Source organism: Anoplopoma fimbria, chromosome 20 (genome assembly GCF_027596085.1).
Source record: "Anoplopoma fimbria isolate UVic2021 breed Golden Eagle Sablefish chromosome 20, Afim_UVic_2022, whole genome shotgun sequence".
In the NCBI taxonomy this organism is placed as follows: domain Eukaryota; kingdom Metazoa; phylum Chordata; class Actinopteri; order Perciformes; family Anoplopomatidae; genus Anoplopoma; species Anoplopoma fimbria.
In genome coordinates, this window is record NC_072468.1 from 1,726,493 (window position 1) to 1,848,388 (window position 121,896).

Genomic DNA, 121,896 nt, shown 5'->3' on the forward strand with positions numbered 1-121,896 from the left:
CAAAACAATGATGAGGCCGGCGCCAAATAAAAAATAATTACAACAAAGAAAAGAATGCTAATTACGATATGGATAATCATTATATGCATACATGGCCAGCAGTGTTGTGATCATCACTGTTATTGTTTTTTTTTTATTGTCTTTCATCTCTGTTAAGAGGCGATGAAAATCAATGGCAGGCTCTCCCTGCGGCTTGGCAACCGACTGCAACCCAGTGAAGAGGATGGAGATGGCTCTCTGTTATAGCTCTCTTCCTTAAAACACACACACACACACACACACACACACACACACACACACACACACACACACACACACACACACACACACACACACACACACACACACACACACACACACACACACACACACACACACAGCCAGGCACATCCACATGTGTATTCACATACTGTACACACACAGAAACAGACACACAAACTTCTCTCACCACTGGCTGCTGCGGAGGGAGATTGCTATCGGGGTGAGGCAGGGTTTTAATTGATCTTGGTCACAGTTTAATGTGAGGCAAGGATTAGCTGTTATCGGAGGAAGGAAAGAGGCAGAGGGAAGGGTTTGGGGAGGAGATATCACAGTCCCTGACGCTAAAACCCGCCGCCCTTGATGACAGGAATTCTGTGATGTGACCCACAAAGATGTGAGAGTGCTGCTGGGAAAGTGCTTGTGGAAATCTGGGCAGTGGAGAGAGGGGCGACATCAAGCTGAACTTAATCCCAATTTCCCTGTGACGTTTTGGGCCAGATCTCGGCTATTTCCAGCCCTATGTGGGTAGAGGGATAATGCCGTTGCCAGAGTTTGGCCTGTGCTATTTAAATCCACAACTTGTTATCACGCTTTATTGGAGCATACAAGACATGAAAGTGAGGCACGTTTGATTATTGGCAGGTGAATCATCAAAGAGCTAAAGGGCGTAAAAAAACGGCCTGAGAGGAGGTATGGGACTCCCTTTGCATCATGCACACGCACTACTGGCATCCAGAATCTGAGTTCCAGAATCTGAGTTTCTGCCCTCTTTGTGATTCCCCACGGCTCAATAAGACAGATGATAAATAAGCTATAGGGCAGACAGGGTCAACATTAATCACCAAATTACACAGGTTCAAAACATGGCGGTGTGTCCTGTGACCGCCACACATCAGTGGGGACGGATATTACTTTTTTTTTTTTTTTTTTTTTTTTGAGCCACAGATTTCAAAGAGTACTTTCGCTGTAGCTTAAATGCCAGGGCAACATGAAAAAAGCAGTAGTGTGCCAGTTGGTGAAGCTTCAAACTGAATGAGGGAGAAAAACATCACAGCTCAATAGGGATGGCTGCTTCGTTGTTTCTCTGTACACAGTTTTTTTTTTACCAAAGAGAACATTGTGAAATTCCTAATCAGACAAAAAGAAACATGGATCTTTGGAACAGAGACTGTAAACAACACTGAGCAACAAAAAAAAAGCTACATTGCTAGTGTTGAAGCAGTTTTACTCTCCAATCCCATGACTTTGTACAAGGCATGGAGCTATGCTTGGTTTTGCCTGAGTGTATTTCATTGATAGTGGAGGCTGGTAGCTTGAGGGGCTGTCGACAACCAAAACAAATCATCCTAGCCATGAATCTGTTGCTTCTTCTGCTTCTCTTTTCTCCTCTTGGACAGTTTTCTCATTCAGCACTCTCCACTGACAGTAGACTATAGTTCAAGAGCCTCTTAACAGTCTCCCTCACCCCACTACACCCCCAGCCGCCTGCTTTTCTCTGAGTTCCCAAGACAACCCTTAACTCAAAGGATGGATGAAAAATCAGAGGCAGTAGAATGTTCACATTCTCCACAGAGCATCCAGTTAATGAGATGGGATTTGATTTGAGAGTGTTGTGTTGCATTAGATGCATTTGTATTGTCTTTGTGCAAATGGTCAATACAATGTGTCGTAATAGCATCCTCTGCAAGACAGACTGAGAAACAAGATAGTATCAGCAATCAAGTCCTTTTCTTACATTGAACTCCTGATTAATGATGCATAACACGCTAAACTACCATTGGCATGCTATTGATATTCATATTGTACAATCTAATTAAATTAGGAATGTTTTATAACCTCCAGTGTGAAGAATTATACTGTACAGTCGAACATACACACACCTTTATGTGCACCAAACACCTCTGTGCCCCAACTCATTCGGAGCCATAAAAACATATTTATGAGAGCATCAGGCCATTGAGCCACAGCAATGTTTGCCATTTTCTCTGCGCTCTATGATTCCATCCAAGCGTCGAGATTGATTCTGAGAGCTCCTACTGTGTCACCCTCCATAAGGAATATGTATAATTCAACAGCCTGTTTTTTTTTCATAAACATACACTCCAACTATTACCAGGCCTCAGCGATGATGCCATTCAAGGAAAAAAGAGGATTGTCTGCTTGGGGGACAGAGTGGAGGAGGGGGGGGGGATTGCAAACACAAGTCTCATGATGTTCCTCATGCAGGGACACTAACAGACTGTCTCGAGGTAGGACACTGCCAGCTGAACAATCACCAACACCAATTCTGCCTGGCAATTGTCAACCTGTCATTTCTAATGGCCACAGTGGGCCAGATGCTTACAGAATAGGCTGGGCAGTTGAACACGTAGCCCGGGCTTTGTACCTGAGCCTAGCAGGGAAGCTACTGCTGTGGTGTTGTGTCCGTGTGGCTCTGTGTGTAGGCACTGGTGTGTACTTTAACCTTACGGGGGAACAACTGACTGTGTACAGTATAAGTGGTGTTTCTTTTTGCAATTGTGTGTGTGCATGGTGTGTGTGTGTGTGTGTGTGTGTGTGTGTGTGTGTGTGTGTGTGTGTGTGTGTGTGTGTGTGTGTGTGTGTGTGTGTGTGTGTGTGTGTGTGTGTGTGTGTGTGTGTGTGTGTGTGTCTATATGGGCCCAGTAAGTGTGCGTTTCTGTCAGGCGCCTCCCCGGCAACGGAGGGCTCACTGGGCTAGGCAGGAGTACAGTCATTACATCCACGCTCTCGCACAAGCAGATGGCAAAACAGATGATCCTCGCTCATCTCACTCATGACCATCCATATTTATTTCATGGTTGCTGGCCCACAGACTCCCCCTGCCCATCACTTCTCCATGAGTGCCTTGGCAGGGAGAAGGCTGCCGACGCACACAAGTGTTTGGAAAACAAAATAGGCATGAAAAAGGAAGCGAAGTGAGAAAGAAAACATGTGAGAGCCAAAAAGCTGTGAAAACCCAAAAAGGAAAACAATGGTACTCGCCGATTGGTCGCCCATCAAAGCTGTTAAATAACTTCACATTTATCAAAGACAGCAGCAAATCCATGTGTTGTTGTGAGCTACTGTTCATGACTAAAGCTCTGGTCGATGCTGGTTGACGTGATTTATACGGCTTCTTGGTGTGCCAATAAATGAAAGGTCTGATTGGCCCAGTGTAGAACTGGACCGAATGGCTCTTCACTCACTGCCTTTGATCTCCTGCTACTTACTGGGGAAATGAGCAACGTAACCTAAGACAAACTCACAGAAAGCCCCATACATTACCAGCCAATCTCCTGGAGCTAGGCCAGGGCTAAAAAGCTCAAATTGGTCCGCACCAATGCTGTTTAATGGAACTAGGTATGACAAGAGGCCATTTTTAAATCCACTTGAACAGCTCAATGCAGGCTGTGCGACATCAATGCAGTTTTTTTCTTTTGCTGAGGCAGGAAAGTTGGACCTTTTACCTGGTATCCTAATTATCTTCATCTACACTTTTCTGTTTTATGAGATGTGTGCATTAATGGGTGGATTTATTCTGCCACCATCATCAAATCTTACCACGGCCCTCCACTCACCCCTTTCCTTTTCCTGTCCTTGCTCTTTTATTGTGGATGTCTCAACACATACTTCTTGGCCTCACCAGATCTGGCAGCAGTCTTGGACGATGGATGAAATTTAGGTTAATCATAGGAAGTGACACAAAGGTGTCCCCCAGGGCTAGTGGCTGAGTGAGCAACTCAATTAAGAGCAAACTGCCTCAGACAGGGCCACCCATGCAGGCTGGATCTCTGCGAGCTTCAGGGGAGAGGGAGGGGAGATCTAAGCAAAGTCTTGCCTGCCCTCTCTTTACTCTCCCTGGGCAGGCGATGGATTCAGCACTGGCACTGGTAGGCAGGGCCAGAGGGCAGAGTGACCATGTGCTCCAGTTACTCTGTCATAGATGATTCACCATAACTGAGGGCGGATTCAAGCAGGACATGTGACACACACACAGATGAGTGGACAGCCGCTTTGTTCCATAATCAGTCAGCCATGGGACTGAGGCAAAGGGAGGGTGGGGAGCAGGAAAGGGCAGCAAGAGCGGGAATCATAAACATTATCCAAACCACCATTTCCCTCACTTTTTTCCCTTGAGCCAGACTCAGAGAGAGGGCCATGTTTGGGTTAGTGCTGAGGGCAGACTGTGGCCACAACGTAACCAGGGGTATAGAAAGAAGCCAAGAGGCTCAGAATAGATAGTGAGCTCTATCAAGGTTAAGGAAGGACCCTTGAGTCTAAGTGCCTTCATTTCCAATAGCAACAACAGATTAAAACAGCTGGTGCCCATGGCAGAACTCGGCTACTGATTTGTTTAACCCAAGGACAGAAGACAGGTGAAATTCAAAAAGCTGTGTTGCCAGAGTAACAGTTAACATAGTGCTCTTTTTTCATCATTGAAAATCTCTGTCGCATTAAAGATTGGTAAGAGACATGGATGAGTAACTTGCAAATTTAGCTGCTCAATCCGAAAATGCAGCGTCAGTGTTAATTGCATTTTATTTGTATGCAAAAAACAGAGAAATTGCTGGTGTTCAAAAGAGCCTGTGCATTAGAGTATGAGGGCCAAAGGGCCATACAAGAGCCTCGTGCTCCTGGGCAGACGGAGCATGAGTAACAGGGCGAAGTTGTCACCTGTCCGTTTAGTAAGGAGATGGTGGACATGAGAGGAGCATGCAAGCTGGCTGCTACCTCCTCAAATGCCATGACACGTGGCATGAAGCATTTCCACCGGTGAATGAACTCTGACTGCATGGCGCGGGGGGGGGACGACACATGGATGCAGAAGGAGGAGGATGTAGACACACTGTTCACCTGGAGTGGAGGAGCAAGATGAATCACAGGGCTAGACTCAGAATCTGATTTGGCACATAGATTATTATTAAGACCTTGCAGCCTCTCCATTACATCCTTTCTCTTCATTGTCTGTATAGCCATAATATTAAGTTCTTCAGTGTGTGGGCGAGACTCTCAGGAGCATTTTCAGGCCTCTCACACCCATTACAGTCATAAACATGCTTACAAAGTAGAGCTCCATAGAGGAAAGAACCCTGAAGTAGGCTGGAGTCCGGCCCTTTTATGTGCCTCTTGTAAGTTACTCTGCTTGGGCTCTTTGGTCTATACCCAGTGCATAGGCTATCTGATAAAAGGATCATGTAAATAGGAAGATTTTTCAAACAGCACTTCTAAAGGTGTTTTAAGGGATATCTGTAGTGGAATACTAGTTTAGGAATGAGGACACATGATTTCACTGTTGTTTTGTTGTCAATCCAGAGAATTTGAAGTAAACAACACATTCAGGGTACAATCAGCAGGAAGAAATGTCTTTTGTCAACCAAAGAAACAATGATAGCAGGTTCTTCTTTGTGCTCCTTATAATAAAAACAACAACAAATGTGTCCTGAACCAGACTTTTATTAGTTCAGGTGTGTGTCTGTGTTTGCTTTGGGTCCACCCAGCACCACCATATTATAGTACATTGAATACATTTGAATACATGGTACAAGTAGAACCTACTGTGTTTTATCAGTGAATTAAGTTGCTCACCCTTGTACATGTAGATGTGGGAAACTGCACCAAGTTGGAACCTGCAAGGGCAAAACCTTAAAGAACAATAAGACCAGTGATGCTGATGTCCCTAAACAGACTGCATTACCACCATCAATCACCTAAGCTCATGGCGGCTGTCGCCTCTTCTCATCTCATCCTTCTCATCTCGTCCTGGCTCGTTGGCTGACTAGCAAATAAGTTAACAGCAAAAGTCTGTAATGTGCTGTCTCACGTCACCTCAGAGCTCTGCGGGGTCTTGTTGCTGTGGCGATTGCAGAGGGCAGGTTGTGATGCCCTGACCTATAGTCTCTCCAAAAGGATAATGAGCCTCATGGCTCCCCAAATGAATGGCATGGGTGGCCAAGGTTCAGTCTGTTTCCCCATAATGAGCTTCCGTCCTTTCAACAAAAAAGCAACAAGACTTTTTTAGCCTTTTTAATTTCTTCCCCATCCTGACTAATTCTAGAAGAAATAACTATGGGAAAAAAAGTTGAGTTCAAATATGCAAAGAGCCTTAAGCGTGATCATGCACACCAGTGCGTGGAATAGTGAGAGTAAACAATAAGAAATGCAACACCAGCTGACATTTTGAGGTCAGCGTCATTCTGCTCTTCATCTCTGGCTCCTCAGCATTCCTGATTAGCTGTAGTGGCTTTGAGGGGGCACAATCTTAATGTTTGTCCGCGGAGCTAATTTAGAGAGACATACAAAGCAACAAACAAAACAACATATCAGCTACATTGAATCTCTTCTGAAGGCGCTGAGCAGAACAAACATGCCACTCACTCAACATCCCTGCAACCCACCAACCCTCCCAACCTTAGGCCGTGGTGGTTGGAGACAGAGAAGGTAGACAGTGCAGTGATTTTGGCCATCAAACACATGTCATCTTCCCTGAGTGGGCAGGTAACAGAGGTGGCCGAGGGAGACAGTTGTTGCAGCACACTATTGTGTGATGGTTGAATAAAAGTAGTGTGTGTTGATGTGTGTGTGTGTGTGTGTGTGTGTGTGTGTGTGTGTGTGTGTGTGTGTGTGTGTGTGTGTGTGTGTGTGTGTGTGTGTGTGTGTGTGTGTGTGTGTGTGTGTGTGTGTGTGTGTGCATGTAGTAGGGGCTGAGGGGAGCAGATAAGGGGTAGACAGGAGAGAGAGGACAGTCGCTTGCAGCACAGGGACTTTTCAAGTGCGAGCCTGTCAAGCATGGACTTCTGTGACAGCCGCACTGAACTCCTGGTGAGGTACTATTTCCTCTACCATGGTCAAGATTACAATGATTGTCCTCACTGCACAGGCCACCCATGAAGCCGCAGACACAGATGTTGAGACAGACTGCCCACTATAATGTCGACAGGAACTCTCTGAAATCAGCATGGGAAGCTGTGTGACGCCTGACTTTCCTGTGGTGACTTATGCAAGCAGGTATTTTCGGGAGTGTGAAAAGTGATAGTTCACCAGAAATCATCCACTTCAGTATAAAAACAAAGTTAAACTAACGCCTTTATGGGAGAGGTATATTTTACCTGTCTTTTGGAGTGAGAAATAATTTTGGTTTCCTGCTGAGCAGAGGAATATGTGCTAATGCCAGTTTCATTATAGAGATAAAGACACCTGTGGAGAAGTGATTTGAATAACCTCTTTGATACCATCGTGAATTCAAAAGCCTCCCTTCCTCACCTTATTGTTTGCTAATTAGTGGAAGAAACTGATGTGAACTTGGCCCAGTTGAATGGATACTGAGCGGTGGATGCTGCTGCAGAGGTACTGGTCCCCATAGAGCACTGTGGGATCAGGGGAGATCTGGAACCTGGCCCTGCAGACTCTAAAACAGCCCTATAATAACGGCTCTCAGCAAGACTCTGATTTCATTGAAGCTTTGATGTGGCTGCTAATGGCTGCTGACAGATAGGCTCACACCCCACTCATCACGCTGCTCCTTATTGTATTTCCACAGCCTCGCTAGGACCAAACTCTGGCTTTACCACTAATTGATTTAATCTGACCTTTGCGAGAGTTGTGTTAAATCCACATTAACCCGTCTTGGATTAATGAAGAGTGTAGAAAATAACCTATTTGTTATAGGAACCCACAAAGATGACTCGAGCTGGTGACAACTCTGAATGTTATATCCAATGTAATATAACATTCCCCTGGTTCACTTCACTCAGTAATACGCAGGATGTGGCTGCGTCTGTCTCTGGTCAGATTTGCACAATGCCATGTTTGTTTAAAACATGCAAACAGATGTTAAGGAACACTCAGCCTTCTGTCATGTTGTATTATAATTCATGCCAACCAGGAAAAAATACAGACCATCATTTCACGCATATACTTATACAGCACCCGCACATGTAGGCCTATGCATACTCTGCCATACATGGACATGCAGGGCCCTTAATCCCCTGGTAGACTGTTTGCTTATATCTCTCTTATCCTACTTGAGATCTGGCCTGGCCACCCAGCCATAGTATTTGCCATGCAGAAGTCACAACAGGTTAGACACTTTATTCGGCCCGGTCCGTGCACATTGAGTTAACAGGTTTCAGCTACAGTGTGGGCATGCCAACCCAAGAATGCACTAATCAATCATATTTCACTTTGAGCACGCTCGGGCTAAACCACAACCTACTATCATCATCCCTTCTTCCTACAGTTCCCTCTTCCTTTGCTTTCTCTCTGTCTCTTGAGCACATCGAGCGGGAAACACTTAATGAATCAGACAAGCTGTTTACATGGACAATAATGAGCAGGTTTTGGTTGAAGGCAACCACAATTTCTAGTTTCCACTAAGGTACTTGAGCTAGTGTTACAGCCGTAATGAATAGCACCATAGGGACCTCTGTTAAATATAGTCCTATTAAAAGGTCAGTACTGCACCAGACTTACATAGGGAGAAGTGCAAATACTACATCTTATGTTACTAACTTGACATTAACGTCTTAAGAATGTAAAGCTTCAACTCTGTTTAGGAATTCCTCTCAGGAAAGTTAATTAGGTTACACAATGTAAACAATGAAAAAGCACATCTGTAGCAATAAGCCACTTTAGAAGGCTTTGATGTATTCATGGATAAATTGCCATATCCCCCACCCCCCTGCAGTGGCCCTCAGGACAACATCTTAACTGATATAAATCAGCTTTACTGCAACTGGTCAAAATTTGCTTATTCACATCACAGAGCTTTCAAGCGATCATCTATCAGCAAAGCTAATCTATTTTCCGTTCAAAAGGGGCCCTTTTTCATTTCCATTCATGGGTCTATTTAATTTGAGCACAACCTGTTTTAATACAACACATATTATGCGGAACGGCTCTACCCTTGAGCAATGTACTTTACCTGCATTTCTCTGGTGCGAGCAGCTCAGCTTTGCAAATGGGTTCCAGAATTTGTGAGTCACTTGGGATGAAAGACTGTGCCAAGCCATGAAATAATAACGCTAATATTTACATAAGGTCTCAATTCCTCCAACCTCTTTCATTTTCTACCAGGTATAATGGGAACGCTGATCAACACATCAAGTAATCCACGCATCGTTGGCTGTGCTTTTGACAGACAACAGGGCAAAACCTTGGCTTACAACCTCCAGTGTAAAATATGATTAACTCACAGAGGTAATTGGGGCGTGTCTCAGCGGAGGTTCGGGGCATGTTACTTTGGTGTGGCAAGGGCATGATAAGCTTCCTCTGAGATCCTATTTTCTAAAAACAGTTCTAATCATTGCCTTATACAGGAACTGCCAGGGAAAGTACCCAGTACACTGGAACTGGGGACGCTGTCGAGACAGGGATGAAAAATGCAATCAGGAAATCCTGGAAGGAAGGCAACTGCAGAGAGCGAGTGGCCAGCTAATAATAGCTGATAAGAGAGCAGTGTAACCCAAACAATACGCAGACTAACCGCTTTAAATCTGGCCATTCAGGGAAATAAGTTCATGATTTGCACAACTCCAGCAGGCCCCATGAGCTGGACGTGCAGATGAGTATAAAATATTACCAATACTATTACATCTAGTAGATTTCCCCCCTCATTTAAATGGCCTACAACTAGATTTGAAGATTCACAAAACAAATAATTCAGTTTTACATCGTAAAAATAACAGAGACATATTTAAAGCCAGTTGGGTGGTTTAAACACTGCAAAAAAAACATTTTTCTAAGAAACAAAACAAATTGGAATTTTCCATTTTTCCAGCCCTAAATGCAATCCTCCAACGCAATCTCCATTCAAAATCATAATTTTGTTATCTCCACGACTTGGCAAGGTCAGAAGACTAACAGAAAGCCTATGTGGTAAATCACACCTCCTTTTTGAATCAAAACAACCTTTTCCTCATCCTCAAACACAATCTGTTATGCTGCCCTATCTCCCAAGGTGTCTCTGGTAACAGATGTTTATCCTGAGCCTATTGAGAAGAGATGAGGGAGTGAGGCGAAAGGAACCGGTTCTCAAGATGAGCAAAAACTAAACAAGGACCATGTTTTCAATGGTAGCGTACTGGTTCTCTCTCCACCCTGTCTTTTTTAAAGTTATTCCTATTCAAACAGGAAACAACAAAATCTGAACTGGTGTCTGTGGTTAAATGGTTGAAGTTATGATTTCAAAGAGATGAAGTTGGTATCCAGTTTTTTTTACTTGGCCTTTCATAACATTGATTTACCAAAGCCGACCAATCTATGGCAGAACGGCGGGGGCTGTAGGCTCCTTTAAAGGGATGGAAAGGATCTATTGACCCTAAGGACAGCTGAGGTACACTAGTAGATCTTTGGCTCCCTTTCTTGGCCAGTCTTTAGCCCCGAACAGAGGGGACCTTTGTGTCTCTCTCTCTCCTTTGGCTGGCAGCTGTGGGCTAAGCACTCATCCATAGATCTACACATTTGCAATTTTGAAGAAGTAGGAGCAACACCAGTCTATCATTTTTTCCTTCTCCTTGTTTCTAATCTTGGAAATCTTGGAAATGAGGCGAACTGAGCACCGCCAGGGGAGGTTGATTATTCTAGCTGTGTATTTGCATGATTTTTTCCTCCAGACATGCTGTTTTTTCTTTCTTAAGAGCACCTAAATAACAAGAAGACCGGAAGGCGTGGAATGATGTACAGTAATAGTCGGTCAAATAATCTGCAGAAATCTAATGGATTCACTTTACATTATAGTATGTATAAATATTCACTCATATGGAGAAGCATCATGAGGCGATTACTGCAAATGTGAGTGGCTATGATAATAACAGGAAAAGTAAGATACATATTTATGCTCACACTGAAAGGAATGTGGTATGGATTTAGAGTATAGGGGTATTAATTTACAAGCGTTTTAGGCTTAAGTAGGGGATATAAGTATGCTGGGGTATATTTTGTTTATATCTTTGCTATATTCATGTAGGACTGTGAAGGTATGTCCAATAAGTATGCCAAAGCCATTCCAGATGTTACATTTTAAATCATGTCATCTCCACTTAGTGTAAGTCCAGGAACTCCATTTGGAGTAAATGCCCCTTAAACAAGGTAGTTTTGCAGGGCATTTGGTGGAATCAGCAGCCTTTGATCCACTCTCCTCCTCCCTGCCGGTTGGCTCCCCTGACCTTTTGCAAACCCAATGTGACATCCACCCTTTGAGCTAAGACAATTTGACAAATAAATGATGACCGCTCACATTTTTAATTTAGGAGTATGATGAAAAATTTACCGTGGCCAACTCAGGGCCTTGATTTTTAAACAAGTCTCCGGCAGCCCGCCCATCTCTACCACCCTCCTTTTCCTCTCTCTACCATCTATTTCGTTCACTGGCTCGCTCTCAGTTCCTCCTCTGCACTCCACCTCTGCTGATCTCTTCCTCCATTCCCCCCTCTGCTCCCTCTCTCCTTCCTGCCCCATAACTAATCCTTATTATGCCTCTCACATAAACTGTGGGTCTGGCACCAGGCTGCCCAGTGACACAGGAGTGGGGTGAGAGAGGGGAGTAGATTGTTAGGGGCCAATTGGCACAAAAGATGCTCCACAGACCCTGTTTTCTTCCCTCATTTGGGACTTCTTCCATTATATTCCTCCGTCATCCCCTAGTCAGCATAATAACTCCTGAAAGGTAGATAACTATTAATAGAGTTCGCACAGCACTGCAGTCATATGGATTGCCCCGCAGTGCTGTGACTAAGTAGAACTGATGTCTCCTGTGACAAGCGCCCGTGTTGCTGTCATCCAGGACGTGCAGACACTCTGCATACATTACTGACTGCTGGCTTTCCCCTCTCTGTCCCCCCCTTTTGGATGGCACCACAGCTGTCCCAAAGTGAATCCCAAATGAGAGAATCTGTCAGGGTTTGTTTGCTGCAGGCCTTGATTTGATGCTATTACTCTGCACATGGAGAGACTGGCTCAGTCTGCGGGAGCCGAGAGCTGCTGGTGGACAAAACTTGCCTCGGGCCCGGCCTGGTGGCACCGAATCACATTTTGAACAAACGGAAAGCTGAAACCGATCAGGGTTGAAAACGCTTTTTACTTTGTTAGTGTCTCCCCCTAAAAAAAACATCTTCCTCTGATTCCTCTACACACCCTTGTATTTGTGTTACAGAGGCCAAATGACTGAATCTTTCTCATATCTTTCTCTCAAATCCCTCCATACAGCCAGATGTTCCTCATTCCTTTTTCTTAGAAACAGCTGCATATGTAAATAATCCATGATATCTCTTGCTGGATGGGTGGATCTGGGTATATTGTGTGTCTGTTTAAGTAAGCAGTCTCCTCTTTCGCGCCAGGGGTGTAGACCTGTTTTTGACTTCAGCAACGCTGTTAGTTTTTCATTGGTGTGCGAGCGCGACAGAAAGTCTGTCTCAAGATGAGGTCAATCCTTACCCACAGCCCTGCCAGCACCTTAGTACAGGCTATCTAACGCAAGCAGGCGGATGACATCTTAGCTGAAAGTTCTAAGCTACCTGTTCCAGGTCAAGGCAGATTTCCCGCTGTTGCTTGCTGTATCACCTATGTTGTTTCAGGCCCCCAAAGCATCTCTTTCTTCTCTGTGGCAACCGTCAACTGCACTAACCCAGAGAGAGACTGACAGCTGATCCACTGAGGAGGTGTGCAGGCAAGTCGACCAGAACAATAACAAAACTGGAGTAAGAGGCAGAAAGGGGGGGAAGAGGACAGACCCTAATAATGGCCGGGCCGTGGCTTGACATGCTATGAAAAGTGACAGTGGACGAGTCATCCATTATTTATAGCAGCGCAGCGCTGGGTTATTTATTTTTTCAACAGCATGAGCATCAAGGGATCATGGCACAAAACAAGCAGCCAGTCGTGGCCTATTCATGTGATTGTCAGCAGACGACTAGGCAAGCCCACTGGTGAAGGAAGCTGTGACTGTAGTTGAGACCTAGTGTGGGGACTACCCAGGACAGGATTCACCTTGACTATCGTTGAGTCTGAGTCTCTGTCCCTCTCATTGTGTCTCTTTCATGTCATAGACATTAGAGGTCAGTGTCAAACTGGGGATTGGTCAAATCAAAGTGGCTGCTAACCTTTAAATTGCATAATTGTATGATGAGGCTGTGACTGCTGCACTGATAAATAGTACAACGTCGGAATATAATTGTATTCATCACATTGTTATTGAGCTGCAATAAAAAAGCTTTGGCAGTGTGTTGGCAGATAAGTATTTGGTTTCATAACACGAAAGAGTGTGCTACATGGTGGAGGGAGTCATAGTTGAACATTCACCAAATAATCATGAACTGTTGATAGAGCAACAATCCACTGACATAGCTATCATTGAGAGGCAGAATTGCTGATGCCAGTGCGAGACGGCAGTAGCTAATCTATGTGTATGGATTAGCAAAAGTGTTCAATAGTTCTGTCCAGGCGACTGGATCACTAACGTCTCAGATATTTATCGCAGATGAGTGGAGTACTGTGTGTCTGGACATGACTTAGTACAGCAGAGATGCCACCGACGCCATCAGGGCATTTCTGGCACACTGGAGCGTGCATGACATCAGGAACAGATGTTGCACATGGTGAGGCCCATCAAGGGACAACAACTCTGCATCAGTGCATGAATATTTTAGACAGCTTACTGCTGTACTTATCAGCAAAGACACGGCTAGGCTGGCCAAGGCCCCCAATCAATCTGATCTTAAATTTTGGGGGATGTTGTAATTACTTTATTGAAGAAGTGGGTGAAAAAACACAGACCAGGTTGATAAAGTGCTGGCTTGCAAAAATGAGGGAGGGATTGGTCTTTTTAAGCTGCATTTTTATTAGATGGTGAACAACCTATATTAATCTGAGCTACAAATCCTGGCAACTTTATCAAAACATTGGTCTTTGTCCTGATAGACAGATAGATAGAGCTTGGGATTTTTGCTGTAATGATTTAGCAACATGTGAGCCTATACCTAGGGACACTATACTCATGACTACTGTAATGTCAGACTGCAGATCTTTTCTATATATCTGTGGAAATGGAGTTCAAGAGCCACATTCCTGTAACCCACACCCTTTTTCTAAGCGCAGCTTGAACCAGCAGCCTCAACCTCTCCTTGACCCCTGAGGAACAGAATCCCTCAACCAGATCCCCAGAGAGACTTTCATTACAGACAAAAACAAAACCCATGGGTGGCCAGAGTCATATTCTGATATTAGGGCAGGGGACATGGATTTGATATGAGGCTGGAAATAGTCCTATAGACTGCAGAGTGAGCCCCGGGTCCGTGTTCAGCTTTAATGGCCCTCCTCCTGCTCGTCAATCACACATAAAGAAAATGCATGATTGCAAATTTCAGACTAGTGCAGTGGACTGACGTCATATTATTGGAATGGGAGAGAGAAGACAGGTTTTGAATTGCTCACTAGCCGGGCAGATGGATACCACTTGCTAGCAAAGGTATATGTCCACATGAGTTATGAACTTGTAGTGGCATTTAGAGTTATGGTTGACACAGATCAGCTCAACATTCAATATCACAATTACAGTAAAAGCTGGTGTAATGTTTCTCATATGGATAGCAGCATAAACCCTGGACCCCTAGAGGAACCCAAACAATGCAACACAGACATACATTATAGTATATAGAACAGGAAGTTAATAATCATCAATCTGGCAGCCCATATTTCAAATCCAAAGACAAAGCGTATTAATTATGATACAGATTCAATTAGGGTGGAATGATTAGTGTGTGCTTTAACAATACATGATGATGATATATATGATTATTTCAGTGTTCCAATGTGTATTTTCATTGAAAACTATGTGGAGTCTTTTACCCCTAGCACTAGAATGTTTTGATACGAAACAAAACCTCACATTCCTTAACTTCTGGCTCATGTAAAACCTAATTTACTTTGGAGAGAGGAATGTCTTCTTTTCCTGTGGTAGATAATGAGGTTGATTTTATTCAGCTTAATATTCATTTAAACTAAACACATGGTTTGTGTCAGTATGAATCCATTTTCCTCCACTTGAACGTTAGATCCGCTTTCCAGCTAGACAAAAGAGAATGCAAGCGATTGTAATTTAAGGCCCAGCATGCCGTTCACAACGACTGACGTTTCTTTTTTAATTGACCCCGGGGTCAAATAGGGACTCGGATAATATTTTGTTAAATTATTCTCATTTCCCTATGAATCACATTTCCATATATCTCCACTTCATGCCTTATTTATTACCTCCTTACAATTACCATGCAAATGACGTCTTAACTGTCACCCCTTTCTCCCTCTGAACAGTTTAGTAAATATCAAACCATATTTATTATTAATAAACCCACAGCTGAAAACCCCCTTTTTATTTATAAATTATTCACACTCTCAAAAGCTCTGGGAGTATGGACGCCCTCCATTTGATGCCACAGAGGCCAGCATAATTAAGACTATTGGCCCAAACTGATGCTTGTGCATGTATCATCTGCTTTGCCCTCATCTATCTGTCCATCTGTGTCAGCCATGGGAGATCATACATTTCAATCACAGCATCACGCCTGGTGACAGACTTTACACAATGGATGTTGATTTTTATTATCACAGCACAACTGGTGGAGGCGCCCTGCTGTTTTACTGCTCTCCCCAGCCCCCGTCGTCAGTCACTCATTGATGGTTTTACACGTGCACACTGTGGCCTACAAACACACACACTCAAACACAAACACAACAAGAAAGAAAAAACAACTTCTTTTATCACTCTCTATCTCTCACATTCAAGTGCCTCCTCACAACCTAAATCGCACTCTGACATATGTTAAAAACAACAAACAGGAATCTATTTCTGCACACACACACGCACCCATTCAGACACGCTCATTTACCCATGTGCTCACTCACTCTAACCTGGGTTGGCTTCCCAGCTGTGCAAGCTGTTTCTTCCATCAACATGTGTTTACTGGCAGGGGACCCTTATGTTTGCATTACAGGGAGGCAATAAACAGGAAGGCCGGCCCCAGGGTCTGAAAAATACTGTTTGGGGGGGAACCCTCATGAGGAGTGAGCCCTCATCATCAGCCTTTAATTAAATGAATCGCAAAATGTCAAAAAGAAAAAGACTCTTATTTTTGTAGATGATGTTTTCTGGAATCCACACATGGTGAGGTCCTTGGTGTCCAAATCTACACGCTTTGATGAATTTTTCACAGTCTTATGGAGCGCTAACCACCTGGATGGGCTAATAGGGCGCATGTGTGTGTGATTTTGCATGTGAGTGTGTGTGTGTGTGTGTGTGTGTGTGTGTGTGTGTGTGTGTGTGTTAAAGGGGGTGAGGGGTGTTAACATTAAATTAAGTCGTAGCTTGGTGCAATACACACACAAGTGAAAGACTGATTAACCAGATGACTGCAAGGCCTATTATTTTGGTTAATCAATAGAACCTTGAATAACAAATGAACAACATCAAAGAACAAGCCTATAAACAGCCACAGGCAAGTGATAGACTGGACCGGTTTCATCTCTTTATAAAAGCCTTAGCTCTTGTTGAAATATGATAATGATTCTGTTCTCTGTTCATTTTAGCGCCCACTGTATGACAATGAACGTAAGCTCATTTTAGATCAAACTGCACCTGAAACAAGTATGTTTTGAGTTAACTTCAAAGATGATATTTAGCAAAAAATACTCGATATGCTAATAGCCTTACACTGCTTAACTTTTGAGGTACTTCACTTAAAAAAATCTAGTTTTGGAGTTATCTGAAAGCTCAATACATAGTTAATCTAAATAAGATTAGTTAGTTCTGGGGGTTGATAGGTAAATAAAAGACATCAGGAAATGTAGTTCATGCTGACAGTTTCACCGGATAATAATTGATAATTCATTCTGAGTGTTGAGGGTTTAGAATCAGTTAATGGTTTCACCATTTGGCTAAACATCCAGGCATTGAACTGTATACTAACTTTCAACAGTTAAACTTCCTTTTAATCAGAAATTGACCCATTGTTGACGAAAGCAAAGGGTTGTTATCTACGTTTCTGTAGACACAAAAGTAATCCATAAAGGGAAGTTTTGTAATACTATTTCTTAAAGCTCAGCATGAAATTATTACTGACATTACTTCAACTCTTATCGTTAAGACTAAACATTATATCACAAAGCTGCAATTATAAAAATTAAGTTAAGGAGAGGTGGATTTGGATTAACGATGAAACCATCTGAAAATTAAAGTTTATATTGAATAAGGATATTGATATTTTAAATATTGGCATCACAATGCTGGAGTAACATTTTTTGAAATGCATCTCCAGAGAGACAGGTTGTGCATTTTCCTGCAAAACAAGGACCACGTTGCCTGTCCATGTGGGGTATGATTGAGGTCTCCATATGAGCTACTCCACCCAAAAATGTTATGGTAGTCTTTTAACTCAGGATTAGTGTTTTAAATACCTCCTCAGCCAATAATGGGGCCCTGGAGGCGGGGGCTGCTGGACAGAGAGGCTCCTCAGACTCAGCTCCTACCAGATCTCTGTCAGTGCGCATTTCCTATTGAAGAGGGAGAGAGAGAGAAACAGTGAGTGTGAGAGAGAGAAACAGTGAGTGTGAGAGAGAGAAACAGAGAGTGTGTTGCAGTGGGGAACAGACTGAGAGACGAGAAGCAACTTGGTTACAAAGTGGACATCGGATGAAGATTGAAACCTCTCCATCCATCAATGGACTGTTAAAGAGCGCAGTGAGACACACCTGTGCAGGTGAACGGACCCTGGAGGAGAAGCTGATGCGGTGGAGGAAAGTTACCAACTACGGAGATGCTGTGTTAACTGAGAGTTTACAAACTGTCCGGACCATTCAGAGCCCTTTCTTTAATCTGGATGCTTTTATAGACGGATCTCAGTGCACATATCGGATGAGTGGATAACCAGCTCAGCCACCACGGAGAGAGAGAATCCTTCCACGACACACAATCAGCGGCCAGAGCAACTAAAAATGACGACGTTATACCTTATTTTTTGCCTTTTGGTCACAGGTAAGACATTCCTTTCTTAGTTACCATTTAGCATGCAGGTCTTTACTAATGGAAAAGGATGGACTGAGCTCCAGTGCGTCGTTACAGAAGCGCTGCTGATCTGCTGCAGTGCTGCATTTCACAGCTGTTAATTGCTGGAAAATGTTTAATTAGTTTTTGAAAGAGTGGTTAAAACAGGAGGTCTCACTGTCTGAATGAATAGTGGAGATGCGTAATTCGGGGTAGCTGTGGTTGTTTCTGGTGTGGATCAGAACTCGGATGCCTGATAGAGACTCTCAGGGGTTTCTGTGGATAGGCGTGAATTTAGAATAATTGTCACCAAAGGGATTCCTTCCGTGTGACTGTATGCCTCAGTGTGTGCATTCATAGAAATGTTGTGTTTTAAAAATGAGGATGGAATGATGAGGCATGCAGGTGAGGATGATGAGAACTAAAGCGCTCCGCATCCCTCTTTCCTCCCCATACATAGTAAGTCAGTGGTCCCCAGTTAGATTTCCATGAAACAATACAACATGAAAAGGTTTAGCCCGATGAAACCATGTGAAAATGTCTGGGCTGTCGTTGGGTCTGAAGTTTTTTCTCTCCTCTGAGTTGTAATCCATCACAATGGACGGTGCGTAAACGGAGAAAAGGGTGCATGGTCTATGGTGGGGGGAATATGCGTTTGTGATGGAGCAAGGCAGAGAGAGAGAGTGAGTAGAATGGGGAAAGAGAGAGAGAGAGAGAGAGAGAGAGAGAGAGAGAGAGAGAGAGAGAGAGAGAGAGAGAGAGAGAGAGAGAGAGAGAGAGACGTAACGCACCTGTCTGCCTGCTGCTTTGTGTTTGCAGAATCCTACAGTAAGGATCCAGTTTGTTTATGAGTCCTTGTAACAAAATAATCATATACTCAAACTACCTAGTATCAATTATGATTGACACTATGTGTTTTTTCTGGAAAAACAAGTAGAATTTGTGTTTAATTTGAATGTATATATCTTGTTTATAATGGTAGTTTTACCAACTTATTAAAGTGATCCTATAATAGAGTTACCATGAGACAGAGAACAGAACGTCTCTGCTTTTCCAGTATAATCATTATGAACAAGCAGGCTCTGTGAGCAGCTGGTAACATGTATTAATTTAGTGCTGTAAATGTCCCAATGCATTCAACACTGAGCAACTGTTGACTTATGAGATTTTTCTTTTTTTAGAGTTGCTGATGAACTAGTTCATGTATTAACATATTGAGAGAAAATAATTAGATTTAAATATGAGGGAATACACAGATCTTATGTGGGAGGGACAAAGGATGGAATAATTAAATCAAATCAAACTCTTTTTTCTTTTTTACGTCTCTGCCACAGCCGTTTGTAGCTCCCGGACTGAGTCACATGCGGTTTTCACCAGCTTTCAAGATCACAAATGGCAAAGTGTGCTTAAGAGCCATTTGTTAGGAGTATATCTTTATCTTCAACCCCCGGTTCCGCATGGTTTTGTCATTATTCAATGCTCGGGGGTGTGACACGACACCAGTAGACCTCTGCTCCCTGACAGACTAGCAACAGCTGGATGAGAAGAGGCGGAAGCCAGACAGTGGCATATTTCCCCCAAACCCCAACACACACGCACACACACTCACACACAAATAATGAAAATGGTAACAGCTGCCCTAATTAGAACCTAAGAGACCCTAGACCTCATTTATTGAGCCACTCTTACACAGTCAAAGTGTGGCCACAGCACATGACTTCTCTTTGATATGTCTGTATGACTTACAGCATACATTTGTATGTATGTAGCCTTGTGCATCACATATACTTTACTTTCTCAGAAAGTCCCCTGGGCTCTCAGAGGAATTGGCTTCCACACTGCATCAGTATTCTGAGTAATCTTCAGTGAGCTCTCCTTTGGAACCTTTTGCTTTGGGTCGCCTGCGTCTCATCGGGCCAAGTTCAAAGGCTGTGAGCCGAGATTACAAGTTTCTTTCCCTTCCTCTTAAGTCGTGTCGCCACTCATGTCTCACTATAGTGTAACGCCGTGGAAATTTTCCACCTTGCTTCTTCTCACAACTCTTTTGCCTGGCTGCAGAATGTGTGACTATGGCACAGGAGGACATGAGAGTGTATCTGCTTAATGGGCTGCAGGCAACTGGCAGAGACTTTCACCAATGGTTGAAAGCCTGTTCACACACATATTTAATGCAAGCGCACACTGACACAAACAGAGAACTGATATCTCGCAGAGGAAATGTAAGCCCTGACCAAGCCCTCTCCTCCTCACCCCATCCCCCCTCCCTTTCCCATTACCAAAGATTTGTCTTGTCCTCACCGGATGCAGTGGCAGCATGGCGCAAGGGGGTTGATTTGGGGGAAATGTGCATTATCTATGAACTGAATTCTTGTGGAGGGAGTCATGATTCGGCAGACGGAAGTAGAGTTTCAGATCGGGAGGGGGGGGGGTGTTGAAGCAGAGATACGACTCGTATGTGTCACCAGTGTCGCAATGATTAAGCTGACAAGCGGCGGGGAAACACTGAGGAAGACTGCTGAGCATCGTTAACCTTTTCTCCATCTTGTTACGCTTCTCTCTCCCCCTGTCACACACACACACACACACACACACACACACACACACACACACACACACACACACACACACACACACACACACACACACACACACACACACACACACACACACACACACACAAACATACTCCTGTCCTCCAATCTTTCCTTTTAGTTTTCCATTTCTCTCCCTCTATCAATTTCCATCCTCTGTGATACAAAGAGATTGAGGATAGGTGTAGAAAGTTTGAAGGCGAGAGAGGAGTGTTGGATACGAGGTGCACAATAGTGCAGACGCAGCAGAATCCGAACACAGCTGAGTGTTGAACAGAAGTGTCTTGCATTATTTAGGAGACACAGTCATGGCAAAGATATGGATGAATTTTGGCCTACTTAGATTTCTGTCTATATGAGCTCTGTGTATTGGTTCTGCTGCTGGGGAATTGTATTGAACAGTGTATCTAAATTTTGCAGATTCCCTTGCGGCCACTAATCAAATGTAAAGATCTGAATACATACGTTGTAGCTGTATCTTAATCTATATCCACGATTTGTAGTTAAGTTTTCCTCAGCATTTTAACCAAACTTTAAACAGTTTGAATATTTCTTGTACAAAGCCTCTAGCTCTTCACAGACTCACAAGGAGGTAAGCACAAACAGACAGTCCGTAATGAATGATCAACATCTTAAACAATGGCCTGCTGTTTCTTCTCATCCTGGAAACGTGTCTTGCACACATGCCATTGTCTTTCTGCCCTTCTTCATGAACAGATTGATATCCTCCCATTCCCCGTCCCTGCACACGCACTAGCTACGTGTACGGAAGGAGAAACTGGAAGGAGAAAAGGAAACAATGGGGCTTCATAATGTTGCCTGTCTCTAATCAGCTTTGCCATGCGGGTAAACACAGATAAAGAACTTGGCAGTGTGTCCCGAGGCTTTGTTATCAGCTGTTAGCAACTTAACTGGATGTGTATGCTGGTATGGCTCAACACAGGAAGCCCAAGAAAGCCAGGTAGCAAACTGTGGATGGAACTTGGCCCCTTGCAGTCCTATTTTTACATCTACTCGCCCATCCTCTCTTTGTCCCTTGCTTTCTCCTTGTGTCTGTGTCTGCACATCCTCACCTTGTCTTCCTCTGGGGCCGTCGGAAGATCCGGAAGGAAATGACAATGGAATGGGACAATGGAGGGGCCGTGTCAGCTTCCTGCTGTTGCCTGGGGTCTTCTTCCCCCCTACAGCACTTCAGGCTGTATCATCAGCATACACACTGGTGGGGACGGCACAAACTTGTTTATTTTTCTGTACAAACACGTTAATGGAAAGAATAGAGAGAGAGAGTGAGGGAGAAACAGGGATTATGTGCATGTCATTAAAACAGCCCCCAAGAGAAACAGTCACGTTTATACAGTAGCAGCTATTTTAAGAAATACTTAGATTGCATTTATCTCCCCCGTAAAATGCAAGTGTCACTTCCTCATATAGAGATGCATCACCATTTCAAGAGACCCTAAGCCCAGGAACCAACATACAACAAAAAAATTGCAGACATACTAGACCACACATTCATTCTTATTTTCCAATCAATTCCTGCCCTGCAAGACAAGAATTTCATATCTCCTGCCGAGACACAGAAAACCAACAGTAAATTGAAATTTATCTTCGGCGTAGCGGCAATATCTGTTCCTATGTTATCTTCACCAGCCGTGTTCCTTAACCTTGTATTATAGATAGCTCTGTTGGAGAAGAGGCTCAGGAAAAACACTAGTTCAGTTAGGAATACCATCAGACAACATTCCCTTAACACTGGATTGTGATTTATTTTACTCCTCTTTTTACTCTCCGTATGTGAAATTTGATTGTCAGTGGCACTTATTAAATAGGAGATCTGAGATATTAAACTGGGTGTAGCAGGGCTTGTGGCATGTTCACATCATCCAGAAATGACTCACGATGAGGAACTCACGGAAGTAACATCCTTAACACACATACACACACACAGAGGTCAAGGGCACACTCTGGGGCAGAGGATGATAAGCTGAGATGAGTGTTTGGCATCTTTAGGGCTGTGTGCCCTTTCTGGAGCGATTAGTCAAAGTCCAACTGTCTAATTAATGATGCTCCAGCAATCAGGACATGTCATCTCCTTAACCAACTAGGGGTAAAAAACACATTCAAGGAAATAAGAGCTTGCCTGCCTGCTGCTCACTTTATTAGTGATGGAAGCAATTGCTATACTTGTGGGACTAAGTGTTACTTAAAGTCCACCCCCCCCCACTTCTTTTTCTTCTTTTCATCTCTCCTTCCTGACAGTTCAACGCAGGGCTAATATTGTGTTAGTGACTCAACCATTAACCAAAATAGTGGGTTGTCTGTGGTTGAGGCTCTTCTTCCTCTGCACTATGAAATACTGAAGTGTTGTTGTAGGAGGCTGGGTGAAGGGTTGGCGAAACGTCTTTCATTACCATTTTTCCATTTCGGACGGAGCTGAGAAACTCGCCCTGGGAGGTCTGTTAGAGAAGGCAGCCAATTTGCTATCAACTGAGGAGTGTCAGTCAAAGCTTATCGATCGAGCTCTTAACTGCGGCTCCCTCAATGGCAAAACATGTTAATGTTATTGAGCTGTGTGGAGACGTGACGAACAGTGAGGTGCGTGGGTGGTTCAGGTGGGTGGCGGTTGGACCGGGAGGAGGGCAAGGTGTGTCTCTCTCTCCTGCCGTCTGTTTGGCCAAAGAAAGCCGATGCAGTGGGCTCAGCGTGAGAATAGGGGGAGGGAAAGAGAAAGAAAGGAAGAATAGGAAGGCAGAGGGGTCAAAGGGATTTACTACCAGGAGCCTAGCATTACAGGTAATGGATATGCTTGTATTGGTGTAAACCATACCTGCTGTTTCTCTTCCAGCGTGGCGGAGGTAAAAAAAACAACAAAGGGGTTCCTGACTGCAAGTCTGAGGGGGATTAATAGAAAGTTGATATTTCAGCACCGCAGGCTAAACATTAGATCTCCGGTGTACACTTGGACATGCAGAAAGTGGTTGTGTGCCTGTATGTGCCATTGTGTGAGTGTAGAGCTGTGCATAAGGGGGGTGTATGAGGGTGAGGTAAGGGATAGTGGGAGGCTATTCTGCTTCTGCCACATTCCTGTGAAGCTGCAGCAAGGAGGGCAAGAACACATGGCTAAGTGCCTCCCAAGCTGGCTGAGGTGGACCTAACACCCCTCCTGGAGGAAGCAGCCCGACCATTGTTCCAGCACATTGCACCCGTCTGACTGAGGCATCCTACTGCTGTGCAGATCCCAGGGGGGCTGGAAAGAGAACGCGGCAGTGGAGGAGAGGGACTGATTGTTCCCTGCTCAGACTATCCACAGATGGGGCTACGGCACAGGATGCTGGCTGTTTGCTTTAGAAAGTCCCAGGCGTTTGCTTTGCGGTCGAGGTGTATAGAAGGCTCTGGGGGATAGAGGAGAGGAGAGTGCCAGTGGAGACAACAGCAGGGGAAAGTAAGGAGAGAGTGGAGCAGAGAGAAAAAGAAATAAAAGGGATAGTAAAAGGACCTAGCCTAATATGATGTCAGTGTGAATATAGTGTCAGTGCCAAGAAGGGAAGACAGATGATACAGCCATACAATCATAGCGTAGTTGGGCGAGAGAGTGCTCAAGTCCTCCACTGTTTCCAAACAGAGACATATAGAGCGGGAGATATGGAAAGGGGGGGGGGGGCAGAGAGAGTAAGCGAGGCAGGGGAAAAAAGGAAGGGATGAGATGCAGGGAACCCAGGCTGCATCCATCATGTGGTTTGGTGCAGAAGCCATTTGTACCTATTGTTCTCCATAATTTGTTTTCTCAGAGTCTGCAACGGGAGGGGTGAAGGGGAGAGACTAAGCCACGGCAGCCATTTATTTTTGTGCTAATTACATAAGTGAGACAGCATAATTAGACGTATAGCTAAATAGACAATAGGCTGAGAGAGATGCACAGAGGGAGATAGACAGGGAGGTGTAAATGGATTCAAATAGATGAGAGGCATGGACCTCTCTATTTCGCATTCAAGAGTGCAAGGGAACGCGTTGAAAGAAGCAAAAGGGATGGAGAAGGATAAAGGGAAACGGAGAGTAAAGACGATGGGCCGATGGAAGGGATAAAAGATAAGAGGGAAGGAGAGAAAAGCCCTCTTCACAGACTGCACTTTGAGGTGCGGCCCAATGTTGCTGGAATAGTCACCTCATTTAATACACCTGCTCAGCGGGAGGGGATGGAGGGATATAAGGAGATGTTGTGAAGAAAAACAGAAAAAGGGCAAAAGAGAGGAGAGGAAAGACGAGACAGATCCCATCTCTGCCTTTTCAGATCAAAGGCAGAGAGTGTCTACAGAAAGCTGTTTGTTGTGGCTTGTTTGGGAGGGTCTCTGTCTGTGTGAGGTCATGGTTTGACCTGGCCTGCTATTTTGTTCAGGCGGTATTACACATCAACACAGCCACATGCCAAAACCTCCCTAGAAAGTATCACAGGCTACAGGGTCCGGGGACAATTTTACAGAGAGAACTGGTGACGCACTGGGGCGGCAAGACGCAAGAGAGCTGACAAGAAGATAGCTAGGTTGTTCTGTGAGAGAGGGGGAGAAGTTGAAAGTTTGTTAAAAACCAGTGCAGAGATTGTTTATCTTTTCAACTCACTGAAAAGGACCATGTTCTGAGGGAGTAGATCGCTGTGCTGCTCAACGGTCTGTGTGTGCTAATGCAGTTGTGCATCTGCTCAGGTTCACATGTGGGCGTCTGTGGGTGTGTTGAGCGTGTCACCAGTCTTTCAGTGCTGTGATACATTGGAAGATAAATAGGCCCTTAATGAAGTGACTCAATCACAAGCCAGTTAAAGCAGCTGACCAAAGATTGAGGGGCAGTCAGGCCTGATTGGAGGCCTATTGAGGCCGGTCGAGAGAAGCTCTTGAGCCGTCACACTTTAGATTAGCCATTCACTGCACTATAGACCTCTGGCCCGACTACTCTTCTTTCTCTAAACAGTCCTCTGACACTCTACAGTATAGCTCGAGTCAACTCCCTGATTGTGCTGGGGAGTTCTTTAAAAGCCAATTTAAACTCAGTCCTTTGTTTAACTCCCCAGGAACTCAAGCTGGGACATATTGTGTTGGCTTTGTGTGTCTCTGTGTGTGTGTGTGTGTGTGTGTGTGTGTGTGTGTGTGTGTGTGTGTGTGTGTGTGTGTGTGTGTGTGTGTGTGTGTGTGTGTGTGTGTGTGTGTGTTTGTGTGTTGTGTGTGTGTTTTATTGGGCTAAGCCCTAAGTTTTATGCGAGCTGTCTTTGAGCATTGTGATGTTTTGCTGAAAGGAACTAAAAAACTCTCAGAACTTGCACAGACTAGTTTTTTGGGTGCATGAGAGAAATCAATGGCCCAATTCAGCCCATTACAGCCATGACTGTTGCTGTAATGGTGTGGAAATGGACAGTGGTCATGTGGATCCCTTTTATGCCTCCAGGCTCGGATCACAACTGAAGCTCCGGTTCATTTCCTTCCAGCTTTGATTTTTAAAAAAAAAAGTACTCTGAGGATTTCAAAGACTCTCACATGATCGGAACGAGAAAAGAGATCCTTCCGTTTTGTGAAGCCGATGAAACCTCCTTTCTGCCAGGTTTGCCGAGGGACAAACATAACACTGGGCTGCAATTTTCCTTGTCAAATAATGACTCCTCTAGTCCTCTCTCCTTCTAGCCTTTGCCTCTTTGATCCCAGGTAATGTGTTAACAAGCAACGGGTTCATGGAATACCCATAACACCAGTATGTGTATTCACGCCAAGGTGTCAGAGTGTGTGTTTGCACATGTGTGGCGTCATGTGTGTTTTCACACCAATTAATTAATATATTTATATTCCTGTTGACGTAACGATGGCCCGTCTCCAGCAGGGCATTGCTTTTTTCTCTCCTGTGTGTCAGTCAATCATGATGGCCAAGGCCTTCTCTCACACTAACCCATTAATGAGACCAGTGTAATTAGTGCCTGTGGTTCCATGTAGGGGGACCCCGGAAACCACAGCACCAATGTGACTTGTTCTTATCAAGGGACCAATCAAAGACGAAGGACCATCTGCACCAGTGAGAAAGTTCAAACATATAGAAAGACCTGCATGGACTCACACTCACAATTAGTGGCCTGGTTAATTGGGATAGGAGTCTAAGAACGGATTGTTTTTACTGAAATGTGACCACTGAGGTTCAGCTCCTTTCAGTTTAGCTCCCTCACTCCCTCCGGTAGCACTCCCTCCCGGGGGGCGATGCAGAAAAATGATTTTGCTCTCCTTCATCCCTCTCCCTCACTCTAGATAATTCAATCTGTTCAATATCAAATAATCTCTCCCTATCTTTCAGCCTATTTTAACGTTATAGCTCAAACAGCTACCTCGGGGTGGGATGAGCCTCGTTCCACCTTGTTAAAAACAAAAAAAAGAGGAGGAGAGAGAAAGGGAGAGGTAGCCCAGGAAAGAGGGGTGGCAAATAGCTCCCAGAGGAGTGCTTTTAAAGTCTCTGTTGGCCATTCTCGTGAAACAGCGGCCAAATAGATTGAAAGAGAGAAGAATAGTGAGGATAGAGAGATACAGGAAGATAAAGGTAGAAAGAGACAATCAAGAAGAAATGAGAAGGGTGTAGGGTGATGTGAGTTGTGGTACTTAAGGTCTGGGGCTCTAACTTGTGTCCCACAGCACTTAACATGCCCCTAGCCATCTCTCCTGGCAGTTAATTAGAATCCAATAAGGTTGCCGCCTGTTGGTCATTGTTCCTCCAGTGTGTTTACCCTTTCCAGAGGCTCCATTCGCTGCTTAATCTGCCGAGAAACTGAATGTCAATAGGTCGGGCCAAGACTCCTGAGTCCTGAGAGAGAGGGAGAGACAGAGCGAAGGGGGAAGGAGAGAGGATCAGTGGGATGAAGGAAAAGGGTCATTCCTCCCTCTCTCTCTCTCCCTCCTCACAATATTTTCCTTTACCGTTGTTGTTTTTCCCCCTTCCCTCCCTCTTGCGTCTCCTCTCCTCTTCTTTTCTTCTCACTTCTAATCCGTCCTCTTGATTGTTCTAAGCTGCTTTCAGCCAGCCCCTGGGAGGGTGGGGGGTTTTGGAGTCTGTTTTAATTAAGATTTAAAAGACGACTCCCTCAAGAAGGGAGATTTGAGAGCAGGATGGACTGAGCAAAGTAAATGAATGAAGGTAGGACAGATTTTAGAGAAGGTTTAACAATTATCAGAAATCAGTAAAAGGAGAAAGTTAAAAGGCTATTATTAAAAAAAAATTAAAAAAAAAGTAGATGCGCACATAGCACACACCCAGACATTCACACAATCGCAGCCAGATTTGGAGGCATCCACGTGGCTAAGCCAAATGGGATTTTTTTCATTTGTAATCAAGCAGCACAATCTATATAGATTGAGTTCAACTTCCTGTGATTCATACCATATCCTGCGAGGGTGATATGGGATCAGTGGTAGCCAGCAGGGAGGTTGAGGGAGTTATCTCCACACTCTGTCTAATGATCGATCATCTCACCAGATGGGCTTAAGAGCCTGTAACGCTCCACTTGTTTATCAGTGCCCCAAACCTGAGGCATCTCCGGTAAATGTGACCTGCAAAGAAAGTCTTCTTTTGCAGACACACAGATAAAATGAATGAAAGACGGGAAAGAGCTCAAGACATGTATCAGAAGTTCAAAGTTTGCTTTTGTTATCTTTGCAGTGTGACCAGACACGTGAATATATGCTGTAGTCATTTCCCTGTGTATTGTGTTGTTTGGGTGGTAATGTCACTATTGTGGAAGCGCTAGACCTTCCCTTAATTAACAGTCTTATCACGCCAGGACAAAGGAGATTTCTCTGTAGAAGTCTGGCCGGCAAAGATACAGGTCCGTACTCTTGCTTTACTTCTACTGTTTCAACAATGTGTTACAGACAAAGTGTGTGTCCATCCGTGTGTGTCACTGCAGCATGAGGAAAAGGGCGCGTGCTACATGTTTGGCAAAACAGTAACATAGCACACATCTGCCCCTACTGCAAAGAGAACATTCTTCAACCAAAAAATAAACACCCCCAAATAACAGAGTGAACAATGAAGTGTTTAAGCTCATCAAGCCACAGACTTTGCTGCAGCCGGTAATGTGTTAAAGGCCAGGCGAGGGTCAAGAGCCCAACCCACGGCATTCTCCGCCATGACACATCGCAACACACAGCCACCATATGTCCTGGGATTCACAGTCAATGAGCCAACCCACCCAGCATGACAAAGACCCATTCATATCCAGTTGACTCTGAGGTAATCTGCAATACCATGGTGTGATCAGGACAGAATGCAGCACTAGTCCAACCAGCGGACGTTTGAGAAAAACAATAGACTAGAACGTATGGAGAAGTAAAAAGGAGTGTTAGGGAAAATGGTACGCGGACAAAGAACTCTATAAAGCATTTTGAGCGGATAAACGCGAGCATGATCGCGCGCTCAGCCTGCTGCAGCTACATCGCTTGCCTCCATCAAAGCCCCTTGAGATTCCCCCAGCACACTTTGCCTCCGTCACTCACAACTCTGTTAATAAGGCCAGCAGTAAACGCCAGGAAAGATATGCAGGGATGAAAGATCCTTCTCTCATGTTCTCGCTTTGAGGATGTGTTTCCGGGTGTATGGGGGGGGGAAGGGGAGTGCGACTTTATAGAGAAATGCTGCAATAACAACAACAATAAACCCATCCGCTTATAAAATAATATTTTGTGTCCCATATCCTGTTGCATTGCAGCTCTGGGGTCTTTTGGCAGAAATGAAAAAGCCCCCCCCCCCCACCTCCACTAAGCTGAAGGTATAGAAGAAGCCCATGCCAAAGAATAAAGTGTCTGGAGATCCTGGGGGAGGGATATATCACACATATATTCTTTCACTGCAGCGATTAATATCAGGGAAAAAAAGGTCAAACTTGACTTGAAACGGTCCAGTATATCACAGTTACATTGGGAGCCTGCATTTCATACATCAATCCCTGCTGTGATGTCTCATCAGCTCTGGTCACACAGGATAGACCCACACTGCACATTATCAAAGATTGATGGGGTGTCCTAGTTAAAGACAGGGGGGGAGAGAGACGACTGGTTAGAGAAGGGAACTTTGCGTTACCCTTTGCCTTTTCAATCGTGTTGACTGTGGCTCGAGTGGCCTTTTAGAACCCAATGCAAACATCATCACTGTAGTTGGCAAATGTTATGCCAGTCTTCACTGCTGCGTGACCTAAAGACCTGACCCCGAGATATACGGGTAGACTTGCAAATGCAGGCTTTCGATGTCATCGCTCTCAGACAAGACGGCTTTGGCTGACTCAGGAAGCTGAAGACGGAGGGCTAAGCCTCCCCCCCCTCATCCGCCCTCTTCCTCATCCTCCCCTGTAACAGAAGACAAAACAAACTGACAGAACAAACAAGCAGATTACCCTAAATCCTTTTTTCTCTAACACACAACCTAACCATCTCTTATATCCACTGTTCACCATCATCCTACCCGTTTCTTGTTCAGAGTGCTTGCTTAATAATTAATTGATTAATTAGTTCGCTCATTAATCATTTATTCATTAATCATGGCCTGATTTTTCTAGAGGAAGCGGCACAATCTGAAAAAACCCTGACTTCACATTTCACTCTAATTATGCTCCTTTACTAATCAACGCTTAAGAAATGGAGTTTCAGGAAATTAGTTTCTCCCTTCCCTTCTTTTTCTCAACACAAAGCAGGATGTATTGAGGTCAGCAGGTAACATTTTTCCCTTCCCTTTCTTGTGTTCTGGAAGCTCTTAGTCATCAGTAATTGTAAAAGAATGATTCAAGTTACAGGCAATCTGATGAACAGAATAAAAATTTGATGTTAAATTAAAACTCGGCTTTTCTCCACCTCCAGATGAAAGGGGAAGAAAAATTCTGGTCACAGACTCACCGCAGACATTGATTAATAAATGGCAATTTGAAAGCCGTTTGTAAGGAGAGAGAGGCGACAGCATTGTGAATCACACACTTATTGTTTTCACTGGATCCACGGCTCTCCTGGGAGAGGATTTAATTTGTTTAATCGCCAGGAGTTATGTTCTCTGGACAGAGAGATGGGAAGATAGGATAGTTCAGAAATATCTACTGTAATGTGGAGCAGGAGAAGAGAAACATTTCAAACTGCTTTAATTAGAAGTGTTTTGGGGCCTTTGTGTTCCTGTTGGATGCAGAGTTCACAACAGAGCTCAGCTGCTTTCTCTGAAGGGGCTCTTGTCAGCTGCTGACAAAAAAGAATTATGCATCAAATTAAAGAGAGCTCCAGTGAAATGGAGGCAAGTCAGGCATTCACCTCTAAGCTTTAAAAAGCACACATATTAACACTAATGAAACTCTCATTGAGCTAGCTGTGTTTTATATTCAGACACACACAAAAGCAAAGCTTTGACTTCAATGTGCCATTGCTGCTTCTGAATGAGGTTGTCTCTCTTATTCATCTCACCAGCAGCAAACACAGCAGAAGTGAACAATAGTGTAGATGGCCCTTTTACTCTAATGAGATGCATACATTTACAACATTACCACCCTCATTAAAAAATAATAATAATAAAGGAGGGAAAAAAGTATTAATTATGAAGCGCACTACTTCCTATCGTGGAGAGCCAACGGGGTCTCCACTGGGCTCAATTAGGAAGAGTAGGCCGCAAATCCCTAGACTAAATTAATTGACACCCCAGGGCATTAGGCCCAGAGTCCCAGTACAGAATCTATGTAGAGAACTCCTTTGTTTTCATTTCCACCGCCTTTTAGAAAAAGCAAGAGATAGAGGCAATTTTAACATGATCTTTTCATTGTATTATTGATTTTTAATGTATTATTTATTTATACTTGTTTCGTTTACTTGTCATATCTGCAGCCTGAAATGAGAGGATGTACTTTTTAAAAAATGTATTCCTGCCCCATCTTTGACAAGCCTCTCCATCACGTGTTGTGCACCATTGCTGTTTTACCCACCGTGTCAGCTGTTGTGCACACACTAAACCAGGGCTTTTGCAAACAGCACTAGAAGTTAATGATTTAAAAGCACAGTAAATTGTACTGAAAGCCCTTCCATCCAAACACTGTGGCAAGAGGAGGAGGAGGGAGCCAGAGAGAGAAATTGTGAACAGAGACAGCAAGAAAGAGAGAGAGAGAGAGAGAGAGAGAGAGAGAGAGAGAGAAGCAGGGGGGACAGAAAAGGGCTGGAACTGTGACACAGATCCAGCCAGCAGCTGTCTTGCAGTGAAAACACCAGGGGGTAAGCAGGAATGACACAAAATGACAAGACTAGCTCAATCAACATCTTGTCAACACTGCTGGCTGATGTGTACAGACAATTTCATACCACCACAACTGGCTCCCTCCCCTTTTCTTTCTTTTTTTATATGGCTTTTTATTTCCTGTCCTCCTGCCAGCCAGCGAGCCAGTCACTTGCTATCTGTCTACATGGAGTCAGCTCTCAGCTCTTTGGCTGTTGGCTTTCAGAGTACGATGGAGGGAAGGGGGGGCTATTTAAAAGCTGTGCAAGAATTATACTCAGAGAGATGCTTCTGCCCCCTTATAACCCTAAAGATATAGGAGTGTGACAGTGAGTGTGCATCTGTGTGTGTGTCTGTGTGTGTGTGTGTGTGTGTGTGTGTGTGTGTGTGTGTGTGTGTGTGTGTGTGTGTGTGTGTGTGTGTGTGTGTGTGTGTGTGTGTGTCTGGGCAAGTGTAAGAAGACAGTATACGAATAAGTGTATTTATGGCACATTGTCGGGCACTGCAGCACAGTAACTGCGCGATCCATTCGCATTCACTTAGACATTGACTATGTCACGTCAGCACTCTTGGTCTCCCCCCTACATCCTCCTCCTTTTTTCCCTCCCTTTTTCCCCCTCCTTTTATACATACCACTCTATTACTCTATCCACTGCATCTGCTGTAGCAGGTACCCGGGTAGAAACGCTGCCGTTGTTCGCCCATGCGATCAGCCTCACTGCTGCCCTGATGTGTGCAGTGCCCTATCCCAGCAGAGAAAAACCTTGTGGTGACAGCCATGGAGACAGACTGATTACAGCGTTCCATCAATCCCCTCTCATGGTTGACTCCTTTGCAATTGGAAGCTGACAGAAGCCCACTTTTTCCATTTTTACCTCAACTCAGTTTTTTGCAGTCTTTCTAACATGTAGTGGCTCTCTTTTTGTTGTTGTTGTTGTTTGCTCGCCTTCTCTGCTTTCTTGAGTGTTGTGTTGACAAGCTGACACAAACCCCTGTGATTTTCACACCAGGGATGCAGAGAGCGGGAGAAAAAGGGACAGGGGATACAGGATAGAGGAGAGGAAGAGATGAGGCGAGAAAGTGCAAGGGAGATGCTGGCAAGAGATGACAGCTGACACGGAAAAGCAGAGTGGTGGCAGAAAGAGCCATGGAGAAAGCAAATCAACAATTAGTAACACCTTACATAACTCTCAAAGGGGGCCTGCTAGGCATTGATTTCAGGGATCATGGCTCACTGACTGTAGACGAACGAGTGATGAACAGAGGAATGAGAAGATGGGGCTGGATTGTAGAGGAATTGGAGAAAATGCCCTGGGTGGGGGTATCAGCAGAGCAGCAGTGGTGGGGGCTGGGTGGATGAGTGGGTCCACACACTAAAAAGGGTCTAGGTCTGAGCCAAGATTTTCACAATGGAATAAAGGCTGAAAGGGGCGGCTAGGAGGATTAAACTCCAGCAAAACAGCTCTTAAAAAGCTGTTAGACTGCAATTTGGGCACAAAAAACGCAGAATGGGAAGAAAAAAAAAGATAGTGAGAGTGGGTGGGTGAGAGTGCAGATGGAATGTGACGTGGGAGAGAAGGGATTGAAGAGAAGCAGGGACACACTAACGTATGAGAGAGGAGGCCATCTGCAGAGGCACAGGCCGAAAGATTTCGCAACGGTCCAGGTCTAAGAAAAACATGTGTGTTGGGTGCCACCAGTTGGTGGGTGGTATCTGTGATTAGTCCCCTTCAAGCCCTCAGAAGTTCTGTTACAAACATGGTAATGAGGTTAGTAGCCAGATCAAACATGAGATGGGTGCAGGGTCCCCTTTGGGACATACTCTTTGGTTCAGCTACATCAGCACTACTATCTGTTTGTATACACACAGACACACTAACACACACACAGAGACACACAGGAAGGGTAAGACAAAAGAGCCTGACTCAAAACAAAGGGATAATAATTCCATACAGAGAGAAATGGAGCTTGCATTTTCCAGCCCGATTTAGAAGCCTTATCTAGACAAGGCACAATGGATGGCATTTGGGGAAAGGGGTTGTTTATTCCAAGCTTGACACTTTTTTGCCAATTGCCTTGTTTTGTGCTGGGGGTTTTTTTGGGGACTGTTTTTTCCCCTCATTTTCTCCTCTCTGACTCTTTTTGTGGAAAGCTCACACCAGCTGGTTGCAAGATTCTATCGCCACCATTGGATGGAAAAAAACGCAAGAAGAAATCAGACGCTATTTTTTAACATTTTGAATTATTGCTGCACAGAGCAAATTGTCCAGTCAAGTTGAGAGCACTTATATTTATAGACCCCACAGGACTGGATGTTGCACTCTTTGCACTGGATTAGAATGAGGACATGGAATAAAATCAGGACTAAAATAGGGACTCTCTGCGAACGCAGCTCGGAGCCTCTTAGAGTGAATGAACATGTAGTTGAGTGTCATTGTAACAACACGTGGAAATGGACAGAGTGCATTGCCTGAGCTGTTACAAGCAAGAGAGTCTGATAATATTTTATGTTTGATTTGAAGGACTTTTTGAATGCTGTGTTGAATTGATTCAAGACGTGGAATTTTTTTTTCATTTTACCAACATGGTGTAAGAGATTATGACTGTGCTGACTTGGTAGTAAATGCACCGTTTATCTAAAGGTCATCTGCAGTTCCATTATCTTTCCCAGTCTTTAGCATCATGGACGACACTTACACATACACATTCTCAGTGAACACACACACACACACACACACACACACACACACACACACACACACACACACACACACACACACACACACACACACACACACACACACACACACACACACACAGTGACTGGTTCAATCTAATTCTATCAAGGCAGATGTCCAGTGGTGGACGGATCATTGAGGACATCTGTCCATCTCTTCCTGATCCTTCCTGATGTGAATGTATCCCTATCAGCACAGATGAAGGAGAGAGAGAGTGCAGAGCCAGGGTCGACGCAAAGCTCTTTAATAGGTTGAGTTCAAGTCCGAGAGGCTGTTTTGCACTTAACTCCAACCATGTGACAGAGAGACAGCAAAGTCACTGTGTCAAAGTAACTGCTAAATGTGCCCTCCGGTGCCTGACATGTCGCTTTCCCTATTAACACTGCCCCACCCTCCACACTCATTCACACATTCAGATGGGCACACACACACACACACACACACACACACACACACACACACACACACACACACACACACACACATAAACATACATTGCACATTTTTAGACACAAACACACACACACTGAGCCCACACATGAGGCAGCACACACACATAAACTTAGCCCCATGTGCATCCAGCAGCGTGAAATGATATTCCATTTTGAGAAATCCGGATTAAAATATATCAGGCCAAATGTGTTTTGACCTTGTTACTGGGGAATGGAAAAGAACACACACACACACACATGCACACACACACACACACACACACACACACTCATAGCAAAGGTAAGGAACAGAGTGAATGTTGCATTTTTTTTTGTCATTAGGACTAAAATTGAACGCCATTTAAAGTAACATTAAGCACACCACATGTGGTACATCTAATCTACACTGCACATATTTACCTGCGTAACATTCGGAACGACATGGTAAATAAACTCACATCTACTGCAGAAATGTGAGGATTTCAAGGGATTCAAATCCTTCTTTTCGAATGTGATTCAATTGGAGCCAACAAACAGGCTCCTCCACTTTGAGTCTGGGAAAAACACTGAAAGCGATGGCGTTGCGGAGTTTGTGCACATATATGCGTGTATGTGGCACTGCAGCACACCAAGAACAAACCTCCTCACAACCACAGCTCTCTACTTCTCCTCACTGCCCCTCTTCCACTGTTTCCTTGTCTGCTTCTGTTCCTCCTTCTCTCCCCGTCAGAAATGTATTCATGTAATTAAGCTGCTAATACACCGTCAAAGAATTGTCTAATTCAGCAAGGAGGAATTAAAGGAATCTGGCATGAGTCATTAGCCATTCGAGATGTTCTGTTGAGCATTTTCAATAAGGGATCTGGAGAGCAATGAATCACTCACATGGTGTGAAGACATTCGCTACAGCACATACCCTGTGTAGTCTATATTTGTACGCCTGCCTTTGTATGTGTGTGTGCGTGTGACGTTAATTGCCATATGTGAGCGTGAGAAATTGTATGTGGGTGAGGTAAAGAGAAACAATTCAGTGCATGTAATTCATCCAAACAATCAACCAATGTAGAGAATCATTGGCCATTGTAAACATTCAGATACTCTGGGCGAGATACTTAATTGCAATCAATGTTTGTCCTGTTGCGAGTACAAAGAGGAACATCCCTCACTCGCTCTGAGAGAGGAGGCATATGAAAACGTTCAATAGCTCCTAAAAGGCAGGATGTTAGGGACAGGCAGGTGGAAAAAAGCATTTTTGAAGGTATAATGGGAAAATGCCAGCATTCGCTAAACGCCTAATAGCCTTAGCTAGAAGACATTTCACTTCTCATTGACGCTCTCAAATTGGCCTCCTTTGATCCACATTGCATGACTCACATACGCCCTTACCTGTTTGCACCTACGGCTCTATAGGCTTTTTAGACGCTTGGTAAAATGACGAAACAGGAGACATTATTGGTATTAATGAACTAACATTCATTTTTTTTGTGGTCTTTCTTTCTGTTTAGCTATCTATTAACATCTCATTTGGCCCAGATGGAGAGTAAGAAAGAATGGGTGCATGTGAAAATGGGCTTTTGAGGCAGTTGTTGAGAACCACAGTGGTCTGAGCCATGGAGAACTCACGTTCTTGATGAACTCACTGTTTGGCGGCTTCAATTGTGCTGTTGGGTGACAGAGACAGGAGGGTGCGAAGGGGCAGGGTTCAGCCCATGGTGCACCCTGAGATGAAGTGGATAATTGAGTGCGGAATAAACACTGCCAACAACCTCGGAAGCCCCCCTTTCAAAAAGAGAGAAAAACTAGAGAGAATGAAGCGAGAAAGAGGGGGCAGAGACGGGGGAAGAGAATAGGAGTGAGAGAGAGAGAAAATCCCAGCTACCCTCTGGGGGGAAAAGCTGCTATTGAAAAGCTATTAAACTTGCATTTAGCAGGATTGATTGGAAATGAAGAGGCCTATTAAAAGAGAGGGACAAGGGGACAATAGCGCGTCTCTGGCCGCCGTATGTTGCCCTCCTTTCAGCAGCTTTCTTTGCTTGGGGGGGGGGCAACCCTGTCTGTTTAAGCGCTCCCACCAAGAGAAGCAGTTCAGGGGGGGCTTAGCACTGCATGAATAGAACCCTCTTTATCTTCCTCTGTCCCCCTTCCCTTCCATTCTCCACCAAGCAACAAAGAAAGAGAGAAGGAGAATGAGCGAGGGTTTTTTTTAAGTCCTCTTTGCCGACTCAAACAGACACCCCACTTAGATAACCAACCAACTGCCTCTCTCCCCTCTCCTCCCACCTTCCCCTACGGATTAGTTACCTCTGGAGTCTTGCCATCCTCCCCTGCCAGTAGTGTTTGTAATACTCAATCTTTAGCATAGTGGCACAAAAACAGTTGGAACCGTGGAAGCGTATTCATGCGGTGTTTCTGCATGCGTGTGAAGGCAGGCCAGCCAATCCAGTGAGTGCTTTACTTAAACACAGCAGCAGAACGGCTGCAGGTGTCTCCGCTGACTTTCAGCAGGCTCAAACGGATGGGTCCCCTGGGAACTTTAATGGAGTTTTGATTGTTTAACATCCATTTTTACAAAAAGCACACTGAAAGAGCGGCAGATTTTTCCTCCCCAGAAGTGTATTTGTTTCACGTCAGCGAGCATATAACCATATGGTCTTGAGAAAGAGTTAAATAAGTTATGAGGCACAGCTGACTCTCCCTTTTAGAAGCCACAATCATGGGGGGAAAGAAAGAATATTTTCACACATGTCGGCCTTATCCGTTCTCTCAGCAAGTGCCACGAAAACAAGAAAGTAAGCAGACCAATCTGCCTTCTTTCATACTTACTTATTTTTTCACACCCCTTACAGTGCAAGTTTCACTTTTCTCATGCTACATCTCTGCTGGCTCTGCAGAAACCTATAGCCATTACAATTTTCTGAAATACCATTAGCAGTATTCTGCGTACCTATATATTTTATAGCCATTTTGTGAATTGCAGAGTGAATTGTTCATCTACCATCATGAAAATATGTATTCTAAGGACACTTTTATTCACATCCTGCTCTCTCTCTTTTTTCTCACAGCAGCCACCCAAGCAGCCTACTTCTCCCAGCAGCCCCAGGACCAGGTGGTTGTATCCGGTCAGTCGGTGACTCTACCCTGTGTCATCGTGGGTTACCGGGGAATGGTACAATGGACCAAAGATGGCCTGGCACTGGGTGGAGAGAGAGACCTACCAGGTATTAACACTGACTTCTTATTTCTGCCTCTCTTCTCTCCACTGCTTTCGGTGTGTTTATTTGCTCTCTCTGTCTGTCTTACCGCGATCAATGCCAGCTCTCATTAGAAACCAAGTCTCTCGCTGTCAACTGCTGGAGTTTTACGCAAATGAATGTTTAGAGAACAATGTACTGCAGACAGGTCGGCTACTGCTGCACACACCGAACTTTAATTTGTTGTTTAGCATTTTAAGGGTCTTGTAGGAAGGTAGATAATCAATTGGCTTTTGTCACACGCTGACATTTAAATGTGTGGCAGACTAGAGAGAAGGTGGAGAGGCTTCCTCTTGACCTTAGCCACCCAATCTTCATTGTGTCTGTCTTTAAAGGACAGACTCCTCATGTAGCAGCCTTCTCACGTGTTGCATTTCCAGTCTCACGCTGCTTTGCTAACACAACAGCTCAATGTCTGGCTCAGTGAGGTGCTCCTCGCTTTCATTTGTGTCTTAAAGAGCCTTGCCACGTTTCTCACTCCTTTGTTCATCGCACAAGTCTGTTCATTTTATAGTCCTTTCATTATGTGTTGGTTGTTGGGTGGTTTGTCTGTCTCTGACTCTATTCTCTGTGCTGGCTTCATGCAGGCTGGACGCGGTATTCCTTAATGGGCGACCCGCTATCAGGCGAGCACAGCTTGCTGATCGATTCGGCAGAGTTGGAGGATGATGCAGTGTACGAGTGTCAGGGTACACAGGCGGCATTGCGCTCCCATCGTGCCAAGCTCACTGTACTAGGTAAGATACACAGCTCACGCATGATCCTCACAGCCAGCCTTCGTGCCAAGGCCTGCAGGCTGGCAGCGCTTGGGAACAATCAGGGGAGTGTCTTCATTACAAAACACATAAACCTGAAGACAAATCTACAAATAAACACTAAGATAATCACATTTAAAGAACATCTTAACATAGACGAAAAAATATACTGTTAAATTTGCAGTCCATAAACATTCTCTTATCACCACTCAAAAGATAACCCAAGTGTAAATCTAGTTTCCTGGTTTAAATCATGTTCTGAAAGTATAATTCAAACCAGGCAAGGCTCAGCCCGAGAGATTTATCTAGAAAAAAAGAAACCCTCTACTTTCAGTAGCGATAATCAAGACTGTGGACGTCTAGGATAATGTGATTGCTGCAGTCACAAATGACTTGCGTAGTCACTTGAAAGTCAGGGTTTGCACAGTTAGCACATTTTACAGTGAGCCACAACATTTGTCAACGGCAAGGCTGATTTTACATTAACATGATGTGAGTGATCTACTTCTTCGCACAGACGTTCAGAGGTGGAGGGTGGGAGAGGGGCGGGGGCCAGGTCCTGTGGGAATTGGAGTCGGCAAAGCACTGCTGGCATCTGGTGGCATGCAGAGGAACATCCTACTATTAATTTGTCCTGTCCACTGTCCATACTCGACGGCGAGAAAATATTATAGGGAGATAACGACACAGAGGGAGGTATTAATAAGTTAATCAGCTTATGCCCAAACACAATGCAAAGCTTTCACAACAGAGCCTGTTGTCCTTGAATTTATCGGTTTCTATTAAGGTGTGCAGTCTGAGTTCATGAGAGTGACCAGCAGTACAGATAGGGTTTTCATGGAAAAGCACGCAGATAGCAATCACAAGCGTTTCAACTAAATGGATAGATTCAGAAAGCTCACCATGGTTCATCGGCCCACCTTTCTGTGTCTCTAGTCACTGTCCACGCTGTACAGAGCAGCACAAAGCACTGCCCTCACCACTGCCCACACACAGCCAAACAGATACCCATGTGGAGGCAGCAAGCAAAGTTGATGCAACTGCCACTTTTACATTTAATACACTCTGAAAGACCAAATCTGCCGGTTCACAAACATTATATGAATTTTCATGAATATATAAAAGGAAATCAGGTGATTTGCTCAGGAACTTGCAGTTTATATTTACGTTTGGACATAAGGATGTTAAAATGCGATGGTGTGCACACGGCTGTATATGTGTGTGTATGTGTGTGTGTGTGTAAATCAATGTGGCCAGATGAGACCAAAGCAATCCTGCACAGTCAAAGGAGTCAACGGCAGGAGTGCAGTCAGGGGAATCGGCATGGAAATTAAAATCACCTAGCACTCGGATTCCATTAGTGTCCGTGCCGCGGCAGCGGAAGGACCTCTGACAATTCAGATACACACAGTGAAATTGGTTCGGTGGAGGGAGCGAGAAAGGCCAGCACAAACCCCATGTTTACGCCTTCTCATATTGGTTGGGGAGATAGACGCCTTCATCAGGGGTGGCACGCTTGGCTTGCCAGTGGTGCGAGCGAAATCATGCAAATAAATGAACAAATAAGCAATTCAGTTGAAACATCTCTCTGCAACAGTAAGAGCAAATAGAGTAATAATGTTAGTCCCAAGAAAGTAAATAAATGTGGTTGAGTCTGTTTTTCTTCCAAATGACAACTGTTCTCGATAATTTCTCTTGTCTAAAACTACACCTTGTTAAACAGACATATGGCCCTAAGAAGATATTGTTTGCGTCTTTTGCTGCTGCGATATATATTGATACTGAGCTAAGAGCAACAGCAAGTTCAATAACAGTATGTCCTCTTTGTGGCTCTGTGCTGGCCTTGAGCTGTAATGAGTCTTTTGTTTCGTTGTTTTGAGTGGTATGTTTGTTCTGCTTTACAGTTCCGCCTTCAGACCCTGTGGTGGAGGGTGGCCCAGTTGTACGTCTGAAGGCCCACACACCACACAATCTCACCTGCAGAGCCTCAGGAGCCAAACCTGCTGCTGAGATCACCTGGTACAGAGATGGAGAGGTCATGGAGACTGCAATTTATTCCAAGGTGCAGTGAGAACACATCTATGCCCAGCATTATCATTCAAAGTCTAACAACCACGCAATATTTCAACACATAACAGTGCGCAGAAATGAATACAAAGCTATTCAAAACAGATATATTTTCTCTTAGGGTATGATACTCTTATTTTTCTTCGGTTTCTCTTTTTATTTTTCTAATCTTCCTTCCATGGTCTCACAGTTTTTTTCTTCTATCACCACCCTTCTGTGGCACAATTTCTTTACTCTCTGTAGTCCCCCTCCCATTTTCACTCTTGCCTGACCCCCCTCACACCCTCCACCCCCCCCGCTAACCCCCTCCACCCCCCTTTGCTCGCTAATGCAGCAACACTACAGCATAACTGGAGCATGCCAAAGCTCAGACAGGCATGAGTGTTTCATACAGTAGAGTTTCTGCAGAGAAGAAATCACCCACAACAATGCAGAAACACAATGGGGATGCGCCGGAGCGTAAGCCAGCCACGGCTGGGAAAGTGTCACATTTTTCATGCTCTCTGACCACGCTAAACGACGCTAAACGCCACATTTAAGGAGGCGAAAGCCTGCAGTGAGCAGGGAGGGAAGTGGATTGGAGGGGGGAGGGAGGGAGGAGAAGAATACATGAAAAAAAAGACTATAGAGTTAACTAGTGAGATAGCTTTTGAGAAAAACAGAGGTTATTTCCAATATTAAGAAATGGGACTTGGGGCAGAGGAAGCTTTGTTCTAGTGAGGGGTGGTGACAGGGAGTGATGTGATTTGATCTAGCATAAAAGTGCTTTTTCTGTGTCTGGCTGAGGAAGTGAAAGCCTGCGTCCATTGATTTGGCTGTCCAGGGAAAAATCTCAGCTTGCCCTTGCTCTCTTCCTAGGATGTGTGACACTTCTTCCTCACAGTCACCACCCAAAAAAACAGACACGCAGGCACCTTGGGCATCACAGTTTTTTTTTCTCCATGTGAGTGTGTGTGTGTGTATGAGGAAGGGAGGGAGAAAGTGAGAGAGCAGTGAGCCATATCCTCAGAATCTCCACCTTTCCTCACTTAGGCGTATTGATTTCTGTGAGCAGTAAATAGATTTAAAAGATGATGACAAACAAGGAGCGCTGACGGGGAAAACTCAGAAATGTGGGAACAGCACAATATCCCCTGCTGCATCATAAAATATATGATTTAACTGCCATGACAACTTTAACGCCTTACACAAGAAAAAATAAGACCTGCAGTGTCATAGAGATATTCCCTAAGTGACTTGCTTGTGTGACGTTGAGCCGATGCTCTGTTCTGCTCGTTTGCAATGAAGACTCCCTTTAAAAGCTGGTTTGTAAACCGTTGAACAGACGTACAGGAGCATCTAACGGTTGTTGTGCAACTCTACAGATTCTGCTGGAGGATGGAAAGAAGGAGGCGGCTGTCAGCATGCTTCCAATCGTTCCTGAGGATAGCGACTCTGGACGCACCTACACCTGCAGGGTTCTTAACCCAGCTGCCCCAGCTGGACGACAGACATCCATCACTATCAATGTCCAGCGTGAGTGTCCCAAATTCAGCTTTCCTATAAAAAACACCAAAATGTCGCAATGTTGTCGCAAATGCATGCTATGCACAGTAATCTGTAAAGCACGTTTGATTGTGTTTCACTGTCAAAATGTGAATAGCGCCAAAAGGATTACTATATCCAATTTGTGTCAGTAACACAAAGGTTTTCTTTTTCGCAGACCCTCCTTCAGTGACTCTATCAGTTCAGCCTCAGACTGTAACCGAGGGAGCCAAGGTTCTCTTCATCTGCTCTGCTTCGGCCAATCCTGAAATCACTGGATACAGGTACTGATCCTGCATTTTAATCTCAATTTTTCACTTCGATCCTGCCACCATCCATGCAGAGCCAGCAGTCTAAGATGATGATACAGCATAATCATGCAGCTACTTCGAGACATTATATACTGCCAACATGCCAACCGGAGTGAAGATGTCATTCAGAAAGAAGCAGTAAAAGCATGCAAGTGCTTAGTAGATTCATTGGGTTAAATGGGCTGCTTGATTGGCAGCATTTGCTTGTGATTGGCACAGGCCATGAATTGGCTAATAACCACTTTGATACGCATGGCTAAGTACCTTCCCCGAATTAATGCGACTGTATAATGTGATTATTCATCGTTCCCAGGTGGTCGAAAGGAGGAGTTCCCATCTCTGAGGCAAACGGGGACAGCCTTGAGGTGACAGTGGACTACTCTTACTTCACAGACCCCGTCTCCTGTGAAGTGTCCAACTCTGTGGGCAGCACCAATGTCAGCACCCTGGTCGATGTCCAATGTGAGTCGAACTTAAGGCAACTATTCTATACAGTGTGGCTAAGCGGTGTATTTTGCACTTTTCTCAATGTGTGTTATTGTAAAAGCAGCCTCTTATTGATTGTAACTGGCTGTCTGTGTCGCTTCCCCCTAGTTGGCCCCAGACTGCTGTCGGAGCCTAAGCCAATGACGGTGGATCTAGGGATGGATGCAGCCTTTACTTGTGCATGGACTGGAAACCCTCCTCTGACCCTGGCCTGGACCAAGCAGGGCTCCAGCGTGGTAAGGCAACAAATACTAGTCACCACCTTAACTTAGTGGTAAAGCTTCAACACCATCCCTCCAGAGAGACACATTCACACATGGCCTTGAGGCATGAATTCCTCACACATTTCACCCCAAACTATCTTTTCAGGCTGAATCTTCAACACCTCCTCTCTCCATGCTCCCTGAGGGCTAAAGCCTCTGGCAGAAAACTGTCTGTCCATTGACATATTCATACAGCATCATCAGGGCACATGACATGCTGTCATAACTCTAATCAATTGATCAATCAGTCACCCAGTGAGCCAAAATGGGGTTCGAATTAAAAGAATTACAACACGTGTCGCAACTTTCAGAGCAGCATTCCTGCAATTGAAAAGGCTTCACTTGACTATCCGTTTCCTCAAAGTCAATTTGGTAGGTGGACCAAATGGGACATTTCCACCTTCACTTACATCATTTTGGTTAAAGTCTTTCAGCACACGCACACACCATCAGCGGGGACATCCCTTAGGAGCTTCTCTCCTGGCGACTAATACAATTTCTCAGGCGGTGCTGGAGAAAACACTTCCAGTATGGAATGCTGCAGGATGGCGTAAGTGATGCTGTCATCTGAAAGAGTGAACGCTTTCAGCCCCTCTGAGGGAAAAAACGCAGGCATTTTTCTAATCCACCCACTGCCACTGTCCCTCACACAGCTACGAGTAATGGATTAATTGGGTTACTCCATAAGTGTGTTGAAATAAAAAAAATTGGAGAGAGCGAGAGGGGGTGAAGAGAGGGAGTGAGGGAGGGATGAGGATGAGTGGGGGCAAATGGATTCATCACAGCTTGATGGAATGACAGGATCAATGAGCTAAGGAGTGAGTGAGTGTAGCAGCTCCAAAGGCTAAGGCCCACTCACACCACAGTGCGCTCTGTACCGTCCCCACTGTTTAATTACAACAATCTCCCCAGTAGCACGGTCATTCAGCGATGGCTGGAGTGCCTAATGCTGTGATTAAAGCTCTTCACAATGAAATTAAACTCAAACCACCAGCATTTGTTACAATGGTCAGCCCACCTCTACGCTGCCTCCACAATGAGTGGGCCACTGATAAAGGTCCCGGTTTCCTTTCACTGCCTCGCTTTCTCTCTCTCGCTCCTTCTTTCTCTCTAACACATTTCTCACTTGTCTCTCTGGATTCCTCACTAGGTGCTCAGTAATGGCAACACCTTGCAGCTGAAGGCTGTTACCCAGGAGGATGCAGGAACTTACACCTGCAAGGCCATCGTACCTCGGATTGGAGTTGCAGAAAGAGATGTCACTCTAACTGTAAATGGTGAGGGGCTTCTTTTCAAAGTAGACACAGTTGCTTGTAATATTTGGACCGATGTGATGAATAAGTATCATCAAAATTGATTTCTGACAATTTGGCAGACCCTGTCAATATTTCTGAATTCTTATTTTTTATTTCTTTCTTTCTTCCTCACACCAGGCCCACCTATCATCACAGTGGACGCCACGCAGCATGCCGTCAAGCACTCCAAGGGCAAGCTGGAGTGCCGGGTGGGAAGCAGCCCCCCGCCCGATAAGATTGTAAGTGAGCCCTGTTATTTGTGTTGTGCGTCATTCACTTGTGCTTGGGAGCTTACAACCTCCATGTTCCTCCTAGCAACACCCACATGATGTTGTGATCAGTCAGTGCAGCTTTACCCCTGACCTCACCTTCACACTTTTGCACCCACACATCTCCACCCCACACGCTAACAGACATACACACACATATTCACAACTGTAATTGCAGCGACATTGACTGGTGAGGCAGTCGAGTTCAGGGAGCTGTGGGAGACTGGCTTCCTGTAGGTTTCAGCCAAACCCTATTCAATTAGCGGCCCAAGAGGCATCGTTCGGCTGACTGACCCCGTTGAACTGCTGAACGTACGCTGGGCTGAGAGAGGATAATTAGGGTGTGAGGAGGAGTGAGAGACAGGTGCCCTGCTGGCCCTGCACTAGAGACAGCAGAGAGGAGCCTTATTTCATAGTGCAGCTACCTAACCCTCCTCAGGCATCACCTGCAGGGCAGATGTGGGAGGCAACTTAAACATGAGCCTGTGAGCTGTGTCAGCCACGGAGCACCTCAGAGGTCGGCAGAGAGAAAGCAGAACAGAGAGAGAAACCGGTGTTCAGTCGGCGGCAGGCCGGGATCTGAGGATGAACGGTCTGGGCAGGCCTCTGCTTAGCTCGCCGGTGAGAAATTCTGCATAGAAATGTGACTCACTCTCCTGCTCCTCTCAACAGGTGTGGACCTTTGGAGATTTAAGCCTGTCCTCTGGTACCTCCGGTCGTTACTCAGTGCAGACAGTAACCAGCGACCATGGTGTCCTGTCTTCCCTGGTGCTGTCCGAGACGCTGGCTCAGGATTTCCAGCTGCGCTACAACTGCACCGCCTGGAACCGCTTTGGCACCGGCACCGCTCTGGTCACACTGAAGGAGCAAGGTACACACTAACAGGAGTAATAATCCCCGCCAGAGTTAAAATGGTACTCTCAATCCTTGCCGTGAAAGGGGGCAAGATTAGGTGAAAGCATCGCTCCCGTCTTGTGCTTATCTTAATTACAGTATTCCACTCTAATCAATATGATTTAATCAGTAGATGGTTCCTTTAATGAATATGTGTGCCCCATAACATAGATATTGATTGGGGACAAAAGTCAATTAGAGGAAGCTACATGGGTTTGCGGTTAGGCTCATATCCTCTATCTCTGTCTCAGAGCCAAATTCAGCATCTTAGGCTGCAGCCGCTTTGAGTGATCTTAAAATTAGCCACTAGTACTACTACATAGATGCTAGTGGAAGCCTTTGTTGCAGCAGACACCAAAAATAAGGTCCTCACCAGTAATTTAAATCAACGTAGCAGAGTGGGGTCTCCAGAGAAATAGGCAGCGGTATCTCCTGGAATCTCTAATTAGATTACTGTCTGTTGCTTCATTGCATGTTAGGCCTTGTTACCCTTCTTTCAGAGAGATTAGAGACAATGGGATGCCGGATTGGCCGCATGAGCTACCCTAGCTGTGAGCAGGTTGGGTCTTACCACAGATAAATTTATATAGGCGCTGACGTTTCTGGGATTAGCAAGACAAATTAAAGGATCTCTTTCTTTCTTTTAATCTGATCTGCCCATTCTTGACACTGACACTCATGTTCTACCATCTCTCATTTCATCCCTCTCCTTCTCTTGACAACCATCTACCCCCACCCGCTACGCCACACTCTCCTTCCATTACTGTTCCTTTTGCAGAAGCCCTGCCTATGTTGATAATTGTTGGTGGAGCAGTGGGTGGAGGCTGTGTCCTGCTCATCTGTGTCATCACTCTGGTCTCCCTCTGCTGCAGGCACACAGGCAAAGGTGAGCTCAATGGTTAGTATGGATGAGAGGGTCAACAGCCAATTCTTCAAATCAAACAGATTAAAGTCTTTTTCATTCGCGAGCAATTTCTGTTCAGTTTTTGAGCCGTTTCACCGTGTGATTAAATAGAATTTTTGATGTACAAGTCTGCTTGGTAATATCAAGTAAAGCTTTTTCTTCCTTTCAATCCCCACAGGTAAAAGGTGCACTCGTCTTTCTAAAAGTGACATTAGAGTTCAGATTGTTCACAGTGATCACAACGCTACACGTGGCAATGATGATGAGGAAGATGTCAAAGAGCCCATGGTGAGTTTCTTTGAGCACCGTCTTTGTATGCCATGTAGATATCTCTATTGATGGTTAGGGAAAAGTCACATTAACACTGTTATTTAATGCTCAGACTTTGTTTTGTTCTTATTCAAGTGAGGTCTTGCTCATCTTAGTAATGCTTGGTCTTCCCTCAGGCACCGAACAGCAGCGAGTCTCCTGGGACATCGCGCACAGAACACAGCGACCTCCTGGAAGAGGAGGAGGATGAGAGATCAGACATCAAGGTAAAATGAAAAAAAGTATTTGAAGAAACACCCTCAGTATAGCTAGAATGCATTATTTCCATCCATGATACACTATACTAATGTATTTCTTTGACCTTCTCACAGGACCCCACCAATGGCTACTACAATGTCCGTGGCCATGAAGACCGCCATATCCGTAGCAGTGGCTTCTCTGAATACGTGCCAAACACTCGGCCAGTCTACACTCCATCGCAGCTGCCCTCCCCCAGCCCAGTCTATGGTCAGCAAGGCACCCAGCCTCGTGTGTATGACTTCTCCCACCGATACGCAACCACCACAGCAGGCAGAACCGCATATGAACAGCAGCAAGCTGCCCAGCAGCAGCAGCAGACCGCCCAGCCAGCCAGCATTTATCCCACTGATCCCCTCTACAGTGGCTCTGCTTACCTACCTGCTACCTATGGTCGTGCCTTCACCAGCTATGTGAAGCCCGCTTCCTACGAGAAGGTGGATGCGTATGACCAATCGGATCAGGCCAGCAAGGTGTCCAGCTCGTCTCGCTTCTCTTATGCCTCCTCACAAGTATCCTCCCAGCAGTCTGACTATGGCCGGCCTTCACAACGTATGCAGACGCATGTCTGATTGGACAAGAAATTGAGGAAAAGAAAGTACAGGAGCAGTGAGTAGATAACAATTGTCACCTCCACATCGGGTGTGGCTGGACTAACATGAACAGAGACTTACCTTACTCAGACGGTCCTTGAAGGACATGTTTGGACAGTATTTGGAGGGAGCCATGTGATTTATAGGGGTTATAGGATAACCAACCTTAATTTGTTGTGATTGATGGCGGGATCTGTAAAGCTCCTGAGCTGGAGAATTCAGCAGATTGTGATGTTCAACTCAAACTTATGATTACAGTGTGATACCTCACCAGGTTATCTCTACATGATGACCACCCAAACCTGTGGAGATATTCTGTCTCTGTGCCAGAGCCAACTAGAAAATAAATCAAATGCATCTCCTGAATTTGGGTGGCCAGAATGACTGGGGTAGCTGTTTACCTGCCTTTCAGAGTTTACTTCGTGTCAACAATAAATGTTAAACAAGACCTCTAAAATACTTTGAAAGTTACAAGCTTAGACATATTTCAGGAAAAAAAACATGAACAACCTACTGTTGTCCGTCATTTGGTGTTTTGTTGGCATGCGAAAGGAATTCTAAGCACATTTGTGTCTCTATCATCCGCAAAAGACCGAGCTATTCACAGAGACAGACAAACTATTCTGCACAACAGGCTAGCTCTACTGACCAAGTGCTACAGACACTCTACTGTATGGAGTTTAATCAGTGGTTGAATACTTCTGGCCTGAGCTGTATTCATGGAGCTTCTTCTGATAATAACCTTAACACTTTGGACTTAGCAGTGTTGCTTGTTGGTGGACAAGAGAAGGAGATATGAAGAGAATGTGAATTTTAGCTGCCATTGTAATGGATGGCTATGTGTTAACTGTGTGTTGTACCAAGATGGACAAGGTAAGGCCATGAAAACCCAAAGAAGGTGATAATTGCATGGGGGAAAACGGTGGCTGATCACTGCTGTTCCACCCCTGGTACTGTTTTCTGATTGTAAAATGAATAGGAGGCTATTACCAGAACAATCAAAAGTGGTGGTTTGGAAAATGGTGGCAATCTTGAACTTGAAATAAACTTGAATGCAGCGTCATCTTCAGCAGGCTCAGTTGGGGAAAGACGTGTAAGGCAGTCCTAATATGGACCATACACTCTCAAGTTTTACAACTCAAACGGTCTAAAAATGTTTACAAGAAACAGTACTACCCTGAAACACTAAGTATCTGTACAAATGGCAGAGCCCATACTTTCTCTCTCTGTTGCATGCAAATGATGTGTCTAGTGAAAATCTTCAGCGTTTATATTCATGTCCATTTCATGTTTGAGACATTGGTTTCTGCACCTGGCCCAGTCGCATTCCACTTCCTGGATGTTTCAGTATGGATGCCTGTACTGCCATTTGTCTAAAAAGCTGTTACCAGGCAGCCTGACGAGAGAACAAATGTCTCTTAAAGTGAGGAGGCAAACATCATTGCTTGTCCTTATTTTTATATTTTATATAAGCCTTAATGTACAGCGTGTAAGCTGCTCTATTGTAAAGTATCTTTATATACATATGTATCTATCTTGGTTGATTTATTTGGGTCCACATATTTCCTTCTCCAAGTTGTTCATCAATCATTGAATGCAGTTACATTATTTTTTTTTTGGAACACAACTAATTGCCATTTGTTTGTTCATTCTTTTAATAATGTATTAAGAATTTTATTTGCTAAAATGAGCTACCGTTGCTTGTACCTTTGTACACATATTTATATTTAAATAAAACCATTTCCGATAAAGAACTGGCTTGTTTACATTCCGAGAGTTTACCAACCTGGTTCATAGCTTCGTTGGGCATGGGGAACAGCGACAAACAAAGCTTCCCATGTAGCAACAATGATGAATACATAAATTAGCAGCACTGTCTATGTTGATCTTCCTATTCCCCCAGTAGTTCGCTGCTTTTAATGAAGACAGATGAGATAGAGGAACCCCCACTGTATGTGTATCCACCTCCCGAAGTCAACGTGCCCATCTCGTAGGGTAATAGGATAGAGCTGTGAAAAAAGGCAGGTATTATTAGACAATATGAGCTTGTCTTGTCACCTCTGTTCCCCAGGTAGGCATGCTGCTCACGACGGGGAGGGGGAGGTACATGCTTATTACAATTCTACTGTGAGAGGGGACAAGGTCTCACAAGACATGCATTTATTATGCACGACATAATACAAAACGAGACCTCGCCAAAGACAAAGAATACAGGTAATGCAATTAGGTACTGAGGATTTAGATTAAAGATCTTTATTACTAAGACTTTTTCAAATTAAAACATATAAAGAAAGATTATGAAGTACGTCCATATTCCAAATCACACTGTACAATGATAATGAAAATATCTTATATTTCAAAGTTGTGGCTTCTCCCTAATTTATGAAAAATACACATTTACACTTGCATAGTTTGACTGTTAGGCCCCATGGAATTAATAAAAGAGGTCCGCTGAGCATTATCCTCAACAAATTTATCCCCTTAAATAAATAACACAAATAACAATCTTTGGTTTGCTTATGCAGGATACAATATTCCAGGATAAGTCAGAGATGAAGGCAGAGAGTAAAATAAACCATCCAGTCAACTCTTAGATTTAAAAGTTGACCAAAGAGTGAAAACTCTCATAGGGATAAGAACTCATTGCATTGCTCCGGCAAACTGGTTAAAACCTCATTGGTTTGTTTTGGCTCTCAGGTGTGTGTGTGACTGAAGATCACAATCACGCTGAGCTTAACTAGGAAGACCTGTGCATAAGCCATCTGGATCTAATCCTCTTGCCCCCCTTTTGATTATCACGTTGGCAACTCATTCGCAGACCAGGCAAGGCCAGTAAGCATCTGTAAATATGTATAAGAAATACTGATGTAGTTCAGATCAACAACAACTTAAAACAACTTCAGGGTCACTTCCGTATTTCAGTGTTTTTGCCTGTTTCAGCCCACAGACTACAAATCTGGTATACTTTCTGTTGTGAGCTTTTAGATAGATTAATACATTTTATATGCTTCTGGCTTTCATTGATTTAAGCATGGTATGAAAATGTCCCTGCATGGATTTGAACAATGTGTTGAGTCTTTTTTCTTTTCCTTGTTCTCCTAATTTGTTATCTTAACTTCTATAACAGTAATGCTGATGTCTCTAAAAGTTAATCTTTATACTATACTAAGAAAATCTAAGACTAATGGTTGTCTGACAGATGGGAACATAAATGCTTTAATCAATCTAAAAACCTGTGCCATGCTTCTATGAGAGCCTTAAACTAGCATTCTAAGCATTCATGAGTATACCATATTTTTATGGTCTCAATTGCCAAGTCTTCTTGAATACAGCATGATGTTCATTTAGTCAATTATGGTCCCATTTAGAGTCAAATGGAATAAAACAGGGAATGTTTAATGGCTTGGGTTCCTTTTTCCTTGACAGGTCTCTATGTTGGCTAGTCCAGTCTGGGAGTTGTCAGTTCTTTTTTTCTAAGAACTTTAACCCTTTCACAGTGTTTTTTCAGTTCATGAAAGTCAATTGTAACGTTTTTGGTCCCCTAAAAATGTCTTATTCATCATTGTACTTAGCTCCACCCTCTCATATCACATTGCAAAACACAAAGATTGCAACCGCCCAAAAAACAGGATGGCGACGGCCATAATGCCAAACCTCAAGGCTTCAAAACACCAGTCCACAAACCAATGGGTGACCTCCCGGTCACTGCGTCCCCTTTTATATACAGTCCACGGCTAAAACGAGAGTTACGGTAATTTAAAATTCTTAAAAAATAAAACCCAAAATTCATAGCTATCTACAGCATGAGCTCACTGGCAAAGTGCAACATTCACTCATGCTCAAGAGCATAAAGGCATCTTACCTGTTTACAATTTACCTTTTGTATAAACACTGTGTAAAACGTTCAGTGTGTGTGTGGGATGAGTGGGAAAATGGGAGTTGGCAACCAAATAAAGTGCTTCAAGTCATCCATTTGAGTGTTTGGGTAATCGTAAACAGTATCCTCAGTCTGTTGCTAAATTAATAAATCTTGGAGAGACTTGTCCTGAATCCGACTCAAATGTTCCGTCTCCTTTTCTTTTTTTTAACACTATGATGTTGATCCCGCTCTGCATCCCTCTCTGTTCCTACTGACATCATCAATTCTCTGTCTCCTTCTTGATCCAGTCTATCAGCTTGGTGACGCGCGAGTAGACACCAGGCTTGTTCCGACGAGCGCAGCCCTCACCCCAGCTCACAATACCCGCCTGGAACCACTTCCCACTCTCCTCGAAACACACCAGGGGGCCTCCGGAGTCTCCCTGGTGAGGATAGTAAGGGGAGAGCAGTTATTAGATTGGGTTTGGATGTGAGAGCATGATAATTATACAAGTGCAAAAACCTATCTGTATCAGCCCTTTGTCCTTTTATTCTATTCTGAAAGAACATGTTGCTCACTCTCACCTGGCATGCGTCAACTCCTCCAGCCAAGAATCCACTGCAGAGCATCCTGGAGGTAAGTTGGCCCTCCGTGACAATGTTACATACTGTGTCGTTGATGATTTTCACCATTGCCTTCTGCAGCAGCTGTGCCTTTGAACCTGCAAGAGCAGGACAAAGGGGCCACGTGACCTCTGTGTTCGTCACTAACATCAAAGGTGTTAATGGGCTGGATTAGTGTTAGCTAATGAAGGTTTAAGAGGCTTCCCAGGAGAGCCGACGTCTGTCTTGATATATGGATATGGAAGAATGCGTAATGGAATGGAGCAGATTAGAAAAAGATGAGAGAAAAGGGAGGGAGGGTTGAGCTGAAGAGAAGTATGTCAAGATGGGAAGATAAAGAAATGTGAGGGACATTAAAGGAGAGGAAGAATAAAGGATGAAATGAGAAAGAGATGAAGGGAAGAAAAAGGAAGCAGACAGGAGGGAAGATGAAGGACAGAGATGAATAGCTCATTGTGAGAAGGATGGGGGAGGAGTGGGATGTCTTAATTTTGCAAGTTGGATATGCTAATAGGAAAAACACAACTGTAGAGTGGGTCACCCATAATTGAGGAATAACAAAAGAAATGTTCATAATTAATATAAAAATCAGTTACAGCGAAAAAAAACAACAACTGACATCAGTTCAACCAAGATCACCAGTTCACGCATAATACCTCCTTCTCGGCGCGCGCCCCAGCCTGTGACCCAGCAGGACATGCCTGCAGGGAAGACGTGGGAGGAAGCGGGTAGGCAGATGGGTTGGATGGTGTTGGTGAACTTCAGAGGTTCGCTGAGCTCCAGCAGTGCAATGTCATAGTCAAAGGTCATCTGGTTGTAATTCGGGTGGCTGACGATCCTCTTCACTGGTTGGCGCTGTACACCCTCATGCTTGTACTGGTCCTGCAAGCCACTGTAAGTTTGCCAGTTGGATGCAACGAGGTTCCTGTGTTTGCATCATGGGGCAAAGGTTACTGTATACGCAAGAGCCAGGACAGGTGGATGTAACATCATGAACATGTGTGCAAACTAATACAAGTCAACACAGCAGCCCGTCAACCTATGCTAGTGTAAGGATTCAGTTTTTGTTGAGACAAAATGATAAGAATAGCTTTTAACATGAAGCAATTTCACAATCCTCTCCAACAGTCCCAACAAAAACATTATAAGGTAGAAAGGTAGTATTTTATTAGACTGCATTGAATTCAATTTTCATAATATTGTTGTTGCCCCCCCGTACACATATATGCAAAATTACATACTACTTATGATGATATATGATTTCAAAGAAAACCGTTCGGGATTCCATTAGGTAGTCTGGAAAATGCCAGCAAATTCAATTTTCTATTGCAAAAATCAATACCAACTGTGAATGGGTGAAAATTCACACATACTATTCCCAACAACAATAGAGGTGGCTCAGGTCGAACAGCATGGTTAGTGCTCCACCTACAGGGCACTGATGAATACAGCTCCATGCTTTCATGGATGAGATGTAAATTTAGCCCCCCACCCCCAAGGTCTTTTCTGAATTAACTGTATCATAAGGGGCTAATTTTCAGACTTTGCAATTTCTATATAAATGGTCCTCTCTTGTGCATAGTTCTTCTTTTTTCCAGCAGAATAAGTCTGAGAATACTGCATAATGAGATGTAGTAAAATGTTGAATAATGTGATGAATAATAAAATATAAAGGGCAACAATAATTACACCAAAATGTATGAAAGTTAATCTGCTACATACATACATACATACATACATACATACATACATACATACATACATACATACACACATACATACATACATACACATATAACCACAAACAGACAGACGGACAGATAAACAGATATTTAGATAGTACAATCCTACTTTACTAAAATGTGACTCACTCTGCGCTGTTGGTGACAAAGCAGTGGGAGGCCGTAAGGAGCCACCTCTCAGATATGATTGAGGCACCACAAACATGTCCATAGGTCTTGAAGTGAAGGCTGACCTGCCAGGGCCACTCCCCCATTTCAGCGTTCTGCCCTCCTACGATGCGGTTCAGCTTATAGGGCCTGGTGCCACAAGCTGACATTTAACAGAAAATATTATGAGTAAGGAGGGGCACTGGATGGTGAGTGCAAAATACTAGGTGAGACTGGCATGCTTGATCAGAGGGAAAAATCTGAAAATGAGATTAAATTGACTGGAAGCTATCATTAGACCGGCCTTGGCTGTGAATGCTACTATGACTTTTTGGAATCCTAATAAGGCACACTGGCATATTAGCTGATCAAAAAACACACAGACACACCCTGAGGCTTAAATGGTGGAAAAAACAAAAAACTTCAGAAATGACAGGAGCTGCTTTCAAAGATGAATTAAATAAATAAATCAGTCAAGGCCTGGGGCTCTTTTCTAACAGACAGCCCAACGCGCAGCTCAACTGAGCTCTTCTATAATCTATTTTGAATGACACTGAAAAGATAAGATCCACTTACAGCTGTTTTAAAATTGTAGAAATGCAACATTTTTTCAAGGAGCAAAACCTTTCTTACCACAGTCCACTTCATCGGAGTCATCAGAGCAGTCGTTAACACGGTCACATTCGGCGTTCACCTTGTTGACACATTCTGCGTTCTTACACTTGAAGCTGTAGTCAGAGCAGATGCCCGGAGCTACAAAGGGGTGGAGACAGGTCCCAAAATCAAAACACATAGCGTATTTCAATCAAAGCTTTAGAGCATTGCATAGTATTTAAATGGTTAAACTTAGCAATCAGCGAAGCTTCAAAGTGACGCCTGAATGCACAATGCATTGTGATTGAGGAGCAGATTGCATTGATTGGGGTTATTGATTGGGGTTGAAGTCTAATATCCCTCTTTTTCACAGAAGTGAAAATCAAAAGGAAATGCAAGGGAGCCCTCTGTCTCTGTGTGTGTGTGTGTGTGTGTGTGTGTGTGTGTGTGTGTGTGTGTGTGTGTGTGTGTGTGTGTGTGTGTGTGTGTGTGTGTGTGTGTGTGTGTGTGTGTGACCAAGTGAGTGACTGAAAGGAAAATTGATAAAGAGTGAAGTAAACAGTAGGAGGAAATGAGAAAGAGCGCTAAATGAACCTGAAAAATACCTTGAATTAAGAATGAAATCTTCAGTGCATCATCTTTGTAAAATTCTAAAACTTAACTAGCAAAGGTTAATTGCATAATGCTTTGTTTAACATATTTATAAATCACTTGTGGTTTTTTTGTTTTAATGCCTGACTGGCTGGGAAGAGAATGAATGCAGCCACTTACAAGTTTCACAAGAGGCCTCGTCGCTTCCATCTTCACAGTCCTTCTTACCGTCACACACAACATCTTGAGGCATACAAAGCCCGTTACCACAGAGCCACTCAGTCTCCCCACAACCTGTAGGCAAGGAAAAACAGTGATGAGGAAATCATAATAAAATAATGAGGAAATCTTGAACAATGAAAGGACAGGCCTATACGTTTCAGAAGGACATTAGCAGGGCAGCTACAGTGGACATTAGCATCTGTCTCCATTCTTCTTGTGTGCATAACAAGTGAATAAGCATCTGGAGAGATGCAGAGCAAATTAGGCAAAAGCTTCAAACAAACTCCATCCCAGATTAAATAATGACACCACACGGCCCAGGAGTCGGTGACCAGAGCATTACAGTTATGTGCCTTTCATGTTAGAACAATTAGCATAACATTAGACAGGGTTTGAGTGCCTTAGCAATACTTACTGCATTTTTTCTCATCGCTCCCATCTCCGCAGTCGTTGACGCGATCGCACAACCACAGTTTTGGTTTGCAAATGCCATTTTCACATGCAAACTGATCCTTTTCACACTCTGAGGTGATAGAAATGCCACGTATTAAACAGTGCAACTGAGGATGATGTACATGAGTGATTTAAAAAGAGCATATTTACCAATGCAAATCATTGGATATTATTAAAAACAAGAAGATCAAAAGATAACTAGAGAAAGGTAATAGTTGGAGCCTTAGTCAGATATTTTGAGAAGTAAGGTTTTTTTGCTGTTAAGCCAAGAGTATAATGAGAAGATCAATACCACCCTCATGTTTGTAGGATAATAAATATTATCTACATTATCTATTGGCTGCTGGCTACAGCGATATAGCTGAGTTTAGCGCATAGACTGAAAACAGCTAGCCTGGCTCAACACATTCTCACTAATTAACACATTATATTTGGTTTACCTACTTTGTACTAGAAGTGTATATGAAAACCAGTTGTCGTTTTACGTAAATGAACAGGCAGTTATGAGAGTGGTATGGATCTTCACATCATTCACCTCTCTCAAGATGGCAAATAGGAGTATTTGCCAAAAGGTGAAACTATTCCTTTAAGGGGCTGAGAGAAGTATATATTAAGTGGATTAGAAATGAGGTGGAGGAGGGGAGGCAGAAGAGGTGCAGTTGGGTCGAGGGGGAACTTACGGCACTTCCTCTCGTCGCTCATATCACCGCAGTCGTTCCAGCCATCACACTGCAGGTCTTTCTCGATGCAGATTCCAGAGGCGCAGGCAAACTTGTCCGGGCAAGCTGCTCAAAAGAGGAAGGGAGGAGAGAAAAAAAAAAAAAGAGGAGAGAAACACGATGATGAAAAATTGACCGAGAGGGAGTGACAGTGTATGTTCGCAACATCCATCATGTTGCCAATGCCTGTCCCTGTTGATCAGAGCAATTATAAATCCATTTCGGTCAAACTGGGAGACAACATAAAGAGCAGAGGGTATTGAAAGTGGAGTGCTCCTGACTGACAGTGGCGAATAAAATGGACCCAATAAACAAGCTCTCTGGTGATTAGTCGAGCTCCTGAGTTTCACTGCTGCAGTTTCTGAGCCTCCCTCACTAAACAGCTCATTTGACTGTCAGTCAGCTGCCGTCTCATAGTCTCTCAGACCACACAGTTACTCCCTCTGTTTTGCTCTTTTAATGGCAGGCTATAGGTGTCACAGTCAGGATGCAACATTTCACCCGACTCACCAAGTGTCGTGTAAACATGGGTGTGAGATGAGACTTTTAACTCACGGTTTGCGGGGTCGTAAGCACTGTAGATGGCACTGAAGCCTTTGTCAGTGTAGGACTCATCGGAGTGGAAGGTCACATCTAGGAAGTTGGTGGTGCTGGTCAGATCCAAAGAGGTCATTTCTCCGCAATACCTGCAGAAACAATGTTCAAATGAAAACTCTGGTTTATTATGTTTTTTTATGGTTTACATATATTTGTAGTTCTAGTGGTTATGATGACAATAGCTTACTTAAGTAATTGACGACGTTAGAGGAAAGGGCAATATCACTACAAAAATGTCCAATGGGGCAAGAAAACATGAGCAGTCAGACAAGTTGTAAACAAACCGATAGTTTAGTAAGAACATCTGAAAGATTTATTTGGAAGTAAAACTGCAAGTAAGAGCAACTTAAATTGCACTGTGTGAACACACAAATACTACAAGTACAGTTGGTGTGAAGGATGTTTGCAGCAGACGGTTTAGGAAAGCGATTGTCAGTTGAATAAGTTTAAGTCTTACTTGTTGCCCATAACCTCCACATAGTCTTTGTGACACACACGGATGTCAACCCCAGGCTCTTTCATGCGGAACATGGTGAACTTCAACCGCACCTCTTTCCCTGCAGGGACCTGCAGCACAGAGGAAGAACTGATTTGGTTCATAACAACCTTATTTACCATGCATGTCACTCCTCCACCTACACACCAATACATGCATCTGTATCCTATGTAAATGCAACACGACAAGTTCGAAACACATCCACACAGGCTGTGGGTGCACGCATGCACCAGGATACACACACACACTACATACACACCAGCATAAAAACCCAACACACAAAGCACTGCGGCTCAGCTAGGGCTGCGGCAGCAACAGCAGTCTGACAGATGAAGATAGAAGAGGTACTGAACAGCTTGGCTTCTACAGTGCTGCCTCAGCATTCCTCTCGTGGCAGGCTAAGGATGGGGAAGGAGGAGGAGGTGGGTGGAGGGGTTTCAGGTAGAGGAGGGGGCCTTGGAGAGGAGCAATGTTGCAAACCTTGATGGTCCACTTGCAGTCCACTGCAGGAGGATAGAAGCTGGGGTGAAGTGGGGAGGTTAAGACTCCTTGGGTTTCAGAGAGGATGCCACCACAGGTTTTAACTGAAAAAAACACATCATACATTCATATTCGAGCATGACCCATTATAATTCTTTAATGGGTTTTATTATAAACAAAACAAACCAAGGTAAACTAACGTAGATAAAATAAAGAAAGCAGCTGACAAATGATGGTTAGTGCCATGAATGTCTTAATTACCTTTTGACCTGGGGATGGCTTTATACTTGGCCTCGAAGCCAGGCCTCTGGACATCAGTATCAGTAATCAAATTAATCAGCATGATGTTGCCGGATGACACCACCTCCAGAGGGTTGGAGGGGGGCCTCTGACCACACTTCCTATGGGAGAACGATGCGTAGTCAAGCAAGTTGGAACACAAATCAGGTACAATCACAGACGCAAAAAGAGGTGTTTGCAACAAACTGAAGTAAACATAACCATAAAAGCATGAGCTGAAAGGAGTTTTGCCCTTCCTGAGGGAACTCAAATACAGCTGAAATTCTTTTTAGTCAGAAGCAGTAAAACATCAATTCAGCAAACAAGTTTAAATGCTAAAAGAAAAGAAAATTTGAAAATAAATCAATATATAAGCAGAGAGGGGTATAGAAAGACATAAATAAGGAGAGATGTGCCAGCACTAGATATAAATTGCTTAGGCTGACTTTCAAAGTCAAACATTAGTTACATTAGCAGAAAGTTTCAGCACTGCTGGCGGCAGAGCAATGGAGGTGTAAATGATGCTGCAAGAGCAGTAATACATCTACCTCTTGTAGAATAATGTCATTATAGAGTATTACATTATGGCTCTCATAAACCTCATGTCACCTTGGATAAAGCTGATCGCTCAATAGCTTTATAAAAAATGTATGCATCGCTTGGTAACGCATATTTGTTTGGCAATGGTTTCTGAGTTTGAAATTGCCTGCAGCTACAACTGGTCTTGCATTCAGGAGACTGTAGTTTCAGAATCATAGCCCTCCCCCATAGACAAAGTGCAATTACACACAGTGGTGTAGCCGGATTCAGGTTGGCACCCTTCACAGATTTGAAGGCAGAGGTCTTTTTGAGCCAACTCAATCTCACCGAGGTCTCAAAAGTTAACAATAAAATGAGACATACAGCGTAAAGGCTTCAGGGCAAAAAAAAAATAGCTGTAATCACAAATCCAGTGAAAGGAATGAAGTGGAACATGTTTTTCACCCACATCAAAAGAGCTTTTACTCCTAAATCCCTCTGCAACATTTCAGTCAAGTGATTCCTAGTGGTTGTCCTTTGGGAATCATGCAGAACTATATCTCCCCTCTCTCTGATCGTCAAAGCTAAATAAATGAGACAAATGTTGGTTGAGCCCTATCAAACAAACCCCGCAACCAAGGTTTAAGGCAAAATGAGGATATGTCATTATTTGATGTACTGTGGGAACAAAAATGAATCAATTTACTGGTCTCAAAGGAGATGCATTAGTGCAAGTAATACTGCACGGCATACTGCAGGTAAACAGTATGATGGTAAGATTCTACTTTATAAGCACCAGTGTGTCTTGTGCAGTGGTGTATAGTAACGAAGTAGAAATACTTCGTTACTGTACTTAAGTCGTTTTTTTGGATATCTGTACTTTACTTTACTATTTATATTTCTGTTGACTTTCACTTTTACTTCACTACATTTTGCAAAGAGAACTGATACTTTGACTCCGATACATTTCCCCTGAAACCTTCGTTATTCGCTACAAAATCAAATCTATCTTTAGAAAGAAAATGAATCATGAGACCAACGTCGGGGACTGTGGTGGAACACAGACTGCAAGCAAGCAGGTTAGTGAATCAGTGGTCCTAGCTAGTTAAATCACTGGTTAATCACGTTAATGCGCAATTGCAAACAAGTGCTCTCAAAGCCGGTTTGTTGATGCCCAGTGATGCCCAGTGATGCCAGCTAGCGAGCGACCACATGAGCAGAGTTCCACTCTGCGATGACTGGTTTCATGATGGAAGCAGAAACGGAAGCACCTGCTACTCCTAACAAACCACGGTGGAGACGAAGACCAACACCTGTGGCCATATCTGCGAGAAATGTTTTCTTATGTTGGAGTGAAAGACTCTTCGTACCGGATGAAGAGCCTCTTATGCCCAAACTCCCCATCCAACCTCAGGAAACACATTGAGGTAAATTAAGATTAATCCCATGAGCCGCAACGTTAATGTTTAGTTATCATAATTAGCATAAACCTGTTCAGATATCTAGCAGTGTTTCCCACAGGATTGGAGTATATCTGTGGGGGGGAGACAGGTGTCTGATCTTCTAGTTTAACTACACATGGTGTATGTTAGGCTGCTGTCTCTGTTTGTACCTCCTTGTCCTTGGTCATGGTGGCCACAGCACTTAAAATAATAAACTTCATAATTCTCAAAATTCTAACCCTTTGCTTTTTTATTAACAGCATTTACTTGTACTTTTACTTTCAATACTTGAGTACATTTAATATCAGAAAATTACTTTTGATACTTAAGTACAGTAAATATTAGATACTTTAAGACTTTTACTCAAGTAGTATTCTAATAGGTGACTTTCACTTTTACTGGAGTCATTTTCCAGTAAGGTATCTTTACTTTTACTCAAGTATGGCTTTTGGGTACTTTATACACCACTGGTCTTGTGCCATGACCAACATGTTTCCCAAACTGGGTTGACATTCACAGCCCTTTGACTTACTCTGTGATGGCCTGAGAATCATCTGGACTCAAAGAGTCATAGATGGAGACAAAATCGTTAGAGCAGTCATCCTCGACGTGGAAAAAAGGGAAAGTGACAAATACGACGTTGCCCTCTGAAGCTCGGATCTGCCACTGACACCGAGACTTGGAGGGGTAGCCGCTGGGGTACCCTGGTGACGAAAATCCTTTTGCCATTTCTTCGGCCTCCAGACGGAAGAAACACTCCCCTTGGAAAAGCAACATTGGTTATATCATTGAGTGGGCATAGATATGAGTTACTTGGCAAAAGCAGTTTACAGCACGCAAACTAAAATCTGATCATCATGTTCTATGTCTTCTTCTATACATATTTACCATTTTCTTAAGAAATATTAACTGTAAAGGTTGTATCTTTTCTGATTTCCATTGCATCAAATTTGAAATATGCATGGCAATGACTTTGCATTATCACTATTTCAAATCACATGTTCTTCCATCCTTTATGTTAGAGATCACAGATTCATGTAAGGATAGTACAGCTACTATGGTAATGTAATGTAGTTTAATCATCCCACGGTAATAAATCTGCAGACAGTGTCAAAGAAAAGGGTTGGCATAGTGACTGACTCCCTCCGGCCTGATACCGGGTTCTCAATCTCTGACTAGAGCTGCACATGTACAGTACAGGCCAGCCATTTGTTACAGACTGGCAGGAGGTTGAGCATCTAGCCAGCTGGAAAATTACAACTACTGGTGATTGAAATGGGACACACTGTACTCACTGGCTCTGGGGTTCCTGGCCATGCGGGGATCTGTGACTGGAGACAATGAGAGAGGGTGAGGGAGAGAGAGTGGCAGACAAACAGGAGGAAAGGTAAGAAGGGGTCGCTAATGTTAGGAGGCGGATAGGATTTGATGCATGAGCCTCAAATATTTGGGTTGCACATTTTCTGTTCAGTTTCCCTGCGGTTAAGAGAACTGGTGATGGTGTGTAGCTCTTTCTGCTCCATCTCACCTTGCCCTACAGCAGCAACCCATACATCTCTGTCTAAGTATCTGGGACAGCAACATCAAATCATAACCACAGAAATCATTTTAAAAAGGGACCAAAACCACTGAGTCACAGGGCCGGCGCTTGGCTGGTGGCCAGGATGTGGACAAATGCAATGTGAATGCTGAGAGGACAGAAGGAAGAAAAATGGCTGTCTCAAGCCAGGCCAGAGCCCAGCTAATATCATTAGAGGATCCAAACAGCATCAAATGTGCAATCTCAGATGCAGCACAAGCAGAGAGGTCTGGCTTATCTGTTATCATCCTATCAGCACAACTCAGAGCAACCTCCTTTAATACAAATAGAAAGCATACAGAATACCAATGCTGATGGGAGATGACAACGACCTTATTTAGATCTCTTTTCACAGAGATTAAATTTTGCAGTAAATGAGTCAGCAGAAATCTCCTTGTAGTCCCCATCTTTTGGCTCCTTGGTGTGAACCCCAAGCACCCCCCCCGGTGGTACCTACATGAGGTTGTGACTTCACTGATCTTTATATCGCTGGGGCTCCCCATGCTGCGCTGCTCCTTCAAACCATCCTCCAGTGCCTTCAACACCCGCTCTTCTGAGAACTCAGGCTCGACCTCCAGGTCTACGACTGGAATGTCAAACTTGGACCAATAGTAGGCTATTACACCCTCACTGGTGCAAGCAGGGATAAGAGAGAAATGCATTATTGCGTGAAGCAAGCGCATAAAGACACCGTTCAGTAACAAGACTCAACATTAAAGGAGAAGCAAAGATTAGTGGAACATGGGTGATTTTGATTACTGTATATTAAAATAATGCCAAATTGTCCTGATTTAACTGCTTCTACAGATGAATTTCCCAATCCACAAGAGTGCACTGCTACACACATGACAGGGTATGGACACAAGTCAGCAGACCTAATATAACCTTGATTTTGGTTATTTTAATTAATGCAAGACTTGAAACATTGAACCCACAGAGGTCCATTCAAGATGTAATGTGACATTTCATTATTTACATTAAGTTTTCACAATCTGTTTAAGCACAATTAAAGAACTAGAAATCAAGATCTCACATTACCTGAATGCAGTGATCACAGACTTAGTGTGGTATTTTTCGAGGAGTGGATCGTTCTTGTAGTTTTCCTTAAGCTGTGAAGAGAAGATGCATTTTTAACTGAAAAGAACATGTTCAAGATTTCCGCTTGTCTGCATAAAGAAAAAATTACAAATTAGCATGTTAACATAAAAAATGCTTGTTTAAGAAAGGAGATGCACTTATGACTTCTGGTGACTAGTAGTTCTCTTGAATACCTATGTTGAATACACTTCCTGTAAGTCGCTTTGGATAAAAGCGTCTGCTAAATGACTGTAATGTAATGTATCAGACAAGGCTGCAGTCATACCTTGTGGTCTTAAATGCGGGTCTTCCATATATTATGCATATACGCCCATATCTAAGCTTCAAGTATTTTGTTGTTAAAAGGGAATATCAAAAAAGGGAAAATGACCAGGTGCAAAGGATGAGCAGGTTTAATTTGTATAGTTGGTGATAAAAGCAGAACATGTCCAGGAGCGAGAGGAAAGGGGTTGTTCACAGGACAAAGAGGTCCGTTATCATAAAATTAAATATCAAGTTTCAAAATGGCCATTTACAAAACCTAAGTCAGCAACATCAGATATGAACCCAACAATGCCATTTTACTAAAACCATTTAAGAGACGCAGGGAGGTGAAATACTGTTTTTTTCAGACTCTACAGACAGGTGATGCTAGCATTGTTTACTTGAAGCCATACTCCCCAGGTTGTAACTGTCGCGTAAACAGTAACCTAGATCTGAAACCACTCCTCAAAAGCTGTCCTTTTTGTTGTATGCAAGTACAAAACTGGTTCATCATAAAGCTTTCCCCCCAATCATCTAGTCATCTAATATTCCAGCTCCACTCTAATCCTCACCAAAAACCCTCATTTCTATAGCTTTTCACTGAGAACACAGAAATAATGTGCGCTTGATGGGATTTTAGCAATTTTATTTTTTTTACTATCAACATGCTTCTAAGTGGTGCTACAAATATCTCTGCCTCCAATAATAGGAAACGCGTTTTAGGGATTTACTAAGAGGATGTACTGCGTTTTATTTCACCCACACAACTGTGCCTTCAGCAGTTTCTGTGCATTGAGAGTGGCATCTTTAAAAAGCATTTCCATGATGCCAAACAACTAATCCTTAGTGAGAGAACGGAACAAAGTGCAACACTTTGCTAAAATAGTTAACAATGAAACAATCGAGATGATAGAAAGGGAACAAAAATAGGAAGGTCATCTTCTTTGGGTGTCAAACTCACAACTGCCTCCAGCTTGTCCGCCAAATCCTCGAATTCCTTGCCATTGGTGTTCTCCAGCTTCACGTTATACGGTACATTAACCAGCTTCATATGCCCACTGAAGACCTGCGCTGATGGTCCAAGCTGCTTACTAAGAGTGGCTTCTGAATCAGCATCTTTAACTTGGATGGGAGAAGCAGAGGAGAGTTAAGTGTTTGGTCAACAAAATGCTATGAGATAGCTGCCTCTGATGAAAGAGGAGACACCATTTAAAGTTGTATAGTGTGATCTGACATAGAGCAGACAGTTTGGCTCTCAGAGCAATTAAAACAGCCAGATGAATCAAGAGGCTGTTTATCAAGACTTCAGAGGCCGTTTTATCAGAACCTGTATGTGTAAATGACAGGGAAGCTGTGCAACAGACTCTGACATTTTTTCTTGCATTATTAAAAGGAGAAAGTTGGAGCAGTCAAATAACACACTAATGGGAAATTACAAAGTCCAAACAAGTCACTCTTACGCTCTTATATCAAAGAGCTGTGCCTTCAGAGCAAGAGGGAATTATCCACTTTGGAGTTTCTGATGCTGTGCCTGTTTTGGCAGTAACTGATGTTAGAAATGTAAATATTCACAGTTTCTTATTTAATTCTATTAAGAATAAACTTGATTTATGAACAAAATTGTCAAGAAAATGTCCAACATCCCAACACATAGAAAAAGCCTTGTTCTATATATTAAGACTTTACTTGGATGATATAGAAAAGGAAAGCTTTCAACTATACTCACAGACAAACAACCAAACGAGGAACGCTGCAACGGCCGCAACGATGAGAAGCGCCAAAAGGACCCCGATCACAATGCCCAACTTCCGCTTTGATGACACTTTTTCTTTGCTGGTTAAGAAGTCAATCCGCTCGTGATGGCCATTATGCCTCCGCTGCAGAAAAAGAGCAAAACAGAGTCAACAAACATACAGAAATTATGCCATGTTCTGGATGTAGATAGCATTTACATTGATTCCACGGTGAACAAATGGGAGAAGGGTTTTTCCTGCAGTGTAACAGTATTACAGTAACACTACTCCTGCTTTCACTCATACCTTAAAATATATACCCAAATATTCAACAAGGATTGGGTCATCAACAACACTTTCTGACTGAACAAATCACATTTTCTCCTCATGAATAAAATAAACAACGCAGAATCATTAGCTGGGAACCTAAAAATGTTGACCTTTTTTCTTAAAAACTTACTCAAACGGATTAATTGACTATCAAAATATTTACCAATTAATTTAATTGTTGACAACTGATTGATTATATATTAATGCTGCAGCCACACATACATTAATTTACCTTAAATGGAAGGATATTGATATCAGCCATATGCCAGCCATTGTCAGATGGGATTTATTTTGTTACTAAAGTTAGAGAAGCAACAACGTAAACATGAATGTATTTATATTGTTGTGCCTCTAAATGTTTTTTGATAAAAGCATCACTCTCCTAGATTTGGACTGATCAAATTTGAGTAGGGAAATATCTTTGACCAGAGAAAAACAGAGAAATCAATCACAAAGAAGTGTAATCGAGGTTGGCAGAGATTGTCCTTAAGGGACAGATAATTTGCAAAATGGTGTAAAAAATAAACATGAATAGCCTTACTTTTCAATATTCAAACTGTTGAACTTTGACACAGCATTGGAAAAAAACTGGACGTGAAACGCCTTAACTGCTTTCTAAGAGTGACAAGTCCAAACAAACCGCTTGTACAAAATAAAAAACTGGCAAAACCTGTTCAGCAAATGTGACAAAGCTCCCACAATCATACCTTCAAATACACAAAAGTATGTTAAGAAATCGCATGACAACGACTTTGTGGAGATTATGAGCTTCCTGCTTTAGGCTGTACGAGTATGTGTGTCTGTCGATACTGTGTGTGTGTGTGTGTGTGTGTGTGTGTGTGTGTGTGTGTGTGTGTGTGTGTGTGTGTGTGTGTGTGTGTGTGTGTGTGTGTGTGTGTGTGTGTGTGTGTGTGTTGTTGAGCTATCTCAAGTGGGCGGACTGAGAGAAAGGTTTCAGGCCGTTTAGTAATCAACACACAATGAATTCAGTGCCTGTAGCCCATGAGTGAAGAAGCCCGAGTGCCATTAGGGATGGAGAATCACTTTGGTATTAAATCAATTTGTCAGATGTGCTGCCCCTTAAGATGGGGTCTCAATTACATGAGTCTAGATGATAACTCACGGCAATTAAGGCCTATTCTTACCCGGCTCGGGCTTCCACACATGCTTTCTAATTGGAATCTCTAACAGCAATCATGGACCAGAGTGAGGGGAATCATTAGAGAAGGGGTCAGCAAGTGCTCCAGGGTCTCTCTCTATCAGTCACCCTGATCACAGTCTAATAAAACCATTACATGCTCTTCATCATATCCCATTCTTCACTCCTAGAAAGAGATACTACTATCCCTTTTTAACTATGTGTAGCATTTGTTATTAAATACTAGCTCAGTGACCTAAACAGGAAGTAGTGCTGCCTGTCTCTCAACATTGTCTTATGAGGAAAAGCAACAACATGCTGATGCAAACTAAAACAAAATGTTAATGTTAGAAGAAAAAAAAAAGGAAATGAAAATGTCTGGTAAATATACCACAGTCAGTTGCTTCAGAGCATTTCTAACCAGTTTGACAAGTGGGAAACAAGTTAACACCGCTTCGAGGTGTGGTTTAAGAAAAAAACAAAAAAAGAAACTCAGGCACAGTAACAGATGTCATTTTAGGTTCTTATTGACGTGATTCAAACCAATCCAGATCTCTTGCCCACGTATAAGTCAGAGATTGTATATATTGTATTGTACTCCAGCTACTTATTATTTCTGTTTACTGGAGTGTATACATCTTGATTTTTTTTAATTATCATATTAATCTGATGACTGCATTTACTTGTACATGCACAACATAAAATAAAATACAAAGAGTATAGGAATTGTCAGAGCGAGTGCCACATGAACCATTTTCAACAAGGATATAGCATCAATAATAGGCTTTTTTTCAGTTTGTCCTCTTGATACTAAAGTACATATGACTCTGCTGGTAAGTAAAATTCTAAAACCAAGACCATTACGGTCTTGGTTTTACATTGACAAGGGGAAAAGATCGGATCAAGTCTGTCATGAAGTTGACCTTAAGTTTCAATGCTCAATAAATCAAACATCAATATGTAATTCTACAGAGCACAGGGCTGCAAAAACCTCAAAGCCTGGAGCCCATATGACACACATTAGTCATGTTTTTGTTTTTTGTTTCACATTAAATAGCGAGAGAAACTGGGAATAATAAAGATGAAACAAGAGTAGAATGAAGACATACAATTTAAATCCAAGTTATTAAAATGTTGTATTTAGGCCAACACATAAACAGTTATTTTGAATAATATGTACTTCAGTCGCGCAATATTTGACATCATGAAGTATTGGGTTAGTGTCCTTGAAAGTGAAGTAAGTACAATAAATAACAGTCTTAGAATACATATACTAGCATAAGTAGCATAGCCAACACTACGGTGAAAGAAATACAGTGTGAAACTGGTTTGTAAGTCAGTTTGGCATCTGTATGTGTTAACATAACTTTTTTTTTTTACCTTTGACCAATTATCTCTAAAACTGTCCTACTGTGTTCACATCAGGTGGCTATAAACTCCCAAGAGCCTCCTCCCATGCACACAGACGTGTGCCTGGCAGCCTCTAATTCCACATTTCTACAATCTCCTTTTTTTAACTATGGTTACAGTGATCTAACGGGCCATGTTGACATGTCACGGTTGTAGTAAAAGTGTCAGTGATAATAATAAAATGAATGATTGATGAACGATGAATTCCATATAGCTGCTTCAGTCCTGGTGTTGTGCATGTTGGCTCACTGTCACAACTTACCAGGACACATGAACATAACAGAGTTATCATTAATGCTTGTTTTAACACCTGTGCTCTTCTCACTGTGACAAATCAAATGTCTGGTGTAACAAAAAAGGCCCATCAGTCAATCAAGTCCTGTCTCAGATGAGTCTTACAACCCTTGTGTTAACTGGGTGTGACCAGCATGTTAGCAACCATTTCTTTATAAGCCCTCGTGTCTGTTCAGACAGTTGCAGCCTGATATTCTTTCTCCGATTAGTTGACTATCTCACAGAAGCCCTAGGAGGGAAGTGAGAAAATAGCAATTGATCCATTTTCTAAGTCTTTTCTCTCCTTTGTTTATGACTTAAGAACAAGTGAAAAAAAAAAGCTTTTGCCAGGATAACTTTTCTTTCTTTCATCCTTAAAACAGGAAGGAAAAACGTTTTGGCAGGTTTTTTCTTATTTTTTCTGGCCAGGGACATTTTAAACACCTAAAAGAAAGGTTCGCCTATGTTCATAAACGGAAACAGATTTTTTAGGCAATACGTTTTGCTGCCACCATCTATAACTTGCTTTGTTCCAATGCCAGAGTGCTTTTCCAAACTGGGGGTGTGCCGACCGACAATTACTGTAGGTAATACATTGACTATGGATAAGTACCTCATAATACCCCACTTCCAAACACCTAAACTATTCCTTTAAGTCATAAACACGGTAGAAAATAATTTAAATCAGACTAAAAAAAATGGATCACCAGAATTTTTTTTCCACACTCGTCTTCCGTCAGTATCTATTTTTTTTCAGAGTTTAAAACAATATTTTTGCACGTCACTGATACTGTAAAATAATTCAAGGCAAAGGTACAGTAGCAACTATAACTAACTAACTAATATTGTGTCTCATCTTGTTTTTCATTTAACTTAGTTCCACTATGCATTTGTGGTACCACCGTGTATTTATTGCTGCTTAAATGGTTTTCCAACATACTTTGAACATTTTCTGGGGGCTACTGAGGAGCAACACAATGTAGTGACAGTTTCACAGAGACACACAGCAAAACCACAGGCCAAACAGCCAGCCCCAGGGTTAAGCTCAACAGAGAACTCCACCCATTTAGCGTTGCATTCCAACAAAACTGTCAGACTCAAAAAGGACGATTGAAAACAAACATTAAAACTGATTCAGCACAACCGGAAAAATCATCTCATGTATCCCACACATTCTTTGTCCTTGTCACAACCTGGCACCTACATTACCCACAATGCAACTCGACCACCGACTACCACCTAATGTAGCCTCCAGTCGCTAGCCTCAAGCAGAGATGAGGAGCGGGCTATAGATGTCTGATAACCTCACCTATTTCTTACCCCACACCTCCAGATTTTTCACTTTCAAACTTAGTAGTCTTGAGCCCAAACCGCGTCGCCCGCAGTGACATCACTTAAGGCAATTTATCAGATTTTGCAGAGCTCCCTCTGGAGCCACAAAAGGCTTTACACAACTTATTTTACATATGCAGAAATATCCCCCAAGACCTGTAAACAGACTTTGATGTGTTTATTCAGTGGAGTCCCCCTTTAAAAAGCTCTCGTATGCCTTCTAAGCACCTACCAGCACTGATCTGTCTTATCCAGACAAACCAGCCTGAAGCAACCAAAAGGGACCATCAAATAGCTACAACAGCCAATCAATGCAATTTAGGCTTTACTGGCCTCCTATTTACTTTAAGTGAACAAACACCCACACATTCCTCTCACTTGACAGTAGCTCTAAGCAGACTGTTAGCAGTAAGCCGCTTGTAGTGCAGAACCAGTGAGGTGGATGTGTGTGCAGAGGAAGAGGTGCTACAGCCTTGTGGCATACTACCACCTTACTGCTTAAAAGTGGAGCTAAGCGGAAGAATGGGAGCAAAGCAACAACATCCCATGATGTTCTTCCTTACAGAACTGAGGAAGACTGAATGAGGAGCAATGTTTCTGCCCTTATATGGAAGCAGCCTGCTTCAGTTTGTGCACACAGACATTATTTTACACAAGTTTGCAGACAGGGGCCAGGGCTGTAAAGCCCGGACAAAGTGCAAACAAAGCCTGTGTGAATCTGAATATAACTGAACATAATCAAATATTTATGAAACTTTGCAGTTTTGTCAACTGTTCATACGAAGTTTTCCCCCAGTGGAGTCAATAATAACATCGCTGTCACGTTAACATTGCATTCACTTCGCCTTTGTTGCTCAGTCAACATAGCTGCCCTTAAAGTGCTGCCTGAAATGCAAGAGGAAAGCAGTATGGCCTTGCCTGAAGAATGATTGACTGACAACTCCACTAAGTCTCCACATAAACAGAGAACAGACTGACTACAATAATCACAGTATTCCCTTTATATCCAGTATCTAAGACCAAACTTTATGGTCTGTGAGTAATCGAATATTAACAAAGGAAGTAATGTTCATTTCCCAACAGTTTTACTCATTCATCTTGTGTCATTTAAAACCAGCATCTCTTCCTGCTTTCAAAATCCCATGTGGCATGACAACCTTGGTACCTAAAGTATAAGTATTTCTTTCAAATTTAAAACCAAGACCGTAATGGTCTTGGTTTTAGAATTTTACTTACCAGCAGAGTCATATGTACTTTAGTATCAAGAGGACAAACTGAAAAAAAGCCTATTATTGATGCTATATCCTTGTTGAAAATGGTCACCTACATTTTGTCACCTACAACAACTTTTCATACATAAGACAATAGTTTTACTGCAGCTCAATATTTCTCTGAGAATCCCACACACCTTTCCCTGAACTACCTATATAATGTTGAAAACAAAAGAAAACACAGCCCTTGTATACTTAATTTATTTGTTGTGCCGTGTCCCCAAAGCAGAATGGAGGGTCAGGTAAGGACATGCTTGGCAGTTCTCTTACTGAATACCTTACTGTGTGCGAACTCGGTCATCTCTGAGCTGGGAGAAGCTTTTGATAAATATGGATATTTTTTTACAACAAGCTACTGTTTTTTGAAGTTATTGTTCATGTCACACTAACTTAAGAAAGAAAACAGTTTATTTTGCCTGAATCCTGTTAGTCTTTACCAATGTTTTCAGCAGTACCCATACTGATACACTGCGGTGTGTATTTCCTCAGGGGTTAGGACTGTTTCATGAAGCTGTCAAATGAAGGTGGAAGAGAGCTGGGGAATTTCAGCAGCACTGACCAAAGCCATGTAACCATTAATGGGTCCCTGCAGAGTGAAGTTCACCTTTGCCTGTCAGACACTATTTTCTGCCCACATCCTCTACTGACAATTCATTCGTCCCAAACAAGACTGGATTATGTAGTTACAAGACCTGTACGGATATTTACATAATGTATGCATGTTCCAGGAGAATTTAACCTATAGGTTAGACAAAATAAGCTTCTGGCAGTTTTCACATCAAAATTATCATTTCAAAAAGCCTGTTTAAATATTACACAACATAAGCCATTTTTCTGTTCTCTTCCAAATCTATTCAGATTTAAGATAACAGTTTGGTTGATCTAAAATAACTGTGGCAACTTGTTTATGTCCTTTATTGCCCATAAACAAAAACATTAAACTCAGTAGCTTGTTTTTCCATCAATAATAATTCAATGCAATGACTGACAAAAATCAATAATACAAATATCAACAATTACTAGTGTCACTGTATGTCTGAGGTTTAGGCTACTATCCCTCTTTCCGCACGACGGAACAGAGTTCAACTCTTCTTTGTATAATATTTTACCAGATCCAAACCACAGGCGATGAGATGATGAGTGGCAGGTTGCAAAACTAGGTCACACAGCTTTAAGATTTCTTCTCTAAAAATGAAACATCAATGTGTAATCAGCAAATTGCATATAACTCTGATGATGCCTTTTCTCCTATTTAATCTCCCTTCACATATCTGCCTTTGTGACTGAAAGTAATTACTATGTTTTACATGATATGACATGTTAAAGAAGAATAACTTGGAAATGAAATGTGGGAAAAAAAGATTCTGCAGAAGAGATCATTTAATTTCCTTAATTTCCAATTATCACTTACTATTAATTTTAGTGTATGATATTATTAGCTGAAATGTCCTTTCTTATGGTAATGTAATGTAAATGTTCACTTCCCACATTATGCTACCATCACATTCCAAACGTTCCAGTCTGTCTTTGTTTGACAGAAGAAGCCATTTTTTAACACTAGGCAAGTCGTCCTGGCTTAATTATTCATTCAAACATCCATAATACAGGAGAAACTCCATTCTAGTAGAGTGTTGATCCTGGGATGGCCCAGAAAACACCTTGATGATCGAATGCAGAAATGTTTTCATAAGCCACAGTATCTGGGTTTGAAACGTCTGGTACTGATGGCCTAGTCTGACACACAGGCCCAAGCAAACACACTCTGGGTATGAAGTTTATTTGTGGGAGAAAAAAACAATGCACATTGTCATTGATACGAGAATAATGTTCAACTTGACCAAACTTACGTCATATTCATATCTGGCAGAAGTCATCGCTCCAGGTGAAGTCCAACGGGATCCGGTTCAAAGTTATAATGCCAAATCCTGAAGTGCTTTGATTCTATATATCTGCACGTCGTTGAATTTAAATCGAGATGTCACAGGGTCTCTTCCTGTATGGTGACGAGCTGAGAATGCTGACACACCTGAAACCAACCTCTTCCTCACACACCTGATACAAGCCACGCCCCAAAGACCTGCTGCTGCTGCATGGTAGGTCAATGAGCAACACCACACAACTATTCTGAAATAACCTGTAAGACCGAATAATTACCCATAAGTCTTCACTGACATATAATAATAATGGTGCAGAGGGACTGATTTCAATCAGACACTTTCTGATCCGTTTGGGGACGTTTCTTTAGTCGTTCTTTATTCTAGTAACGTGTTCCCCCTGCTGACCATTTGTGGATGTTGCTGCCAAAAACCCAGCAAGAAAAACAAACAAACACATATTAGAGTTTTACAGTATTAAGTCAAAGTAAATGGGGGAACAAAATTGGGAGAAATCCTCACAAAATGTATTAGCATTTGTAACAATAGAGTGATTCTTTACAGTTTTGGAGTATTTCAGATTAATTGATCTATCACATTACATTACATTACATTACATTACAGTCATTTAGCAGACGCTTTTATCCAAAGCTACTTACAGGAAGTGTATTCAACATAGGTATTCAAGAGAACTACTAGTCACCAGAAGTCATAAGTGCATCTCCTTTCTTAAACAAGCATCTTAAAGCATAAACCAGAGCAAAAGTATAGTGCAGAGGCAGATTACTACGAAAACAATAATTGCAACAGACTAATACGAATATAATAAGTGCTACAAACTACTACGAATAGGATAAGTGCAGTAAACAAATACAAATTCAATAAGTGCAGCGAACTGATACGAATACAGTAAGTGCAACAACTAATACGAGTGCAGATAATCACGTTGTGTTATCTTGTTACTCTGAGATTCCAGATGCCTCCATAGGTTGTGTGTGTTTGTATGCAATACAACGGTGTATCCACTCATCTAACATAAAAGAAAAAAAGAAAAAACGTTGTGAACACAAGTTCATTTGATGCAATACAATACATCAACACCATAACATATAGCCATACATGTACATAACACCATATAGGCTGTATTCAATGTTTTATTGCATTGCATAAGAACAAGAGATGCTGTTTTTTATTCACTCTATGTGTTCATCTGATTTCCCAGTGGTTTGTGTGAGAACCGTCTACATAGAACTCCTCAGGTTGTGGTCTTATGGAGGACATGAGTTGTGAGCAGTTCCACCCAATAATGTATCCCCTCTCAGATTGTTTAATTGAAAGGATTTTGAGAGGTCATTATTGCATAAGAAAGAACAAAAAAAGAAAAGTCAAAATAAACAAATAAACATGACAATACCAGTTTATTTGGTGCACATATAAACAAATGGACTAACACAACAGCTCTACCTTTATGAAGGACATAATGTAATTTGTGCAGCTACAGGTATAGTGTTGTTGAAATTAACCACGTTATACAGAGGGGTGTTTCTAATATTTAGATCAGGGTATACATAGAAACACAGTGATGCACTTTATTGCAGGACTGTTGTATTAGACTGCATTAGTTTCACTGAGCTGTTCATGATGAACTGGGAGCTTTATGTATCTTTCCTCTTTCTTACTCGCTTTAATCACATTGTATTAAGGCTATTCATTAGATTCGATTTATTTATTCAAGCAGCTAAACTTTTGAAATGAAAATTGATTGTGTAATCATAGATTCTGGATAATCATATGAGTGTGAAGGACTAGGTGCAGCTTTAAGAATATTTAATTCGGTAATTGAGTTATTTTGTAGGAAAACCAATCAGATTTTTTGTCATTCATCATTTCAGTCTTAAACGTTGTGTTGTAGTATTATTCTTAATGGCATCAACGATTATTCAACAGATGATCTCATACAGCCAGCCTGTTTTTTCATATAAAAAAAAAAATATATATATCTATATATGCATTGTCTATCCATCACCAGCAGATGTCTCTCTCCCCTAAGCCACGGTGAGGACGCCAGGAGTAAACTCTGATAAATACCCGCAGAAACAGGGCTTGGTTCTGTCAGGCTTCATCCACATAACAGATCCCAAGCTGCCATTGGAGAGCCAGGACGCAGACGCAGGAGATATCGCAGGAAACGCAGTGTCCATCACTTCAGTTGATGTAACACACAGCTTATGTTGGAGGCAGTTATTTAACAATACATATAAAAAAAAAAAAAAAAAGGAGAGAAAATGGGACATACCGCAATACCTATATTGATGGCTGTATTGTCCTACTGCGTGTGGGAAAACGTCGAGGTAAGAACAATCTGAACCATTTGTAATCCATGGCGTATTGCAATATTGCTGTCTTTCTTTTTTTTTTTTTTTTAAGCTGAATGTCGATGTGGCTTTTTTTTTTTTGACTAAATGCTGTGTTATATATAGTTCGTGTGGAAATCCCACATGCCACGCATACAGCTGCCTCTATGTCCATGTTGCTGACACCCTCATCTAGGGCAGGTTTCATTTGTAAAGGCACTCTGTGTCAACAAGAGTAATGGCACACAGCCTCAACGCACTGATAGTGAGAGGGTTTAACATGCAAATGCTGTAATGACATATTTATGCAAGCTGACATCCAGGACGTACATATGAGAGGCTTCTAGGGATGAGGTTTACAGGGTATTCTGCTCGCTGCGTCAAGTCTGGGCCTGTGTTGCACATGGAAAAAATGTCACACAGGCCCTTTTTGCTCCGTTGAAGGATGGAGATCATGTCCCATCTCATTGCGTCCCATCTGGCCTTGTCAGAGGAAGAATCAGCTCGCATCCGTCCTTCCGAGTGGTGCAGCTCTGGAGCAGGATGGAGTCATGCATATTCAATAGCTGTTCTGTGTTACATTTGGTCCTCCTGACAGGACACTAAATAGATTAGAAAACTCCCAGTTTAATCTGACAATGAATCAGGAAACGTCAGATTTTTAGTGGATTGTCTTCTTTCAAATACCTCTATTTGTAATTATGTTGCCGTGAAGATTCATCTGAATAAACTGATCATCCAGGAGGAGGTGACTTTGATATATCATTGGGGCATAGAGTGCGATACAGAGTGTACTACTAATGAGAGACGCAGGTCATCCTATTGGCAACTGTCTCCGTCAATAGGCAGCGAGGAGATAGTAAAAGTCTCTGGCAGAGAGCGACAGATCAATGGACCGCCAGCTGCTTCCACCTCCCGTCTGTCTCATCACGACTTGCAGCAGACACACAGTTTGCAGTTTGATGGACTCACCCATCATCTCCCCCCTGTAATAGACCTGAGGCACAAATTCAGGTCAGATCATGGGCATTTGTGTGCAGGAGAAAAGTGGTGTTGGAGGTGGGGTGGAGGGGGGGAGAGATGAGTCATGACGTCCAAACTGGAGCTGTGGTTCAGGTCAAACATACTGTTCCGCCTGAAGATGAGGAGTGAATGAAGCTGCAGTGTCGGAGAAAGAATATTGAGCATCCTGAGTGTTCGTTCAGGATCTCCCTGAGTTCCCTAAGAGGCTTTCAAAGATGTTTATTTATTAGCCATCTTCCACAGTGAGTCTGTAGTCATAAAGCCTCTCCTTTTATTATGAAATAATTTCACTTCTCCTAAGAGCCTTAGTGGGATTACTGCTATGCTGAGGAACAGGCTTTAGCTTCATACAAGGAGACCTGCCCATTAAGGTTTACACTGAAGATTACCCCATGAGAGGGTTGGCGTGCTGGATTACACTGTGGTATTAGTCCCAATAAAACTGTCAGCATCCCTTAATTTACTCAACATTCACTCAGCTGAAATGTGCGAATTGGATAAATTCGTTCATAGTGCGATACTTAAATCTGTCAGTGCATAAACAGAAGATAATCAAATTAGATTTCCTCACATGTATCTCAGCTGCAATAGCACTTACTGTACCTGTCGCTGCACCCAGAGCAACAATCTAACGGTTGAACAGTTCTGATACAAAAAATCATTCTTTAAAAGATGTCATAAACAACCCCCCTTTATGTGCAGCCTGTAAACTGTTATATATCACGTAGTCAGGAAGTTTGGATTAAATCAAATTTGTTGGGTTTTCTGTGACAGTAGCCTTTTAGCTCTTTCATCTTTAACAGTGGGTGGGCAATGTGGAAAACATATCACAGTATATAACATTATGATTTGATACCTATAATAATATATTGGTGGGTGATGTAATAATATATATACTGTGAGATAATATACCTTTTTTTTTGTCCGACCATTTATCCCTTGAACATTTTTGGGTGTATTCACACTTCACGTTAATGCCATCTGGTCGGAGACAACGAACACTTAGATAGAAAAATAGCTATCTTCAGCAGGAGTTTAGTTCCCTCTGCAACAGCAGTTCTGAACAATCTGCCTTGCTGGCACTGTTGTGAGCTGGGACAAATTAGTGCATACATAAAGATTTTGTGGACTGTTTAAATCTATTCAGTTTATCAGTATGTTGTCATATGTATATCTGTATGTTTCTGTGTGCTGGCTGTGGAAACAAATAACCCTCCGTCACAAATAAATCCAATCTATTAACTCGATCGATCATAAAATCAAAGGGCAGGACTGCTTTACGACAGTGTTAGATATTTACATGAATGTGATACAGTACTTTGACATGTCAGGTATTTAATTCCTGTAGTTATTAAATCCTTAACAATTTCTCAACTGAATGTTGTGTCACTATGTATTTACAGTAGATATTTTGATCTGCACTGCAACTAACAATTGTTTTCATTAACAGTCGATATGCATATCTGACCATTATTTTCTTAATGAATTGATCAATCCTTTAAATTGTCAGGAATTAGTGAAAAAGGCAAACATTGACATATCCAGGCATCTTATTTTGTCTAACACTCCAAATCCCAAATATTAGTATGATTAATATAATATAAGTTATCAGTTCAATATCAGAAAAGAGTAAGAAACACAGAAAAAATCACACAGCTGTATAACGCAGTAGTTCATTTTCTGGGAAATCAATAGAGAAACTGTTAAACTGACAAAACAGCAATGTCTTGTTGTCGGCTAATCCTGGAAATGAAATAATCTACCAAATCCAAGTAGCTCATCATGTTGGTGCAAAATGTATTTAAACGATATGCTATTGTCTTTAAGCAGTCCTGGCAGCTAAGCTAACTAAGCTTAGCATATGCCACAACAAAACCCCACACAGGAAACTCCAGTTATGAAAGAAATCAGACAAAGATTGTGTTTGTGTGGAACTACAGATTTTCTGGGACAGCGTGAAGCTTAAAGGGAGGATTGGGAGGGAGAGAAAATGGAAGGAAAGAGCAGAATGAAAGGAAGCAGGTTTTATGGCCGATGATTAAAATAAAAGTGGTGAGTCATAAAGTCGCTGTGTAACCCCCCTCACCCCCCTCCTCCAACACCACATCCCCACCAACAGCAATTTCAGGCCTCGTGCTTGAATACAGAAATACAGATCCGTTTACCTCCCACCCCCATCTGCCTCTCAATGCAGTAACACAAGAGGATTTATTAGAGAGAAAAAAAGACCAGATCTCTCTTTCTCTTTCTCTCTCTCTCTCTCTCTCTCTCTCTCTCTCTCTCTCTCTCTCTCTCTCTCTCTCTCTCTCACACACACACACACACCCTGCCCTACACTCACTTAATTAATTAATTTTAGAGCCAAGAGATAATCGGGTTCCACTAATGGATTCCCGTGCGCTTGCTATTCTCTACTATATCCGTGTGCCAGTGGGCATAAAGCATACTTTTGTTCTATCACATGTTTTTCCCCCTGTTCTCTGTATCTGACTTCCTTTCCAAGGATTTGAGGCTCATCACACATACAGTACCAATATTAAATCCTGCAGAGTCACTGTGAAATGAGAGCTACATTGTAACTGAGTAAATGAGCTCTAGAAATTGAGCTATAACCATAGGTTACAGACTAATGAGTGATATTAATCTAGTCTGTTGGCTGTTCTTGTATTGACAGCATTAAGACAGTGCCTTGTGCTATGTAGTTCAGAGGGTTATTGGGTGGTTTTCATTTCTATAATCACTGCTGGTCGTTTAGAGTGCGAATGAAGTATACATTTGTGTTTGTGTCTCCAGGCAATGGAAATTCATCCAGCTTTTCTGGTGAAAAATAAATTGACATTAATAGCACATTTGCATGGCATCCTCCCGATAGATTCAGGGGAACTCTCCCAAACTCTGGTTTAGATGATTCAATCTTGTCTCCTGGCCTTTTCTGAAAGATTTCAAATTATGTCTATCAGCTAGAAAGGGGGTAATTCCCAATTCAGCATTTAATAATGTTTGCTTGCAAGGCCCATCACTTGGTGTCCTCTCTATAGCCTGTCATGCATAACCTGATTCAGTGTATTTGATGAGTTAATTTCTCTGGCATCCCAGACTGCATTGCTGATTTTAGGTTAGACATAATTAAGGATTTGCATTAACTTCCTAAAGATTACATCACCTTTCATCATCCACTTACTGGATGTCACATTAAACATATATGTTTTCAGACCTTGAGTACTTACAGATCAAATCTGATCCGGATTGGACTGTGGAGTGGGATGTGTACAGGTTTCTTCACATGTCATGTGTCTTGCTCAGAGTTTAAGATATTAGCATAGCCATCCTTATCACATCCAGCCATGGCTCATTTCCATAGTCTTGCAGGCCAAATATATCATTGCAGCCCATGGTCTTCAAACCCTGCATAACTGCCTCAGTATGCCTAATGGCTTGGATTTTTGCAGAAAAGTTTTAATGCCAGGGCGTAGCGAGATGTTTAGTCCTGCTGCAGCCTGTGGGAGGTTTCAGAGGAGCCCCCTCGAAAACATCTGCAGTGTGGTGATAACACTTGTCATCCATGTTCAGGAGGAAAAAAAGAGAGAGAGCACTGCGTAACAGATTGAGGGCTGCTGGAGAGAGAGAGAGAGAGAGAGAGAGAGGATTGCCCTTGCATGGTGGATGATTTGAGAAAAGGAGAGGGTGAGGGAGGATAGGGAGTGAAAGTGATGTAGAGCGGCATGTAGAATGTTATGTGGGTTGCAGGCTGGAGGAGTGCATGCTAATGGAGGAACCCAGCCCTATATCTGCTCAGCCCGAGCAGCTGGGAGAGCAGAGAGATCCATCTCTGTCATTTACACGTATTCACAGGTGGCCTTGAAATGAGACGAGGGGCCGAGGCACGGAAAAAGCCTGTGGCCAGAGCAGAGCGCTGAGTCGTATTAAAGAGGGACTGGAAAAATTCTAATTTCCTTAACGGCCGTGGCTGCAGGGTTTGAGAGAGTGTGAGGTTGTTGAGTCCACTGAGACTGATCGGGCCAGTATCAAAATTCTACAGGAGAACATTGGGAGGTGTTATGGAGGGAAATGGATGTACTTTTTGCCAGGTCGTTTTTTTTTTCCGCCCTGCCATCATTTGCACAGCATTGGCTACAAAACATACAGCTCCTATCAGAAGGACTAAAAGCTCATTTCAAAGACGTGAATCCAAATGCAATGAAAGGTACAGTTGTACTGATGGATAGAAATGGTTCCTTTTCACACAATTAGGTCACACACTCACACAGATAACTCAGAAATATACACACAGACACACACGCATGCACCACACACTTGCTGCTTTATAAAGATGGCACGCTGCAGAAAGCTGCATCAATTATTGAAGGCCGTGGCGAGGTCTGGGCTCTTGCTTGTCGACGGGGCTTTGGCACTTGTCACGCACCCTCTCAACGCCCTCTCTCTTCATGCTACCTGGTTTTTTGTTACCCCCTTACTACGCCCTCCAGGTCCCCTCCCCACCCTTGCTCTACAAAACACAAAAGAAACCCCCCACGCCTGTCTCCTCCTTGCCTCGGCCCCCTCTTATCCCTCCTCTCTGTCTCTGCCCCAGCCTCCCCCGCCACATCCCAAAGGCACTCCCTGCCCCTCCCCTACCCACTCTCCCAGACACTGCTCTTCCATCTGCCTCAGCAGCTTTCAGTGGCCAGCGACATCTTTTCATTTTCCTTGTGTGTACTTTGATTGTTCTTTAATAATTCATGCCTGAACTCACCCTTCATTTTATTTATTTTTTTCTGCACTTTGCTCATCTTGCAATTTTTTTTTGTTCCTTCATTCTTGATATTTTCAGACATCTGCCTCTAACTGCCTCTATCTCTACATGTTGGTTCTCTACCTTACTAATGTACTCAAACAAAAGTTTTACCATCAGATATTCTTACTATATGAATAAATTCCCAAACAATATGTACCGTACGATACGATGTGAATTTTGTTCAGCATATTTCAGGAATTATTTTTTGAGGTTTGTTCTGTAATTTTCCCCTTTTCCCTTAATACTTAACATCTAATTATCTTTTAGTGATTTCCTACCTTTCCCAGAATGCTTTTTAACTATTCCCAGACAACTGGCGTGAACATGTTGCTGTCAGCTAAGAGGTGTATGTGTAACCAGTAAAGTTTAATATTGAATATTGGATATTCAATGAGTTCTTCAATGAGACACTTTTTGTTTTATATTTGAAAGTGAAATTTGATGCAACCAAAAGCATAACCATCAGCTGTTTATTTACCAGTGCTAATGTGTTTTAGGGTGGAATTTATTGTAGAGGAGTGTACAGTTCCAGCAAAGGAGTCTCAAACATGCCCTCCCTTCCCCTGAGACAAAATGTTCCCACAGTCTTTGACTCGAAGCTCAGTATTCAGCAACTCCAGCTTAGATTCTCTAAAGACTGCCTGCAATTGACTCTGCCTCTATTTTTCTTACAGTATACACAGATGGCTTGCCTATAAACAACCAGGTGGCAGTACAAGCAGCTGTAGATGATAAAGAGACTAAGGTGTTGCAGTGGCTGCTGATAATCATAAACAATAAGACAAATAGAATTCCATTCTTTTCTCAGCTGAGGGTCATTGTGCTCATTGTGCTCGCCGAGGCCAAGCTGTGCCAGTTATCGGCCAATACTCGCACAGGCCCGTCTGACAAATTGGATACTTTGCATGAGTCCAGCGGTTGTTTGGAAAAGGAATGTAATAAAGACACAAAGCACAAAGGGAGGTTCCGGGCCCCGGTGATGTGTCTTTGGTACGATTGTCTCAATGATTAAACCACTTTCCCTTCAATCTTTCACTCTGTGGAGACTTCATGGCCTTAGGAAATGAGATAACACCAATATTTAATCCACTGAGTGAACCTGCAGCACAGACTGGCAGACTGCGCAGTCAGCACGCATTATCTCAGCAGATTGGCCCGGTCTTAAAAAAACACTGAGAGGGCCAAAGCAAGATAGGACATGTCAGTTGTCGGTATTTTTGTGTTGTCAGTTAATTTGTTAAACTGCTTTCTACTTGTATTGAAATGTTAAAGTGTATATTTAACACTTGAGAGGTGATTCCTCATGTACGTCTTGGCTGACGATAATCAGATGATTCAAATCTGTACATACCCCATCTTTTGTAATAGTGACTATGAGTGTACTTTAAGGAAGTCTTGGAAGGACAGACAGTTGGTGAAGTTGATTAAAGATAATCAGTTGTGTTGTAACACGCAGGCTGTGCAGCCCTGGAGCACAGGATCCTCAGAGGAACATGTGACGAATCGTTTAGTCAGCCACTGAGTCACCATATGGACATTTACAAAGAGTACAAGAAAACAATTCAATGGTGTCACTGAGTTGTTTAATAGTATTCGAGTTAACAGTAGTATGGTATATAATATTAACTGTATTATATTTTTAATACCATTGCTGTATCATATTATGTTATATTATATTTTATAACATTTACGGTTGTGACTAACAATCATTTTCTCAATTCATAAATCTGTTGGTTTTTTTAGCAATTATGCATTATCTATAAGAGAAAAATGGCTGTCCCAATTTACTAGATCCCAAGGTAGATTATGCTATATAATTAGACATTTTAGGCACCGAAACACATTTGATAGCAACAACATTTCTAGCTCATAGATTTAAGGTTGTGCTTGCTCTAAAGACAGTCAATGAGCTCAACTAAGGCCCAGTATCCCTTTAGTAATTTAAGTGGCGTGTAAACAACCAACAGACAGTGATAAGGAAAGCTAACCAACCATCAAACCAGCGATCAGCGACCTGCCGCCGATAGAAAGTCGAACCAAACATATGGGGACTCTTTCATGTGAGAAAGAAAGAGAGAGAGAGAGGCAGACTGATAAGACAGAGAGAGAGAGTGACATGCTTGAAATTCTGTAGGGAACCGGTTGCTACGGTAACAGAGAAGGTAGCCTCCTGTGGGTGGCGTTACCATGGTAACCACCCTCAGTGGCCAAGTGATGCTGAGAGGGAGAACGTAGAGAAGAAGGGCAAAAAAATAAATGTGTTTACAGGTTCAATGGGAACAAGTGAGACAGACGAAGGGGACGGAGAGTGAGCCGATGCTGATGTGGGAGAGCCACGCCAGCCATGTCACGCACTGTTTCATCACGATTGTCTGAAGCACGATTTATTTCTCTGAGGTTTTATATATATATATATATATATATATATATATATATATATATATATATATATATATATATATATATATATATATATATATATATAGGTATATATATATATATATATATATACGTATATATATATACCTATCATATATATATATATATTTATCCTCATGTATGGGGTGGCTGTGGCACATGAGGTAGAGCGCTTGTCCCGTAACCACAAGGTTGGTGGTTCAAACCCCTCTACCAGCAACATGCTGAGGTGTCCTTGAGCAAGACACCTAACCCCAAGTTGCTCCCCAGGCGCTTCATTGCAGCCCACTGCTCCTCTGGGATGGGTTAAATGCAGAGAAATTTATTATATATATATATGTAATGTATATAACCTCAGAGCCTCATTTCCATAAGGTGCATCTGCTAGACACGTCCCCAAAGGGGCTGGCACGATGTGATCAGAATTGTAAATTGTGCATAAATCAGAGACAGAAGGAAAGAGAGGTATATCAATGTTTTAACCCCTCTCCATTCTCCAACATCTCTGTCGTCACCTTTCTCCCAATACAGTAAATCACTTCTTCTTATGCAGAATTTTTTATTTTTATACGTACATTCAGTTCAGCACATTTTTATTTATTCGACATTCTTCAATCTAGAAGACTCAACTACAATCATAAAAAACAATATGTAGAGTTCTCATACAGCAGAAACAAGACAGATTGACAGCTCCTTTAACATATTTCTGCTGTTTAAGTGCAAAGAGCATCAGAGGTCATAAATTATATGGATGAAATGCATTCATGTCCCTAAGGACTCATACTTTCCTGAAACAAACATGAGCTTGACAGATAATTAAAAATTTTACTCAAGAGATTTAAGTTCCAAAGCAATTTAATGTGTGTTTAATTTTTTTCTTCTTGTAAGATGCACTCCAAGATGATGCACTCCTCTATTGGCAGATTCCATTACATGTTTTAACAAGCATAAGATGCATCGTAGACAGATCTGTAGACTTACCAACTATGTGCAAAACTCAAAAAGTGCATGAAGTGACAGGAAAGTAAAAGTAGAACTGACGGAGAGATGATATGCGGATCCAGAGGAGAATACCCAGGAAGAAAGACCTCGGTACGGATCGGCTGCAAAGAAAAAAAAGTCAAAGGCAGAGTGAGGGGCTTGAGAGGCAGCGAAGGCCCAGAGTGTGAGATAAGAAGAAGCAAGAAGAAGCACCCGATCTCATTGATGCTGGCTGCCTGCTGTGTGTCAGGGAGGCTGTAGAAAGAAAGAAAGTCTGTCTTTAAGTGGATCAATTAATACAGTCTAAACATTCAGTTTTAACCTAAACATGCCCCCATTTATGCTTTGAGATCCCATTAATCTACTTAAAACATGCTAGAAGGCATCATGTTATTGCTTTAATAACAGTTTTTTTTCTCCGCCTGCACAAAATACACATTGCTGTGAATAAAGTTATTATCTGCATATATGTCATCATTCTGAAATTTAAAATACTTTTACTTCCTCATCTCCATTAACCTTTTAAATTCAGGATTTAGTTCCAGGGTGGATTACCAATTCCAGAGATCCAGCTCAAAACCAGTCTGTCAGTCATTTGAATGGGGGATCCTTTTTCCACAATATTAAAACTGAATACTCATGTCCTGTTGTGATTTCAGGATAATGATGATTTGATATATTTAAGTATTTGTAATCATTAAAATATGCTGTTTTCTTATCTTAAGATAAGATGGATGAGAACTATTGTCTTAATGTTTAATACCTTTTAGCGGCGACAATGCACAGCATAGGTAATAGAAATTTGAACCATTGAGTCCCAGATATGACTCAAGCCTTCTGGATGTATTTACCATATAAATACAGATTTGGAGGGCTTGTTTGCATTGTGTCAATCTCAATCTGCCTGCAGAAAATCCCTGATTCAGTTGCAATTGTGTTGACATTAGGATGTTTCAGACGGACCTGCAGTGCTCAAATCTCCACTAAGCCTTTGATTCTTTCAATCCCCGAAGGTAGCTCTTCAGCTTGAATTCATATCTGCAGGCTCACAGTGTTTTGCATTAGCATGTTGGCATTCCCATGTTGTGTTGCTTAACTGTGAAGGAGGTTCAGCAGTGTTATGTAACAGCAGAAATGTATCAAGAGTGCTACTAGTTTGGCTGTGTGGAAGAAGCTCTCTGGACTGGAACTCTCTGTAATGCTGGCTGGATTTTTGAAACTTTATTATTACGCAGCTGTTTGTCTCCCACATATCTGCAGGAGGCGGTGGCGTAGACAGGATCGGGTACTTGATAAACAACTCTCTTGTTTTTTTGTCCTTTCTGGCGAGAAAACATGCACAGTGTGGCGTCATTATGGTGCATGACTCAGAAGAAGAATTTGTTGAAATGTGGGTGGAACAGAAAGGAAGACATGCGTATAAGTTCTCTATGCAACATAAGTTTCACAATCACTTGTTTCCCTATCACATCTGTTGGAATTTCCTGTTTTTTTCCTTTATTGCATTCAATATTTCAGATAAGTTTTACCACAGATGCGGCTGAAAGGCAGGAAGTCTTAAATAAAACTCACAGGAAACATCAATGTAACAATATTGCCTGCACAATGGGAGTTCAATTCAGGTCTGTGTATTATGAAGTGTATTCTAAAGCCAGAAAGGGGAAAGAGAGAGGCAGGATGTGTGTGAACATGATGTTAATCATGAGTCATGTGAGTCCCAGCTGGGAAAGGTGAAGTCTCTGCTCATGAGGGTATGGAGCTTCTGTGAGTCCCATAGTGCTATCACACATCAGGGAAATCTGTATCAAACTCAGCTCATGTGATTCCGGGGGGAGCTGGTGCCCTTTACAGAAGAGTGAAATAAGTCTCATTCTTAGTCCCCAGCTGCAGAGGCCTGTGGAGTGCTAGCTGGAAAGCTATAGGCTTACACCTTGAGATAGGATATATATACAGACCCCAGTTTGCACAGCACTGAGTAAACAGACTCCATAATAACCATGATCATGAAATGGTTGGCACCGCCAGCCTCCAGATCTATGGAGTCTCTTGCAGTGATGCCATCTCACATGTCCTGTATTTTAAGCTAAACTTGAAATTGAATCAAATTCTTTGAGCTGGTTTTGGCAGCTGTTTCAGACCTAGATGAACCCTGGTGATTATGGGGCCATCTGCTCCCAGTGTGCCCAGCTGGAGGCTGGACTGATGAAGCCTGACTTAGAGAAGGCCCTGATGTTTGCACATCTTTGCAACCAAAAAGCCTCTCTTGTAATGGTTGGCAATTAAGTATTAAAATGAGGTTTAGTATTCAATAAGTAACTTTACTGCTATACGTGGTTTACATTAGGAAGCTGTAGAGCAATATTTTCCATCCTGCCGGAAAATATCAGTCGCTTCTGAATGGAAAATGAATGGCTTCAATTAGCCATTAGTCAGATATGTATAATAATGGGTGTCAATGTGCTACGCTAACCTGCTCTATCCTCCTTTGTCCCCTCTGCTGCACCATGAGAGTCTGGCAGACTAATGTTGCTACTCTCTAATAACTACATGCCACACCAGGAAGAAGCCTGATGGAGCCTATGAATAATTAACCAACATGATTACAATGATGAATGCTCCCAAATCTCTCTGGCCATTTAGTACTGGCCTAGGGAAGGAGGGCCAAACAGCAGAGTGTCAGGCATTGTGTGAAAGCTGTTAGGGAGGGAGGGTGGGACAAGGGAGATATCAAGGATAGGGCGGCTGGGCCAGATTGAGCTCAGCCTTGAGAGGAGGCAGAGAGAGGGGAATATAGAGAAAGAGTAAAGGAGGGGCCCGGAGAGCAGGAAGACACCCACTATTCAGCCATCTGTGCTGCAGAGAAGCACAAAGACGTCCTCGGGAAGGTTCGTGTGTCTCATACATGCAGGACTTATGCATCGGTGAGGAGTATTTGTACGTGGGTGTGTACTGTACACAAGTGTTCAGTGCACAACATTATATTAATCACGATCCAGCCTGGCTTTTCACACGAGGCATGTCAAAGCTCATAGTTTGTCCAGTAGAACAATTTAATAGTAAATGATTTATTGCATGTATTACCAGTATAACATTATGGTATTTCTTTGGAAATAAATTGATTTGAAGTATATTGCAACACTCAAAGTATTGAGAGCATATGTACAATGTTAAAGTGTTGCTGGATGGACCTACAGATTCTGGAATTTTACAAGTTGTTTTGTCTTAGTGATGGTTGTTGTTTGATTACATTGTCACTACATGGTGTTTTTCAGTAAAATGGGATATCCCATATCCCTGTTGCTAAGTAGGGATTAGCTCCACAGGGGTCTGATGTCTCTAGTTAATTATCAGGTGTAAAGCAGGCTCCCTACAATACATCTCTGACTGGAGAGTCTTTATATATTTTCAAGTTGAAGTGTGTACCATAGTGTTTCACACAACATATGCACAAATGGAAACATGTACCTTGTAACAGAATTAAATGCACACAGAGAATACACCTCAGATATTTTAGAGCATGTAAGATGACAAGAGAAGTATTCAACAAATGAATTATAGATAAATAAAACCCAGTGCATGAAAGGACAAACCAGAAACAAAAACACAATGAAACACAATTGTATGCAAGGGAATAAAAATACTTGGGATATCACAGGCTCACTGTGGTTGTGCTGCTTTATGCTACAAGCACTAAAAGACATCTATCTGAAGCCTTTGATGCATTTATGGTATGGTTCTCCAATGTAAAGTCTGGCAGCAACTTCTAAAAGGTGACAAATGATGGGTGGGCTGCTCCGCTCCGCCTTTTCTGCTCTGGCTTGCCTGCCAGGGCCAGGAGATTGCATCATTACAGAGGATGAAGTCATCCTGCAACATAAGGGCGGAACAGGTGCTGAAAATTTAATTGGAACAGGGTGGAAGATTCTGGAGGAACATGTAAATGCACTGCCCTGGCCCAAACCCAGCCCTGACTGACAGAAGCATTTATGTTGCAAGATCAAATATGTTGTAGGTTCTTATTTTGGGAGCTCCACACTGCAGCATTATTTATGAAAGGGATATTTGTGAAATTATAATTAACCATTATTGTATCCGCACTGGCTTTTTCCATAGCTTCTGCTACAGCGCACAGTGTGTCTCTGTGGGATCACTTAGTTTCCTTGTGATGCTTTCTGCTCCAGCAATTTTGAAGGCACACGTGTGATTACAAAGTGAAGCAAGCAACCAATATGGAAAAGCAGATCAGAGTAAAAATAGAATTTCAAGGGAGCTAACGGAGTAAAAGAACCTAGTGGAAAGGCAGAATGCCAATCGATGCTTTTTATCACCAGGTCATTATAAATGATGCAGCATTCCCTGCAGTGGGGAGCTGTCAGGCTTCTGGGCTGTCTGCCTGTTCAGCCTTATCAGCACTAGGACACGATATGTGGGATGGTTGAACAGTACTTCCTTACCAACCTATGACTATGTTCCTGTCCTTTACCAGAAAAGAAGCACGATTGTTGACAGATTGTGAAGCATTATTGTGAAGCCAACTGGATCAGTGTGCCTCAGCTCCCGATGGAGACTGGGAATATTCAGAGAGACTTAACCTGCCGTGCTCACACCACAACAGTCTTAACACTATATACTGAAATTGGCATCGGAATGGAAACTGCAGACCAATCTTTGTTTGCATGTTTGTCTGTCCAAAGGGATCTACAGCTATATAATGTAACAAGGACAAAAGAGCTTAATGAAGGCATAAGAGTATGACTCAGTTACTGCTACAAAAGCTATTTTTAGCTGTGAATGAAAGCCTAATCCTTCACCACAGAGGACTATTGTCTGTGGCTATTTAATCTGTATTTAGTGTGTACACCAATGGGTCTACTAAAGACCCCAAATCATTGTGAGGAAAGCATTTTTTACTCTTTGAATCTTTGTAAACATTACCTTGCTGCTTTGGCTAAATTAGGAACAATATTTAAATAGCATATTTTCAAATAATGCTTAGTAATATTGAATATATGCCGTGAATCATCTACACTGCCTACAAACATGCTAGAGGCTCTGTCCTAATGCTAGCATGCTGATGTTTAAGAGGTTTAATATACCAATGTTCAACATCTTACTTTAGCATGTGAGCATACTAACAGTTAAAAAAGGCTAAAAGTACAAAGTGCAGTCATTCATATTCCAGATATTTGGTCATCAGTATAGAACAAATACGAATTTTGACCTGATAAGGTTGCTAAAGGAAAAGTCAGTGCTGGATCTTCTTTTCCAAATGCCCGTTGTTATCAGGTAGACTCTGTTTTTGGCTGAACAATTTGCCGTTTAAACAATTGTAGCAGCTTGTTAGATCCACTCCACTCTCCTGTTGCACAAACAGCACTCAGAGTACATAAATATGTGTGCAGTACTATCCTGGCTTGGCTTCAGGTTGGCTATTGAGTTGTTTTTACAGAAATACCAATGATATGTGATCTTAAGAAGTGCTTAAGAATGATCAACATAATGCAATTATACTTTCAAAAAATACATTAAATGGTATTTTAGCACTAATTGCTTGGCTAAATTGTAAAAGTTATATATTTTAATGTAATAAAGTAACCAAGGTTCAATGTGACTAAACAAAGTATTTAATAAGTAGTATTTAACGTACAGTCAACAACATTCACTGGAATGAAATCAGGCTTCTAACGTCATGCAGGGGTTCAAGCACAGTCTTGCCAGATGTTTCACAGACTCCTTAGTATTGCATTTACTTATTTCCCAAGTCGGTGTTTATTCTTTTGGCACTAAAGATTAATAAAGTAAAAAACATTCTGTCCAGTAATTGATGCTCGTCAGAATAAAACAAAGGACTGACACATGCTGATGACTGCTTCTGTTATTGCTGGGAGAATACAGTGAAACGCCTACAAAAGCACTGTGTTGCATTCAAGCAGCAGAACAGAGTGGGTATATGTGACGTCAGGCCCTGAGAGATGTTTATGTGATACTGACTCTATGTGTCTATGTGTAGTGAAGACCATGTGTACATCTTAAAACAGTATTCCTTATCAGGAGTTATCACAAGAGGGAGATCTAATCTGGTCCCAGATCAGGCTGAAGGCTGGGTGTGCGGCCTCTCCTAGCTGGAGGTCAGGGCCTCCGACTCCTGATGGACTGCTATTGATTGGGGGGAACGTGGCGATACAGTTGCAGTTGCTCAGCATTGATTTTCTGCGAGTGCAGTATTGGAGAGCAGGCAGAATGAGAGAGCTGGACCAGGGGGAGCTGCCAGGTTATCTTCTCAAATATCCGGAAGTATTTTTTTCTTTGTGGCACTGACCTTCCCGGAGTCAGCGAGAGATATATCTATTTAGACAGTAGCTCAGCAGCTACACTGGAAGGACTGTTCCAGCAGCTTCAGCACTGTTTTCTTGTGCTCATCCAATAATACTCTGAATCAATAAAAAGCTTCAATTCAGCACTATCAATAACTCACATTTGTCATTAAGTTTTCTAAAATATAACATTTGATACTGTGAAACTAGAAAAAGATACTTCAATTTTAACATTAATTGCCTGTGAACTTACTACAAAGAATAGATCAACAATTTCCCAAAGCACACTATAGTTATAGTTCATGTCTTCAAGCAGCCATTGTTTTCATTAATTTAACTTTGGGGTGATCATTAACTTGCAGGGACTTGAAACTTGCATGAGACCGGTAATCCATCACACTGAAGTTGTCAGCAAGTGCTGACAGCCAAAGATTTAGAGTTGGCTGCAAAACATCATTGTTTTAGAGAGCTATATTGTCAAAAAAACCATAAGACAAACAATGGGAAAATATTCCCAAAAAGAAAAGGGGAAGGTCAATTTTGTAGCTTTAAAAAAAATGATGTTCAAAGAGTGAATCTATCATGTAGCACGTTGACTGTCTCAAGCAACTTTGTATTCATTTAGTATTTTATATTCAAACAATAATAAAAAATGCATGGCCTATAAGGTAGAAACTGCATTCATAAATCTGAAAAACTCGACGCCCTTTGCTTTGGGAAATGGTCAGAAGTAATGAAAAGTAGATCCGTAATTTGTAAGAAATCTGCTAGGACATGCAGAAACACAAACTCCTCTTAGCATAATTATAATGCATAGACTGCTGAGGGCCTTTTATATTTATTGTACATTTACTCAAAGGGTTTTATATATTTATTTAATTCTGTGTGAATTTTAATTAGGACTTCAAACACTTGAGCTCCGGTCGGCCATAGCGGGGCTTCCCTTTGATCAGGCGTCACTCTCCCATATTTTATCTCCTCCGTTTCTTCCCTTTGGGCAACTTCCTTCTAATTGGCTCAGCGTTGCTCGTCTTGTCTGTCGTCAGTAGGTCTATCTCTCTGTCTGTCAGCACAGATGAAAGGATATGAGCCATACACAGGCTCTGGGGCACTGGATGCCTTTTTGAGGAGTTTTAGGGGTTGGGCAGTAAACATTATCACACGTACTCTACCGTGAACGTTACTGTCAGAGGACGCACTGAGTAAACATGGCTTTTACTTGAGCTAAGTGACCTGCAGAACACTGTGTGCATGTGTTTGGTAAACAATGCATTTATGCTAAAGAGATGACTCAGACATCCAGGGGAACACGATATATTTCCTCATGATTCTTGAGGCCTTGCTGCTGTCACATTTTCTGAAAAATATGTTTTGTCTGTTAAGGCAGATGGACTCCTTGCTTGTGCTGTTTATAGAGCTTTCTCTTCCTCCTACCTAACCTCTCCCCTCTTTTATTCCTCCCTGGACTCTCTCTGTCTCTGTGCTGTGTGTTAATGTAGTGAAGTGGCCCATCGGTCAATGAGCTTGTATTAACACCTGACTCCCAGCCCTAGCTGGTGCTTCTTCCTCTATGTGGGGTCCCCTGGGCCCTCCCCCAGGCAGAGGAAACATATCCCGCGATCAATAACAACATCCTAGAATGATGCTGGAGGAGGGGAAGGCAATTTTTTACATAGTCTTGTATATTTTTGCTTTAAACCTTCCTTTTCATCCACAATCCATTCCTTCTTTTCTCAGCTGTCTCAGCTAGCTGTCCAGCTAACAGGGAGCATAGGCCACCAGTCCATTCCTCAGGCCTTTTATTTCCTCGTCTTGTCATTCACTTCATAGTTATTTCAACAGCGGGTCTTCTATGGATCTTTCCTGAATTTTAGGTTTTCCAATATTGACTTTAAGCTTGCAGGCTGCACTCAATTGCACTCCCATGCATTAGCTGCCCCTTCCTCTCTCTACATTCTCGCCTCTCTGTTTCGATCTTACACTCATTCACTCAGTCTAGCACCCTGACTTACACTCTTGGTCTAATGTTGGATAGTGCCGGAGTGCATTTAGGAATTATCTGTGGTCTACCCGCCATGGATCAGCTTCAAACACAATATTATCAGCCACTGTATTTGTATCGACTCGTCCTCATCTCCCTTGTCTCCCCCTCCCCTCCCTCCCTATGCTCTCTAGGCTCTGGCCATGACCGAGGTGAACGGGCCAAACATCCAGGTGGCAGAGCCGCAGATTGCCATGTTCTGCGGCCGTCAGCTCCTGCACATGAACCTACAGACTGGCCAGTGGGAGCCGGATCCTCAGGGCCACCAAGGCTGCTTCAAAGAGCCCGGTGAAATCCTGTCCTACTGTCAGGAGGTAGGTTCTGAACCATGCAAGGGAAATAACATAAACTTGAACAAGTGTAAATAACACCAGCCCAGATCAATACTTTCTAACAGCAGACTGTCCCTTAATGGCAAAGAGCTTGTTTTGAAAGAATGCAGCATGAAATCAACACTGTAGAAGACTTCAAGTAAAACAATGTATTCTTATTCTCTAATTTGGTTTGTCTAACACCTGTCCTATAAATCTATATATTTGACCATATATAGTGAAGTGATGGTGTCCTGTTGGAATATAACAATATTTCATTTGTAGCACCATCTACTTTTCCTCATCTTGTTACCTGATATGTGTTCTCTTTAACATCTACTGTCAGGTAATCAATGGTACACACACTCTCAACAAACTCCTCCTTCAGAAATATTTATTTGAAGTGCCACATTTAAGGCAACCAAGCGCCATCTGGAGGTCAAAGTAGACCTTGCTTGAGCAGAGAGCAGCCGCCACCAGCCTGAATGGACTGTAATGCGATTAGCAGACACATTATGAATCTGTGATGGCTTTTACACAAAAGCCTCCCTGTTTTCCTTGACATTTGTGATGAAAGCACTTTAGTGTGCATTCAGACTCTGCGGCAGCTACATTTCTCTCACTATTAAACCTAATTATGAGTTTGATATATTGTCCCCAACTCTAAGTGAAAGAAGTCAAACTGCATAATTGGAAATATTGAAAGATAATATATTCACTGAAATGTTTAGTGTATATTTGTGTAAGGTGGCTTCAAACAAAGGCCGTACACAGCTTTGTATAAGTGGTCAGAGAATATGTTGCATGACTCTCTCCCTTGTTAGTCTTCTTCCCACTGACTGTGCTCTCCCTCCTCTTCTCCCCGGATCCTGCTACTTTTATTCTACCCCTCCCAACCAATTCCCAAACCTCTTCTCTAACCGATTTTCCCTCCACTGCTCCTCTTGTCTTCAAACCGTCTGTTCTGTCCATCCATCTATCTGTTTCTGTGTTTCCTGTTGTCTCTGCATGTACCTGTACGTCCAGATCTACCCAGCACTTCCAATCTCCCACATAGAGGAGTCAAAAAGACCTGCCACCATCCCCGCCTGGTGTAAGAAAGGTTGGGGCCACTGCCAGACACACCCCTACATAGTCCTGCCCTACCGCTGTCTAGGTAAGAACAACGCCGCACTGCCTTTAGATAAATACACCACCAAGAATACACAGGATTAGATTTACTCCTTTACATTTCAAAACTGACTGTGTGCTTGAGGTCAAACCATCTGTATCATAAATTTACTTTTTTCTTTTTGAGAGTGATGACATGCAACAATAGTCCACAACCAGATTCAAACCAGAAACATTGCACACACAGCTAATATGACTCCGTCCAAAGATAACATAATCCAAATGTAAACACGACAATTCACCATTTTTACATGACGGTATTTGTAGAAAAATAAAACAAATAGTAACACGCCACATGTCTTTAATGGAATTGATCTTCTTATCTAACTCTTGGTAAGAAGGCCAATAAGCGTTTTTCACAAGATCTTGAGCTGTTCCCAGAAAAGGTCAGGCCACACATTTACTTTTGAACAATTGGGGTCAACAACACATCCTTTTCAGATGTAGGGGGTTTCTTTAAAACGAAACCAGAAACCGGAAATGCATCTAAAAGTGATGAAAGTATCATGCTTTCATGAATACATACAAGGAAACTTGTAAATATCCTCTTCCGATGGGCTTTCTTTTAGAAACTCTTGTAAACTATGGTTTCCTCCCAGAAAAGACACTTTTGGGGTATTTCCCGGCTGAAACATCTTTTGGGGGCAGAAAAGCTGAAAATGCATCTAAAAGTGATGAAAGCATCACGTTTTCATGAAAACACAAGGAAACTGGTTGATATTAGTCCTGAGGCCCTTACTTAAAGAAACTCATGAAAACTATGGTTTCCCCCCAGAAAAGACACTTTTGGGCTATTTTCAGGCTGAAACACTCCACAGTCTCAATACTCAACAAGACCTACAGCATTGTGTCTTAATGGGTCCCAAAATACAACAACATGAACATTTTTGAATCAAATATAGAGTGACACAAACCATTATTCATTGACAATTCCGAAAAATACGAGAGTTTTATCATGCCTATGCAACTAATGTGAAAGCCAACAACATAAGCATGCTTTTAGTAGCACATATGACTTAACATTGATTTAAATAACAATCATTTTACATCCCCCAGTGCCAGAGCTTTCTGAATGTCTTACTATTACAACACTAGATAGACAGTGATACAATGCAGGATGTTCAGTTCGACATTATTGCAAAGAGGCCATGTCTGCCGTCAGCCACTAGAGGGACAGATAGGCTAACAAAGGATGAGTGAATGAATGAGTGAGTAATAAACAGTGAGTCACCTTGGGTTCTTATGAACAGCGCTGTAGAACTCACTCTAACTTGTTTGATTTTTTTTTACTGTTCTGCCTGTTGTATCAGTGAACATTTTCCAAAAGAAATTGCCAAAAAGACCAGCATGTGCATAGACTATAAATCCTATTGTTTATTTCTGTATGCTTTATTGTAAAAAACAAAGTAGCCATCTGCATTCATGTTCTCTATAATATATGTTTTATATTGACTTCATGGGCTTGCTACTGTAGCTATAGCTTGTCTTCTCAAAATGCTCAAACATTAAACATAAATGCTTTCTGTCAGTTTCTGATTTATGCACCCCATCCCAATCTAACTATTCTAATCCACTATCATGTTGTTTTCATGCATTCTTTGTATCAAATTGCTTGTGTTCATTCATATTCTCTCTTTCTGTCCTTTTAAAGCACACTTAAAACACTCCCACTGCTTGAAATCGTCTAACACTGACTTCAACTTTTCTTCCATCCTACTGCAGAGGGGGAGTATGTGAGCGAGGCCCTGCTGGTGCCCGACCGATGCCGTTTCCTCCACCAAGAGCAGATGGATGCATGCGAGAGTTACGTGTACTGGCACAACATCGCTAAGGAGGTGAGGAGGGCAGATAAATAGTTGGCAGATGTTGTGTTTTTAGACATTTAAAATTGTTGACTGAAGACCTATGAATTAGGAAAAGAAAGGTTTACAAGCCACGGTAAAGCATGAAGCTGATTTTTATGACACTTTCCATTGGGGCATTTTCAAGTACACAATGACCTTTTACAGTGCCAGTAACAAACAATCATCTGTAAATAATAGACTAGACTTGTTGACACAGTCATGTGTCGTGTATCACGTCATACTTTATCAGTACACCTACCTGAGGTTTATTTTTAAAGGGCAGAATGGTGGTAAAGCTCAAGGTGTAATACTCCCACATATCACCTCCTCTCAGCTTTTTAAATTCTCCCAAAAAAAAAGGAAACTATATTTTCCAACCTTACGTATTGTGTTTTCCCTCTCAGGAATGCACTGCAGACAATTTGGAGCTCCATAGCTACGGGATGCTGTTGCCATGTGGAGACCACTTCCGGGGGGTTGAGTATGTGTGCTGCCCAGGCCGAGGGACTTCCAGTGGCAAAGGAGAGACAGAGGAAAGAGACGTCCCTGCCGGTCCTCAGACACTCTCATCTCACACCAGTGGAAAACTCAACTCTGTGTAAGATGATTCAGCTTGGCAACTCGGAGTTGTTAGAGGATGAGAGACTGTGTGTTAATGGTAATCAGAGTAATAACTTTCCACAGCACCAAAGTGACAGACCCCACTCCTGACACATATGTGGACGAGGCCGATATGGAAGAGGAGGATGATGAAGTAGTGGAGGATGAGGAGGAGGAGGAGGAAGAAGAGGGGGAGGAGGAAGTTGATGAAGAGGAGGCGGAAGAAGAGGAGGAGGAGGAGGAGGCAATAGCTGTGAAAGATCCAGAAGAGTATGAATACACCATTGACTCAGGTCCCTACCAGACGTTAGACTATCTGGACTCCTACTACGAGAAAAGCCACAAACCCACCACCTCTGCACCTCTGATGAAGGGGGACAGCTGTGAGTTTATCCTTTCATTGTTTCTAAAAAGTCTTGGCTTACTGTGATTGTTTAGTAGCTATAGTTAACAACACAAAAGGACTAAATACCCACAATGGGTGTAGTGTTCAGTAACAGGAAGGGAGCTCTGTTTTCGTCCAACACGTGTGGCCATACTCATCAGTGCATTCATGTGGTGTATGCATGCCAAAGTGTCTCTGTCTAAAAATACATGGCTGTTTGCACTGCTTTATTCATTTTCAGGTTGGCCTCTCATCGGTCTATACTGACCACTAAATAAGTAAATGGAGCAGTTGACCACTATACACATGAACTTGACTAAGATGTCAATACTTTTTTAGTCGGTTTTGAGTCGGGTATGTTATGGTTTTGTTAGAGGTTTATTAACCCTCATGCAACTTTCTGTTAAAATCAGAAAGTATAAATATTTACTTAATAAGTAAAACTGTTTTAGTTGCATTTAGAATAATGTTGAACATATGCCTTTGTTTAAAATCCAGATACAATATCTTAAAGCAGAAGATTAAAGCAATTGCTTTTTCAATAATATTCAAAAAAAATTCCAATATTTAGGATTAGTGAAAGCCAGAGAATCCATTGTAATGTGTAGTTGTGGCAGTTGCACACAGTGATGTATATTTCCCTGGACTTCTGCTGGGGTAATAAAAAATATTATCATCTTCAGTCCAAATTCTCTCCAGGAAAAAGCTGATGTAGTTTCCTATTGTTGCTTGTCTCATTTTTTCCTTCCTCAAATTGTAAAATTGCCTTCCCTCCCTCTTGCTACCTTCACAGTGAACACACTGTCACATTTTGACCGGGGCTTTTGATTACAGGATAATTGCTTTCTGGCTCTTGCAGTCTGCGTGACAGTAATAACCTCTGTTTTCTGTCCCTCCCATCTAGTGACTATACCTCGGCCCACAGATGGCGTCGATGTTTATTTTGAGAAGCCAGTTGATGACACCGAGCATGCCAACTTCCTGCGTGCCAAAACAGACCTGGAGGAGCGCAGAATGAAGCGCATCAATGAGGTGCATTTCACAGGGCTGAGAACAGGCTAATAGTTGGCTGGCAGGTCGGACTGAGACTCACTGTTCCAATGCTCTCATTTCTAATCTAATTTTCAGAATGACAGGTCACTGGCCTGGAAACATTTTAAATGCATTCAGGGAAGCAGATAAAGAAAAGAATGACAGAAATGTTCAATGTAGCCCAAGTCAAGTAACCATTTATTGAGAGTAGTTAAAGATATTATCAATAAACTATAAATATTCTCTGCAGTGGTTTTGGAGGTAGAGTTTCATATAGCACATGATGGAAGTTAAGAGTTTATCACACTGCTCATCTGACGACGTGTGTTCATATGTGTGTACCTTACATGCACAAATGTTCACAATTTTAAGACAGCAGCTGTACAACTTCAAGATTGTCTTTTTGATTTGTGGTTTTACCACAAATTCCGTGTTTTCATCAGTGCAGCTAAGCACATCTCAGTTTCGATAAGAACCATATCTTTACAGATGCACAGTTGCGATGAGCTAACTGTTCTTTCATAACAACCCTTCTATGTAAAATAGGACAACTTAGTAAATCAGACATTGATGTCTGCATCGTGGTTTTCTTTTCATTCCCAAATTACTTGTTACTGCTATCATTCTTTTGAGGCCTTAAAAGACAACTACTGTCCAACTTTTCAAGAAGTAGTTCAACATTGGCAAACACCCTTTGTTTTCTTGATGACTTTGTTGTCTTGTCTTGTCACTTTAAGGAAGTCATTTGGCCCAGCAAAGAAATAGCACATGGCACACTTAACCTGTCATTTCTACACTTCACATTTTGTATGGATTAAACATAGATGTTATACATATATGACATTGCTGTTTCTTACGAGCTGTGCTTCTCATTTAACTCTTTGCTAAACAGTGAATAACTGTATTTCCCAGTGTCATACTATTTTTTTAAGACAGACATCAAAGTTCTTAAAACCAAACCTTGTCAAACTGTGAATGAAGATCAGTAACGTAGCGCTTACATGTGCACCAGTCAACAGGCAGTGTATGTAATGTGACCACATTCAATTGCTAAACCAAAGCCACAGCCATGTTTATACAGGTTATACCGTATTTCATAACTATGATAGTGACTGTGATACTTTTATAGAAATAAACTGATATTGTGTCTCTCTTATTCCTTAGATCATGAAGGAATGGGCAGAGGCAGACAACCAGTCAAAGAATCTGCCAAAGTTAGAGCGACAGGCCCTGAATGAGGTTTGTTAACTTGCTTTATTCTTTACTTTAACTTATCCTGTGGCAATGTAGCTCTAGCTTTAGTCATGCTTGCATCTACTCCTTTATCTTTCTGCTACCAGCACTTCCAGTCTGTGCTGCAAACTCTGGAGGAACAGGTCGCTGGAGAGAGGCAGAGGCTGGTCGAGACACATCTTGCCAGAGTGGAGGCCATACTCAACAACAACCGTCGCCTGGCCCTGGAGAACTACCTCACTGCCGTGCAGTCTGAGCCCCCTCAGGTAGGTCTAAGATCACCTTGAGATTATCTCTGTGTGGTACATTTATCTCACTGTCTGGCATTCCCTGACTCTGTCCTCCCTTCAACTCTGTCTTCCAGCCAGAGCGTGTGCTGCAGGCTCTGAAGCGATACATGGCTGCAGAGCAGAAGGACCGCAGACACACTCTCAGGCATTACCAGCATATTGTGGCTGTTGACCCCCAGAAGGCTGAGCAGATGAAATTCCAGGTGTTTGTCTGAGTGTGTGTGTGTGTGTGTGTGTGTGTGTGTGTGTGTGTGTGTGTGTGTGTGTGTGTGTGTGTGTGTGTGTGTGTGTGTGTGTGTGTGTTTGTGTGTGTGACGTACTCTCTACTGAGAGGCTTTTTTGCAAACACCTGTGCTTTTGAGATGCAAGACTCCTTTCTGCTGACAATGTAACAAACAGAACATTGTGTCCTGAAAAGTTGATAAATACTGAACTCACAGAGTCGAACCAGCCACCAATGTTCTTTTCATTAAACTTAGATCAACTCAGCTTTAGACACATGACTACATAGGTCTATCTGGGCTTTTTTAATTTAAGGAAGCAATTCACTGCTTCTCTTTTCACAACTAAGACCAGTTCAAAACACAGTCTCCTTGTTCACACTCTGTTGGACTGTTTTGGTAAAAAGCCTATTAAAAATGCATTTTATTATTTTTCAGGTGTACACACATCTCCATGTAATTGAAGAGAGGATGAACCAGAGTCTTGCACTGCTGTACAAGGATCCTACCTTGGCTGAAGAGCTGCACAATGATATCCGTAAGCTAAACTACACTGTTTTCAAATCCACGGACCGCTGTGTGTAAACTATTTTTGTAGTAATTAAAGTTGTAACATATCTGTCTTGATTACTCTTTTCTGTCTGTATCACCTGTAGAGGAGCTGGTCAAAGCAGAAAGAGGAGACATCAGTGAGCTCATGACCACCTCCTTCTCTGAGACCCGCACTACTGAGGAGCTTCTGCCTGCTGAGAGCGAGGAGGAAAAGGACGATGAGGAGGAAGAGGAGAGAGCCTTCCAGAACAGGCCTTATCCTCCCCGCATTGGTATGTACATCACATTCTCCTCATACACACACCAACAAATTCAACATTCTTAAGTCCATCCTAATGGTGTATGTGGCATGTACAACTTCTCACAGGCTTCTGTTTTAATTACGCTTTTCCTCCTCTTTTTTTCTCTAAAGAAGTACAGACTAACAAGAAAGGTGAGCTGGTATTCAGTGTCATTAAAGCATGTCTTTTTACAGTGACTGAAGTGTACTTATTTTTGCTTCCGGCTAAATGTTTAATTTCATTTTTATTCCTGTGATCCTTAGTGTCTGCAGTTGATGAATATGATTATACCACATCTGAGAGAGGCCCTACTTATGAATATGAGGAAAAGGTAAGCTGATGATAATTTTGGCCAATCTAAAAAGCTGTTGATAATTCAAATAGATAAATGTGTATATTAATATTTTCAATGTTTCTGTTTCTGACATATTTCCTTTCGTCTTAGATCAACACCTCTGTGGAGCTCAAGCAGGTAGTCAACAAGCCCCCCGAGATCGAGAGAGATGAGCTGGTAAGGGCATAATGATACATTAACATCATGTTTTTGTTAGAAAATTTGTGAAGAAATTTGCATGAATTCAAATTCAAATGACCCATCTCCCTATATATTTCCCGTGTTTATTGTCTAACTGCACAATTTTTTCTTTCCATAGCAACCCGATGCCTTGGAAACGTTTAACCGTGGCGCCATGGTTGGGTTGCTTGTGGTGGCCGTGGCGATTGCCATGGTGATGGTAATCAGCCTGCTCCTCGTGCGCAGGAAGCCATATGGCACTATCAGTCATGGCATCGTAGAGGTACGATCCCAGAAAGGCTTTTAAATTACGCCAAATGCAGTCTTAAAGGACCACAACTGTGGTCTAGCAATTTATAGTTTAATAAACAAACAAAAAACTGTGTATATAATACATTATTACCAACAGTAACTCTGTATAAAGTATAGCAAAGGTTTTAGATTTGTGTCCTACCTTCAGAGTATCCATTGGCTTCCATTCATTTCATATTGTGGTATATAAGTAAACCAGTGCCTGCTTTAAGAGAATGATATCAGTCTATAAGATTAACTTTCTTTGTGCTAAATCATGTAAAAAAAAAACAGTGCTAGGATCCTTTAGGTTGAAGGACTAACTTTATATTTTTGGAAATATCCTTCTATGCTTTCTTTGCAAGAGGTGGCTATTAGGATTAATACCACCCTCACAAAATGCACGGTAAATATAAAACTGCAGCCAGTTAGCTTATAGTAGCTGAAGACTGGAAACGGGGAGACCGCTAACTGGTTCTGTCCAAATGGCCAATTGTCTTTTTTACACTTACTCATTTTCTTTTTTTTTTCTTTTTTTTTTTACAAACAAAGTAGTTGTAAAGTGTTTTTTTAGTGAGATTTAGAAGTTCTGCTCAGCAGGGTTTTTCTTATGGAGAGAGCCAGGCTAGGTGTTTCTCCATGTTTCCAGTCTTTATGTTAAGCTAAGCTAAACAGCTGTTTGCTCAAGCTACGTACTTACTAGAAAGAGTGGTATAACTCTTGGCAAGAAAACAAAAAAGGATATTTCCCAAAATGTTTAACTTTTCCTATGAGAGGCAGTTGGTGATTAAATACTGTACAGAAGAAGGTTTTGGGGGGTGTCCCAAACCTGGAAGCCAAGGTAGAGCCTTTCTGAAGCCTCCCCACACCCAAACAGTCATCCTGCTCCACTACTCCCATTTAATACAGCACATTCTCGCCTCCAACTAGTTCAGAACGCAGCAGCGAGGCTTCTTACTGGTTGTAACAGACGAGATCACATCACCCCAATCCTGGCTTCTCTTCATTGGCTCCCTGTTCGTTTTAGAATTGATTTTAAGATTTTACTGATCACTTTTAAAGCACGTCTGGGCCTGGCCCCAACATATATATTAGATATGTTGACCCCTTATGAGCCAGCTCGCAGCCTTAGATCCTCAGGTGGGCCCTTCTGGCTGTTCAAAAGTCGAGACTGAAAACTAAAGGAGACCGTGCTTTTGCCAAAACGGCCCCTCGGCATTGGAACGACCTGCCTGAGGAGATAAGGCTCGCAAAATCAGTAATCTCTTTTAAATCACTTCTTAAAACACATTTTTACAGAATGGCTTTTATGTGATGTCGTCACTTTAATGTTTCGTTTTATTATTGGTTTTACTATCTTATCTTATTTTGATATTTTATGCTCATCTATTTTATTCATTTTATTCATTTACACTTGTTTTTTCATTTTATTTCTTAGTTTAGTTTTATCCTATCGATTGTTTTTTATTGTTTCATCTATTGTGCTGTTTTATCTTTAACAGCTTAATTTGTCTAAGCTTTCTTTTGTTTAATTGTCTTGCTTTTGCTGCCTTGTCTGTCGAAGCACTTTGTAAACTCTGTTTTTAAAGGTGCTATTTAAATAAAGTTATTATTATTATTATTATTATTCCGGTACATTCCATATTTGATTGACAATTTATTCACATCTCAGTTGATGGTGTGGTCCTTGCTCATGAATTTGTCTTTAGTGTGTAATAATTAGAGCTTTTGTGTTTCTCACAGCAGGTTGACCCCATGCTGACACCAGAAGAACGACAGCTCAACAAAATGCAAAACCATGGCTATGAAAACCCTACCTACAAATTCTTTGAGCAGATGAACTGAGGTACTGGGGCTGCCAACAAGTCATGCCTGATCACTTGTTTTGTCCCGTCCCCCCCCCGACACTCCTTCCTTACAGTGGTAACAGCTACACTCCCTTTGACGGATTTATGATGTGTTGCAACATAAAGTAAACGAATAAGTACAGGGTACATCCCAAACCCATTGTAAATGACCAACAACATGTCATTACCAGAATGTGAATAATGAGATATGATACAAACTCACATCACCTATTGTAATCTAATACTCCTCTGGGTTAGAGTCTGAGGATTGTTCTTTCCATTAGCAGTGCCACAGCATTTCATGATCCTGAAAACATTCACCTCACAGACAGGAAAACCATCCCAGTGGCATGACTTGACCTATTGCTCCTCACTAGAAACTGAAGTTGAACGGTGCGTAATGCTTTATAGTATTTCTTTTTCAGTAGTAGTCTCTTTCGTTCAAATTGTACCACAGTTAGATATAATGTATCTGTGTAGATGAGTGCGAGTGAAAGCCTAGTTTAATTTTGGTCAAACTGTCCTAACCTCCATTAGCTACTGTAACATTGGACAATACCTCTAATATTAAGACATGAACATTAGGTGAGGATTTGTAGGTGTTTACCTTGAATGTGTGAGACATTTAGGCTTTAGTTTTACAACATAGAAGGCCAAAAAGACCACAATACAGAGCTATGTGCTGGTGGTACAAATAAAAATCATGTGTCTAAATTCTGAGGATCTGCCCTCAATATTTGTATACATTTTTTGGCAAAATATACCAAATATTCAATCAGTGAATGAGTTTATTTTATTTGTACTGCTACCTAAAGAACTGAAAACACAATAATCAGAAGTCCGTTATTTTAATGAAAGCATGACAACTTGGTGTATGATACTGCTGTATTTATTTGTGTTGTTCCTGTCATTGCTTTTGAAAAATCTGAAATGTCAGCATTCAAAATTGACACTGTAAATAACGTAAGAAAAACATACTACTAGGTGTAGACATTTCTATGATTAATTTGCATCGATGTAATGGAATAAGACATAAAAAATAGTACATTGTGCTGTTACGAGAAGGAGAAACATTTTCCTAACATGGCTGATTGAAAACGGACTGTTGTAAAAACCAGCACAAGACAACGATACAGTAACTTCTTTCTGAATGTATTTAAGGTAGACGTTGAGATTCCATCTTCTTTTCAGTAATGCATCATTCCCCGAGTAGACCTCCACAGGAGTATTAAAGTTCAACACATCCAACAGACTACATGCCTGATGCACTTGTTATCACTTCCTGTAGCAGCCTGTTCCTTTTCACATTTGGCAGGTGTGCTTCAAGGTTGTTATACACTACAGAGCAGCAGATTGTAAAGAGGCCACAGCTAAAGTAGTGTGTCAGTGTGTATAATGAGTCCTAAAAACAGACCACACTCAGGCATGATAGAAGTTAAATGTGCTGTATGTCTCTTAATCTCCCCGTTTTACATATTTGGACTCAACAACATTGAATGTTAGTACTAGTACTAGTGTTTAAGTTACTCTCTTCTGAAAAAGCTTTTCACTGAATGACTCATTGTAGTTTGTCATATTTATGATCAACACAGTACCCTGTATAGGTAAGCAAAAAAAAGGGACTGCCCCTTTTTTCTGGCTGATAGTTAACTGCATAGTGTGTCAGGTTGAATTTCCTTTAGCCACTTGATTCTATCAGACTATCTTGGTAAAGGAAGGTCACATTGTGGGATGTTGCTTTTTGTTCATCAGTCTTTGACTATATACTATAGTAGAGATAATACATACCAAAATCAGTTCATATTGTATTTATTTGTTACTGGTGGAAGTTTTCTTTTTTTTAAACCTGCATTTGTCCATTCAGAGGAAGAGTTGTTTACTTTTTATGTTGTGTTTTTTTGTGTCTCGTTAGCTTGGAAATAAGCATAACGAGTTTGACTATCAGAGGTATGATTTAGCATTAATCTTAAATTGCTCTCGTTAGGCAGGTTAATTGCAGGTTGCAGTTGTGTTATGACAGGCGAAGAGAAGTCATACACCTTGTATAATTTGTACAGCTACGTTAGTGAATGAAAACGTTGTATGTTCACAGTTTAAGTCAGTTGATCTTGTAATGATACTACTGAAACCATAGATGAGAATAAGCTTGCCTGTGTTTCCCAAACCACTGAAGGTTTCCTACCAGCATTTAGCAGACTTAGAATGGTGTATACTGTAGTTACTCAAATCACATTTGTACGTACGTCCTCTGAATTCTAGACTTCTTTGTTGGTCTGTACCCTTATTTCCCAACGAAACATAAACGTAATTGAGATTTTAATTGCTGCATTATTGCCTTTTACAATGCTGTGTTTTGGATGTAATTATTCTGTATTTTTTATTTCTATGTAATAATCAGTTGGATTGAGGGTCATGCTTTTCACCTGTAATGTAAATTAAAAAGCTTGTAAGAGAAAACATTGAGACAAGTTCATAATGATAGATGTAAAATATGGATGCATATATGGCCTCTGCCTAATTGACAAGGAGTGGCACTAAGCACAAGTAGAACCAAATTACTCAATTTGTGTACAGGTTGCTAAAAATTTGACATTGATTCTGTCTGTCTGATTTAAATTATTCTGCATTAGTTCTAGGGATGTTGATAGCATCAAAGAGAGCTGTCCTTCATTTTCATTCAGACCTTTAACCAAAGACATGCTCCACAAATAAGCAGACAGATACTCCTATTTGGCAAAATGTTCTCTGTTGTGTAACTGTATTTGCAAGCAATCTGAGAAATTAAAACTGGTCAAGCTAATCAATAGTGTAATAAAAAATGAATGACCCATAAAAATACTGTGTCTGTGTTTATTGAAGTACTTCATCACGTGCATGTTTTCTCTCTCCAAGAAGTCTAACACCATGTAATAAGGAAACTTAATTCAGTCATCCATCCAGATTGAGAATTTGTATGAAGATGAAGCCTATGATGTAAAAGCCACAGTCAAGATGGGGCAAACTGTCTGACTAACTCATAGTGGAATTTTTTTTTTCTTTTCTTGAATCTCCTCAGCTGAATTCTTTGGAAAAGGAAACCTAAGTACACTCAGAAGACAGTTGTTTTTTGTTACACTACAGTACAAATTACAATACCACAATGCAATATTGATGTTAAAGTCTGAAACTAAAGTCCTGCGTGTTCCTGTGTCAGACATTTGCACGATACAATATGTTTGATTATTTTTAGTACAAGTTTCTACAAGATAAAATACCAAGATTATGATCAGTGGTAAATTTAGATTTTCTCTCAGTTCTCAGTATGGAGTTTCAGTGACTCCTTAAGCCACAGCGTCATTTCTGTGGGGCCAAAATTGCATTTCACTTCCTGTCAGGAAAAGCTACTTGTGATGTATATCAGCTCATTACCCTAAAAAGAAATGAAGAAACTGAATATATGTTCAATCAATTCAGTTTGAATGCCCATATTAAGATGTAGATATGATGCACCAAGACTAAAACATAATTCTAAAAACAATGGTACTGTGCGAAAAAAAAACGACCAACACCAGAGACTTACAGTACTTCCCTGATAATCTCCAAATCATGTTAACATTGTTAGTAACTGATGAGTATTTTCCTTTTAACTTAATGTAGTGCAATGAGTAATAATGTACTGTAGCTGTGGGGGTTAGTTTCCTGTCATTTTAAAGCAAATGATTGCTCTAATCAAATCATAATCCTTTAAATTATGCTGTAATAAGCATCAATAAACTTCTGACCCTCAGTAAAACCAACGATTAACTGCTATGAGACAGTTTCCAAGCACCAATTCACCTGACACTATCACTAGCGTGGGTAGGGTAGGCCTCACACTTCCTTCACCCAGAAATTACAAAGAAGCAGCAAGTCCCAGCCCTACGCAGGTTCACTTCTTCCAAACCACAACACTGACGGGTAGTCCTGTTTACCCAGATTACTGTGAAAAGGCTCTGTGGCTGTACAGTGACAGTTTGTCATTCATGCCTCCAATGCAAATCAGTCATCTTGGTAGAGGTTCTTCTGAAGTCGACTGCTCGTGTACCGCCACTGTGGTAATGTAGGACGACTCATATTAACCCTGACTTTTATCACATTGTAGTCTGAGTGTGTGTTTTGTTTAGATCAGTAACACTTTGATTCATTCAACAAAACAACAATACGAAACCCCTTCATATGAAGAGATTAAAAAGCTTGGTAGGTAGATCATAGGTCAGTTGCTTACTTGACAAATGAAAGATACATATCATTAACATCATATGACGTGTGGTTGTGAAGGGGACATGCTAATGCAGAATGTGCACAGATGAGCATTTACTTCAATAACCCCACACAGTTAGTCACCTCAGTGAGTCAGCACTGATGCATGGTCTTATGGTTATTGTTAAACTGAGGGGATAGCAGGTGCTGAGTAGTGTGGTGTGGGGGACTGACAGTTTTGATATTACTGGAAGGTGAAGCCCTTTGCATCACCTCGAGCAATCTCCTCACCATATAGCGGAAGATGACATTTAACATTTGGTATAATGCTAATTTCTCTGAGAGTAATGGGTGAGATCAGACTGTCCAGCGGTTTGAGCAATACCCGACAATAATTGTTCGCACAGAGACATAAGGTAAGAAGAATCGACCCCCCCGGACCAAATGTCACCATATACTTACACAAGCACATCCACCAAAAAAGGGAATAGGAACTTAGAAATGTCACCGTTGAGTGTCACATTAAATGAGCATTTCAAGCTGTGATCAAGCAACTACAAGGAAACACCTTATGTTTAACACTACACACGTCCCTTGACCATATTGGTGACATGTGTAAAGGATGCTTTATGTGCTTAAATGCTACTTAAGTAATGTAGTTATCTGTCAGAGGAAGACACAACTTGGGGTGTGCTTCGCGTCTGCTCAGGATGCTAGATATTTTCCTATATGTTCAATTGAGTAAGGTAAGCACACAAGGACATTCAAAAACTTGGCCTTCGTCCAATGTCAGCTGGCATGGACTCCAGTCAGGAAAAACATGCAGGTTTATTTTAACCAAAAACCTTTCCTAAACCTAACCAAGTTGGTTTGTTTCCTAAACCTAAAGCGATTTCTGGCAGAGAGCCCTGAAGGCAAACTTCTCACATGTGCAACGAGCAGTCGCCGTTCTTTTCTCCCACATACCTAAGTCACTTCCATAGCTGCCAGTAGCTCCTCACAAGGCGCTGACTGGTCAATGCACTGTTTTTTCCCCCAGACACAACACATTACTTTTAAGCCTGACAAAATTGAGTTTTGTGTGATATGTGATTTGTGATTCTCACGTGATATTGTTGCATTGCAAGAATACTGCTGCCGTGCAAGGTATGTTTTTTTTGGTCCCATCTGTAATTGTTTTGTATTCTCCAAAAACATGGACACTGACTATTGTATTGTTAAATTGGTCTACTTCAAAGCTTCGTTTTGCACCCATTGCTAATTTACATTACAGTCATTTTTAGCAGACGCTTTTATCCAAAGCAACTTACAGTCAGTAGTATGTTACATATCATTCACCCATTCACACACTGATGACAGGCTACCATGCAAGGTGCCACCATCAGACTCTAACTAACATTCATCATCCAGTCCACACCGATGGCAAGCCTTCGGGAGCAACTTGGGGTTAAGTGTCTTGCCCAAGGACACATCGACTGCCGAAGCCGGGTTTGAACCACCCCCTCTGATTGGAGAACTACCTTTACTAGGCCACAGCCGCCCCTTAATTTAAATCTACATTATGTTCCTGAGCTTGCATCTGCAAATGGCATATATTTTAACAGCTTTGCTGATGACACTCTATATGTTTTTGACCTTAATGATCCTGTACTTAGAAGTACAAAACAGGCATCAAAAAAGTGTCTTGTCCCTGAATCAAGTAACAGTTAAAAAAACAATGCCTTATACTATACAAAGGTTAGGCAATTCAGTGATTACTCAGATAGTGTCAAATATCAAAAAACATATTTAAAATTGAATTTCATTACATTTACAGTTTCAATAAATTTAAACAGGGTAATCAACAGCAAACACAGGAACCTTTTTTCAATGTCTAAAGCTCTATTAATATTGCTGCTATCAAAATATTGACTATGAGCAATCAAATTTGACCACATAACACCATTCTTCCTTCTGCTGCCCCCTGATTCATACCAGATGTGACTACAAAGGGCTTTTGTCATGTGATAATACTTAAAATCTTTCCTAATAACCAGATTTCATTGCATCAGATATAATACCATCTGCTCTCGAATTGCAATTTATCGGCAACAATCCATCCCAGCGTTTGAAAAGATAAGAGCAGAGAGCCCTGTTTCAGTTTATCAACATTTTTTTTAAATATATTGTTTGATAATGGGGCAAACTTTTGACCACTTGGGGCAAAAGAACTTCAAAACACCCTGCATAACACTGATTCTAGCCAACATTACAGCCAACATTTCCTCTCTTTTAGCTCTGTTTTGGTCTCCAACAACTGCTAAAGGAAGATAGAGCTGCTGAATACTCCACTATTTTCACCAGCTATGTGCTTACTTTGTCTGTCAGCTGGATTATACAAATACATATTGTATAAATATCCATAAATTATATCAAATTATATTATATTAAAAATGATTTCAAATTTCAAATTTGAGTGCTTTCAAAATGTGTTTGAAGATAATACATAGTTTTATGAATACTGCAGAGAACAACAATTCATTAGTTGCTAATCAAAATAGCTTAAAAATACTGGTTGATTATTAAATCAACCAGTATTAAATAAAGTATATAAATAAATCTTTATAGGGACACAGAGGAGTTATAATCTACTCAACCATTGAGGTCTGCAAACTGACCAGCTCTCTACAGTTGGCCTATTTTTATAGGTTTTCACAACAGTATCTGACAAATCGAAAGGACAAAGCACATATTTCTATTTCAGTGGCGAAGGTTTCAGAGAGGCCTAGCCCTGCATATCAGTACCACTGTGTTTTTGTCTGTATGTTTCCTGTCACAGATCAGTCTTTGAAGTGGTTTTTGTCTCAGCACAGAACATCCTATTAATGTAGTGACCAGCAAGTGATGCTGGAGTGGAGGAAATCATGTACAGCATGTATAGCAGTTACACAGCATCAGACAATAGGGCATGCAAATATCCCTCTAACCACTGTCCCTGTTTCTCTCCCTCACACACAAACACACACGCACACACACACACAGGCAACGCACACGCACAAAGACACAGAGCTAAATAATTTGATCAAAGGAAACCAGAAAGTGTGTTTCTATTGTTACTTCTGTTTAATGTGTGATTTGCTTGCAACGTGCAATATCAAGACATGTTGTCTACCCTGTGCAACACTTGAAGAATATTAATTAGTAAAACTGTGTCCATGCTTTAAATTAAATAAACAAAATTAAATTAAAATAACTGGTATACTTAGTAGAAATCAATCATCTTTAATCCCCCCCCCCAAAAAAAAAAAAAAAAGCCATTTAGCACCATAATCAATGAACCAATAAGGGAAAGAGACAAGTTGAAGAGGAGGGACTGTAAATACAAAGGAGGAAACCACCCTGTCCCACACCAAAACCTGTACCCAGACAGACATGTCACTTTACAAGTCACTTCACAGTCATGATGCGAGGTAGCTCATCATTTTCCAGTGAGATTATTCACTAAATACCAGGTAAGTGTCTCATTCACACAGCTTGCTGCTTCTTAAGTTTTCAAGACTTGAAACCACAAGATCAAACGCTGCTCGTGTTTCTGTGATCTACTGTTAACTCAACCTAGTGTGCTGCTACTGATCTTCTGTTGCCTGTAGAGGCTATAAATACAGGCTTCTCTCTTGAGATTACAGTCCTTTACATGCGAGCTGTGGGGAGGCTGGCTGACAGTTCATGTCCTGTCAAAGGATGTATAAATCTGACATATGCATGCAAGGTTTTCCCCCATGTAAGCATTGGGTACAGTGACCTGCTTACTATGTAACAACGCTGTAAAAGTGCATTGTTAATTTGAACAGCATCTGTGGGAATTTGAATCAAAAATCAAATATATTTTAAAGATATAACATATCTAGGTTTGCAATGACATGAAGCATAATGAATCAGAAAACAATACAATTAAACAATGTATTTAATGTCCAGCAGCCTCAGGACAGTAATGCTGGAAAGCTACAACGCATAATTGAAAATGATTATGTCAGGTGCAACACACCAATGTTATGTGTGTGCAATATTTGAAATTACAATCTAAAAAAACAAACAGTTGAAACTATAGTTAAGTATATAGATTGGTGCTCCACGCGCCACTGAAAGACGGCAAAATATCCGAGCTGAAAAGGTTTGTGTATTACACAACACATTGCACTACTTTTAAAAGTTTCTGCAAAATCTCCTTGCGCATAAAATTCCATGCTGTTAAATTTTATTATCAAAAAAATAAAAAGTACACCATAAGAATCCACCCGGTAAATGACCACTAAATTGATCCAATAACACCACAATCTACTAATAATAGCATTATTTATTATTATTATTATTATTATTGAAAAGAATTTCATATTAATTAAAATTACTACTTTACAAAATGCATGACTGCATATTGTACGGAAGAAATTTGAATTGGGCATAAATTATAAAAATACGTCATTTAATACATGCGTGACTCATTTGAGTTATATTATTATTATTATTATTATTATTATTATTATTATTATAGACAATATATATATTTCTGAGCATGACTTTTGACAGCCGTAAACGTTGCTGTGGCCTTCACTAAAATGATATAGGTTTGATTTGCACAATACTTTTTGTACGTGCACTCAACATTGTGCACTCAAAAGGTAATTATGTAACTATAATTGCTTTTTTAAAAATGTAATAAATGAAACCTTAACCTAAACCTTAAGCATGCTGGCAGAGCCTTATCAAATACTGTACATCTAAATATTTTCTACTTCTGATACTGGAGCTGCTGTACTGTCAAGTTTCACTCTCAGCGTTACGGGCTGTTTTGTTTAAATAATAAATAAAATATATCAGATATCATTTTAAATTACTGCTTTTTGCTGCTGTGTTTTTCAATTAATTAAATTAATTAAGAGCAGAGAAAGGGAGTTTTTGAGAGAGAAAAATATTTCCAGTAACAAGATAACTAAATGTTATTTCGTTTCACGTCTACTTTCCATTTACAGTCACTATCAGAGGACCGAATGGGGTTGCAATTGTGCAAAAACCTGTGACCTACGGTGCAGAAACCAACCACACACTGTATATCATAAAAGTTCATAATAGTCTTCCGACTGTGACAGCAACTTCTCCGGCATCCGGTAGTACAGCTACAGTGTTTTAATCTTTGTATTCTCAATTTCAGGGGTAAATTCAAAGTATACACTTACATATTTACTTATTCGACCTCTGCTATAGTTTATAGTATCCAAATACAGTCAACCAAATACAGTTATTGTTGTTGACACGCAAACTTTACTCGTGTTTACTCGTGTGTACAGTCATTAGTCATGGTTTCATATACTGTTAGGGCTTTGTGGCTTTAGAGTGTGTATGTGAGCACCGAATATCAAAGCTTTCACAAAAAAGGGTACATTTCAACACATCAACCAGACATTCAGACATGCCTTTAGACACGGTTGTGATTCATGAAACCTTTTCTTCTAAAAAGAAATATGAATCCTACTGTGTAAGATATTAATATTCTTTTTTTTGGGGGGGGGGATCTATATAAACATTTGAAACCATTGTCTAAACAGTTCCGTAAATTGGTTGAAAAACAAATTCACTCTCACGCCAACTCGTATCAATATAAACAAATAATGTTCTGCCCCCTCAACTCTCACTACAGCCAAGGATGAAACAAAAACTGTACAAACCACAGAGAAATCTGTTAATCACAAGTCAATTCCCTGCTGTTGATTTGCTAAACGATCTTCCTACTTACAATTTAGCATTTCTAGAAATGTCACATACCTGGTAACCACCTGGAAAACAGATAAAACTAATTTTAGCAGTGTAGGCACAATCTGACTGAATCTCTCTCTGATTGTTTCCTTTTTTTCCTTCAACTTTTTCTTCTCAGCTTTTTGAAAATATTTCTACAAACTTCAGAAATGATCCGAATCAACAACACCCAATACTTCCACTTCCTGCAGCAAGCAGATGCCTTACGACGCTCAGGGTCACTCTGCGATGCCATCATCTCTGTAAAGAGTCAAACTTTCAGGGCTCATCGGCTAGTACTAGCTTGCGCTAGCAGAAGACTAGCACAGCAGCTGGCCCAGGTAGACATAGACAGCCCAGTCCACTGCACTCTGGAGTATTTCTCACCACGCACCTTCCAACAAGTTCTGGACTTCACCTACACACAGACTCTTGACGTGTCTGTGGATGACCTGCACTTGCTGCTGAAAGCTGCTCAGCTGTTAGAGATGCAGCAGCTGGAGGACCAGTGCCGTAAGCAGCTGGGAAATCTCGACTACAGAGCCAGAGAGGGTGAAAAAAGAAGAGAAAGCCCATGTGTCAAAGAAGAAGAAAAGGAAAGTGCAGAGGAGAACGATCAAAAGGAAGAAGGGAGTCCGGTTCGAGAGGAGAGACTACAAGTGACTTCTTCCCCAGGGGAGGAGGCAAGCGATTGCATTGTCCTGGAAAACCTCTCACCCTCTGATCCAAACAAGAACCCCAACAGCCTGCCATCCCCAAGAAAGATGCCCAAACTCTCCCCTGTGTCAGCAACGTCCTATAACAGAGACAGTGTAATCACCCGGCCTGCTGGCAGCAGTTCCTCTTACTCTTCCCCCTGGACTTTCCCTACAAACATGTGGAGCTCCGTGACCACCCTGAGGCGGATAGCAGAGAACTATCCAAGCTTAATTGCAGCTCACCCCATTCAGACCCCAAACCAGTCCACTGTAGCGTACCCATTCTCCCTCTCCAACCCCCACATGTTCCCCTTACTCGGCTCTCATTTTCACACCCCTGTTCGAAGCTCTATAATGGGTTCAGGCTTTTATCCATATTATACCCAAAACCTTTGCGCTGGGTCGACAGGTATGGGGAGCATAATCAAGCAAGGCCTGTTGAAAAGGAAAAAAACCAGCCAGAGCGCATTTACTGGGCCCGTTCAAGCCAGTGAGCTGAGGTAAGTCAGCACATGGACATGATTTTGGAAACTTCTGGCTCTTATTTTCAGTCATTGTCTCCTTATTTTGTCTCTCACAAAGTCAAAGAATAATCCCCTAATGTGCTCAATTGTTCCCTTGCGACAGCTCAATACCTGACTCACTGCTGTTTTGGGCCTCCTGCACTTTCCAACTAGAGCAGTTTCAATAGTTAACCCTTCCCTATCAGTCCTAGTCAGTCAGGTATTTTTTTTTTTCAAATCATAATCCCAGTTTTCTGACCAATCACAGCACAAAAGGGCAAAAGACAGAAAAGTTAATTTTCCAATAAATATAAATATTTTTATTTTATTTTATATGGGATTAAAACAAACCATACTTTGTTTTAATCCCCATGAATTTACCGCTGCCCTGTTGTGATACTAGTTGTGAAACCTAGATGACTTTGTTTTTGGGAGATTTACCTGCATTTTGTACAGTGTTCCACACAGTTTGTACAGGGGAGCCCCCTATATTTCTCCCCTCCTTTGCAGAATTCAAGTTTTTCCACCCACTGAAACATGCTTTCGATGTTAAGACTGGCCACGTTTGTACCACAAGAAATTGTTCAAAACAAAGGATGAAACGTTTCTAAAATATATGCAGACTGTCTTTTACTCCATGTACATATCTCGCGTGAAGTATCCCCTTGGAGTAAAAATTAAAGACGTTTCTTTATTCTAGTTCGAGGAACAGTTAGTGTAATTTTTTGCAACCATTGCAATAAAAACATTTTTATTTTCCACAGTAACCATGAGGTACCCAAAACCATCAGAGAGAGAGTTAAAGACTGCCAACACTGCAGTACAAGCCTCCGTGGTGCTCCAGTGCTGCTGGAGTCAGCCTCCACACCACCAGGTAATATGATAATAACAGAAAACATACAACACATTAAACATACTATTATAACTATCCAGTATGATCAAGGCTGTACCGGTGTTTATCCCGTTTAAAAGCATTCAATTTGACACGGTAGTATGACAGTTCTTGTCATGACCTCTAACCTTGCAGACTCCCGCTACATAGCTACGCAATGGAAAGTGATAAAGAAAGTTGTGGTTTTGAGAGCACGGTGCAGAAGGAGCAGGAGTGTGGTTACTAGATAGGGCTAGATGTATGCAGTACAGTATGCACTGCATCGCAACAGCGGTTTGTCCTAAATATCATACATAATGATTTATTATAATAAATAACTATAATATGAATGTCACTGCAATACTAACACTGTTTCTTAACCTACAGTCTGTGTGTGTGTGTGTGTGTGTGTGTGTGTGTGTGTGTGTGTGTGTGTGTGTGTGTGTGTGTGTGTGTGTGTGTGTGTGTGTGTGTGTGTGTGTACACATGCGTATGCAAGTATGGTTGTTCATCTTGTACAATCAAACTGCTTAAAATGTTTTATCTGATGGAACATTATGTTCATACTTGAAGAGATTAAGCTATGGTAAACTGCGCTTTACAAGTCACAATGCAGAAAGCTGTGTAATAATTTAGGAAAAGTACTTAAACATATTACTAAAGCACTAATTGAATCTCTCTAAAATCTGAATAAAAACAGAACAGTAATAAATGAATCAAAGCATTTAAGCAAATGCCTTCAGTGTTGTTTTGAGCTGTTTGATTGCCCCTGAAATCATAATACTGTATGTTTATAAGGCCAATTCAAATTAAAGCAGTGACTATAAAGATGTTAGGGCTTTTAAAGTGACAACTGAAGAGAAATCTTGGACAGGAAGCATGCTAATGACAACGGGTCTCAGTAGCTTGTGTTTAGAGTGGTTAGTGTTCAATTGTTGTGGTTTTATTTTCTCAATTTCCCCTACTACAGTACACCCCGTATTTTATTTCAGCATCCGGTCTATACTACGAGGCCCAGGTTTTCACTTGAAAAAAAGCAAAAAATATAAAAGGTACTGAAAGGCTTCAGAGTTGCAACTTTAACCTCAAAATCACACCTTTGTAATTTTTTGACTCACTAACATGTGCGGCTGCAGATGAGACACATGTGCGGAGTGACAGGAAAGTAAACTAGTACAAGCAGAATTTATTGTCTTGTAACAGGATGCTGACCAAAATAGAGTTGTGCCTCTGAAAGTGATTGATAAAAGTATGTGACTAAAACATTATTCTAAAGCTTGTGCATAAACTGTATGTTTTTTACTGGAGTTATGATAAACTGCAATCATGTCAAGAAGGTCTGGGATAATTGTAGTCCTGACTGCTATTGTCGATTGAAGCAAGATTGAAAAAATTCTGAATGAATTGACTAACCTGCTTAATGGTTCGATATATAAAATGTTAGAAAATATCGGAAATCACAGAGCCCAAAGTGATTTATCCCATGTCCAATGGGTAATATTAGACTAAAATGTATGTAACAAGTTAATAAGGGCTTTGTCCAGGTAATCAAAATGCATCTTGATGTTTGGTTTAATCAAATATTGCCATTTATTAAACTGAACCAAGTAGCTCAACATTTAGCAGCCCCGATTCATAGTGCTCAAGTTACAGCATTAAACATATTTTCTTAGTATGACCTTGAAACAAAAGGCAATAATTGAAATATAAGGGTATTAACCAATTTTGAACTCAATTTTCAAAAAGGTATTTTGCTGATAGTAACCTATAATATTGTCAACTCATAATCAGGTTGCAGATTCATTGAATGAATGAGGTTCCCTTTATTGCAAGTAATTGGTCATTTTGATGGCGTGTACATTTCACAGCACTTAATGTGTTCGTCTATAAGGACTTGAGTATTACAATAAACATAAACTATTTATACATAACAAGAACAAAAGAAAAGCATAAATTTAGACAACATTTTGTTAAATTAGTTATTAATGTGTTAAATAGTAGCAAGGTGTCGCTACAACACCTTTACAGGATTTTTAACTGTTGCAGAAAATGAACCCACCATACCATTCAATTGTTAAAGTGTTTTTGTGGACAGCCAGGCCACTCATTACCCACCACAAGGTTCACACCTTAATCGTGTTGTTTGCACAGGTGAGGCCTGTGCAGGGTGTCAGTTCTGTGGAAGAGGAGGTGTGTTGCAGCATGAACCACAATCCGATCAACAAGAACACAGAGGAGAAAAACCGTACCAGTGCCAACACTGTCCCAAGAAGTTTAGTTTGAAACATCAACTGGATACACACCACCGAGTTCACACCGGTAAGCAATGTTTAGTTGGCAGAACAAAACTAAGAGTGCTTTGTTGGATGTAGCAGAAATAACGAGGTAGCATTTATGGTATATTTTTTCAGAATAGAACTCAGCGCAGTGACTTATGGCCCCTTTTAGTACTCACTGGTTAGACACTACACGTTAGGATCTAAGACTATGCCTACCCACAATATGGCTGAACATTTTTGTTTTATATTGTGGGACATTGGAGCAAAAACAAGTATTTAAATACATTTCTTGCCTTAACGTTACAAAGATAAATCAGATAAACTGGACCAAAAGGTAAAAAAGAAAGAAAGAAATTATGTTCAATTACAGAGTACTTTGACTTTAAAAAGCCACTGGCACTATATGACTGAAAAGTAAAAAAACTTATCTCTAAAGCCAGACAGATCAGAGACAGGTCCGTTGTTAGCATGGCAAGTGACTGGAGAAGGAGGCATTCATGATCAATTTACATTTTCATAGGATTAAAGACAAAAGAATGTACTCTTTTAGGTGTTTTTTTTAGCCAATGATTTTTGACTGTGCTATCATTGCTGCATGTTTTAGAACATTTGTTATGAATCATTACTGATGAACATTTTCCAAAGCAGACTGTTGCATTCTGGGTTTAATTTTTTTTTTACAAACTTCCAGGCAGCTGACGCTTTCCACTCAATTAAATACTATGAAACACACCTTACAGGAACTTGAAACTTGCGGAATTGAAACTTAAAATCCATAAATCAACAATGAACATCATGTCTGCTCTAACTGCTTTTAGAGCTATTATGATTATTTCTGTAGTGCATTGAATTCAAAGTGTGCCGATGTAACATTATTAATTATAGGTTTGACAAAAGTAACATAAAAATATTCACTGTGATGATTACCCTTGTCAAGCAATTTTCTCTGCAAAGTGGATATTGTGCAAAGCGTAGCATAACAAATGAAACACTGGCAAACAAGCAACAATATAAGTCTAAAAGATAATTTGCTGTAAATTGGTTGAAACATCCAAAACCACATATATTGTTCTAAAATCAACACACATGCTATCGTGCTAAACAAAAAACAATGGGTTAGTATTTAAGATGATATCTCAAATGTTCAAAGGCTGCTGTAGAGGACTTGCTGTTGAGTTTTAATGTAACTTGTAATGATAGTTGATAGCCATTTATCTTCAGTATTTTGTTTTTATTGTTCCATCGTGCAGAGTATACAGTATTTAGATGCATAACTGTTCTGATCTTAAACAAATCTGTGTGATTTGCTTAAAAAGTGACCCAATTTAGTTGTTTTCACTCTAAATCTCTTAAGAATATATAAAATGAACAAATGGTAAAACACTGGCAAGAAATACAAAATGTATGCCTAAATGTTCAAGGCCTTCTTTCATGTGAGCACATCTCTCTTCCCCTTACTCAATGTCTTCCTTCCTGTGCCCCCCTTTTCTATTCTCCCTCGGCTTCAAGGAGAGAAACCCTTTGAGTGTCGTCTCTGTGGTCAGCGCTCACGAGACTACTCAGCCATGATCAAGCACCTGCGGACTCACGGAGGGGCCACGCCTTACCAGTGCACAGTGTGCCTGGAGTTCTGCAATAGCCTGGTCGCCATGCAGAGACACGTCAAGAGCCACGCAGTGCAGGACTTCCCTCCCGATTGGAGCATCAACAGCACCTACCTGTACAACTCACACATCTGAGGTTCACAACACTGTCTACACAAAGCTCCTATTTAGTTTGTGCCTTTTATATACCATCATAACATTTGAAGTTAAGCATTTGTTTTTCAGCGGGATACATCCCAGGTGATGTTCGAAAAACCAAGAATGTCCTTTAACAACACTTACCACTGTTTTAAAGTTATAATCATATACAAAAGACGCACAAACTTGGGCTATCACAGGTGTTGCAATGACTTCTATACAAACTGAAACTGCGCCGTGTTCCCATTCACAACTATAGAACAGAGATAAGCTGCACTTATTTCCAATGTAATGTCAAATATACCATTTCACATAAGGTCATGTACGAGCATTAAGGCCACATCAACAGTTCCTCCTCATGAAATGACGCAGACACCTTCCCTCTTACTTTCAGAATTATTGGACTGCTAGTGTAAACTTTGTAAGTTTGATTAAGGTATAAAGCGCCCTCATGAGGGCAACCACGGAAACAATCAGTCTTTGTTCTGTAATAGTGCTCACAAATGCCTCACCATGTTAAGATGGGACAAGTGGCTGAGATATTATGTTTGGGGCCGGAAAAAAGAAGGTTTTTACTAAGTGCTACAACATATAAACAGTGAACATTAAATGATTCAGATTTAGACAGAATCAGTATGAAACAAATCCTATATCTATACTTACTATGATGCATTACTACTTCAATTAAAATTTAAATCCATCCATTTCTCTCTTTAAAACAGTGACATTGTACTGATCCTGTGTTATTTTACTCAGAGAAAAGCAGAAAGAGAAGGGTCAAAGAGTTTCTCCAGTTTCAGTCAACACAACCTTGAGACTTGGCACGGTTTGTGAGACAAAAATCAGCCAAAAACCATATATGGTAACATTCAAACATTTAAGGAGGGCTGTATTTATGCAACATTGACAATAAAGAATGCCAAGGGCGACTATAACTGTCACTGGACACCTCATTAAACTGCTTTGCTTCATTGAGATAAGAATAGCTGAGCTCATGCAGGAAGTTATGTCTGTCAAGCTAGTTACAAACGTTCCGCTTTGGCTATTTATTTATTTTTCTTCATTAGATTTGTGGCGTTGTCAGTCACTGTTGCAGGGCTGCCTTGCTCACGTGTTGCAGTTTGAAAGTATGGATAAAGTGAGTAAATATCAAGTTGTATTTACCATACCTCTCTAAAAGCACCACACAAGTTAAATGACTGTGAATTATGCCAAATGTCCTCATATACAGTATGTATGCAGTGTGTAAACATGCATATTGCTTCATAGAGGGATGCAGATGTTGATGTAGATATTGATAGAGATGTTGTTGATTTGGAATGTGTTATCTCAATGTGAAAAAAAAGTGTTCTCATCAGTCTCATTTTTCATTTATAGGGTTAAACGGATCTATTTTAGGTCTGGACTGACTTTTTTTCTGATTGCTGTGTTTTTTACCCTTCTTCCTAACCTCATCCCCCTCACCCTAGCCTATCGGCCACATTTCTCCACTTACACTTCATCCCCTTGTCAGATGAGTTAGTATTTAAGTCCTGGTTCTCAGTTCAGTCCGTGTTGGATCCTTGGTTTGTTTCTGTGATGTTCAGTTTTGCAAACTGTAAATAAAGATGACTTTTTACAAGTTCCTGTGGCCTGCAGTCTGCTACATTTGTGTCCATCCGCTCCACACAACCACTATCTTTGACATTCTAGAAGATAATAAAAGACATATAGATGTAAGTGATTAAAGGAAGTGTTGGGGGAGGAGGGGGCAGCTGACCAGGGTTTTTGTCATTTTATCTTTAAATCTTAAGAAGCCTTTAAACACGTTCT

General features: G+C 41.7%; 4 protein-coding genes across 7 annotated transcripts; 3 read left to right on the forward strand and 1 right to left on the reverse strand.

The window, feature by feature from the left end:
• The first annotated feature begins 17,822 nt into the window (after window positions 1–17,822).
• Window positions 17,823–50,140, forward strand: kirrel3l (kirre like nephrin family adhesion molecule 3, like). 2 transcript variants are annotated; one of them, XM_054622275.1, is made up of 15 exons: window positions 17,823–18,277; window positions 38,350–38,505; window positions 39,126–39,275; window positions 41,198–41,355; window positions 42,725–42,875; window positions 43,063–43,168; window positions 43,509–43,657; window positions 43,790–43,917; window positions 45,095–45,221; window positions 45,378–45,478; window positions 46,181–46,379; window positions 47,181–47,300; window positions 47,485–47,594; window positions 47,753–47,842; window positions 47,948–50,140. In XM_054622275.1, exons 1-15 carry the CDS (start codon window positions 18,238–18,240, stop codon window positions 48,443–48,445), a joined length of 2,283 nt encoding a protein of 760 aa, XP_054478250.1. In that variant the 5' UTR covers window positions 17,823–18,237; the 3' UTR covers window positions 48,446–50,140. The 2 variants fall into 2 exon arrangements, with proteins under 2 accessions (XP_054478250.1, XP_054478251.1); XM_054622276.1 differs by having other exon boundaries at window positions 47,181–47,288.
• Window positions 50,141–50,777: 637 nt separating this feature from the next.
• Window positions 50,778–73,650, reverse strand: st14 (ST14 transmembrane serine protease matriptase). The gene is made up of 19 exons (XM_054622366.1): window positions 73,484–73,650; window positions 65,876–66,026; window positions 65,111–65,271; window positions 63,847–63,917; window positions 63,266–63,438; window positions 62,525–62,560; window positions 61,762–61,990; window positions 59,251–59,390; window positions 58,990–59,093; window positions 58,471–58,580; window positions 57,972–58,102; window positions 57,378–57,482; window positions 56,660–56,767; window positions 56,203–56,316; window positions 55,471–55,590; window positions 54,820–55,000; window positions 53,605–53,873; window positions 52,910–53,046; window positions 50,778–52,767 (listed from the first exon to the last, which is right to left on the reverse strand). The coding sequence occupies exons 1-19, from the start codon at window positions 73,508–73,510 to the stop codon at window positions 52,606–52,608; spliced, it is 2,529 nt and encodes an 842-aa protein (XP_054478341.1). The 5' UTR covers window positions 73,511–73,650; the 3' UTR covers window positions 50,778–52,605.
• Window positions 73,651–75,656: 2,006 nt separating this feature from the next.
• aplp1 (amyloid beta (A4) precursor-like protein 1) lies at window positions 75,657–106,831 on the forward strand. 3 transcript variants are annotated; one of them, XM_054622277.1, is made up of 17 exons: window positions 75,657–75,861; window positions 93,571–93,750; window positions 94,774–94,903; window positions 96,640–96,752; window positions 97,166–97,359; window positions 97,446–97,744; window positions 98,651–98,778; window positions 99,943–100,017; window positions 100,119–100,277; window positions 100,376–100,504; window positions 100,961–101,060; window positions 101,179–101,346; window positions 101,487–101,507; window positions 101,619–101,686; window positions 101,801–101,866; window positions 102,009–102,152; window positions 103,904–106,831. In XM_054622277.1, exons 1-17 carry the CDS (start codon window positions 75,796–75,798, stop codon window positions 104,003–104,005), a joined length of 2,142 nt encoding a protein of 713 aa, XP_054478252.1. In that variant the 5' UTR covers window positions 75,657–75,795; the 3' UTR covers window positions 104,006–106,831. The 3 variants fall into 3 exon arrangements, with proteins under 3 accessions (XP_054478252.1, XP_054478253.1, XP_054478254.1); XM_054622278.1 differs by having other exon boundaries at window positions 103,907–106,831; XM_054622279.1 differs by having other exon boundaries at window positions 101,490–101,507.
• A 4,798-nt stretch (window positions 106,832–111,629) lies between these two features.
• Window positions 111,630–121,687, forward strand: zbtb32 (zinc finger and BTB domain containing 32). Its single transcript, XM_054622295.1, has 5 exons — window positions 111,630–111,716; window positions 114,131–115,189; window positions 115,957–116,066; window positions 118,215–118,382; window positions 119,852–121,687. Exons 2-5 carry the CDS (start codon window positions 114,162–114,164, stop codon window positions 120,079–120,081), a joined length of 1,536 nt encoding a protein of 511 aa, XP_054478270.1. The 5' UTR covers window positions 111,630–111,716; window positions 114,131–114,161; the 3' UTR covers window positions 120,082–121,687.
• Window positions 121,688–121,896: the final 209 nt, after the last annotated feature.

Bases quoted from the DNA above. Each gene is read 5' to 3' on its own strand.
- kirrel3l (XM_054622275.1), top strand. From the start codon at position 18,238: ATGACGACGTTATACCTTATTTTTTGCCTTTTGGTCACAG. The intron at 41,356-42,724 runs GTGCAGTGAGAA...GCAACTCTACAG, and splicing joins AGACTGCAATTTATTCCAAG to ATTCTGCTGGAGGATGGAAA. The intron at 42,876-43,062 runs GTGAGTGTCCCA...TCTTTTTCGCAG, and splicing joins CATCACTATCAATGTCCAGC to ACCCTCCTTCAGTGACTCTA.
- st14 (XM_054622366.1), bottom strand. From the start codon at position 73,510: ATGACTTCTGCCAGATATGAATATGAC. The intron at 63,918-65,110 runs GTGAGTTTGACA...TTCTCTTCACAG, and splicing joins CGGACAAGCTGGAGGCAGTT to CTTAAGGAAAACTACAAGAA. The intron at 53,047-53,604 runs GTATTATGCGTG...CTGCTCTTGCAG, and splicing joins GGGCGCGCGCCGAGAAGGAG to GTTCAAAGGCACAGCTGCTG.
- aplp1 (XM_054622277.1), top strand. From the start codon at position 75,796: ATGGGACATACCGCAATACCTATATTGATGGCTGTATTGTCCTACTGC. The intron at 101,347-101,486 runs GTATGTACATCA...TTTTCTCTAAAG, and splicing joins GCCTTATCCTCCCCGCATTG to AAGTACAGACTAACAAGAAA. The intron at 102,153-103,903 runs GTACGATCCCAG...TGTTTCTCACAG, and splicing joins TCAGTCATGGCATCGTAGAG to CAGGTTGACCCCATGCTGAC.
- zbtb32 (XM_054622295.1), top strand. From the start codon at position 114,162: ATGATCCGAATCAACAACACCCAATACTTCCACTTCCTGCAGCAAGCA. The intron at 115,190-115,956 runs GTAAGTCAGCAC...TATTTTCCACAG, and splicing joins GTTCAAGCCAGTGAGCTGAG to TAACCATGAGGTACCCAAAA. The intron at 116,067-118,214 runs GTAATATGATAA...TTGTTTGCACAG, and splicing joins GTCAGCCTCCACACCACCAG to GTGAGGCCTGTGCAGGGTGT.